This window comes from Nuphar pumila, chromosome 16, assembly GCF_984573655.1.
Source record: "Nuphar pumila chromosome 16, dmNupPumi1.hap1.1, whole genome shotgun sequence".
Classification (NCBI taxonomy): domain Eukaryota; kingdom Viridiplantae; phylum Streptophyta; class Magnoliopsida; order Nymphaeales; family Nymphaeaceae; genus Nuphar; species Nuphar pumila.
Window position 1 is genome coordinate 1,419,633 of NC_143264.1, and position 144,179 is coordinate 1,563,811.

The 144,179-nt window shown below is 39.1% G+C and overlaps 7 protein-coding genes and 3 long non-coding RNA genes across 10 annotated transcripts; 4 read left to right on the plus strand and 6 right to left on the minus strand.

The window, feature by feature from the left end:
* The first annotated feature begins 15,454 nt into the window (after nt 1–15,454).
* LOC149812617 (proteasome activator subunit 4-like) lies at nt 15,455–47,479 on the plus strand. The gene is made up of 4 exons (XM_089992257.1): nt 15,455–15,615; nt 21,018–21,120; nt 21,509–21,616; nt 47,136–47,479. The coding sequence occupies exons 1-3, from the start codon at nt 15,455–15,457 to the stop codon at nt 21,545–21,547; spliced, it is 303 nt and encodes a 100-aa protein (XP_089848383.1). The 3' UTR covers nt 21,548–21,616; nt 47,136–47,479.
* Nucleotides 47,480–48,364: 885 nt separating this feature from the next.
* LOC149812618 (proteasome activator subunit 4-like) lies at nt 48,365–103,120 on the plus strand. The gene is made up of 11 exons (XM_089990740.1): nt 48,365–48,456; nt 52,340–52,460; nt 72,386–73,266; nt 92,894–93,172; nt 93,261–93,356; nt 93,603–93,781; nt 99,148–99,229; nt 99,553–99,677; nt 99,780–99,872; nt 102,096–102,249; nt 102,918–103,120. Exons 3-11 carry the CDS (start codon nt 72,430–72,432, stop codon nt 102,957–102,959), a joined length of 1,887 nt encoding a protein of 628 aa, XP_089846866.1. The 5' UTR covers nt 48,365–48,456; nt 52,340–52,460; nt 72,386–72,429; the 3' UTR covers nt 102,960–103,120.
* LOC149812619 (uncharacterized) lies at nt 94,691–97,770 on the minus strand. The gene is made up of 2 exons (XR_016428203.1): nt 97,460–97,770; nt 94,691–94,913 (listed from the first exon to the last, which is right to left on the minus strand). It is a non-coding gene; the product is annotated as an uncharacterized LOC149812619 (long non-coding RNA).
* On the minus strand, nt 103,118–107,066 carry LOC149812620 (transcription factor MYB80-like). The gene is made up of 3 exons (XM_089990741.1): nt 106,859–107,066; nt 104,714–104,843; nt 103,118–103,895 (listed from the first exon to the last, which is right to left on the minus strand). The coding sequence occupies exons 1-3, from the start codon at nt 106,989–106,991 to the stop codon at nt 103,118–103,120; spliced, it is 1,041 nt and encodes a 346-aa protein (XP_089846867.1). The 5' UTR covers nt 106,992–107,066.
* A 4,439-nt stretch (nt 107,067–111,505) lies between these two features.
* LOC149812621 (putative amino acid permease 7) lies at nt 111,506–118,584 on the minus strand. The gene is made up of 7 exons (XM_089990882.1): nt 118,371–118,584; nt 118,063–118,296; nt 117,883–117,976; nt 117,469–117,683; nt 117,059–117,183; nt 116,496–116,723; nt 111,506–112,005 (listed from the first exon to the last, which is right to left on the minus strand). Exons 1-7 carry the CDS (start codon nt 118,567–118,569, stop codon nt 111,604–111,606), a joined length of 1,497 nt encoding a protein of 498 aa, XP_089847008.1. The 5' UTR covers nt 118,570–118,584; the 3' UTR covers nt 111,506–111,603.
* Nucleotides 118,585–126,481: 7,897 nt separating this feature from the next.
* On the minus strand, nt 126,482–131,203 carry LOC149812622 (putative amino acid permease 7). The gene is made up of 4 exons (XM_089992258.1): nt 131,131–131,203; nt 130,773–131,009; nt 129,145–129,238; nt 126,482–126,572 (listed from the first exon to the last, which is right to left on the minus strand). Exons 1-4 carry the CDS (start codon nt 131,201–131,203, stop codon nt 126,482–126,484), a joined length of 495 nt encoding a protein of 164 aa, XP_089848384.1.
* Nucleotides 131,204–133,968: 2,765 nt separating this feature from the next.
* Nucleotides 133,969–138,334, plus strand: LOC149812623 (uncharacterized). Its single transcript, XM_089992259.1, has 5 exons — nt 133,969–134,100; nt 134,190–134,259; nt 137,665–137,755; nt 137,840–137,910; nt 138,141–138,334. The coding sequence occupies exons 1-5, from the start codon at nt 134,053–134,055 to the stop codon at nt 138,332–138,334; spliced, it is 474 nt and encodes a 157-aa protein (XP_089848385.1). The 5' UTR covers nt 133,969–134,052.
* A 425-nt stretch (nt 138,335–138,759) lies between these two features.
* Nucleotides 138,760–140,510, plus strand: LOC149812624 (uncharacterized). The gene is made up of 2 exons (XR_016428244.1): nt 138,760–138,910; nt 140,165–140,510. It is a non-coding gene; the product is annotated as an uncharacterized LOC149812624 (long non-coding RNA).
* Nucleotides 140,511–141,508: 998 nt separating this feature from the next.
* On the minus strand, nt 141,509–142,527 carry LOC149812625 (uncharacterized). Its single transcript, XR_016428211.1, has 2 exons — nt 142,140–142,527; nt 141,509–141,968 (listed from the first exon to the last, which is right to left on the minus strand). It is a non-coding gene; the product is annotated as an uncharacterized LOC149812625 (long non-coding RNA).
* Nucleotides 142,528–142,569: 42 nt separating this feature from the next.
* LOC149812626 (amino acid permease 2-like) lies at nt 142,570–143,335 on the minus strand. Its single transcript, XM_089992260.1, has 5 exons — nt 143,233–143,335; nt 143,072–143,158; nt 142,925–142,969; nt 142,745–142,838; nt 142,570–142,588 (listed from the first exon to the last, which is right to left on the minus strand). The coding sequence occupies exons 1-5, from the start codon at nt 143,312–143,314 to the stop codon at nt 142,570–142,572; spliced, it is 327 nt and encodes a 108-aa protein (XP_089848386.1). The 5' UTR covers nt 143,315–143,335.
* Nucleotides 143,336–144,179: the final 844 nt, after the last annotated feature.

Sequence of the window (144,179 nt, forward strand, 5' to 3'; positions counted from 1 at the left end):
GATGGACAATGATGAAGAAAGGTGTTTCTCTCAAGTACATTAGTATAATTAAGGATATGTATGAAGGAGTAGTAACCAATGTCCGCACTTGTGGAGGGGTGACAACCAATTTTCCTATAACGATTGGGTTACATCAAGCACTACAAGAAAATTGTGGATTAGCGACAGCCTCTATCCATCGCTAATCCGTCGCTAAGCCGTCGCTAAACTGTTTAGCGACGGATTAGCGATAGATAGAGGCCATCGCGAATTTTTGCTCGCTAATTGGCGAAAAACTTATCTGTCGTTAATTCCGTCGCAAATTTGCGACAGATTAACGATAGACATTATCTGTCGCTAATTTGTCACTAAATTTAAAAAAAAAAATAAAAAAATTGATCTCTGTCGGGCGGTATTCCGGCAGCAATAAGTCGGACTTATACCGCACCCGACAAGCATTGCACAGAACGATCGCTTTGCCTCGTCGTCGGACTTGTATCGTCCTCCGTGAACCGGTGCTCTCTGGCATCGCCGTCCTCCATGAATCGGCGTCGCTGTCCTCCAGCAATCGCTCAACCTCGTCGCCATCCTCCGTGAAACGACGTCCTCTGAAGTCGTCGCCGTCCTCCGTCGTCGCCGTCCTCCGGCGTCGTCGTCACCATCCTCTGGCGTCGCTGTCCTCCGTGAAACTGCGTCCTCCGAAGTCATCGCCGTCCTCTGGCGTCGCCGTCCTTCGTGAAACTGCGTCCTCCGAAGTCGTCGTTGTCCTCCATCGTCGCCGTCCTCCGTCGTCGTCGTCCTCCGTCGTCGTCGTCCTCCGTCATCGTCGTCGTCCTCTGTCGTCGTCGCCCTCCATCGTCGTCGTCCTCCGGCGTCGTCGTCGTCCTCCGGCGTCGTCGCCGTCCTCCATGAAACTGCGTCCTCCGAAGTCGTCGCCATCCTTCGACGGCGGCGGCGGCGTCCGCCGGCGTCGCCGTCCTCCGTGAAACTGCCTCGTCGCCATCATGCTCTCTAGCGCGCTCTTCGACGGGGAGAGAGTGGTTTAAATCATGCGCGGTTGATTTAAATTTCGAACGGGGAGAGAGGGAAAATTTCGCGCTCGGTTTAAATCGAAAATTAGCGAGAGATTTTTTCCGTCGCTAATTAGCAACGGATTAGCGACGAAAAAATTCCCCCGCTAAATCCCTCGCTAAAATGGTTTTCTTGTATTGAGAATTAGCGACGAAAAATTATTGTCGTTAATATGTCGCTAATTAGCGACGGATTAGCGTCGCTAATTAGCGACAGATTCATGAAGAAAGTTTTCTTTAGCTAATCTGTCGCTAATTTACGATGGAAAAAATCCGTCGCAAATTTCCGTCGCTAATTAACAATTTTCTTGTAGTGAAGGATCTGCTTTAAGCCCTTTCCTATTTGCTATAGTGATGGATGAGCTTACGAGATCAATTTAAGAAAATGTGTAGTGGTGTATGTTGTTTGCTGATGATATTGTTTTGATTGATGAGTCTAGAGCTGAGGTTAATGCTAAGTTAGAATTATGGAGACAAACATTGGAAGCAAGAGGTTTTAAGTTGAGTAAGAGTAAGACAAAATATATGGAATGTCGGTTTAGTAAGCAACGAAGTAGTGATGAGAGTGTAGTGAAGCTTGGTGAGCAAGAAATACCGGTGGATGATTGTTTCAAATATTTGGGATCTATCATTCAAAAGTATGGAGAAATTGATGGAGATGTAAATCATAGGATAAAGGTTGGGTGGATGAAATGGAAAAGTGCAACTGGAGTATTGTGCGATCGTAGAATGCTATTGTGGTTGAAGAAAAAGTTTTATAAGACGACTATTAGGCCCGCTTTACTATATGGTACGGAATGTTGGGCTGCCAAGAGACATCATATTCAAAAAATGAGTGTAGTTGAGATGTGTATGCTTAGATGGATGTGTGGAAATACAATAAAAGATAAGATTCGAAACGAGGAGATACGTAAGAAGGTAGGCGTTGCACCCATTGAAAATAAGATAAGAGAGAATCGTTTACGGTGGTTTGGACATATTCGGCGAAGGCCTAATGATGCTCCAGTTAGAAGGATGAAGAAATGAAAAAATATATTAGTTAAAAGAGGTCGGGGTAGGCCTAGGAAGACTTGGATGAAGATGATAGGAAAGGATATGAATGCTTTGAACCTCACCGAGAATATGGCATTAAATAAAAATGATTGGAGGAGACGGATTCATGTGAAAGACCCAGAATGATTTTCTTTGTTGGTTCATATCGCCGACCCCAATTGTTTTGGGATGAAGGCCTAGTTGTTGTTGTTGTACACATTATTTTAGTGATGGTAGATGGCATCGTGAAAATGATGGAATTGGCTCATGTAATTGGGGTTGCTAAGATGAAGCAGCCATCATGCCACATGAAAAATATTTACAGTTTGTGCTTCGATATCATTGAAAATTATTTCATGAACTATAAAATTCCTACAATTCAATAACTAAAATTTCTGTTCCTATCGGCAAGAACTTTGTATTCATGAACAAGGCCTGGTCAGCTCCTTTGCATAGCAAACTGAAGAATCACACGCCGATGTTTGATAACCATCCTTTCACATTAGCACTGGGCTGGTTTCTTAGAGAGAGAGAGAGAGAGAGAGAGAGAGAGAGAGAGAGAGAGAGAGAGAGAATCCAAGGGAAACCCTCCTTCCCCTGTGCCCAAAACACTGACCTCCCATTGGCTGCCCTTCAGTTGGTGAAATCCTTGAGGTCTTCCCTGCCAACCGAAGAGTACAACCAACTTGTGACTTCTGGTCAACTTTGGTGTCATTTGCAGGTTGCCCCTACTAGATGAGTGGATCCCTTATAGGCAAGAGAGAGAGAGAGAGATTACATCCTCAAAGAATTTGATTGTCTAAAAACTACTTATAAAGAGTAGGGATTGATCTAGAGTGGGAGACGCTGCATGTCCATAAGATTCATTTCGATCCATTTTTAGTTGGAAATTTTATTTAAATTTACATAAATATTAAAACTATGTAATTAATCCATATTTAAATTTATAAGTTTATTATAATTAAAATATTTTTCAATAAGGTGATTAGGATCCCTCAACTGGGATAGTATTTACTAGATTATCAAATTTCCTGTTATTTTCTGCTTTTTCAGTTAAATTCTAATTATTTTGTCATTTCCCATAAAATCTAGTTCATATATTTTTATTGGTCTTAACTTTCAACCTCATAGAGAGAGAGAGTGAGAAACGTGTGGGGGAGGCATAGGGCTGTGGATACTAGAATCACAACAACTGAATAAATTAAAATTTTGTATTATACTTTCGGCCGCTCCCACCCACTCCACGTTGATGGAACAACTGAGCTCCAGGAAAGATACAAAAACTGGGCCACAAGGTGCACCTTGTGGGGACAATTGGTAGGTTCTTTGAAAATGACTCAGCCACCAACCAAGTTATTTTAACGTTAACAAGTCAAATGGTTAGCCGCCTGCAAACCGCCCAGTAGAAAACCACTAGCCAAAGAAACAAGAAATTAATTACCATATTAGGCACAAATACAATTTTCTTTTTATGACGAGGAACCCTTGCGAATCGAATAAAACCCTGAGTAAGACGTGTCTTTCGCGGAGCACCATTAAAAGCACCTTCATCTCAGCACCCTTACAACCACTCGGCTGGCCAGGTGGGCAACCCTGCAGTGGTTATAGGACGACAGGGGTCCTGTGTGAAGCTGAAGGCCCAGGATCAAATCCCTCTGCCACATGGGGGCGGCTGTTGTGGAACCCCAGCTTTGCCTTTATGAGAAAAAAATAAAAAATAAGTGTAGGACAAGTTCCAAGTGATGCTATAAAATTAATGTAAATGTCACTCCAAATTTTTTACCTGCAAGTATGCGCAAATCACCCTTCATTTATTTTTGTTTTCCTGAAAGGGATTTTTGTTGACCATAAATTAAGCTGCAGCTAGGGCTGGAAAAAGGAGAAAGGCCACTCGTGGCTTAGCTTGTGTTCGGCTTGTGATCAGCTCTTTTGAGGTGAAGTTGTTGTTATGCTGTAAATCGCCAGGAAGGTCAACACTCTCAACTCTTTCACGATTTGAATGCCTTTCAGTAACCGTAACTGTTACTTTTTTGTGAATGTCTGTATATAATTCTAGTATTACTTAGTAACTGCTCTTTCACTGCATTTATAGTTGTGTAAAGAGTTTAAGTTTGGGACACAATCCTGAGAGAAATTCCTTCATCCTCTAAGCGACACATCTATTTGCATTTGAGCATTGTGACTATTGGAATAGCCTCTAAGTGTCACCTTATGGCCACATAGTCTTACCTTTTTCCACTTCGCCATAAGAGATTTCTTGTGTTTATATGCTTGTTCTCAACTAGAACCTTGCATACACACTTTTTGAATGATCTTTATTCACTCACCACTTAGACATATCTGATCTGACTCACATGTCTAGTGAAAACATCTTCAGTGATTGCCTTGGTTAGCGGATCTGAAACCATGTCATTTGAAGGAATATAGCACACTGCTATTTCATTTTACATAAGCATATTATGAATACATTGATATTTAATTTTAATATGCTTACTTTTAGAGCTATCAACTCTTGTTTGTATTAGTCTTATAACAGTTTTATTATCACAATAAAGTTAAACTGAATATTTTGAAATGTCAAATTTCAACTCATTTAGGAAAAGATTTATCCACACACTAAATGTGGTTGGCATGTTACAGACAATATACTCAACTTCCTGTGTATGTTGTGCCGCACACCCTTGTTTCTTACATGACCATGAAATTACCCCACCTTCTGATACAAATATATAACCAGAGGTGGACTTTGTTTCATCTCTTGTAATATCACGTATTTTCATACTTAGCCATTTTCAGATTTTTCAATAATTTGGCTAAGTTTGGGAGAAAAATTGTTTGAACCTCGATTTTTGATCGATGCTTTTGAGTCTGGGCTTGACTCAAATCTCATAAGCTAGGTCCAAACAAGACACTTAAAACGTGAGAAAATGTTTAATTTTTGACTTTTAAATTTAAGTAAAATTTAAGTTATTTTCAAGCAAAATTCAGAATTTATATTCAAGTTATATATCATTGAATGCGTCTCAGAATTTTGAGCGCAACAATATTTTCTTTTCTGGATTCAGGTACCAATTAACCCAAAAATCGCATTTTTTAAACAATCAAGCAGTTTGTCGGTTCAAATCTGGATTTGGATTGGACCGGATCTGATGATTTTAATCCAAATTAATATGGATTTAAACTCTATCTAAGACCCATATTAATCTGGATTTGATCTAGCTTAAGACCCATTTAGATTTTGAGATGGATTTAGATCTTGGATTCAGATCCAAATCCATGCCCAACGTTTTTTTTTCAACTGTAAATTCATTAAAACCCTTTAAATTGGGGTTTATTAATGTTAAGAATCCTCCCAAATTAATTTGATAATTTTTAGAAGCTTCTAGAAATTTAGTTATTATTTAATATTAAATAAATAAATAAATAATATAATTCTAAAAATTTAATTTGACAATTGTTTAGGACTCTAAGTAGACCCCTTAAACCCATATAAAATCACTTTATAAGTGTTTTAGTTCAATAATATGATTTTTTGGAAGCTTCTAGGTATTTATTTATTAATAATTAATTAATTAATTAATTTTAATTCATTCTAAGATTTATTTTTAGAGAGTTTAGGACTCTTTATAGAGCCCTTTTTCATGCCTTAGAAGCTTTAAGAAAGATTTAAAAAAAAAATACTCAAATTTGAAAAGTCAACACTAAGAGTTTCAAAAATTTTGAAACTCTAAGAGAGAAGAGAGTTCTAGATGGGGTTGCACTCTCTTCTTTGGCCCATCTAGAACTCTATAAATAGATCAAATAAAAGAGAGAAGAAAGAGAAAAAGAAAGAAAAAAAAAAGAGGAGAGAGACAGAGAGAAAAAGAAAGGAAGAAGATGAGGAGTTTGGACTTCTCCAACCATCTACCCATAATTTTTAACTTTCACCATCATTTTTCTTCAAGTTTTTATTCATGGTATGGGTTTTCTCTCTTGAATCAAGTGAGAAATTGATATAGATTAAAAGATCATGCAATATTTTGATAGAAATCCATGAAAAAGTGTTTCTATGCATGTTTTCTCAAAGATACGTGGAGGATGATCCATAGATCTTCCTCCATATGTGTATTCTTGATTCTTTTCACCTTTTCAATAAAACAAAATTTTGTCCATGCCAAAAATAAAGTTTTTATTTAAGATAGAAGTTTTTGTATAGAGTTTAACATTGATTTCCATGGATGTGTTTTGGTTTTATTCATCTTTTCACAAGCAAGATTTTGCATATGCTTAACTACGCGATAAAATAGAAATTTTAATGATGTTAAAAGTTGTCCAATACGTGTTTGTTTCTATGCTAAATTGGTTCCCATGATTAACCCCATGTAAAAGTAGTTGATGTGCATGCTTTTATGAGAGAAAATAATTCTGTCTATGCATACACAATCTAGCATGATGCATACACAGAGTTTGCCTGTTGTGGAGCATGATTTTGATAAATAAAATATGTCACCCCTTGATGTCCTTTGGAAACATGTTTATGAACGGATTGATGGTTCAATGTCTGATCTGGATAACAGTTCAAGAGAAAAATATGGGTCTGAGTTATGATAGCTCAGGTTGGTATGCACAGGGACCCAAGTTTGGTGGTCACGTGAGTTCAGAATATGAATCACGTGTATGAGCAACAAAACATGTTTCAAGGCCTGTATATATATCATCTACATGTTTTTTTTTTCTTTTTATATAAGAACATGTTAACTGTCTGATGATGGTGTATGCAGGTTTTAAAGAGTTTAAAGACCGATATAGCAACTTTACTAAATCTTTTTATAATTGAAACTAAAATACGTTTTAGGGCCTATATATATATTATCTACATGTTTTTGTTTTGTTTGCATAAGATCATGGTGTATCCAGATTTTTAAGAATCTAAAGATCAATGTAAAAATTGCATTGAAATTTTAATTGAAAACAAAACACGTTATTATTATATTTTAAAAGTGCTTCATCCAAAGTATAATTTCTATTAAACAAACCATGCTAAATACATGGTGGGTCAGACTGATCATACAAAGCCACCTATGACCTTACACATATACTTGGTAACTCAAATCCGACTAAAATAATCTGAACTTAAACTAATAAGGACAAGATTAAACTTAGTCTTTTGGTTAGGGGTTTAGTGGGAACAAAGTTGTAGGTTGGGCTTGACTTGAATCTCAGCCGAAGGGTTGGTTGAGGCAATTGTTCAATATATATATATATATATATATATATATATATATATATATATATATATATATATATATATATATATTGAAACAAAAAGTTTTAAAATAAACACTTGGCTTTGAACAGGCAGGTGGTCTGTTTGGGTTCAACTAGGTCGGAGTTGAACCCTAGCCGACAGGGACAACTAGTCTTGATAAGCCAACTTAAAAAAAAAGATATGTATTTTTAACCCTTGGTGTTATGTAAATCTGAAATTCAATTTTTAGCATGCATGTTAAATTTTCAAATTTCGGGTATGTACATGTATGTTGATTTCAATAGATGTTATGTATGAAAATGTTCATGTGCTCGAATTGATGTGATATCCTTAAGTATTATGCCAAATGCAGCTTGTTTTAAGTAGATGTGAATACTTGAAATGATGTATGCTTTGCAAGTGAATGAATGTTCATGTTTTTAAATTGGGCTCTCATGAATGGAAGCATATATGTGAATAGTTACATAAAAACACATGCACATGAATGGTGAACACATGCACATGAATGTTGCAGCACATGTACATGGTTAATTTGACATATACGTATGTACATTGGAAAGTGTGTAACATTATAAATAACATGTTATATTTTTTGCATATGATGCATCGATGATCAAAGTGGATTATCGCAGGCCTGGTGAGCTTTGAGCTTGGGTTGCTTATTCTTTGCTCGTTTTAATGCATCACAGAAATCATATTGATATTATATTTTTTTATATTATACTGTTTTATATTTTTCCACGGGCTCGAGTCTCGTGATGAGCCTCGCATTTGGAAATGTGAATTTATGGTATTAATTTGGCATGCATGGTTGTGGATAGAAAAACATGTGATATATAATGAATGCATTGGCATGTTCTTAATGATGTTTTCATATGAATGCATGGATGATCAAGATGAATCATCATAGGCTGTGGAAGCCTTGAGACGGTATGCTCCTTACTTTACTTGTTTATGCATTGCAAATATCATATTTAATATTGTGGTTTTAATTGCACTATTCTATTGTTGCCACGGGTGGTAGACTGTGAAGAACTGCACATGTTGACTTGCGAGCTTATGTTTGCATATTAATTTGCAAATTTATGGAATTGATTTTAATAACAAGATAAGAAAGAGAACTATATAATTAATGATCCCTTAATGTTTCTTCTAAAGAAAGGTAATCTTAGGCTAAGCGGTTTGAGGACCGTGAGTATAAAAAAAATTTGTGTGTGTTGTTGTTGCATCTGAACCTGATATTGAGGTTCTTTTCCTGACCACGATTTTAGGGAGAATCTGTCACTTTGCCTGGGGGTAGTGTGTAGATACAACTTTTATTTTGGTATACCAAAAAAAGTGGTACTTGTGGATGAGTGGTCTCTGGTGTCCTAATATTAGACATGTGGTCTAATGTTTCGAAGGTTGTTTTGGTTGAATGCTAAGTTTGGAACTTAGTAATAAAATATAACTTGTGTGTTAAGCTACCTTGGGAACCTAACTTGACCTCGAAGATTTTACCTGTTTGGTGTATCCGCGGACAATGGTAATAAAAAGAAAACTTAAATTATGGGCATCTAATAGGGACATGCATATGAAAAGAACCCTTTGATAAAAGATAATAATTCATTCATGCATATGCATAGAAATCATCCATAATCCTGTTATGCATTAGATCATGCATATTTACTTGTTCTCTTATTTGTGATGTATGGATGAATACATGATATGTACTCGCTATTGCATGACAACATGTCTTTAGTATATAATTAAGTTTCTATGTTAATATTAATTGTTTCCTCCTATTTAGCATTTATTCTATGTTACATGATTGTTTAAGTTATGAAATTGTCATAATTGCATCCCTCTAAATTATTGTGTGAATCTTATCTCTATTCTCTATGCTTATTTATTTCATTAGGGGGAAGCCTCAGATGACCAGTGAGGCAACTTGCTCATGAAAAGAGCTACGAGGGGATTACACGACTGCTTGGTAGACTTTTATGTACAACGCGGTTCTTTCTTTTTATTTTCTTTTATGCACTCTAATGTTCTTATTTAATTATCTTATGACTCTATTATTCTTTAATTAATAAAGTTGATTTCAGTTTGGGTTTGGTTGGAAAGATGAGGTGTAAGATCCCTTGTGGTGTGTTGAGTTATCCAGTTGTGAGTAAAACTGTAAAGGCCCCGACTCTCTGAGAAGGTTTTCGCAATTGATTTTTTTTTTAAATTAATTTTTTCTTGAGTATGAGTTGGGGTTGTTACATCTCTATCACCAGCAAAGTCAACATCTGAGTAGCCTAGAAGCTTTAAACTATCTGACTGATAGCATAGCTTGAGTTCCTTAGTTACCTTTAGTTATCGAAAATTTTCCTTCACTGCTTCTCAGTGAAAGAGCTCGAGATTACTTTAATATCTACTTACTAGACTTATAACAAAACTTAAATCAGGTCTAGTGCAAAGCATTGCATACATCAGGCTTCCAATTGCCGCATAAGGAACATTCAACTTTTCTTGTCCATCTTTTGGACAATCATTCTTACTTAGTTTTAGGTCTTTTACTACAAGAGTACTCTTTGCCTTGGTACTTTCTATTCTAAATTTCTTTAGAATGTGGTAAAGATATTTTTCTTGACTTAGGCATAACATTCTCAATTTTTTATGTATCTTTATCTTAATTCCAAGGATATACAAAGTTTCACCCATATCATTTATTTAAATCGAGAACTTAACCATGATTTAGTTATATTTATCATATCCATGTCATTTTCTGCAATTAAAATATCATCAACATAGATGGATAACACAGTAAACTTACTCCCACTATTCTTGAAATATACATAGTGGTCCAGACTATTTGCCTCGTAACCCAATTTGGTTATATCATTATCAAAAGTCAAATACCATTATCTTGGTGATTGCTTAAGTTCATACAAGGATTTATTTGACGTATATACTTTATCCTCTTGACCTTCAATTTCAAAACATTCTAGTTGCCACATGAAAATAATTTCATTTAGTTCACCATTTAAGAAGGTCGTTTTCACATTTATTTGATATAGGTCAAGATCAAAATAAGCTACCAATGTTAAGATGATACAAATAGATGTCAGTTTGGCTACAAGAGAGTAAGTTTCTTCATAATCAATTGCTTATCATTGAGAATAACCTTTTGCTACTATTCTTGCCTTGAATCTATCAATAAATCTATTTGCCTTGAGTTTTTTTTTTAGAACTCACTACCAATTGCCCTACATCCATTAGGCAAAGCGACTAGTTCGTAAATTTTATTTTTTTCTATGGAGTCTAACTCATATTTAATTGCTTCCTTCCATAGTTCAAACTCATTAAAAGCAACTACATCTTCAAAACTCAAGTTGTCAAGAGTTTCATCCAAATCTACGGAATAACATAATTTCTCACTCAAGAATGTATAATAATCATTCAAATATGATTGCGAAGTTCTTATTACTTTCTATCCAATTACTGGTTGTGAATTTTGCCCATTGTTTACAACTGGATCGTTATGCTCTAACTTCTGATTTGATATTTGGTACCCCAGGATCATTTATGATATCTAAAAAGACATTAGCATCTTCAAGATCAAAATTGCTTTATTGAGTTTTTAGAAATTCTACCTCTCTACCCTCTATAAATCTTTTTTCAGAATTACATAGACGATATCTCTTTTATCCTTTGGGGTATCCCATGAAGATGGATTTGATTGTTTTGTTATCTAACTTATCTCTTATTTGACTATAAATCAACACATTAGAAGGTGACCCCCACTTTCGCAAATAACTCAAGTTTGACTTCCTACTAGTCCATAATTCATTGGGTGTAAGCTCTACAGTCTTAGAAGAAACCTTATTTAGGATATACATGGCAGTGTAAATTGCTTTTTCCTAGAATTTATTAGAAAGATTTGCATGTGCCAACATAGACCTTGTTATATCCATTAAAGTTTTATTCATTCGTTCTGCTACACCATTTCGTTGTGGTGTATATGGCATAGTTATATAAGGAGTTATATTGTTATTATTGCAGAAGGTTTTAAACTCATCAGAGTTATATCCACCTCCTCTATGAGATCTAATAACTTAGATTTTTCTTTCTAATAATCCTTCAACTTCATGTTTATATGCCTTAAACTTTTTTAGAGCTTTAGATTTCTTAAAGATTAGGTATATGTATTCATATATTGAGTAGTCATCTATAAATATGATGAAATATGATTTTTTTATGTGTTTCTACTGTTAAGGGTTCACATATATCTGTGTGTACTAAAATTAGTAAGTCACATGACTTACTTTTCTTAGAAAAAAGTTTTTGTCATTTTACCTAATATGCATGGTTCACATTTTTTAAATTCTACATTTCTAAGATAAGATAATAATCTCATGCGAATTATTCTTTTTATTTTAATGACATTTTTATGCCCTAACCTTTAATGACATAAATATGCATCAACATTAAATAAAGAATCAATATAGTTAAAAATATTCATTGTATTATTTGTAGGAGTTACATTTAGATGGAAGAGACCATGGTCAGCATCATAGCGACCCCTGAGCTTTACTTTTTCATCTTTCCCAATAGTGACCTTGTAACTCTGAAAGCAGATTTTGAACCCCTTTTCAATAAAATCTCTCATTGCTAAAAGATTTTTTCTCATGAAAGGTACATAAAACACATTTGTTAGTAGGAGACTGATCTATTCTACCTGAAGCCTTTAGGTCCCTATCCCAACCACATCACAATATGTGTTATTTTTCATATATATCTTATGATCGTCAAGCTTCAACTCCTTCATCCCCATAAGTCCTTTATTTGACTTAGACACATGTCACGCCATCCCTGAATCAATCTACTACCTTGGGAGATCACTATCTGCGATCAATGATTCAGACACAATGCAAACTAATTCTCGTTCTCTATTTACTTGTTTTTCTTGATTCTCTTAGTTTTATTTGGGAAATTATTCTTGAAATACTCAACTTTTTTTCAAAAAAAATGCTCCCTTTATTGCAGTCTTGGGTTTGCACTTAATGTTTCTTGTTGAATTTATTCTTCTTAATTTTTTTGAAGAATGTGCCTTTAGGGTTTGACTCGTGAGAGGTTGCCAAAAAAGATTCTTGGGCATTTATAACTTCTCCTTTCGTATCTTTTGACATGTGCTCTTACTCAAGGGCTAATTGTATAGAGAGTTAAGTTAGAGTAAGGTTTTTCTGGTTTAATCTCATAGTAATTGACATCATCTTTTAAGTTGGAAGGCGGTTTAGTATGGTAGAGATTCACATTCGCTCAGAAATATCATTTTCAGATATGGCTAAGTCCTTAGCCATTACCAGCATTCAATTCACATGATCGACTACGTTGTCTAACTCTTTCTTCATGCATGAGTTGTATTTCTTCAAAAGAAATTGAATATGGGTTTCTAAAGTCATACTATACTTCTTTCTGACTTATTTCATCATCCTCTTTGCAATGCCAAAGTCTTCAAACACTTGGATGAGGTTAACTTGCATAAATGTTAGAAGAGTTGCTCAAACAAGTTGATCATCTTCAATAAACTTATTATGAACTTTCTTCTCTTCTTCACTCAATTTAGCAGTTAGTAAAGATTTTACATTATTCAATACATATAGGGTCTTGTCATGTGTTAATAGATATTTCATCTTCCTTCTCCATATTTTAAAATTTGTTCTATTAAGTTTTTTGATTTTGGATAACTCAACTATAATTATTCGATTTACCATATTCCTAATTATAAATATCTATTAAAATTAATAAAGCTTATTCCAACTAATATTTATAAATGTAATTAGTTTTGATTATTCTAAACTAGTTTAACATGCAATATGGTATTTAAGTATGCAAGAAATTCATAAAAATTGCTAAATATTAAGCATTATTTGACAAAAATAAGTAGTAAGTAGTTTTCAAAAACTCTGGATCACTTTTTTGCAATTTTAGAAAATAAAATAAGAGGTTCTGTGTAAACAAAAATCATAAAAACCTATTTATGCAACTTTTTAAGTTAAAGAGAAAGTTTTAACCCTCTTTCTATAATATCAAGAAAGCTCAGAGGCCTTGTTCTATAAAAATTTCAATAAACCATAATACTTTTTAAAAATTTTGAGTTTATCAGAAAAGATAAACTATCTTTCTGCAATTTTCAGAAAAGTAGAAGCATTTTTAAGCAAAAACGAATAGAAAAATTCAAAAGAAAAGAAATTGAGTTAAACAAAAAGCTAAAACTCCCATTCTGTAATTTTAAAAAATATTAGTAGCTTTTTCGTAATTATCCCTTAAACTATATATGTATATGAAAATTTTTGAGTTTAATAGAAAAGAAAAGAACCACTTTTTTGTCATTTCAGAAAAAATTTTATATTATTTTTTTAAAAAAAAAATGAATTAATAGAGACCCTTTTTTAGAATAAAAAAAAACAGTTTCAAATTGAATTTTTTGAGCATTGTGACGGTTGGAATAACCTCCAACAGTCACCTTATGGCCACATAGCCTTATAAGCCGGGGTTAGGCAGACCCCTACCAATTACACAATGATATCATTGGGTTTTGAACCTGCAACGTTCCAACACAAGGTGACATGCACTAGCTGCTCCTACCAGACAAGCTAAGCCCCCTTTGGTGGTAATAAATGTATTTTCTATAGTGTAGATGGTTGATGTATTTGTGTTTTAAGTAATAAGTTTTGAGTTCAAATCCTGTTGCTTACAATTTTGGAAAAATGTATTTATTTGGCAACTAAGCCAGTTTTAGCTAAGCTCCCATGTTTAAAATCCAAATTCTGTTATATTCAGTTTTGAGAATGTATTCTTTTGAATGAGCCAGCTCGAGTTTTGCTCATTTAACTTGGGCTTGCCATGAGCTAAAACCTAACTCAGCTAGTCACAAGAATCATTTGAGCTTGAACACTTCTGTTTGGTTCGTTCGACTAGTTACCAGCCCTTGACTGTAGCGCTATAACATTATGATCTTTTAGAAAATTTGTAACTTTAAACTATTTCTTAGAATTGACACTTGAGTCATATTTTATCAATGAAAAGTATAATTTTTTGGGGGTTTAAATATGTACAAAAATTCTGATGTGTTGATTTTTAAGTTCAAACCTGCCTGTGTGTCATAATTAGACCATTCAAAAGCAGATTCTTACAAAATAAAAAATGCACAACATATTCATGATCAGATTGGTACCACTGTTTGCCGGATTTTAGTTTGTAGGATCAAAGCGCTCGATCAAATACCTAGCATGCAGCTCCACTCCTGCTGACCATCTATTCACTCATCTCCAAAAAGAGAGCGCATGGAATGAAGGTAAACTATCAAAGTTGCTTTAGATGTGATGCAAATCGAACCATAGATTTGTGAAGAAAGAATATTTTACGCTATTTTTATGCACAAAAACCGAGAGAAAACATGAAAATATGAACAAATTGTATGGAACTTAAGAAAAATAACAAGTTTAATTCTGATTCCTGCCAAAAAAATCTCTATAATGAGTATTTATAGAGAAACGTGATAAACCTTAGGTCTTCTTTAAATTTGAGATGAATTCATTACATGAAAAGGTCAAAAAATCAAACAAAACATTAAACTAAATTTAATCCAAATGAATCTTTATGAACTCTTCGGCTTGTCATTCATCAAAGAAGATAGGTTGTTTCTTGGATGGGCCTCACAAATTTATTGAAAGCCATTCAAATTCTATATGAACGACATGTACAACACAAAAATGAAAGACCCAAAAAAGAAAAACAAGATGGCGTTCTAGCTGCCGTTCATCACATGGATGAAAGGCATCCAACGCAGTTCCGAGTCTTCCGACGGTTGACCTGATACGCTTTCCAAAAATGCTAAGAGGGAGGGCTGTCAGGCAGGCCGCTGCATTCCAGCATGCGGCGTCGCTGCATGTAACGTGAAGTCCTTCGTAATAAACAGAAAGTGACCGCCTTTATGTAATAATTGGCAATTTAGCTGTGAATGTGTCATTTCCCTCCTTTTGGAGGGAGTAATAACTTTATTACTGTTCTTCGAGACTATAAATTGACCAAAGCGAGGCAGAGTCCCACAGACGCTTCTGAAGAACGACGAGAGAGAGAGAGAGAGAGAGAGAGGATGCATCTCTACAACGCGTGGCTTCCCCCTCCCGTCGCTGAGAAATGCAAGGATGAAGCTCGCACCTTCTCGATCGTCGTCGGCTCGGTGAGGGACTCATGGCGCCCCGACTCCCCCGATTCCGTCTACTCCACTTTGAAATGGACCCCCGTCATCGCCCTGTGAGTTTTTTCTCTTCGATCGTCTCTCTCTGCTGCTGCTTCATGCGTGTATTGATCACCGGTTGGATTCGCGAAAATTCTCGTGAATTCGAGTTTCTGCCGTTCAAGACGATCGTTTTTTCTCAGGTTTCGTTCACGACGTTGAGCAAATTCTTGATTTTTTCTCTCTCGATCTTTGCCGATTTTGATTGCTAATTTGGATTTCTTTGTCTTTCTGTAATTTTGTTAGGATGTAGTCGATAATCAAGTCGGAAAACGAGTAGTTTTGGTTAATGCTGCCGAGTCGGTTCCTAAACCGAATCGGGTTTGAAACGAATCGGAAAAACCGGATTCAAGAATCGCTTTGAATCGGTTTATTTAAAAATTTGTTTTTAGCAAAAATTCAGAAAAGACATAAAAGATCCACACAAAAATAAAATGTTTGAGGAAGATTATCTAAAAAAAGAAACTATTGAAGTAAATTTATGACTTAATCAAATTCTAAAATACGCATTTAACATAATTGTCACAATTCACAAAACATTAAAAAAGCAAAAAGGAAAAACCGATTCAGACAGATTTTCAATAAATGGGTGAAGTGCCGACACGGTTCGATTTTAATGCTTCTTCCTGCTTTGGTTTTAATTCGTGGTTGAAATTTTCGTTGTTGATTCGTCGCCCGCAAAATTTGATTTTTTTTCTTATTCATAATTTAACTGTCAACGGGTCTGGTATGAGCCGATTCCAACCCGAATTGGATCTGATAGGACCCATACTCTGGCTTAATGAAATAGGCCCGATTAGCTGATCGGGGCTGCCCCACAAGCTCCGAGTAGTACATTGGCCAACATCCGGATCAGGATCTGTCCCAAGTTTCAGATTAATATATGCCAATTTTTAATACAAAATATATAAAAAATTAAGGTTTTCCTATCCGTGTCATGACCCGGATCTAATTCTGCTTAAGCCAGGCCTAATCGCACCTGACACAGATCCTCAAAGTCTGAGTGAGTCCAGACTAAGTTTTATGATGAGATTGCGTTTGAAGATTCAGTGTTTTTTTTTATGAAGGACCGGGAAACCACTCTCAGATCAGAGACCCAGTCTTACTGGTTAAGCCTGTCGTACTTACGGTTGCTATCCTGACGGTGTAAACCGTGGTGCATCCCTTGCCCTCAGGGAGTCTCCTGGCTTAGGCTGAGCAAGGCTTATCTAAGTTGCACTGGTTAAGTCTAGTTTATGGGTACGATAAGGTATCACTTTATGAACCCGTGGTGCACCTCTTGCCCTTGAGTCGCACCGGTTAAGTCTAGTTTATGGGTACGATAAGGTCTTAGGTTAGGATAACAAGTACAATCAAAGGTTTGGAGGCAATTATAATTGGGTTTCTTTTGAAACGGGGGTTTTGTTATTTAAGTTGAATGTACGGAGAAGAATGATTAAGTACACCGTTGTAAGAAAGGCATAGGACCAATAACGGGTAGGCACCTCAGCATATATCAAAAGGGACATGCCAATTTTGTGCCAATGTTTCCTTTCAGCGGAGCCATTTTTCTCCTGTGTGTGGGGGCATGACACTTGATATTTAATTTTACACTGGTTTACATAAAAAACCAAGGTTGTAAATTCACCACCACCATGAGATTAAAAATACTTAATTTTCTTGCCAATAGTGGTTTCTGCCAAGGATTTAAACATCTGAACAGCTTTAGACTTGTGACAGAGATGAATCCATGTGTATTTAGAGAAATCATTAACAAAAGTTAAGTAATATTTCACTCCATTATTTCCTAGAATAGGGGCTGGTCCCATACATCATAATAAACAACACCAAGAGATTGCAAAACAAGGTTAGACGATTTTTCAAAGGGCAATTTATGCTACTTGCCCATTTGACAAGTTCACGAATGTAGTAGCAATCCATTTCAATGTGTTTGGTCATTTCATAGAATGCATGATTGCTTGCAATGTATACTGCGCTCTTGTTGTTACAACATAATCTCGAGGGTTCTGTAATGTGAACTCCTAAATATTCTAATAATTGTCTCAATCATACTAACTTAAACGTAGTTGTTGCCATAACACGATACTCTGCTTTAGTGGAAGAGAAAAACACTTTTTTGTTGCTTCTTGCATTTTTATGAAATTAAAGAATCACCTAAAAAAACACAGGAACCAGTGGTTGAACGTCTATTATTCCCATCCCCTCCTAAAGTAGAATAAGAATATACAATAACTTCTAACAAGGAAGAGGATGAAAAAAATACATAATTAATAAAATTTATAATATATCTAATATTTCTCATTACAACACTCATATGTACTATAATGGGAGCATGCTGAAATTGACTAACAGAATGAATAACATGAGAAATATCAAGATGAGTAATAGAGAGATAAGACAAAGTTCCAATCATTAGTCTATATAGAGTTGGATCCTTTAGAGATTTTTCATCTTTACATTTATGACCTCTGGATTATCAACTCGTTTTTTATCTGAAAGTCCTGACCGTTCGATGATCTCTGTTGCATACTTAGTTTGCGACAACAAATAACTGCGAGCTAAGTAAACCACTTCTATTGTAACGACCCCAATTCACACCCCTTGAAAATGCAATTTTTTTTTAAAGCAAGTGCGGAAACAATCCCAGAGACCACAAGGGATCTTATACTCATCTTTCATATTAAACCAGACTTTATTTATTCAAATGTAAAGAGTCTGAGTTATAATTAATTAAAAGTAAAGAAAACAAAAGGAAAGACAAAAGGAAAGAGCCGCGCCGTCCAAAGAATCTGTCATGTAGTCGTGTGGTCCCCTCGTGACTCTTCTCAGAAGCAGGTCACCCCACTAGGCATCTGAGGCTGCGAAAAACACAAAAAGTAGGGTGTCAGAATCCAAAGAATCCTGCGTACATGTCCCTCCAATAAATCAAATAAGTAAAAAGAACATAAATAAAATTCATGCAATATTTTAGAGGGACACATTTATGACAAATTCATAATTCAATTAACTATTCATGCAATAGAGAACATTTATTAAGCATGAGGGAACATTTAAGAATGTATCTAATTTTTGAAATGAGAAATTGTTTGGAGTTTGAAAGATCATTTTCAAAATTTCCTATTCCTTCGATTTTAAGAGGCATATTATTAGCCGTAAAAACTTTTGATACACTTGAGTTGCTATAGCATTCAGATAAAATATCATTGTTTGGGGTCATGTGAAAAGATGCATAAGAGTCAAGAAACCAAAGAATCTTAGCTGGGTGCGAATAAGATGATACCGTGACCCCAACTGAGGAAGATGACCCTCTAAGAAGAGGTTGAAGAGATTCAACTAATTGAGTTAGAGACATGCTTTCAATAGATGATTCTTGAGATGTGGGAAAGTCCTTGTCCTTTGACTCTTGAGGAGAGTCAACCGAAGTAACCTTCTTTTCAAATGTCCCTTTTAGTTTAGGACGTTGGGGCTTAGTATGTCCCGGTTCATAACAAAAATAACAAATGATTTTCTTTCTTTCAGTCATTTCTCGGTCTTCTATAGTAAGGTGGCTTATATGTACGAACATGGTTTTCCGATATAGAAACGGCTAAGACCGAGTCATCTTCACTTTTGCTTACATGCTTTTTCAATATATTCTCTTCCATACTCAACTCTTCTAGAGTGTTTTCAATAGAGAACACTTTTCCTCTATGGAGAAGGATAGATTTGGTATATTCAAATTTTGGCCTTAGTCCGTTAATGAATTGATAAATGTGCTCCACATCTATTTGTCTTTGGCGGAATTCTATATCATTGAGATAATTCCACTTTGGCTCTAGAAGATCCAATTCTTCCTAAAGTTCGGATAGGCCATTATAATATTCTCTAATAGTTTTATTCCCTTGGACCATAGTTTGAATTTTATTTTGCACGTTACATATATGTGCAATATCTTTAAGATAATACATTCTCTTAAGATAATCTCAAGCGTTGTTAGCATGTTCAAATTTAGCAAGAGTTGGGCATTTTTTCACATCCACACTACTAATAAACCAAGACATGATCTTGACATGTCCCATCCTCCACTCCTTCCACTTCTTCTCATAAGTGGTTATAGCTTTAGTTTCTCATTTTTTGTTAGAGGAACTTCTTTCTCACCCTTTACCTTAGTGAGAACTAGTTTGGGTTCTGGATCAGATCCATTTACTATTCTCCACAATCCCTTTCCCCAAATAAGATGCTTCATGATAGAAACCCATGTTATATAATTGAAATCATTGAGCTTTATGGGTTTAATGGTGACATTATCATTATCATCCATTTTTATATGGGCTTAAGAGGGAGAAAGAAAGAAAAGAGAACGAGAGAAGAGAAAAAATGAAGAGAAGAGAGGAGATGAAAAAGAACGAGCACACTTCTATGATCACATGTGCCAACAAGCCACACTTGCACAATTCTGCGAACACTTGATTTACGAAGGTCTTTCTTTCTTCTGTTGAGTACGAAAAACGAGGCAACAAGCAACCTTCAAAAGTCAAGGGAAACCTTGCTCTGATATCATGTAAAGCAACAACAAGACTTCAATTCATGAACCAAAGTGTTCCCTCAAGGAATCCACTTGCAACACTCACAAAGTACAAAATGTTCTAAAAGAACACACTCACAAACCCATAAAAGAGAATAAAATATAATCTATTCAATAAAGAAACTGTGTCAAAAGGCTTACAAATCAAAGGAGAGAACGCCCTTATATATACAAGAGGGTAGAGAAGAGAGAGGCTAAAAAGAGAGGGAGGCAAGCTCCCCGCGGAAATTCTAGCCGTTGGGAGCAGTCAAACCCAGTTTGACTCTCCCTTTGACATATATATTTATTGATAAATATATATATGTATTATATATTGTATATATACAAATATATGTATATACACAAGTATATATATGTATATATGTACATATATAATACCACATATACATAAGTATATATATATATATATATATATATATAAATATATGTACAATTTAACAACAACTACCTGTCTCTCTCACTCATTAACGTGAGACATGGTTCCATTATATAGATTATTTACAAGGAGCAATTAGCATGTTTCATAATTGAAAAGAACTACTGGAAACAGGTTTACAAGAAGAGTCCTGTTCAGGGTGTATTTTGTCTTGACTGAGAGTCTTGAATATCTTGGCTTCTTGGGAGGACTTCTTGAACTTCTTGAAGGCTTGGAATCTTGGGATGGCTCTTTGAGCTTACTCACTTGACAGGGACACATTGATTTCTAATATATGATCATTCAAATGTCTTTAAGTCGATGCTTCTAAACTAACAATCATTTTTTGATCTCTGCTTCATTGTTCTCTGTTAAGGAATGCATATCGAGTGCTAAGAAGATCATTTTACCTGCATCATATTTTCGTGGTTCTTTTGCAGTTACCTGAAAGCAAGAAGTGAACTTTCCTTGGAAGATGTAAAGGCTCTCATAGAAATTGGCCTAGACATATTCTTTCAGTCAAATGATAAGCTTTATGTCCAGGTAAAAAACTCAGCTCTTTACTTCTTCAAACTTTAGGTGGTGACCGCATCCCGAGGAAGCCCAACCTGTAGGGATCATGGTTGGTTTCTGCAGATTCTTTTCCTGATCAACCTCTTCCACAGAGAGAAATAAATCTGCAGTTTTTTTAAGGATGCAGTCAAAGCAAAGGCTCATACATGTAAGAAGAAAACCTGATACTCATGTCCATAAAGCGTGTGGTCCACATCAAATGTGATGCTCCCATAGTCCCATGTAAGGCACCTGCTTTCCTTAGGTACTTCTGCATGGGACATGAACACAAACTTCATTATGGACAGGTTGCGTTCTTTTTGTAGCCAGATTTTCTGTGTATATTATGGTGCCCCTTTTCAAATGTCACTTAGGTTAGATGGGGAAATATATTGATCAAATTGTTGAAGAAGTTTAGGAAAGAGCTCTCCTTGAAAGTTCAGTGGCGGCCCTTCTACAATACTTTGATGAATACTCACCTTACAAGGTAGTTCTTGCCAGATTTCATGGGCATTCTCTTATAAGTTTGAGTTTCTGTCTCCATCCAGTTTCAATTACATTTGGTTCCATTGCTAGTTTAACCTTGAAGATGCTAGCTTTATCATATGCAACCAGTAAATGATTGCTTGTAGTACTCTCATCAACATCCTTAGAATTTTATTTTGAGCAGATTGAATAGTCATACGAGTGATTAATTGTTAATAGATCTAGTACATTCTGAAATTTGTTTTTTTTTCATAATGTTGTATCTTTCATTTGCCATCATTATTGAGCAAAATTTGTAAGTTGCATGCATGAAAAGTACACTTGGTGCTCATTCACTTCAGTTAAATTCCTAGTAAGATACTATTTTACTAAAGTACGTCTGTAACGCCCCAAATTTTCAAACTTGCAAACCTTTTCAGAAAACAGGCAAGAGACTAGAAATATCTCTTTCCTTCAGAGTTTGCTTATGAAATCAGTGGAAGACTATTCTTTTGTTAAATTCAGAAAGACAAACTGACAACTTTGGACACGTTAGTTAAAAGAACCAAAACGCACAAACCATGCTACTTTCAAGACACTTGAAAAAGCCACTTCCATTAAAAGAAGTTTCCAAATAGTACAAAATTCGGATATCCCAAGGAAAAATCCGTTACAAAACCCAAAACGTCCAGGACGCGAGCTAAGAGCAGGAAGAAGAAAGTTTTGAAGCCATTTTGCTATCGCGCCATTGCCCGTGGTGTACCTAATCATCACCTGTACCCATAGAATGTGTTAGTTTCGCGAAAAACTAGTAGGTACACAAGAGAGACTATAGGAAACTGAATTATGTATATTTAATTTAGCAGATTACGCAGTTTAAAGCAGATATGCAGTTAAACAGTTAAGCAGTGCAAAACAGGTAAGTAGTGCAACTGTCAAAACGCAACATGGCGATTCATTTGATCGTAAGCTGTGAACTACCACGCAACAAGCAAGTCTCACGACCCAACAACCAGTGTAAACAAACTTTGTGTTTCGATATTACTGGCCTGCGGGTACGCGCAGGCAAAACGTAAAAACAATTGAGACTAGTTCGGGCGTCTGTTATTCTATGTATTTTCAATAACCCGAATAGCTAGTTGAGTCCGCTCCTAAAGGGACGACTTTAGCCGAGAGAGGATTCCCCAAAGGCAGGTAAACAGTGTCACGGATGCATCCAACTTCTGCAGAAGTGTTGAGCTAACTATTGTAGCCCCTTTCCCTCTAACTCCAATGACTGGGGAGGCCAGATCATTGCCCGTGGGGTGGTTGTTAGCAACCTGTCCATTGGAGTTTTGTACCGCTTTGTCCTCTCCCTTGACAGACAACAAGAAGCGAATGGGTGCATTAGGGGTTGCTTAACTAACGACCCATTCTATGCTGTGGTCTTTAAACCACTCGAGCATCTTGCCTGTGAAGGTGAATCAGTCACCAATTAAGTGATTACAACATTGTGCATTTAGCACTATTCGAGGTCGCACGACCGTCTCATCTGATCATCGTAGTACTAGTGTGTAGTGCACGACTACAAGTACTCTAAGATGAAGGGGGTATAGCTCCTCAATAGGATCCTCAACAGGAGTGTTTCATAAAGATGTAATGTTTCTCAAACTTTACTTTTGACATTCTTTATCTTTTGAAACAGTCAGCCGCTTGTTTCAACATTTGGCATGCGATTTTCTCGAATCTCATCCGCTATCGGGGTATCTACATGTCTCGCATGACTCAATACCAGCCTCGATAGACGGGATACAAGTTTCTCAACAGAACCCCCGCTAAGAAGTTCGCTCGAACCCTAATTTGTCTGCAGGACTGCGTACTCGAAGAACCCGGATCCTTGCTAAGGATCCCTCTCCTTCGACGATGATGAATTGCTAAGCTCCTGACTTAACTCTTGTCACAAGAGGGAGAGCGGTAAATGCCTCTTGCTTCCTCCACGAGGATGCCTCTAAAGCGTATGTGTGGAGAAATCCAATACTGCACAGGAACCGAGGTAGAGATAGAGAGATAGAGAGATAGAGAGAGCAGCTGAGAGGGAAAAATCGTGAACCTTTAGGGCTAAACACCTCTTGTTTAAATAGACGTTAGCCTAAAAGACAAATTACAAGTAGGTCCCTCATTATATGAAAAATTCTAAAGAACCATCTTTTAAGAGTAAATAAATAACTTTAAGGATAAAACACTTGAAAATAACTAATGGTCGACTAGTCTTAACACTCCCCCTCAAGCTGGAGCATAGATATCAATCATGCTCAGCTTGCTGCAACATTTTGAGAAATTGGGCCTAGCAAGAGGCTTTGTAAACATATCTGTAACTTGATCTTTCGAGTTTAGATGCTTGGTAGAGATATGACCAGCTTGAACCATATCTCTTACATAGTGGCGGTCAACTTCAATATGTTTTGTCCTCTCATGAAACACATGATTATTTGCTATATACGTAGCTGCCTTGTTATCACACATCATTACCATAGGAGATGAAACCTTCACTTGAAGATCATTTAGTACATTTCGAACCCACATCAATTCAACTGCTGTTTGGGCCATAGCCCTATATTCTGATTCGACACTCGACCTAGCAACCACGGTTTGTTTCTTACTTCTCTATGAAATTAAGTTACCTCCCATAAATACACAGAATCCAGTGGTAGATTTCCTATCCTCAACAGATCCAGCATAATCAACATCAGAGTAAGCAACTATCTCCAGGGTTCCCCCTTTCTTAAATAATAACCCTTTTCCAGGGAAAGATTTTAAGTACCTGAGAATCATCATTGCAGCATTCCAGTGTACTTCATTCGGTTTTTCCATAAATTGGCTAACCTTGCTTACTGCTAAAGCAATATAGGGTCTAGTCACTGTCACATATAGTAGCTTCCCTACTAGAGAGTGATAACTTTTGCTATCCACAAGTTTTGACCCTTCTTCCAACAACTGAACTTTGTGATCCATGGGAATATTTGTTGGTTTGGCTCCCAACATTCCTGTCTCTTTTAAGAAATCAAGAACATACTTACGTTGAGACAGAACCAAGCCTTCACTGCTTCTGGCAACTTCTATACCCAAAAAATATCTAAGAGGACCAAGGTCTTTTGTAACAAAATATTTTTTAAGATGAGCCTTTGTAGCTGCAATATCGTTCATATAATCTCCTGTAAGGATGATGTCATCCACATATACCACCATAACAACTAGACCTGAGTTAGTTTTCTTAATAAATAATGTGTGGTCTGACGCTGACTGCTTAAAGCCAAACTTTGACATCACGTCAAACAACTTTTGAAACCATGCACGAGGACTTTGTTTTAGACCATATATCGCCTTTTTTAACCTGCAAACCTTCTGACACTCTCCCTCAACCTCGAACCCAGGAGGTTGCTGCATGTATACTATTTCTGACAAATCCCCATATAGAAATGCATTTTTCACATCTAGTTGACACAGACACCATCCATGGTGAACAACTACAGAGAGAACTAGACGGATGGTACCCATCCGTGCGACAGGAGAGAAAGTTTCAAAGAAATCAACACCATATGTCTGAGTATAACCTTTTGCTACTAATCTGACCTTGTATCTTTCAATAGAACCATCTGAGTTGTACTTAATGGTATATACCCATTTACATCCAACAATGTCTGCATCCAATGGGGGATTAACCAGGTCCCATGTCTGTTGAGACAATAAGGCATCCATTTCCTCTTGTATTGTCTGCTTCCATCTACTATCAAGTTTTGCCTGTTGATAGTTCAAGGGAATAGTTTCAGCAGATAAGGCGGAAACAGTGTTGTGAAAAGCGTTGAGGCGTAGCGAGGCGCTCCACCAAAATCTGAGGCGAGGCGTAAAGCGTAAGCTTCAAAAAAAAATTGAAAACTTAAGAAAAAATATAAAAAATATCTAAAATTATAAATAAATAAAAAATACTTTATTGATAAAGCAACAACCAACAATAAATAAAAAATCTCAAATAAATATTGAAAAAATATGAGATTAACATGCAAAAGTAACATTAATGCAACAACTTGATCGACATAAGTATCTAAGAAACCAAAATTCTCTCACAGCATGAGATCTTATTTATGTTGTTTTTCAAACATTAGAAACCAAAATTCTCTTCCATTAATAACCTACCACTATTAGTAAATTGACCCAAACGGGTTTGATTTCTTTACCTGTATCTGGATACCCAATCCCAAACTTCACCAATTATTCAATTGGATACAAAAGGGCCTAAAGAACCCTTGCCAAGTGGGTTTGGTTAGTTTTAATTAGCATTAGATAGGGATGCTAACAATTTGGATTTGGGTTAGATATCCAACTGAATTTTTATCAATTTAATCGAATTCAATAGAAAAAACGAAAAGCAAAAAGTTTTACATCTAAATCTGGAATTCAATCCAACTAACATCCAAATCCAGATTCCGTGACACACAAAATGTTGTTCACCCGACCCCAGATCCGAATCCTCGGATGTCTGACCCAAAAAGATTCTAACACTACCTTGAATATTCAACAAATTCACTAAATCTGTAAAACAAAATAATAGTCACAGTTTTCAGTAATTTTGTTTTTGAAAACGACGACTACTTTGTTTCTCATTCAATTCCGGGGCGTTTTATTAAATCTGCGAGTGGTGAAGGACGTGGAAAGAAATTACGTAAAAAAACAGATGTAAGAACGTTATAGAGATCCCTCGCCACCAAAAATATCTGCCCTCGAGGGAGATTTAAGCTGTCCATCGCTCCCGATCTAACGGTTGCGCCCCGATTAGGATCTTTCACTCTTAAATCATCCCCCCTCTTTTGGAAGCTTCCAGCCGAGAGCTCACCTTCTCCCTTCTCGGCGACGTTCCCCAGATGGAAGACCAAGGGGGGGGGGATTGCTTGACGATTTTTATGCTATGATGGGGCTGAAGAAGGATTGCTCTGCGACGGAGCTTCGGAATGCATACAAAAGACTCGCTCTTGTTAGTTTTTCCTTGCCCTCATTGCTCTCTCCCTCTCCTCCCGTTTTCTTTCAGATTTGCGACAGAGGGGATTCTCTTGATTTAGTCGAAATAGTGAGTTTTAGTCAGTTTCTCACTTTGAAGGTGGGTTTTTGCGTAAAATTGTTGTGTCTGGAAAGTCTTTGCTCGGTCGTTGCTCGCGAGGGACGTCCGAGGGTTCGTGCAGAACGCGGCCTCACCAAAACAAGGTGAGGCGCGTACGCTTCACCTTGAGGCACGCCTCGCCCTGAGGCGTACGCCTCAAGGCGTATGAGGCATGCGCCTCAGGGCTTTTGCGCCTTATGCCTACGCCTCAAGGCACAAATCCCCTTGCCTTGAGGCGAGGCACACTTTTTGCGCCTTGAGGCGCGCTTTTAATAACACTGGGCGAAAATGAAAGCTTTCATCTGACTTCCAATTCCGGCATCAGACAAAAAATGAGATATAGGATATAAGGTACATTGTCGCGTCTCCTTACGTAGAGCTATTGGCCTGTTATCATCAACATGAAGATCACTGTGATCAGGAACACTTACCTCAGGAGAAGAAGAAGGAGAAGGCTCAAGAGGAGGTGGAGCTCTACGCACATATACCAATGGGGGATTATGAAACTGTGAGGAAGGTAGGGTGGGACCCGGTAATGGAGGTACAAATTCCAAAGGGAAAGGAGGAACAAGAAGGGGAAAGGAGTCATTTAGATCAACTTGCATCTGAGATCCAATATGAGAATAATATGAAACAGACTCCAGGAAAGATACATCCGCACTGACATACTCCCGATGAGAAATCGGGTCATAACATCGATACCCCTTTTGGTTTTTTGAATAACCTATAAAAATACATTTAGTTGCTTGAGCAGCTAATTTATCACGGCCAGGTCCAAGTCTTTGCACAAAACAAATACACCCAAATACTTTGGACGAGAAAGAGAAAAGAGGAGCATTGGGATTCAAGATGTGCAAAGGAATTTTATCTTCCACGGATGATGAAGGCATACGGTTGATCAAATAACAGGCTGTGATAACAGCATCCCCCCAATAGGAAGCAGGAACATTGGATTGAATCATAAGGGTACGTGCTACATCAAGAAGGTGCTTGTGTTTTCGCTCAACCACCCTATTTTGTTGGGAAGTATAGGCACAGGAGGTTTGAGGTTCAATGCCATGGTCTTGATAAAATTGCAACAAGGCTTTTGTTTTGAACTCAAGCGCATTATCAGTGCAGATAATCTTAACAACAGATTCAAACTGAGTTTTTATTTCAAGAATCAATGACTTAATAATACTAAGAACTTCAGATATTTCTTTTATTAGGAACACCCAAGACAACTTAGAAAAATCATCAACAATAACAAGATAATATTGACACTGAGTCCTAGTAGGAATCTTACTAGGACCTCATACATCCGCATGAAGAAGTTCAAAGACCTTATGACTGAACTGACTCTGACTAGAAGGGAACGAACTTTGATGATGCTTGCCCAACTGACATGCTTCACATTGAAATGACGTAGTAGACGAAATTTGAGGAATGACATGACGAAGCTTTGACAATGAAGGATGACCAAGACGACGATGCCACTGAACAGGACTTGAGGAATAGTCGACTGCAGTAAAATTGTTTCCCACTGGGTGATGTAAGTAGTAGACTCCATTTTCTTCATAGCTTCTACCAATCTTCTTCCCCGTCAGCAAATCCTGAAAATGACAATCAACAGGATCAAATATCACTCTACAATTTAGCTCTTTTGTAAGATAACTCACTGAAAGTAAACTTTGAGGAAATGAAGGAGCATGAAGGACATTTTTCAACTGTAAGGAAGAAGATATAGAAACATTTCCCTGACCAACCACCGGAGAAGAGCTCCCATCTGCTAAAGAGACTCCCCGATGAGCAATAATATCTTTTAGATCTGAAAAATAATGAGAATTTCCACACAGATGTCTGGATGCACCTGAGTCAATAATCCACTTACTATCATTGAGATGAAGATGGTTCCCTGTTGCGTAGGCCACACCAGCTACAGGAGAAGAGGAGCTTGAAGGACGATGAGCTACCAGTTCTTCATATTCTGCATGACTAAGGGAGATGCAGTCACGAGGAGAAGAGGCTTCATTTGCATTTGCTACCTCTAGTTTTGTAACATTAGCTTTTGGAACATTAGGCCTCGATGCAAGAAAGGCAGGCCGTCCATGTTTATCCCAACAACGGTCTTCCAAGTGTCCTAATTTTCCACAAAATGTGCATTAAAGTTTACCTCTACCTCCCACACCTCTTCCACGACCTCGTCTTCTAATGTTCAGAGTATTTCCACGACCATAACCAGAAGGAACAGCTAAGGCAGATGTCTGGGATATAGGATGAGATTGTGGGAGAGAAAAAACAAGTTTGCTCAAGCGATTATATGCATAAGCTAGACTAGGTACATCAGATCCAGTTAACATTTGGACTTTAGCAACCGAGAATTCTGAAGATAACCTTATGAGGAACCGAGCAACCATAGTCTGTTCTTGATGATCCTTTTGCTTTGAACAACACAGAGGCCTGTGAGCATTAAGCCTTTCAAAGACAACTTTAACGGATGCATAGTACTGGGCCAAGGTCTGATCTCCCTGCTGCAAATTATATATCTCTTGTTCAACTTGCAGAATACGGCTCACATTTGTTTCTTGAGAGTAAGTATCTCGAAGATTATCCCACATTTGTTTAGCTGTATTATAATAAATTAGATCATCTGCAATATGAGGTTCAACACTATTCATGATCCATGACATAACAATGTCATTATCTTCATCCCAAGTAACATATTTTCCCACTCTATCATTCGGTTCAGTTTTCAACAAAATATGTTTTTTACGATGTCCATATACCGACATCATAAAAGTTCTGGACCACCTGGCATAGTTGGTTTCATTTAATTTCACCTAAGACCCATAAGAAAAAGGATTTGCAAAAGCCTTATATTCCCCAATAGATTCATTCTTAGAATCAAACTTCGGAGTTTCAGCCATAATGAAGAATGCTTATGCAGGAAATGATAACACTGCTGCAATGTACGAAAAAAAAAAAATTAAAAACTTTTCAGATTGAATCTGAATATGTCACGAACCCACAATCAGTTTGATGTTAAAATGTATCTCTCTTATGTAAATATTTACACACACATATATATATATATAAAGAGAGATACATATACATATATACATGATGTATATATGTATATGTATCTATCTTTATATATATATGTAAATATATATGTTTCCTTTTTTTTCTTGTAAAACCCGCAAGGGTATTTTAGTCATTTTCCTTCCTTTTGCGCATATTCATAATTATGAATATGTTGTAATATTTTTTGTATTTTTACTTTCTTTTTTTTTCTTTTTTCTCTTCATTTTTTATTTCTTTCTTTTTGTTGACTCAAAGTCAACTTGGAGGGGTCTCAACACTAGCTGTTGAGCCTCTCCAACGGTTAGAATTCTAACCGTTGGAGGGGCTCCAACAGCTAGTGGAGCCCCTCCAAGGCTCCTTTCCTCTTATAAATAGGGGAGTTCCCCCTTTGTAAAACTCACTTCTTAGAGCTTTTGTTCTCTATTCTTCTCAATAAAATTCTTTATATTTTGTATGCCTTTGTGTATTTGAGTTTCTTTATTGTACCTTCGTGTACATTTGTTCTAAGTGTTCTTGTGCATTTGTGCACATTGGTGGTGTTGTGCTTATCGCACACTTTATCTCTTTTGTGAGATATTTTCACATGGTATCAGAGCCAGGTTTAAAGGAAAAGAAGATCGTGCTTTTTTCTCTCTTCGTTGGAGTACCTCGTAAAGCGTGCCATTAAGTTGTGGTGGTTGGAGTGAAGACTCGGTCCTTCATTCTATATTTTAGAAGCTTCCTACATCAAGAAGAGACTCATTTCGCATTGTGGTACGCATTTATTTCTCTTTGTATCCTCTCTAATGGGCGAAAATGATTCACACTTCTCTCTTGGCTTCAAATTAAATGGAACAAATTATCATGTGTGGGTCGGGAATATGGAGGCCCATATAAAAGGAAAGGGTCTTTGGGGATATGTTCAAGAAACTATTCCCGAACCGAACCTAAAATTACTATCCTTGAGAGAGGGGAGATCAAGGTTCTTGAGGGAGAAGAAAGAGAAAAGGCTTTTGAAGATTACAATAAGAAGCATGAAGAGTGGGAAATGAAAAATTACAAAATACTCTCATGGTTCTTCTCTTCGGTTGAGACCAAAATTAATGCCAACATTTTAAAGTTCAAAAAGGCATATCAAGTATGGAAATATCTTGAAAGAATGTATACTTCAAGAGATTTGTCCCATAAATACTATCTCCAAAAGAAGGCTTTAAGCCTTCAACAAGGAGAAATGTCCGTTAGAAAGTATTTCGCCGAGTTATCCACTATTTGGGATGAGCTTGCTCTCCAAGAACCTAAATGGAGTGGTGAGGCTATTGAATTGAGGGCCAAACAATTAGAAGAGGATCATTTCTTTAACTTTTTAAATGGGCTTAGACCCGAGTTTGAACAAACTAGATCCTCTCTCTTGTCTTCTTTCTCTTCTCCTCTATTGGAAGATGTGCTTCCCAAACTAAGTGGAGAAGAAACTAGATTGGGAATGAATAAAACCAATCTAAGTGTGTTGGCCGTTCCCTCTAAAGATGAGGATGAGGGTGCTTATGCCGTCTCAAGACCGGGGAATAATGTTAAAACCTATAAACCCCCTCATTTTAACAAAAATCAAGGAGGAAGAGAAAATGGTGGGCATTATGGAAGAAGAGATTATAGTAAGATCATATGCCAATTTTGCAAAGAACCGGGTCACATTAAACCGGTATGCCCTAAATGGAAGAAGATGGTGGCTATGTCTACTACTTTCCAATCAACCAAGGAGGAAGGTCCATCAACTTCCAACCATGCTACCTTGTCTCTCAATCAAATCATGGAAGCTCTTCAACCACTCCTCAAGGGATCCGTTTCCGAAGCCGCCATGACCACCTTCTCTCCTCCCGGTAAGACTCTTTGGCTCTTAGACTCGGGTGCATCGTTTCATATGACTCCAAATGTTTTTACACTTTCTAAATACTCAAAAAATTTGTCACCCTCTTTTGTCTCCACCGCGGATGGGGCTTCTCTTGAAATAAAAGGAATTGGTGATTTTGAAAGACAAGGTTTTTCTATTCCTAAAGTTAGATTTATACCAAAACTAAATTTAAATTTGCTTTCCGTCTCTCAACTATCGGATCATGGGTGTGATATCAAATTCTCATCAAATAAATGTTGGATACAGGATCGCCGGTCCGGGAAGTTGATTGGGGAAGGCTCTAGGAAGGGAGATCTTTATCTCATGGAATTTCTTCAAATTCCAAAAACCTCTTTTTGTAATGTTGCCCAACATAAAGATATAAATGTTTGGCATAAACGCCTTGGGCATCCAAATATTGTCAAGCTTTCTTATTTACATTTTGCTAAAACTTTATGTAAAGACAATTTCAATTGTAATGATTGTATTCTTGGTAAAATGAGAAGCTTACCTTTTGGACAAAGAACTATGTTTTCAACTAAGCCTTTTGAAATTGTGCATTCGGATGTTTGGGGACCGGCACCCGTTGTGTCTAAGGGAGGTTTTTCGTATTATGTTATTTATGTGGATGATTTCTCAAGGAATAGTTGGATATACTTCCTCAAACATAAACATGAGGTTTTTTCTACTTTTAAGGTTTTTCACATTTTAATACAAAATCAATTCAATAGTAAATTACAAATTCTTAGAACCGATTCCGGGGGAGAATATCTCTCAAACGATTTCAAAAGTTATATTGAAAATAATGGGATTGTTCATCAAAGGCTTGTCCCAAAACTCCTCAACAAAATGGGTTGGCCGAAGGAAAACATAGACACATAATTGAAACTACAAGAACTTTGCTCATTTCTCAAAAAATTCCAGAAAGATTTTGGGCCGAAGCGGCTCTTGCGTCGGTTTATCTCATAAACCGACTTCCATCCAAAAACTTGAATCAAATATCTCCATATGAAATCTTGTATAAAAAAGAACCCGATTACAATAGGTTAAGAATTTTTGGTTGTAAATGTTTTGTTCTCACCGATAAGAATGATAAATTATCTCCCAAAGCTATTCCTTGTGCGTTTTTGGGATATTCGGAAACACAAAAAGGTTTTAGGTGTTATGATATTAAAAATGATAAACTATATGTTTCAAGAAATGTAACCTTTTTAGAAAACATAAGTGGTTTTGAAGAACACAAAACTCATGAAGATAATGCCGATTACTCTTTTTTGTTTGAACTATTATCTAGAAATGAAGATTTTTTTAGCGATGATGAATTGAATGAGAATGAGGATATAAGCGAAAGTATTCCTCAAACCATTCATGATGAAGAAGAAATTATAAATGAACCAATTACCTATACACAGAGATAAAAGCACTTTTAGAAGTGCAATAGAGAAATATAGTGACCTTAGTGAATCTTCCAACCACTCTCGAAGAACTGAAAGATCTAGGAAAAATCCTTCTAGATTTATATCCTATGAGTCTTTTTCTCCAAAGCATAGGGCATGTCTTAGTGCCATTCACTCATATCAAGAACCTAGAAATTTTAAAGAAGCTAAGGAAATGATAGAGTGGAGGGATGCCATGGACAACGAACTTAGAGCCCTCAACAAAGCCAAAACGTGGGTTTTTCAATGTCTTCCAAAAGGAAAGAAAATAATAGGATGTAGACGGGTTTTTAAAGTCAAAACTAAGAGTGATGGCACTCTCGAAAGATATAAAGTCCGTCTTGTCGCAAAAGGATATAGTCAAGAATACAACATCGATTACGAAGAAACCTTTGCTCCTGTTGCACGAATGGTTACTGTAAGGTGTTTGATCACCATTGCATCTATTAAAAAATGGAATATTTACCAAATGGATGTTAAAAATGCCTTTCTAAATGGGGACCTTAATGAAGAAGTCTACATGGATGCTCCTCCTGGTATGAACGTACCAAAGGGGAAAGTCCTTCGCTTGCAAAAAGCGCTTTATGGTTTAAAACAAGCCCCTAAGGCTTGGTATGATCGATTTAATGATGTGATGGTTCAAAATGGTTTTACCTCATGCTACACTGACACTGCTCTGTTCGTCAAAAAGTCTGATGCAGAAATTGTGATTTTACTGTTGTATGTTGGTGATATGTTGATAACAGGTAGTGACATAAAGGGCATCAGAAACATTAAAGCCACTTTAAAAGAAAGATTTGAAATGTCAGACTTGGGGTATCTGGCTTACTTTCTTGGTATCGAGGTAGCCTACTCTCATAGAGGCTATTTTTTGTCTCAAACTAAACTTGCTTGTGAGATTCTTGACAGATCAGGTATTACTGATGATAAAATCTGTGAGACCCCTGAAATTGTGGGATCAAAAATGAAGATCGATGAAGGGAAACCTTTGGAGGATCCTACCCCCTACCGGCAACTTGTGGGATCTCTAATGTATCTTAGCATCACAAGGCCGTACATCTCTCATGCCGTGCATACTGCAAGCCAATTTCAGCATGCTCCTACATCCGTTCATATGAGTGTCGTTCTCCGAGTTGTCAGATACATAAAGGGAACTTTAAACAAGGGAGTTTTCCTTTCCTCATCTTCTGAGTTAAATTTAATTGCATATACTGACTCTGATTGGGGAGGTGACCCAAATAATCGTCACTCCACTACAGGCTTTTGCATTTTTTTAGGTGAATCCCTGATCTCATGGAGATGTAAGAAACAACAGAAGGTGTCTCTATCGTCCACCGAAGTAGAATATCGAGCCATGACTTCTATAACTATGGAGATTGTCTGGATTCATCATTTGCTGCAAGACATGGGAATTCTAATTCAAGAACCCACAAAGTTGTGTTGTGATAATAAGGGTGCAATCTATATTGCTAAGAATCACACTTTTCATGAGCGGACAAAGCATATTGAGATGGACTGCCATTATGTCAGAGAGGCATATCTACAAAAAGTCATCGATCTTCCTTATGTGACTTCAGAATATCAGTTGACAACTTTCTTCACCAAGGCGCTTTGCTCTCCAAGATTCAACTTTCTCCTTAGCAAACTTTCGGTCATTGTGCCCTAAGTTTGAGGGAGGGTGTTAAAATGTATCTCTCTTATGTAAATATTTACATATATATATAAAGAGAGATACATATACATATATACATGATGTATATATGTATATGTATCTATCTTTATATATATATATATGTACATATATATGTTTCCTTTTTTTTTCTTGTAAAACTCGCAAGGGTATTTTAGTCATTTCCCTTCCTTTTGCGCATATTCATAATTATGAATATGTTGTAATATTTTTTGTATTTTTACTTTTTCTTTTTTTTTTTCTTTTTTCTCTTCATTTTTTTTTTCTTTCTTTTTGTTGACTCAAAGTCAACTTGGAGGGGGCTCAACACTAGCTGTTGAGCCTCTCTAACGGTTAGAATTCTAACCGTTGGAGGGGCTCCAACAGCTAGTGGAGCTCCTCCAAGGCTCCTTTCCTCTTATAAATAGGGGAGTTCCCCCTTTGCAAAACTCACTTCTTGGAGCTTTTGTTCTCCATTCTTCTTAATAAAATTATTTATATTTTGTATGCCTTTGTGCATTTGAGTTTCTTTATTGTACCTTCGTGTACATTTGTTCTAAGTGTTCTTGTGTATTTGTGCACATTGGTAGTGTTGTGCTTATCGCACACTTTATCTCTTTTTTGAGATATTTTCACATTTGACACACTGCATAAGCTACGACACCACACAGTATTTTGAAGAATGACGACATCAGATTTGTACCAGTCCAAACAACTCTACAGGAGCAAAGCAAAAACCTCAACGTCATCTCTGACCACGACCAAAAAAACCTGTGTATTTAATCACAGCTCTGTTAGAAGCACAATTCCGATGAAGACTGCTCACGGTACAGGATTCACGACATATAAAAAATGGAACTATGCGATACACCATTCACGGCAACCCCAGATCAATTGAAAGGTTCCAACAAAATAAATTTTTTCCATTCGGATCCAAGATTAACATAGGATTTTCTTTAGATTCACGACTGAGGGCTGGTTCAATTGATAAATTCTTTTCAAATCAGAAAATACTAAGTTCACAGCCTTTGCACATCATAATTGACGATACACAATCCAGATGACAGACAACTCACCGATCTCTATGGATCTGTTATAGATCTGTGTCCCACATTTGACGATACACGATCCAGTTGATAGAGAACTTACCGAGCTCTATGGATCTGATTACAGATCTGTGTCTTAACTGTTGTCAGACATCAGATCTGTTATCAGATCTATGCCACTCAAATTAAAAGGAGAGCACACCTTTTTTTTTCAATTTTTTTTGGCGCAGATCGAACTCGTGCTCACGCTCCCAAGACCTTCAGCTTTGATACCATGTGGAGAAATCCAATACTGCACAGGAACCGAGAGAGAGAGAGAGAGAGAGAGAGAGAGAGAGAGAGAGAGAGAGAGAGAGAGAGCAATTGAGAGGGAAAAATCGTGAACCTTTAGGGCTAAACACCTCTTGTTTAAATAGAGGTTAGCCTAAAAGACAAATTACAAGTAGGTCCCTCATTATATGAAAATTTCTAAAGAACCATCTTTTAAGAGTAAATAAATAACTTTAAGGACAAAACACTTGAAAATAACTAATGGTCGACTAGTCTTAACAGTATGCAAATGAGCGAAAACCTGAGCGTCATCTGCAATAGCAAGGCAGTAACAACACATATGCAAAAACAAGAGCCTAGGCGCAAAGCGCGACGACAAAGTAAAGACTGTAAGCAGGAATGCAACGCTAAGCCTCGGCGCAAAGCGCGACGACAAAGTAAAGACTGTAAGCAGGAATGCAACGCTAAGCCTCGGCGCAATGCGCGACGACAAGTAAAGACTGTAAGCAGGAGTGCAATGCAAAACCTCGGCGCAATGCGCGACGGCAAGTAAAGACATGATAGAAAGTAAAGGGCAAGGATCGCGAAATCGCGTCCTTGAGTTAAATGTGTATTCGTATAAATATATATATTTCTATATATATTTATTTAATGGTCCTTTTTTAGTTAATTGAACTTAATTCAATTGTCCAAGTCTTCCGTGTAATCTTCTATCTCGGAGAGTTGCAAGGTTGCTGGTGTCTGCGGGTGTAAACGATTGACGGCTCGGGTCGTGGAGCGCGAGCGGGATCCGTCGTAACTGCAAATATGCGATATTAACATGCAACCAAGACAAAAGCAAAAACAAGGAGAATACTTGACTTCTCCGATACATAGGGCTGGGGCAGGGCCGGACGACTCTTGCCGCCAAAAGAACAGGTGCAGTGGCCAACGGCCCCCGCTGGTTATTTAAAAAGGCAGGCACCGCCCCTGCTAGAAAGGTACAAAGGGCAGGGGGCCATCGGCCCCTGCTGGAACAGCAAAAAGGGCAGGGGCCTACGGCCTCTGCCGGAACACTAAAAAGGGTAGGGGACGATGGCCCCTACCAGGAAAATAAGCAGAGAGAGAGAGAGGCGTTGGGGCCAACAACCCCCTGCGGCTTTTGGGAGAGGAGGAAGGGGCCAAAGGCCCTTGTCGGCTTGCTTAACAGGGAAAAGAGACAGGGGCCAAAGGCCCCTATCGTTTCTGAGAGGAAAAAGGAGGCAGGAAGGGGTCCTGACCCCCCCTGGTAGAGACAAAAGGGCAGGCAGGGGCCCCAAAACCCCCTGCCGGAACCCTCCTCACAGGCGGCAGGGGTTTTACCCCTGCCGATCTGTCGGCAACTGGTAGGGGCTAAAACCCCTATTGCACGACCCTTCCTCGTCGTAAACAACCGATGGGAAGGGGCTTTTTGCCCCTATCTATCGACGACAAGGAGAAGAAGAGAAAAGGGAAAGAGGAGGCAGCGAAAGGAAAAAGAAAAGGCGTACCTGGTGGTCGCCGGAGGAGCTTCGGGTTGTCGACGGTCGGACGAGAGGTCGCAGTTGGTGTCGGGTTGACAGGGGTCTCCGGGATGGCTCGCCGGAGAGGATCGCCGGTGGTGGTGACCGTGGACGAGCGAGAGAGAGTCGGTGTGTAACGCCCCAAAAATCCAGGACTTGTAATTTTTAGAATAGTTTAGAAAGCTTTGAAATCATACAATAATCAGAGTTTAAATAATACTTCAACGGAAAATGATATTTTTAAAACCACAAGTCAATGGACCTTGAGCGCATTACAGCGTAAACTTTCCTTTGTCAAATCCCGCACAACCATTGAAATCAAATGGTTTAGAAATGGAGTTTCAATAATTGAGAATTCGTTTGTTGAAACCAAGAAGAAGCTTACTAAAACAGTTTTATTAACTCACGGTTTAATAAAAAAGAAATTTTGAAACACACTTTATACCAAATTTACCAACATGTCCTCAGGAGCGAAACGTCAGGGAAAGATCTCTATCTTGACCTCATCACGCCATTGTGCCATCGCAGACTGTATTACCTATCCATTACCTGCCCATAAAATGGGTCAGTTTCGCTAAAAACTGGTAGGTGCACAGACATGACAATATTGAACATAATTAAGCAGAATAATTTAATATGTCAAGTAGACAGACAATTATATAGCAATTTAATTTCAATAGATTCACAGAGCAACTATCATGAGCACAATGCTAAAATTATTACAAGCATTTTACTGGCACAAGTAGGCTAACTATTACAAGCAAAGCACTGCACAAGAAAGTTAACTAGCAAAATACAATGCTTCATCAACCACACACACACAATTCCATAAGTATTGAACCTGTTGTACCGTATGACTTTCATACGTGCATAACTGAACACATTGTGTGATCGGATTTAAATTATGTTTCGATATTAACTGGCCAAGCGGGTACGCACAAGGTACGACTCTAGAAACAGCCTAGACTGATCCGGGGGTTTATTATGTTATGTATTTTATGATAACCCGGATAGCTGACTGAGTCCGCACCTAAGGGGACGGTCGGTGACCAAGAGAGAAATCCCCAAAGCAGCATAAACAATGGATGCATCCCAAACATGGAGAGCTACCACCTAGGATAATTATGGTAGTCCCATTTCCCTAACTCCGATGACTGGGGAAGCCGAGTCTTTTGCTCGTAACTGTCATTAATAGCCTGTCCATCGAAGTTTTGTACCTTCCTGTCCTCTCCTGACAGGAGTCAGCGATTCGAATGAGTACATCAGGGGTAGTTAACTGAAGACTCATTCTACATACTCGGGCCTTTCGACCAATTCGAGTATCTTGCCGGTGAAGGCAAAAACATCACTTATTTAGGTGATCACAACACTTTGTTATTTGCACTTATCGAGGTTGTCACAACCTACTCATCCAATCATCGCAACGTAAGAAGACATACTTGTCAAAAAGTACGGTCGTACTTGTCAAAAGTACGACTACGATGAAAGGGAAATGGTTCCACAAAAGAAACCCCAACAGATATTATCTGCCAAAGAATTAACACAACACAACCTGTCAAGATAAGTCTTAAGTTCACTTCAACAACATTTTTCATATTTCATGATACAAGGTCATCTCGGATCTCTCGTCCGATCAACAAAGTACTTAACATGTTGTGCATGTCTAAAAGTATGCTATACTGAACCAGGGAGGTGTGTGGGCTTCTCAAAAGGAACACCCAACACACAACTTCATAACGATCCAAAGAATAAAAGAGTGCTCATTTGACACGATTCATCCTTAAAAGACATAATGCCACATTAAGTCATTCACACAAGTCACATCACTATCAATCTTGCATCCAAAATTTATCTTAGTATCGACATGCGACACTATATTGATAAATAAAGAATGGGTCCTTCAACAGAACCCCACCCATTCATAGGCTCATGCCCCTGATCGGGGTTATTCGAATTGGGTCGCAACTCGAATCGGGGTTATAAAATATTTCTCCCAAGTGTGTGGACTTGGGAGGACTCAAATGCAACTTCGAAATCCTGCGAGGATTAAAACTTAACTTTGCAAAAGCTGTGCCATTTGAAGAGCACTGGGTTCGCAGGAGGAAACCCTCTTTTAAAGAACTGCAATGCACAAGTACAACTTCTAGTGTTTTGAAAACAACTGAATCAGAATAGGCACAAGACTTCATTTATATAAGTACATATTTACCACAAATGTGAGCATATGCAAGTTATAACATGACGACAAGCAACTCTCGACTTGCGATGTCGCACATCAAGCGAAAAACACATAAGTAACACACGAGGTGCCAAACCATACCTTGACCACTTAGATAGGCAAACACATAAGGTCATAAGTAATACATGAGACACGAAGTCGTACCTCACTCAAAGGAAATATGCAGGCAGAAATGTATACAAGCAAACAAGGGCATATGTATTTCAAAAAGTGTGAAACCACCTTCAACACATAAGCAAATACGCAAATTAATACTCGAAGAGTAAAATCGTACCTCGACTCATAAACATGCAGACAAGAATAATACGCCACGCAAAGCAATATAAATCTAAGTACAACTAGCATGGACATCTTAATTATTTCAACTTAATTAGATCTATTGCCCCTTGTGCGACTTTACCCTACCTTGGGATGTCGTGCAACTGCGTACGCCTACGCGTGAGGATAATACGAGGGTTGAGCCACGGAGCACGATCGGGACCTGTTGCGTAAATATGCAAGAGTGTTAAATATTCAATTTTGCTAATATAATTAATGGTGCGACTGAGGCATTGGTAGAATTAGGCGACAGGGGACCTCGGCCCCTTCCTGACCGAACAACAAATGGCAGGGGCCTCGGCCCCTACCCGACAACAACTGATAGGGAGTAAAACCCTGATTGCTGATGACAGCGAGGCGGCAGGGGACGAGCCCCTGCCGACAGCAGCGAAGCGACAGGGGGAATAACCCCTGCCATCGGCAGCGAATCGACCGGGGGGGACAGCCCCTGTCGATAGCAACGAAGCGGCAGGGGTCGCGCCCCTGCTGACGGCAGCGAATCGGCAGGGGTTGAGCCCCTGCCGACGACAGCGAATTGGCAGGGGTCGAGCCCCTGCCGACGGCGGCGGATCGACAGGGGTCGAGACTCTGCCGACGGCGGATCGACAGGGGTTAAGCCCTTGCCAATACCGGCGAATCGGCAAGGGTCGAGCCCCTTGCCGTCAGCACAGAAGCGGCAGGGGTCACGCCCCTGCCGACATCACCGAGGTGGCAGGGGGCTAGCCCCTGCCAAAGAGAGAGGAATCGGGACAGCAGGAGCCATTAGCCTCCTGCCGACCCCTACGCAGGTCATGGCAGAGGGGAAAGTGACAGGGGGACGATCGACCTCCTGTCGGTCGCTCGATCTCCCACAAGAGAAAGGGGGTCCGCAGGGGCCATTGGCCCCTGCCGGCACTCCGGCGCACCCCAAAAGAGAGAAGGGGACGACCCCTGTCGGGTCTCCAATGGGCAAGGAGGGAGGGCGCGGCAAGGGCCGTGCGCCGCCTCCCGGCGTCCTGGCGAGGTGACAGAGAGAGATGGGAGGGGGAGGAGGAGAAGGTGGAGTGGCGTACCTGGGAGGCGGTGGCCGGCGTCGGCGCAGGCGCAGGGCACAGCGACGGCAGCGGTGGCGAGCGCAGAGAAGGAGGAGGCGGGGTCGTCGTGAGGGGATCGAGGGCGACGCTGGTGGCGTGCGCAGGGAAGGAGGAGGCGGCACAGGGGGGTGAAGGGCTGTGTGCCTTCCCACGCCCCCTGCAGTGCTTTTAAAAGCCTCAGGGGGGGCGACGAATGGGGAAACCCCTTAGGGGGGGGGGGGGGGGCGCTCGGGAAGAGGATTTAAAATCCTCTTCCTGAGTCGGGTTATTAAAACCCTAATGAAGAGGGGCCCGGGTCGGGTCCGGACCCGACCCGGCCTGGGTCCAATAATTTTTTTTTTATTTTTTTTAAATGCGGGTTTTACACGGTGAGGGAGAGAGAGTCGTGAGAGCGAGAGAGGGGAAAGGGAGGTTTCGAGAACCTCCCCCCCTTTTCCTGTCTTTAAGAGACAACGAGGGAGGCAGTGCCTCAGCTGGGTCCGGGTCGAGTCCGGGTCCGGATCCAACCTGAATCCAAGGCTGGCAGTCGACCTATGCCTGGGATCACAAATCCCCTTTTTTTTTACATGACCCAGCCGACCCAGTTGGCTGGGTTTTGGCATTCAACCAACCTCACCCAAACATGCAATCCCCGAGAAATCAGTCATGGGGACGATCCATGGGCCATTCCCCAATTCCATCCAAAGAAAAAAAACATAAGATCGAACTTGAGTTCGATTTCTCATCAAATTTCATAGGGGAGACCCGTACCTTTGTCCGACACTAGGTGGCTGCTGCAACCACGTGAGGTTGATTCCGCCGACCCCGATTGCTCACCGTGAGGGACGTGGGTATGATCAGGCCCTCCTACCTTCCGATCGCTGAAGATGAGACCGCGACAACTTTCTTGCCAACGAGAGAGAGAGAGAGAGAGAGAGAGAGAGAGAGATAACGGGATTTGGGATCCCCTATTTGAAGAAGGGGAACCCCCGAAAAGGAAGGATGGGATAGGTTTTCCCCCCTTTCCATTTGGCAGCCTCGCACGACCCCGCCCCCTGCTTCCATCGTGTTAGGGTTCTTTCAAAACCCTAACCGCCTCCTCCCCTTTGTTTTTATCGGGCAAACCCATCCTTTTTACTAATATTTTTTTTTCTGTTACACAGGGCGCGGCCTGGGTCCGATCCCGGGACCCGGTAACCGACCCCGAGTTTGGTCCGCGTCTTACCCCTTTTATATGGATCCACAAGTTGGATCCAACTGTGGATCCTCGTATTAAGTTTATATATATATATATATTTTTTTTTGTTTTAAATATTTATTATTAATATCTTTATTATTATTTTAGTATAAACGTTGATATCATTTATACATAAATACCCCTTTATGGGTCCTAGATCCAAAATGTGGATTTCAGGCCCAATTTGCATATTTCGAACTATTTTGTAATATAAACAAAAATTAATAGTGAAAAATTACGGTTTGTACAAGGGTGGCGACAGCAACTGCCGCAGAGAAGGTCGAGGGCGTGTTGGTTAGGACCCGATACATGAGCCCCTCCTTCAGTCCCCAAATAAACTTTTCTGCCCGCTCGCGATCATCAGTGAAAAGATTGGGGCAATAGGGTTCTAAGCTCTGAAATTTGGCGATATAATCTGTCAAACTCGAATTGCCCTCACTGAGCTCCAAGAACTCCACCTTCTTCTCCCTCGCATGAGGTGGGAAGTAGTTATCCAAGAAAGCCTTTCTGAAAGCTTCCCAAGGAATAGGTGAAATTCCCGGAGACTGCACACCCCGGGCCATGTCCCACCAACTGCAGGCATTGTCCTTCAACCTGAAGGTCCCGAATAACGTCTTCTTGTCGTCGAGGACTAACAAGACCTCGAACACTCGTTCCACCTCCTTCACCCCGTTATCGGCCATGTCTGGGTCGGGCTTGCCGTCGAAAGTCAGACGGTCAAGCTTCAAAAATTTTTCATACATCACTGCAGTATACGGGCTCGGTTCAGGAACTGGCGCTGGTTTCCTTTGGGAACGAATCTGGTCTCGCATAGCCGCTGCCAAGGTACTTAGGGAATCCATCACGAATCCCTGCTGATCTGACCATTCGGCAGCAGACTCTTCGTTCAAGTTCTTTACCATCCTTGAAGTAAACAAAAAATACCAAAGATTAGAAATTTCAGGAAGCTCAAGATAGAAGCCAAAACATAAGTATTATTCATGCTTAACATGAGTAGTTTATAAAAAACCAGCAATGTTGGTACATAAGCAGAACGTGTCAAGCCACTTAGCTTAACAAGACAAAAATACACCTACAAAGCAAGATGAAAAGTATACTCACAGCGCGATGCAGATGCTCAATGGTTAAGAATCCTTGCTAACCTGGCTCTGATACCAAGTGGTAACGCCTCAAAATTTCAAACTTGTGAACCTTTTCAGAAAACTGGCAAGAGACTAGAAATATCTCTTTTCTTTAGAGTTTGTTTATGAAATCAGCGAAAGACTATTCTTTTGTTGAATTCAGAAAGGCAAGCTGACAACTTTGGACACGTTAGCTAAAAGAACCAAAATGCACAAACCATGCTACTTGCAAGATACTTGGAAAAGCCACTTCCATTAAAAGAACTTTCTAAATAGTACAAAATTCGGATATCCCAAGGAAAAATACGTTACAAAACCCAAAACGTCCAGGACGCGAGCTAAGAGCAGGAAGAAGAAAGTCTTGAAGTCATCTTGCTATCGCGTCATCGCACGTGGTGTACCTAATCATCACCTGTACCCATAGAATGGGTTAGTTTTGCGAAAAACTAGTAGATGCACAAGCGAGACTATAGGAAACTGAATTATGTACATCTAATTTAACAGGTTACGCAATTTGAAGCAGATATGCAGTTAAACAGGTAAGCAGTGCAAAACAGGTAAGTAGTGCAACTGTCAAAACGCAGCATGACGATTCATTTGATCGTAAACTGTGAACTACCACACAACAAGCAAGTCTCACGACCCAACAACCAGTGTGAACAGACTTTATGTTTCGATATTACTGGCCTGCGGGTACGCACAGGCAAAACGTAGAAACAATTGAGACTAGTTCGGGCGTCTGTTATTCTATGTATTTTCAATAACCCGAATAGCTAGTTGAGTCCGCTCCTAAAGGGACGACTTTAGCCGAGAGAGGATTCCCCAAAGGCAGGTAAGCAGTGTCACAGATGCATCCAACTTCTGCAGAAGTGTTGAGCTAACTATTGTAGCCCCTTTCCTCCTAACTCCAATGACTGGGGAGGCCGGATCATTGCCCGTGGGGTGGTTGTTAACAACCTGTCCATTGGAGTTTTGTACCGCTTTGTCCTCTCCCTTGACAGACAACAAGAAGCGAATGGGTGCATTAGGGGTTGCTTAACTAACGACCCATTCTATGCTGTGGTCTTTAAACCACTCGAGCATCTTGCCTGTGAAGGTGAATCAGTCACCAATTAAGTGATTACAACATTGTGCATTTAGCACTATTCGAGGTCGCACGACCGTCTCATCTGATCATCGTAGTACTAGTGTGTAGTGCACGACTACAAGTACTCTAAGATGAAGGGGGTATAGCTCCTCAATAGGAGCCTCAACAGGAGTGTTTCACAAAGATGTAATGTTTCTCAAACTTTACTTTTGACATTCTTTATCTTTTGAAACAGTCAGCTGCTTGTTTCAACATTTGGCATGCGATTTTCTCGAATCTCATCCGCTATCGGGGTATCTACATGTCTCGCATGACTCAATACCAGCCTCGATAGACGGGATACGGGTTTCTCAACAGAACCCCCACTAAGAAGTTCGCTCGAACCCGAATTTGTCTGCAGGACTGCGTACTCGAAGAACCCGGATCCTTGCTAGGGATCCCTCTCCTTCGACGATGTGGAATCGCTAAGCTCCTGACTCAACTCTTGTCACAAGAGGGAGAGCGGTAAATGCCTCTTGCTTCCTCCACGAGGATGCCTCTGAAGCGTATGTAAATGAGTGAAAACCTGAGCGTTATCTGCAATAGCAAGGCAGTAACAACACATATGCAAAAGCAAGAGCTTGGGTGCAAAGCGCGACGGCAAAGTAAAGACTGTAAGCAAGAATGCAACGCAAAGCCTCAGTGCAATGCGCGATGGCAAATAAAGATTGTAAGCGGGAGTGCAACGTAAAACCTCGGCGCAATGCGCGACGACAAGTAAAGGCATGACAGGATGTAAAGGGCAAGGATTGCGAAACGGCGTCCTTGAGTTAAATGTGTATTCGTATAATTATATATATATATTTATATATATTTATTTAATGGTCCTTTTTAGTTAATTGAACTTAATTCAATTGTCCAAGTCTTCCGTGCAATCTTCTCCTATCTCGGAGAGTTGCAAACTTGCTGGCATCTGCGGGTGTAAACGATTGACGACTCAAGTCGCGGAGCGTGAGCGGGATCCGTCGTAACTGCAAATACGAGATATTAACATGCAACCAAGACAAAAGCAAAAACAAGGAGAAGACTCGACTTCTCCGATACATAGGGCTGGGGTAGGGCCGAACGACTCTTGCCGCCAAAAGAATAGGTGCAGGGGCCAACAGCCCCCGCTGGTTATTTAAAAAGGCAGGGGCTGCCCCTGCTGAAAAGGTACAAAGGGCAGGGGGCCATCGGCCCCTGCTGGAACTGTAAAAGTGGCAGGGGCCTTCAACCCCTGCTGGAATACTAAAAAGGGCAGGGCCGATGGCCCCTGCCAGGAAAATGAGCAGAGAGAGAGAGAGAGGCGCAGGGGCCAACAGCCCCCCTGCGACTTTTGGGAGAGGAGGCAGGGGCCAAAGGCCCCTGTCGTTTCTGAGAGGAAAAAGGAGGAAGGGAGGGGTCTCGTTCCCCCCTGGTAGAGACAAAAGAGCAGGCATGGGCCCCAACCCCCCCTGCCAGAACCCTCCTCACAGACGTAATGGGTTTTACCCTTGCCAATCTGTCGGCAACTGGTAGGGGCTAAAGCCCCTGTTGCACGACCCTTCATCGTCGTAAGCAACCGACAGGAAGGGGCTTTTTGCCCCCGTCTGTCAACGACAAGGAGAAGAAGAGAAAAGGGAAAGAGGAGGCAGCGGAAGGAAAAAGAAAAGGCGTACCTGGTGGTCGCCGGAGGAGCTTCGGGCTGTCGACGGTCGGACGGGAGGTCGCATGTGGTGTCGGGTTGACAGGGGTCTCCGGGATGGCTCGCCGGTGGCGATGATCGTGGACGAGCGAGAGAGAGTCGTGAGAGCGAGAGAGGGGAAAGGGAGGTTTCGAGAACCTCCCCCCCTTTTCCTCGCTGTCTTTAAGAGACAACGAGGGAGGCAATGCCTCAGCTGGGTCCGGGTCGAGTCCGGGTCCGGATCCAACCCGAATTCAAGGTCATTTAAATAATAATTTTTTTCTGAGTTTTACGTCACTTGGGAAAACCAAGTTTCAAATCATTGTTGAGAAGCCTGTGAGATAATGTGGCTGCATAATTAGTGTAGCAAATGAGACAAGATTCACCTGAGCATCCACATTCGTCCTCTGAAGGCTGTTGACTCTATCTTTTGGACGATGTGTCTCAAAGTAACAATCTTGTAGAGAGTTCACTTTAAGCTCTTTCATATCCTTTTGTTTATGTTTTTGTGACACAATGCTGCTGTTTTGTTTCTCCAGTTTCATATCCTTGCGTAATAAATTTGCTACCGTGATTATGTTCTAATAATATTTGTTTAACCTTTTATTCCCGTGTTATGTAGACATTATCAGTTTTCTTCTCAGGCTTTTTGCAGTTTTCTTTTTTTTTCCAACTTTTTGGTTAGCAAATTGTGCTAGTGCTAACATCCTTCTACAGACCTAGCAAGTATGTATATGTTGGTTTTTGCCTTAGAGCTGATTTAGTCCTTTTATTGATCAACTGACCTTCAACATGCTTCTGGTGTTACAGAAATCCTGGTGCTGAAGGTTGGAGTTTGAGGAAAAAACATTTTGAGACAATTACATTACTTATACGATATTGTCGGGCTCTTTTTCCTTCAGGTTCTGCAGCTGAGATATGGTCTGAGTTTGAGTGAGTTTTTCTTGTTTCGAATAACAGTTGAACTCAATACTTTACTCATTATTTTTTAAACTTTTAACTTAAAAAAAATACAAGAGTATAACAAAAATATATGTAAAAACAGGCCCTGTGTGGACGTGTTTTTATTTATTGTTTACAAACATAAATAAAACACATTTGATAAAGAAGAATCTGTCTTTATTTTTAATTAAGTGAACCTTTGGATCACTAACTACTTAAATTAGAATAAAGAAGAAAAGGAGATAACTGGTGATGGTGATTAGGGGTGGCCATCGGGCTGGGTGCCCGTCGGGCCTTCAGGTACCCAGCCTGAATCCGGTCGGGCTCAGGCTGCAACAGCCCGATTAGGCAAACGGACTCTAATCGGGCCGGGACCTTGTGTAAATTACATAGGTCCTGACAGGCCCGACTCAGTTAACGGGTCAGGCCTAAAGGGTCTGGCCCAAGCCCGAGTATGATTGAGTCAGGCCAGGCTCAAGATGAGACATGGGTTGAGCCTGTCAGATCCTAATCGGGCCGGCCCAGTGGCCACCCCTAGTGGTGATGGTAGTGGTAGTGAAAAAATAGTGGTGCTGATGGTGATGGTAGTGAAAAAGTGGTGGTGGTGAATAAATGGTGGTGGTGGTGATGATGGTGACAATGGTGGGGGTGAAGAAATGATGGTATTGGTGGTGGTGGACCTGGTGGTGTGATGGTGATGGTTGTGGTGGTAGTACATGCATTCTAACAGATGCTTTTATTTGTTTTTTGGTAAAATTTGTGACAAATATCAACTTTTTAGCACTATATTTGTTGGAGGCCTTTGTGTTACTTAATGAGAGCAATTATCTGTAGACCCTTTTTAGAAAATCCATGGCACAAGTCATCCTTTGAGGGCTCAGGTTTTGTCAACCTATTCCTGCCGACAAACTCAGAAAACCAAGGATATTTTTCAAAGTAAGTATCAATTTCTTATGGATGGTGGAAGTTATTTTGCCTTCATTTTCATAATTCATGAATCATAGGTTTGCTTTTTAATGGCAGTAATTGTATTCAAACCTGTTTGGATCTCTGGGGTTTGGTACCACATTGCGAATTCTGGGATCTTCAATGGGCTGATCTTATTGCCCGCTGCATAAAGAATTGCAGTGCAATTGATTGGGAGGTTTTTTTGCCAATACTCTTTACTCATTACCTGAATATGTTTGAGGTGCGTGTGGTGTATTTACTTTTTATTAGTTCATGCAGTTATTTTTCTATTGCTTCTAGAGTTCTATATGGTTTAACCCCTTTATGGCAATTTCATTATGTAATACCACTACAGTATGATTCAGTTAGAGCACTCAGTGTTCTCAAAATATTCCATGCTCATTGTTTTGTCTTTCTCTATATAAAATTTACTGCCTGTTTGTTTTAAGATTGCTTTCTATGTCCACTTAACTGTAGTGGTTTTATTCTAGGATACTGAAAAGGACATATTCTCTTTCCAGATGATAAACATTTTATAGTTGATGAAGCTTTTTGTATTAATTATCTACACTGTCACTTTGAATAGATCCTAATATGAACATGAAAACCTTAAGCTTTTTAGTGGAACACTAAAAAAAAAAAGCCCATCTAAAAACCTTACCTTGCTCTAGTAACTTTTGACACTAGAAAACAATTAACATTAGCATTTTCTGTTGTAGGAGACGCTTCCTGTTCACGTGAGCAAATCCAAATATGAACCCGATAACCACACTAAAAGCAAAACAAGAATCTAAAGAAAAAAAATGGCACACCAAATTTACCTGGAAAACACTTAAGGGAAAAACCACAGGGCAAATCCGATCCACCATGCAATAAACAAGTCATCAACTTCTCTCTTAAAGAGCACTATGAGATCACAGAATTCATAAAATACACCTATGTCTTGGCCAAAGATCGATACTGAGATTTTAAACCACGAAGAAAAGTGTGTGCAAGGAAGCCCGGAGATGCTGCTGCCCTTCTCCCTCTTTTCTCTTCCTTTTTATTTCTCTCTCTCTCTCTCTCTCTCTCTCTCTCTGACACACACACACCTTTTTTTTTCTTTTTTTCTTAGTCAATGCACACATAAGAGAGAACATCCTCTCTCTCTCTCTCAAAGGGAAACAAGAGACGTGAGGTGGGAGGGGAGATCCTCCCCACCTCTTTCCTATTGGGTCACTTGACCTATTGCGGGGCCAGCTAACCCAACAATCTCCCCCTTTGGCTACATGAGAAGGACTCTTCCATGCTAGTGGATCATACTCAACACCAATCTGCTCAAGTGGCAGTCATCCCCACCAAGCTCTTACACCTGTTGTAATTCTCCTTTGCTGAGGCATTAGTCATCATATATGAAGGATTCTTCTCAGTATGAATCTTTTCCAGCTGCAACAACTTCTCTTGAACATCCCGGATCCAATGATATCGAATATCAATATGTTTTATTGTAGAGTGCTAAACTGATTTTTTCGCCAAGTGTATTACACTCTGGCTAAAACAATGCATTACATAAGATTTCTAGTTTAGACCTATGTCCTGTAAAAATTTCATCTACATCTCTTTGCATGCTTCTTTCACTACAATGTACTCAACCTCTATTGTGGATAATGCAACACACTTTTGCAACATCGACTGCCATGATACAACTCCAACAAAAGCAAAAGTATAACGAGAAATGGACTTCCTACAATCCATATCTCTTCTCATTCTGCATCCTTAAAATCCCACTCTCTAACTTAGAGCCTCCAAAACACAAACAGTAATTTGAAGTGCCCCTGAGATACACAAGGATCCACTTCACTACAGCCCAATGCTCTCTACCTGAATTAGACAAATACCTGATAACCATACCGACTGCAAGCCAAATTCGGTTGTGTACATACCATGGCATACATTAGGCTTCCTACTGCTAGGGCATATGGAACCTGCGCCATGCTCTTTTGCTCATCCGTACTAGATGGACATTGTTCACTGCTTAATTTGAAGTGACATGCAAGTGGGATTCTAACTGGATTGGCATCTTTCATGTTGAATTTATCAAACACCTTTTCAACATATTTTTCTTATGACAACCACAACTTCTTGGCCTTTCTATCACAAGTTATTTTCATGCTCAGTGTAATACCACGTATTTTCTTACTTAGTCATTTTTTGGTTTTTCGAAAATTTGACTAAGTCTGGGAGAAAAATCGTTTGAACCTCGATTTTTAACAGATACTTTTGAGTCTAGGATTAGTCCAGGGCTCATCAGCTAGGTCGAGACGAGCAAATCAAATCGTGAGAAAAAGTTTGTTTTTTACTTTTAAATTCAAGCAAAATTCGGGTTATTTTTTAACAAAATTCAGAATTTGATATTCGTATAATATGTCGTTGGATGCGTCTCGACATGTCCAATTTTTTGAATTCGAGTTCCAGTTGGCCCGAAAATTGCATTTTTTCAAAAAAGGAGCAGTTTGTCAATTTGGATCCGGAGTTGGATCGGACTGGATCTGATGGATTTGATCCAAATTAATATGGATCTGGACTCTATCCAAGACCCATAATAATTTGGATTTGGTCCAGTCCAAAATTTATTTGGATTTTTAGAAATAGATTCTGGACGGATCCAGATCCAAATTCATGCCCAACGATTTTCTAGCTTTAAATGCAATAACAAGCTTTAATTTGAGGTTAAATAAGGTTGAGAAGTCTCCTAAATTATTTTGGCTATTTTTGGAAACTTCTAGATAATTATTTAATATATACTTAGATAGATACATATATATATAGATATATATATGTATATGTATCTTTCTATATATATATATATATATATATATATATATATATAAGAAAGACTACATTTTAACAGTAACAACCAATAAAAAATAAAAAATCTCAAATAAGTACTAAAAGATATGATATCAACATATAAAAGTAACTAAGAAACTGATTACATAACTGAAAAAATTAATTATATAATTGTCTTCTTCTTTGCACGCCTCAAGGCGACAGCGTGAGGGGTGAGGCGTGAATAAGAAGTCATTTCTTTTGTATTTTTTATCTATTGCTATCCACAAAAAGTAAACACTTAACCGGATGCATGAATTTGGCGCTGGTGGACTCAGTGAGGTGGAGGTGTACAAGTGGATTTTGATGTGGAGGTGGTGATAGTGGTTAGCTTTATATAGAAGGGGAGATGCACAAGAAACCTTGGCTATTCTGTGAATTTAAAAGTCAAAAGAACTTCCGTTTTTACAATGTGATTAGCGGTGATAGTGGTTGGATTTATGTAGAAGTGGAGATTACACAAGGGACTTTGTCTGTTCTCTTAAATAAAAGTTAAAAGAATTTCTATTTTTACAATGTGATTGTAATTGTATTTGGAATGTTAGATCTTCATTATCAAAATAAGGGGCAGAACCAAACATACTAAAATGCTAACATGCTGAATGGTTTGTATTTAAATTCCATTGGACTTACACAAGTGCACTGCTGTAAAGAAATTTTAATCTTCCTCTGCGAGTATGGCTTGAAATCTGATATTGAGGACTCTATATCATTCTATCAATCCATGCTTGTCTGATCTTGTCAACCTGGTGCTACAATTGCTATCTCGTCCACTTTATTGACAATCATCATGTGAGAAGGCAGCTTTTTCTTTCACTTTCGTCAATGGCTTATTTCTTTATTCCTGTCCATGAAAAGAAAGAAGAAGATGGAATCATTAAGATCAACAAGACCCTGTTCTCTGAGTGGCAGCAAAGAACATAATCATTGCTTGTAAGTTCAAGAGGATAGACATAATTGCTAAGACATTCAGCTGGACTAGCAAGATTTCTGTCTGCTTGGCACTTGGTCCTGTTATTTTGTCATAGAATGTTCTGGTTCATGTCTAATTAGATCCTGTTTGCAATTTGACTTTTGCTTTATTTTATTTTCTTAATGGTATCAAAACTTATTTATTTTATCATGAAATAATTCATGCTGTCCATTTTGTTTTTTGGAATCATTTATATTTTTGTTTCCAAGTTCAAACCATATGATGTCTTTTTCTAACTATTTGTTTTGTTTTACTTATCTTGTTAACCTGCTGTTTTGCTTAGACAGGTCCCTGTAGCAAATGGAAATAGTGTGTACCCGTTCCCCCTTGAGGCACCTAGGAGTACTATATTCTTATATTTTAACAAATCGCCTAATGCTGCTAAGGCTGTTGCAAAATCCATTGTAAGGGAATGATTCAGTGTTTCCTTTTGCTTGCTTAATCTCATTATTAATGTGCTTGAAACTGAAACTAGTAAGATCTGTAATGAAATATGCAGAAATACAAAATGAGGGCCTCTAAGGGCTTACAAGATCATAAACACAAAGTTTAAATTCACATACACAAGTCCAACTAAGGGACAATATAAGAGCACAAAGGCATAATACAAACACTAAGTGCATTCAAGACATCAAAGAACTGAGAGGAACACAAGAATGTAAAATATGTTGAACATGAATGCTTAAGAGAAGCATTAGATATGTTGAGACATGCCTATAAGGACATTTTGGGTTTACGTATTATTATATATTGTGTGAGGGGTATTTTGTAATTTGGTGCTCACATTTAATCTCTATTTAAGTAGAGATTAAACCCTAATATGTAAATGAGACTTTCCCTCTCTCTCTCTCTATTCCTGTGTGCTCCATTAAAGTTGTAACATGGTATCAGAGCAGCGTGCGACCTTGGGTGCCTGAGTTCCAGCATCATCTTCCTTCGAGCAACATCTCATCGGATAGTCAGAGGAGATCGACATCCTTCTCTGTTGATCAGAGTTCGGTCCTTCTGTATGAAGATCAGACCTGGCGACAGATCTGCAGTCAGACCTAGTCACGATTATTGACTAGAGGTCGTGACTCAGATCTAAAGCCAAATCTGGGAGCAGTTTGGAAATCTATTGAAGATGGATCGTTGTGATTTGGCAAGCTGGAGCAGCAGGTGGATATCTGGGTGTTGAAGTCTTGGCATTGACGATGTTGCAGTTGGTGGTGATTTAGAGCCTGTCGCATGGTGTGGACCAGATCTGTCTCCATTGCAGGCGTGTTAAAGATGCTGTGATCAGATCTGATCTCTTGTGGTCGTGAGTTGCTGCTTTTAATATCGTTGTGGTGCTGGTGATCAGCGGTCTCTGTGTTGACGTGGGTAGCTGTTCATGTGGGTTGACATGGTGATGTTAAATTAGATCATATTCAGATCTGATATTTGTTTTTGGTGTAGTTGAAGTTGTCTACTACAGATCTGCACCTTGGTTCCCAACTTGATGTGCTTGCGCCTATCAAATATTGATTTGCTGGAGTGTAAGCATCTCAATAGTTTTACTGAGATCATCCAGAAAGTGGTTTATTTATATGCGTCTTCTGGTTGTTGTTGGTTTTACATTGGGCTTTGGAACTCTTTGGCATGTCTACTGGAAATCGTATTCTTATCTGACATTTTCTGTCTAAGTTAGATCATATCTATGGTGGTAGCGTGAATGTCGAATAAGTCTGCTAAGTCCAGCATGAACAAGTCGCGTCACGGTCTTGGTATTGTCTAAGGTAGCAGTTGCTGAGTAGATCAGTTCTGATTAGTATTATTCAGATATGAAATGGGTCGTGATATTCAGTCTATTGTTGTGGATCTGATCTGAGTTTATATCAGATTGACTGTTGTGGTGGAGAGGTTAATCTACCATTGTCAACTGGAAGTTTTGGCAGTTTCAGGTATGAACCAAACACATCTTTATTGTGTTGGATGTGTGGTATTGATATACATCCTATAGCAATCCTTTGTTGAGGTGGAAGGTTTTGGTCAAGTTCCTTTAAAATTATATCTGAAGTGTGGATCTAAACAGGCGGCAGTCGTGTATCTCAGATTTCATTAGTAAAACCCAATCCAGATATGGTCGGTTTCATAGTTGGTTGTTGGTGTGCGCATGTGATTGTAACCTTTCTTTTCAAGCCCATTACTTTTCCTTATGGATGCAGATTACTCCAATGATTATGTAACTCTTAGCTGAGCTGAATATAACAAGCTCCTTACCTTAGGCTCATCCACATTGAAGTCTTCTGTTGCGAAGGTTGTGTGCCCGGCAGGTGATGGCCTATCTGGCTAAGGTGGTAGGTGGATCATTGATTCTGGAACATCCAGACACTTGTGCGAAAATTCGAATAACTTTTTAAGTTTAAAACCTGTGACTGATCAAAAAGGGGTAGTTCTTGCTGATGGCAGCTCTTCCCCAATTGTAGGGCAGGGAAACATGTCTATTTCCCCTACTCTTCAATTGTCGCATGTTCTTCATGCTCCTTCGTTTCCACAAAATTTATTATCCGTCAGTCGAATGACAAAAGAGTTGAATTGTAGAGTGATTTTTTATCCTATAGGGTGCACTTTTCAAGACTTGCTGACGGGGAGAAGGATTGGTGGCGGCTATGAGGAATGTGGTCTGTATTATCTACATCAACCAGAGGTTTTGGCTTATTCTGCTGTTACATCATCCTCAAGTCCTCTATTGTGGCATCATCGTCTGGGTCACCTTCCAGTGACAAAACTTCGTCGTGTCATTCCTCATATACCTCCTTCAGTTTCCTTTCAGTGTGAAACATGTCAATTGGGAAAACATTGTCGAAGCTCTTTTCCCTCCAGTCAGAGTCCGTCAAGTCAAGGATTGTTTGATCTTCTTCATGTCGATGTGTGGGGTCCAAGTAGGATTCCTAATAGGACTGAGTGTCGTTATTATCTAGTTATTGTTGATGACTTCTCAAGGTTATCGTGGGTGTTCCTGTTAAAAGATCGATCTCAAGGTCCTGTCATTCTTAAATCTTTAATTGCTGAGATAAAAACTCAATTTGACGTATGCATTAAAATTGTTCACACTGATAATGCTCTTGAGTTCAAATCCAAATACTTACTTAAATTCTATTCTGCTAATGGGATTCAACCTCAATTTACATGTCCCCATACCTCCCAGCAAAATGGTGTGGCTGAGAGGAAACATAGACAAATCCTCAATGTTGCTCGGTGCCTTATGATTCAATCCAATATGTCTGCTTCATACTGGGGCGATGCGGTTTTGACTACCGGTTTTCTTATAAATCACATGCCGTCAAGCTCTGTAGAAGACCATATCCCAATTCAAATTCTCCATTCGGAGGATCCTCTCTTCCCTATCTCCCCTAAAGTTTTTGGATGTGTGTGTTTTGTGCATAAGCTGGGTCCTGATCGAGATAAACTTGTTGTGCAGTCTATTAAATGTGTTTTCCTTGGGTATCCTAAGAACCAAAAAGGATATCATTGCTACGACCCTATATCTCATAAAGAGTATGTCAGTGTGGACGTTACCTTCTTTGAGTCTATTCCTTATTTTTCGAGTACTACTCCAAGACAGGGGAGCCTTGGTGATATCCTTCCTCTGCTGATTCCTCCCTTTCCGTTAGAGTCGCTTCCTCCTCAATCCTTGGCTCCATCGTCTGGTGTGTCTCGCAAGAAAATGAATCCGAGAAAAGAAAAATTATTTGTTATTATTGTCGTGAACTAGGACATGTGAAAACTCACTGTCCAAAATTGAAGAGACCTTATGAGAAAAAGGTTGCCTCTGTCGGACCTCCACAAGAATCAAATGAATCTTCCATTGGAAGTATGTCTTTAGCTCAATTGGTGGAGGCACTTCAACCACTACTCAAGGGAGCATCTTCATCAACTGGATCCACAGTCTCTTCCGTTAGCACTTTTGATCCAGGTAAATCTCCTTGGCTTCTTGATTCAGGTGCCTCCTTTCACATGACACCAAATATAAACATATTATCTGAATGCCATAACTCAAATGAGTCAAATGTTTTTACCGCTGATGGGACATCACTTGAAATCACAGGAATACGAAATTTTGAAAATAATTTTAAAGACCCAAAAGGTTTTTACATTCCAAAAATTAGATATATCCCTAAGTTAAACCTCAATCTCTTATCTATTTCTCAATTATCTGCATATGGATATAACATTTTCTTCTCCTCTCGTGGTTGTTGAGTGCATGATCACCAGTTAGGGAAGCTGATTGGGGAAGGGCATAGAGAAGGAGGCCTATATTACATGGATTTTTTGGAAATTCCCAAGAATGATTTATGTTGTAATGTTCAAAAAATGGACTTGGATCTATGACACAAGAGACTTGGCCATCCTAGTATATCCAAGATTCAGTTTTTTTCAAAGATGGAACATTTTTGTAATTTTGAGACCTTTAAATGTGAAGAATGCATTCTTGGAAAAATGAAGAAATTACCCTTTCAAGAAAGAAATTGTCTCTTCTCGACCATTAAGAGACTTGGCCATCCTAGTATATCCAAGATTCAGTTTTTTTCAAAGATGGAACATTTTTGTAATTTTGAGACCTTTAAATGTGAAGAATGCATTCTTGGAAAAATGAAGAAATTACCCTTTCAAGAAAGAAATTGTGTCTTCTCGACCACTTGAGTTAGTTTATTCGGATGTATGGGGCCCTGCACCTGTCATATCTGAATGAGGTTTTTCGTAGATGACTTTACAAGGCATACTTGGATTTATTTTCTCAAACATAAGTCTGAGGTTTTCTTACACTTTCAAATATTTCACAACTTAGTTAAAAATCAGTTTAAAGATGATATTTTCATTTTTCGTACTGATTCAGGGGGAGAGTACTTATCAAAAGATTTCAAAGACTATTTGAATTTACATGGAATTACACATCAAAGGTCATGTCCCTATACTCCACAACAAAATGGTTTAGCAAAAAGAAAGTATAGACATGTTATAGAAACAACAAGAACTCAACTCATTACTCACAAAGTACCAAATTTTTTTTGGGTCGAAGCTACTCTATCTGAGTATATCTCATTAATAGAATGCCACCATCTTCGCTAAACAATATATCTCCTATTGAAAAACTTTTCAAATAAATCTCATATTATACAAGATTAAGGGTATTTGGGTGTAAATGTTTTGTTTTCTCTAACAAAAATGACAAACTCTTTCCTCGTGCTATTCTGTGTGCGTTTCTTGGCTACATAAACCATAAAAAAGGTTATAGATGTTTTGATCTCAAAACTAGAAAGTTATATGTGTCAAGGAATATATCTTTTCTTGAAAAAGAAAGTTTTTTTGAAGTCAAAAACTCTAGAGAAATAGATGAGTACTTTTTCCTATTGGACTTAGCTCCAAAGATCAGTGAAGGCGATACTGATCTAGAAGATCAAAATGACATAGTAAGTACTGAATCATCTCATGATAATCAAGGTTGTATTCAATACTCCAGACGGGGCAACTCTGAAAAACCTTGTGCTATAGAAAAATATACTAAAGCACAAGATCAAATAGTAACCAGGAGATCATCTAGGGTGTCAAAGGTTCCCAGAAAATTTGTATCCTATGAGTCTTTATCACCAAAACATCAAGCTTACATCGCTTTAATACACTCCTACACAGAACCTTCTAATTATGATAAAACAAAAGAACACCCTGAATGGGTCGAAGCTATGACAACAGAGTTAAATGCATTAGAAAAGGCAAATACGTGGTCTATTCAAGATATTCCGCCAGGTAAAAAGCTCATAGGATGCCGATGGGTATACAAAGTTAATACCAAGAGTGATGGTACTCTTGAGAGGTTTAAATGTAACACCCTAAAATTTCGAACCTTATAATTTCCTTGAAATAGTTGTAAAATTCATTTTCTTTACAGAGTTTATTTCTAAAATCAGCGGAAACGATTTATTTAAAAGAAAAAGGACAGTTTTGACAACCTTGGGCACGTTAGCGAGAAAACAAAGATTTACCATGGACGATCTGCAGTAATACTTAGGAAACCATTTCTTCTATTTAAAGAGAGTATCAAGTTTGTACAAAATTTGGGTTTTCTCAAGGAAAAACCGTATCAAAAACAAAAATGTCCAGGAGAAGAACTACGAGCAGAAACAATGGATCCTTAAATCATCTCGCGGTCGCGCCATCGCCTGATGCACCTAATCGTCACCTGTACCCATGAAATGGGTTAGTTTTGCGAAAAACTAGTAGGAGAGTACAAAGACAGAAAGAACTAAATTAGGCATAGATAATTTATGCAGCAGGTAGTAACGAGCAAACTAAGCAGATAGACTGGATGAACAAGCTAAGTACAACAAACTGAAAAGGGTGAGCATGCTCAATTTAGTTATTACTTGATAACCAGCCATGCAGGTAGATACATGGCACGTGAGTCGAAACAGTCGAGTCCAAGCCGAGTGTTCATTATGTTAAGTATTTTAAGATACCTCGGTTATCTGACTGAATCCTATTCCTATGGAGACGACCGATGGTCGAGAGAGTAAGTCCCCAAGGCCTAATAGGGATGCATCCAACTTCTGCAGAAGTGTTAGGTTAACTTATGTAGCCCCTTATCCCTCCCCCTAACCTCCGATAACTGGTGAAAAACGGGTCTTTTGCCCTTTTAAAAAGCCATAAATGGTTTGTCCATCGGAGTTGGTACCCTTCGTCCTCTCTCTTGACGAAGCCAGGTTGAATTGAGCACGACGAGGTTTCTTAGCTGTTGCCTCATTCTTCATGCTCTGGTCCATTAGACCGAAACGAGCATCTTGCCTATGAAGGCGATCCCATTTTTATATGTGTTTTCAACAACGCGCACAAAGCACTAATCGAGGTCATAAGACCCTCTCATCCAATCATCGTAGTATTAACATGCCTCGCATGCTCCAGAGTACACTTACGAGGAAAGTGATATAGGTCCTTAATAGGAGCCTCGGGAGTGTGTTTCACAGAGATATAATGTTTTTAAAAGCTATTTTAATATTTCAAATCTTTCGAAACGACACACAACTTGCCAACATGTGGCATGTGATTTTCTCGAATCTGACATCCGATGACGCAGTGTCTGGGTGCTATGTAGGTCACGACACTGGTTTTGGTAAATGGGCTTCACAAATGAACCCATCACCCAACAACTTGATCTTGCCCCAGATCAAGGGTTTTCCCAAAACATATCAGGTAAAAAGTGGAATAGGTATTCCTCCCGAATACGTTGAGTCTATGGCAAGGCAAAAACGAGAGACAATAATGCGAAAAGCAAGAGCCTGGGCGCAAAACGCGATGACAAACGGAAACAGGAAATGCAAAGCAAAGGATAAGGATCGCGAACCCGCGTCCTTGAATTAAAAGACAATAAGCAGTAAATACGAAAGTAAAAGCCTGGGCGCAAAGCGCGACGGCAAACTGAAACAGGAAATGCGAAAGCAATGGACAAGGATTGCGAAACCACGTCCTTGAATTAAAAGACAGTAAGTAGTAATTGCTAAAACAAAAGCCTGGGCGCAAAGCGCGACATCAACAGAAAGAGGAAATGCGAAAGCAAAGGACAAGGATCGCGAAACCGCGTCCTTGATTTAAAAGTGTACTTATATACATATATGTATATAAATATATCATTAAGTCCTTTCGATCTTTAATTATTTAAGCTTGATTTAATTATTTAAGTCCTTGTGCAACTTTTCCTACCTTGGGTATTGCGAGAAAGAAGTCGTCTACGAGCGTAAGTGATCGTCGGTTTAGTTCGCGATGCGCGAACGGGCTCCGTTGCGTAACACTGCAAAAGTAAGTAGTTTAGCATACATAAAATGAATATAGATAGGGAGAAAACTCAGTTTCTCTGCAATCCGATGCAGGGGTCATCGACCCCTACAGTTGCGAAAGAGAACGGGGTAGGGTCCAATGACCCATGCCGTTAAAGGAGATGGGTGCAGGGGCCATCGGCCCCTGCCGGATCTCTAAAGGAGGGCAGGGGCCATCGGCCCCTGCCGTGATAATAGTAAGAGGGGCAGGGGCCTTTGGCCCCTGCGGAGCCTTAAAAAATGAGGGGCAAGGGCCTTCGAGGCCCTTGCTGGGTTTTAAAGAAAGGAGGGGTAGGAGCCTTCGGCTCCTGCCATCTTTTTTTTAAAAGAAAGGGGGTAGGGGCCGATGGCCCCTGCCAAGGAAATGAATAGGGAGGCGGAGAGCGCAAGAGCCAAAGGCCCCTGCCGAGCCTTTGCTCGACAGAAAAAGAGACAGGGGCCAGAGGCCCCTGTCGGTTAAAAGAGGGGCAGGGGGCATTGCCCCCTGCTCGGTTTCCGAGAGGTGAGGCAGGAGCCTTCGGCTCCTGCCTCCTTCCTTAAGGAGAGGGGTAGGGGCCATCGGCCCCTACATGAAAGGGAAGGGCAGGGGCCATGGCCCCTGTCGGAATGGTGAAAAGGGCAGGGGGCGGAGCCCCCCTGCCTGCTAAGAGGATGAGGGCAAGGGGGGCGGAACCCCTTGCCTGCTGAAAAAGAGGAAGGCAAGGGGGCGGAGTCCCTTGCCTGACGGAAAAGGGAGGAGGAAGGCTCGGCAGGGGCCGCCGGCCACCTGCCGGCCTTCCGGCGAGTCAGAGGAAGAAAAGAGGGGGGCCTACCTGGGTTGCTGAGGGAAGGGAGGTCGCCGGGAAGGGGGGCTCACCGGAGAGGTGACCGCCGTGAAGGGGGGCTCGCCGGAGATGAGAGATGGAGTCTGGGGGAGAGAGAGCAGAGACAAAGGTGAGAGAGAGTCGGGGGGTCGGGGGAGGCTCGTAAGCCCTCCCCTCTCGCCTTTTTATAGGGAGGGGGCGCACACAGGGCCCGCCCCCTGTGTCGCCGGAGATCCCCCTCCCTCTACGGGCTGCCAGCCCCTCTAAAAAGGGTTTTCGAGGGGCTCGCACGGGTTGGATCCGGGTCGGGTCTGGACCCGACCCGGGTCCGATCTCTTTTAATTTTTTTTTTAAACTGGGTTTTACATCCAACCCTCCTTAAAATAATTTCGTCCTCGAAATTAAATTGAACTTATCGATCAAGGTATAAGTCAGGGTATTTCTCCCTAATATCAGTGTCAGGCTCCCAAGTACATTCCTCTATTCCATGGTGCTTCCAACGCACCTTTACAAGAGATATCGTCTTTGATCTAAGCACTTGATCTCGACGATCAACAATCTCGACTGGTCTTTCCTCGAAAGACAAATCCTTCTGAATGTCTACATCATCATAATGGATGATGTGTGATGGGTCCTGAACGTATTTTCGAAGCATGGATACGTGAAAAACTTTATGGATTTGAGCGTACTGAGGAGGTAAAGCCACACGATACGCTGCTTCACCAATCCGTTCCAGGATCTCGAACGGTCCGACAAATCTAGGGCTTAGCTTTCCCTTTTTCCCAAAACGAAAAACGCTCTTTGTGGGAGATACCTTAACAAAAACCATATCTCCTATCGAGAAGGTGAGCTCTCGACGACGACGATCCACGTAACTTTTCTGCCGACTCTGTGCAGTACGGAGTCGCTCTCGTATCATCTGCACCTACTGAGTGTAGTGTTGTAGCACTATAGGAGATTCCATCCTTCGCTGGCCAACCTCGTCCCAGTAGAGAGGCGAACGACAGGGCTTTCCATACAAGGCCTCGTAAGGGGCCATCTCGATGCTAGCGTGATAACTGTTGTTGTACGCGAATTCGGCGAGACTGGTATGAGAATCCCATTCTCCCTTCCAGTCCATCATGCACGCACGCAGCATGTCCTCCAAAGTCTGAATTATGCGTTCAGACTGTCCGTCTGTCTGAGGGTGAAATGCGGTGCTGAACTTTAAATTCGTACCCAAAGCAATTTGAAGTTGTCCCCAAAACCTCGAGGTAAATCTCGGATCACGATCGGAGATGATAGATACCGGAACACCGTGCAATCTCACGAATGTAGAGATCCGCCAAACTGTCTAAGGATTGACTAATACGGATAGGAAGAAAATGAGCCGATTTGGTGAGTCGGTCAACGATCACCCAAATCGCATCGTTCTTTCTTCGTGTCCTTGGCAAACCGACGATAAAGTCCATAGTGTTGTCTTCCCACTTTCATTGTGGGATCTCCATCTGCTGCATCACTCCGCCAGGCCGTTGATGCTCGATCTTAATCTGCTGGCAAGTCAAACACTTAGAGATGTACTCGGCCACGTCTCGCTTCATCTCGCTCCACCAATATCGGTGTTGCAAGTCTTTGAACATCTTCGTGCCTCCCGGGTGAATCGTATATTTCGATTTATGGGCCTCTTCGATAATATCGTCTCTCAAAACAGGATCATCTGAGACCCAAAGACGATTTTTGAGCCAAATGCTTCCATCGTCCTTAAGTCGGAAAGGAGTATTGGTCTGTTGTGTACGAGACTTCAGCTTCTCGTACTGCGCATCAGTCTTTTGCCCAGCAAGGATCTTGGCTATTAGCTCAGGTTGAGCTATCAGATTAGAAAGACTGATAGAATTTGACGAGACTGCAAACGGTTTCCATGAGACCAAATCTTCAATCAACTTCCAACCAACGTATAATAGGTTGACGAAAATGCTAGAAGCCTTACGGCTAAGAGCATCAGCTACCACGTTCGCCTTTCCTGAATGGTAGGAAAGGGTGAAATCGTAATCCTTGAGAAATTCTAGCCATTGTCGTTGCCTCATATTAATCTCTTTCTGTGAAAACAAGTACTTGAGGCTCTTATGATCCGTAAAAGCTTCGAATTGTTCCCCGTACAAGTAGTGTCGCCATATCTTCAATGCGAACACCACAACCGCTAATTCCAAGTCATGAGTCGGATAATTCTTCTCATGAATCTTAAGTTGTCGCGAGGCATAGGCGATTACCTTACCATTCTGCATTAGGACGCAGCCCAAGCCTGTCCCGGAAGCGTCAGTATAAATCACGAAGCCGCCTTGTCCTGAAGGCAAGGCCAAGATAGGAGCGGTAGTAAGTCGTTCCTTCAACAACTGAAAACTGTTTTCGCACGAATCGTCCCACACGAACTTAGCCTCCTTCTTTAGCAGTTTTGTCATAGGTAGAGGGATTTTGGAAAAGTCCTGGATAAATCTTCGATAATATCCAGCTAATCCAAGGAAACTTCTGATGTCACGAACATTCCTCGGTTGTTGCCAGCTTAGTACGACCTCCACCTTGGCAGGATCTACGGATACGCCTTTCTCGGATATAACATGTCCCAAAAACATAACCTCCTTGAGCCAAAACTCGCTTTTAGAGAATTTAGCAAACAAACGCTCCTTCCGCAAGGTTTCCAAAATGATGATCAGGTGTTCGCGATGTTGATCACAGGTCTCCGAGTACACCAGGATGTCATCGATGAACACGATGACGAAGGTGTCTAAAAATGGTTTAAACACACGGTTCATGAGGTCCATGAAGGCTGCAGGAGCGTTGGTGAGTCCGAAAGGCATGACAGTAAACTCGAAATGCCCATACCTGGTTCGAAAAGTCATCTTGGAGATATCATCTCCCTTAATTCTGAGTTGATGGTATCCTGACCTAAGGTCGATCTTTGAGAAAATCTTGGCATTCCGCAGTTGATCGAACAGATCTTCGATACGCGATAACGGATACTTATTCTTTATCGTGGCCTGGTTGAGCATTCGATAGTCGATGCACAACCGCAATGATCCGTCTTTCTTTTTAACGAATAAAATAGAAGCTCCCCAAGGCGAGACACTAGGGCGAATGAATCCTAAATACATCAATTCCTGTAGCTGCTTCTTGAGTTCCTCGAGCTCGGCTGGCGCCATACGCTATGGAGCTTTAGAAATTGGCGTGGTACCTGGTAGCAACTCGATGTTGAATTCAACCTCTCGTGGTGGGGGAAGTCCTGGCAGCTCCTCTGGGAAGACGTTTGGAAAATCCCGAACCACCTCCAGATCTCTTATAGAAACTTGTGTCGGCTCGGACTGGACAACACTAACTAAAAAGGCAGTGCATCCCCTTCTCAGGTAATTTTGTGCCTTTAGAGAAGAAATCAACTTGCTTGCACGGACCGTCTTTACGAACTTGAATTCCACCTTAGGCATCCCTGGTGGAGACAACACAATCTTGCTTTCATGGCAAAAGATTTTGGCATGGTACTTATGCAGCCAATCCATGCCTAGGATGACGTCAAATTCGATCATATCTAGAAGGATAACACAGGCCGACAAATGTCGATCCGCCAAGACTACGTCCAAAGCTGGCACGTAGGTCGCACATATAGTGTTTTTCCCAATCGGGTTATAGACGTTGAGAGCATTATCTAACGAACTTACAGGTACGTGCAAGAGTTCAACAAATTTTACGGAAATAAAAGAATGAGTGGCACCGCAATCAAAGAGTACAAAAGCTGCTTGGTTAGCAATCAAGATGGTACCTTGCACAAGCTCGCCTTTGGTCAGCTGTTCGACCGTGGCAGTGTAAACGCGTCCCGATGCTTTCTTCTGGCCGCTGGACTGTGGTTGCTGCGCCTGGTAAGAATTTTGTTGTTGTTGCGGTTGCGGCGGTGGTCGGAGGAGCAAAGGTGCTCCACTATTCCGTCTGAGGTCGTCAGCCGCCTTCTTGCGGCACTCGCGAGCGAAGTGACCCATCTTGCCAAAGTATAGGCATCCGCATGTAAGAAGAGGGCATGCCTGGCCAGGGTGAGGTCGTCCGCATTTGGGACAGACATCGCTTGCCTGCTGCCGGGCAGGAGGCTTGCCCTGAGTTCGCTGACGTTTTGAAGGGGGATATGGCTTTCTTCCACCTTCCTTGTTTACGAAAAAGGGCGGTCGCTTGGTTTGACCGCCAGAGGGATATTTCTTTTGATCGCTACCCGCAACGGGTAGCTTCTTGCTTTGGGTGCTCTTGGAGCGTTCCCAATCCTCGGTCAGGAGAGTGGCTACAGCAACAGCTGCTGAGAGAGTCGATGGCATGCTGTTTAGGACCCTTGGTCGGAGTCCTTCCTTTAATCCGCGGATGAATTTCTTCGCCCGCTCCCGATCATCTTCGAATAAGTTGGGGTAATAACGCTCCAACTCCTGGAATCTGGAGATGTAGTCCACCAGACTTGACGTGCCTTGGCAAAGTTCCAAGAACTCCACCTTTTTCCTCTCCCTTGCATGAGAAGGAAAATAGTTCTCCAAGAAAGCCTTTTTGAAGGCCTCCCAAGGAATAAACGAATCTGTCGGGAACTGTATGTTCCGAGTCGTATCCCACCAATGGCGGGCGGCACCCAAAAGTCTGAAAGTACCATAAAGAGTCTTCTTGTCTTCTGGGACTACCAAAACTTGGAATACTCGCTCTACTTCAAATATCCAATTCTTAGTTGCATCGGGGTCAGGCTTGCCTGCGAAGGTTGGAGGATCGAGCTTTAAGAACTTTTCAAACAATACTGCCGCATGGTGGCTTGGTTCTGGGTAGGTACTGTTAAAATGTATCTCTCTTTATGTAAATATTTACATATATATTTCAAGAGAGATACATATACATATATACATGATGTATATATGTATATGTATCTATCTTTATATATATATATGTAAATATATATGTTTCTTTTTTCTTGTAAAACCCGCAAGGGTATTTTAGTCATTTCCCTTCCTTTTGCGCATATTCATAATTATGAATATGTTGTAATACTTTTTTGTATTTTTACTTTTCTTCTTTTTCTTTTTTCTTTTCATTTTTTATGTCTTTATTTTTTGTTGACTCAAAGTCAACTTGGAGGGGGCTCAACACTAGTTGTTGAGCCTCTCCAACGGTTAGAATTCTAACCGTTGGAGGGGCTCCAACAGCTGGTGGAGCCCCTCCAAGGCTCCTTTTCCTCTTATAAATAGGGGAGTTCCCCCTTTGTAAAACTCACTTCTTGGAGCTTTTGTTCTCCATTCTTCTCAATAAAATTCTTTATATTTTGTATGCCTTTGTGCATTTGAGTTTCTTTATTGCACCTTCGTGTACATTTGTTCTAAGTGTTCTTGTGCATTTGTGCACATTGGTGGTGTTGTGCTTATCGCACACTTTATCTCTTTTGTGAGATATTTTCACATGGTATTAGAGCTAGGCTTAAAGGAAAAGAAGATCGTGCTTTATTCTCTCTTCGTTGGAGTACCTCGTAAAGCGTGCCATTAAGTTGTGGTGGTTGGAGTGAAGACTCGGCTCTTCATCCTATATTTTAGAAACTTCCTACATCAAGAAGGGACTCATTTCGCATTGTGGTACGCATTTATTTCTCTTTGTATCCTCTCTAATGGGCGAAAAGGATTCACACTTCTCTCTTGGCTTCAAATTAAATGGAACGAATTATCATGTATGGGCCGGGAATATGGAGGCCCATATAAAAGGAAAGGGTCTTTGGGGATATGTTCAAGGACCTATTCCCGAACCCGAACCTAAAATTACTATCCTTGAGAGAGGGGAGATCAAGGTTCTTGAGGGAGAAGAAAGAGAAAAGGCTTTTGAAGATTACAATAAGAAGCATGAAGAGTGGGAAATGAAAAATTACAAAATACTCTCATGGTTCTTCTCTTCGGTTGAGACCAAAATTAATGCCAACATTCTAAAGTTCAAAAAGGCATATCAAGTATGGGAATATCTTGAAAGAATGTATACTTCAAGAGATTTGTCCCATAAATACTATCTCCAAAAGAAGGCTTTAACCCTTCAACAAGGAGAAATGTCCGTTAGAGAGTATTTCGCCGAGTTATCCACTATTTGGGATGAGCTTGCCCTCCAAGAACCTAAATGGAGTGGTGAGGCTATTGAATTGAGGGCCAAACAATTAGAAGAGGATCATTTCTTTAACTTTTTAAATGGGCTTAGACCCGAGTTTGAACAAACTAGATCCTCTCTCTTTTCTTCTTTCTCTTCTCTTCCATTGGAAGATGTGCTTACCAAATTAAGTGGAGAAGAAACTAGATTGGGAATGAATAAAACCAATCTAAGTGTGTTGGCCGTTCCCTCTAAAGATGAGAATGAGGGTGCTTATGCCGTTTCAAGAACGGGGAATAATGTTAAAACCTATAAACCCCCTCATTTTAACAAAAATCAAGGAGGAAGAGAAAATGGTGGGCATTATGGAAGAAGGGATTATAGTAAGATCATATGCCATTTTTGCAAAGAACCGGGTCATATTAAACCGGTATGCCCTAAATGGAAGAAGATGGTGGCTATGTCTAATACTTTCCAATCAACTAAGGAGGAAGGTTCATCAACTTCCAACCATGCTACTTTGTCTCTCAATCAAATCATGGAAGCTCTTCAACCACTCCTCAAGGGATCCGTTTCCGGAGCCGCCATGACCACCTTTTCTCCTCCCGGTAAGACTCTTTGGCTCTTAGACTCGGGTGCATCCTTTCATATGACTCCAAATGTTTTTGCACTTTCTAAATACTCAAAAAATTTGTCACCCTCTTTTGTCTCCACCGCGGATGGGGCTTCTCTTGAAATAAAAGGAATTGGTGATTTTGAAAGACAAGGTTTTTCTATTCCTAAAGTTAGATTTATACCAAAACTAAATTTAAATTTGCTTTCCGTCTCTCAAGTATCGGATCATGGGTGTGATATCAAATTCTCATCAAATAAATGTTGGATACAGGATCGCTGGTCCGAGAAGTTGATTGGGGAAGGCTCTAGGAAGGGAGATCTTTATCTCATGAAATTTCTTCAAATTCCAAAAACCTCTTTTTGTAATGTTGCCCAACATAAAGATATAAATGTTTGGCATAAACGCCTTGGGCATCCAAATATTGTCAAGCTTTCTTATTTACATTTTGCTAAAACCTTATGTAAGACAATTTCAATTGTAATCATTGTATTCTTGGTAAAATGAGAAGCTTACCTTTTGGACAAAGAACTATGTTTTCAACTAAGCCTTTTGAAATTGTGCATTCGGATGTTTGGGGACCGGCACCCGTTGTGTCTAAGGGAGGTTTTTCGTATTATGTTATTTATGTGGATGATTTCTCAAGGTATAGTTGGATATACTTCCTCAAACATAAACATGAGGTTTTCTCTACTTTTAAGGTTTTTCACATGTTAATACAAAATCAATTCAATAGTAAATTACAAATTCTTAAAACCGATTCCGGGGGAGAATATCTCTCAAACGATTTCAAAAGTTATATTGAAAATAATGGGATTGTTCATCAAAGGCTTGTCCCAAAACTCCTCAACAAAATGGGTTGGCCGAACGAAAACATAAACACATAATTGAAACTACAAGAACTTTGCTAATTTTTCAAAAAATTCCAAAAAGATTTTGGGCCGAAGCGGCTCTTGCATCGGTTTATCTCATCAACCGACTTCCTTCCAAAAACTTGAATCAAATATCTCCGTATGAAATCTTGTATAAAAAAGAACCCGATTACAATAGGTTAAGAATTTTTGGTTGTAAATGTTTTGTTCTCACCGATAAGAATGATAAATTATCTCCCAAAGCTATTCCTTATGCATTTTTGGGATATTCGGAAACCCAAAAAGGTTTTAGGTGTTGTGATATTAAAAATGATAAACTCTATGTTTCAAGAAATGTAACGTTTTTAGAAAACATAAGTGGTTTTGAAGAACACAAAACTCATGAAGATAATGCCGATTACTCTTTTTTGTTTGAACTATTATCTAGAAATGAAGATTTTTTTAGCGATGATGAATTAAATGAGAATGAGAATATAAGTGAAAGTATTCCTCAAACCATTCATGATGAAGAAGAAATGATAAATAAACCAATTACCTATACACATAGAGATAAAAGCACTTTTAGAAGTGCAATAGAGAAATATAGTGACCTTAGTGAATCTTCCAACCACTCTCGAAGAACTGAAAGACCTAGGAAAAATCCTTCTAGAGTTATATCCTATGAGTCCTTTTCTCCAAAGCATAGGGCATGTCTTAGTGCCATTCACTCATATCAAGAACCTAGAAATTTTAAAGAAGCTAAGGAAATGATAGAGTGGAGGGATGCCATGGACAACGAACTTAGAGCCCTCAACAAAGCCAAAACGTGGGTTTTTCAATGTCTTCCAGAAGGAAAGAAAACAATAGGATGTAGATGGGTTTTTAAAGTCAAAACCAAGAGTGATGGCACTCTCGAAAGATATAAAACCCGTCTTGTCGCAAAAGGATATAGTCAAGAATACAACATCGATTACGAAGAAACCTTTGCTCCTGTTGCACGAATGGTTACTATAAGGTGTTTGATCACCATTGCATCTATTAAAAAATGGAATATTTACCAAGTGGATGTTAAAAATGCCTTTCTAAATGGGGACCTTAATGAAGAAGTCTACATGGATGCTCCTCTTGGTATGAACGTACCAAAGGGGAAAGTCCTTCATTTGCAAAAAGCGCTTTATGGTTTAAAACAAGCCCCTAAGGCTTGGTATGATCGATTTAATGATATGATGGTTCAAAATGGTTTTACCTCATGCTACACTGACACTGCTCTGTTCATCAAAAAGTCTGATGTAGGAATTGTGATTTTACTGTTGTATGTTGATGATATGTTGATAACAGGTAGTGACATAAAGGGCATCAGAAACATTAAAACCACTTTAAAAGAAAGGTTTGAAATGTCAGACCTGGGGTATCTGACTTACTTTCTTGGTATCGAGGTAGCCTACTCTCATAGAGGCTATTTTTTGTCTCACACTAAACTTGCTTGTGAGATTCTTGACAGATCAGGTATTACTGATGATAAAATTTGTGAGACCCCTGAAATTGTGGGATAAAAAATGAAGATCGATGATGGGAAACCTTTGGAGGATCCTACCCCCTACCGGCAACTTGTGGGATTTCTAATGTATCTTAGCATCACAAGGCCGGACATCTCTCATGCCGTGCATACTGCAAGCCAATTTCAGCATGCTCCTACATCCGTTCATATGAGTGCTGTTCTCCGAGTTGTCAGATACATAAAGGGAACTTTAAACAAGGGAGTTTTCCTTTCCTCATCTTCTGAGTTAAATTTAATTGCATATACTGACTCTGATTGGGGAGGTGACCCAAATAATCGTCACTCCACTACAGGCTTTTGCATTTTTTTAGGTGAATCCCTAATCTCATGGAGATGTAAGAAACAACAGAAGGTGTCTCTATCGTCCACCGAAGCAGAATATCGAGCCATGGCTTCTACAACTATGGAGATTGTTTGGATTCATCAGTTGCTGCAAGACATGGGAATTCCAATTCAAGAACATACAAAGTTGTGTTGTGATAATAAGAGTGCAATCTATATTGCTAAGAATCACACGTTTCATGAGCGGACAAAGCATATTGAGATGGACTGCCATTATGTCAGAGAGGCATATCTACAAAAAGTCATCGATCTTCCTTATGTGACTTCAGAATATCAGTTGACAGATTTCTTCACCAATGCACTTTGTTCTCCAAGATTCAACTTTCTCCTTAGCAAACTTTCGGTCATTGTGCCCTAAGTTTGAGGGAGGGTGTTAAAATGTATCTCTCTTTTTGTAAATATTTACATATATATATAAAGAGAGATACATATACATATATACATGATGTATATATGTATATGTATCTATCTTTATATATATATGTAAATATACATGTTTCTTTTTTCTTGTAAAACCCGCAAGGGTATTTTAGTCATTTCCCTTCCTTTTGCGCATATTCATAATTATGAATATGTTGTAATACTTTTTGTATTTTTACTTTTCTTCTTTTTCTTTTTTATTTTCATTTTTTATGTCTTTATTTTTTGTTGACTCAAAGTCAACTTGGAGGGGGCTCAACACTAGCTGTTGAGCCTCTCCAACGGTTAGAATTCTAACCGTTGGAGGGGCTCCAACAGCTAGTGGAGCCCCTCCAAGGCTCCTTTTCCTCTTATAAATAGGGGAGTTCCCCCTTTGTAAAACTCACTTCTTGGAGCTTTTGTTCTCCATTCTTTTCAATAAAATTCTTTATATTTTGTATGCCTTTGTGCATTTGAGTTTCTTTATTGTACCTTCGTGTACATTTGTTCTAAGTGTTCTTGTGCATTTGTGCACATTGGTGGTGTTGTGCTTATCGCACACTTTATCTCTTTTGTGAGATATTTTCACAGGTACTTGGTTGTGTGTTTGATTTCGCATGGCGCTAGCCAATGCGCTCAGGGAATCCATGATGAATCCCCGCTGATCTGACCATTCGTCAGACGAACCCTCGTTCGACTCTCGAACCATCCTTAAAATAACCAGATGATACATAAGTCAATACTTGAAGGAGAAGAATAATATCAAAAAGTTTATCGTATTTCCGAGTAATAGAGATTACAAAAGCCCAGTAGTGCTGGTACAAGAGGGCATTTACAAAAGCCAAAAATAAAAACTGCCCACGGGTACAAAAACCAACGAGTTTTATCTCCTTTTAGGGATGATGAGAGTACTTCCTCAAGTACTCTCTTGCGATACCCGTGCGCCTTAACCCGCGCAGAGGGGGAAAAGGATGCAAATCTTCATTCGGGACTCCTTGCCCGTGAAGAGGAGTTGTGGGGTTGTAATGTAGCGAGGCATTCGGTGCATTGGGCGGTGAAGCCGGAGTGTACACTGGAGAATCCGGTATGTATTGCGGTGAAGCTGGTGTGTACACCGGAGAATCCGATAAGTACAGCGGTGAAGCCGAAGTGTTTACCGGAGTATCTGATATGTATTGCGGTGAGTCTGGGGTTGGTGTGTATATTGGTGAGTTGGGGGAAGGCATATGAGTGGGTGAAGCAACGTCTTGAGCACTCTCTAGGAGTAATATTTGTCCATCACACGATGGTGTGTCAAAAGTACCCTGGATTGAGGATGTTGTGTCTTCCAGATCTTGTGTTGCAGTCGCCCTTCTATCGTATGCTTCCCTGAGTTGACAATTATCTATCGTATGTCCTTCTTCACCACAGAATTCGCATCCCATCTGGGCTTTTAAGGGGTATTTTCGTACCCAAGTGTTTTACATCTTTATTATTAATAGAATGAGAGGGCAGTCACGATACACTGAACCCCCTTTCCCTGGAATCTCTCTCTCTCTCTCTCTCTCTCTCTCTCTCTCTCTCTCTCTCTCGATGATAGGGTTCCCTTCTTTCAGCTCCTTCATATTGTGTGATTGCAAGCATCTGTCTTAGATGCCTAACCATTATAAGACCTTTTAATCTTTTCTTTTATAGTAATCTTTCATTATTAGAGTTTAGACTGTTACTAGCTGTACATGTTCTCCACCATTCATTTTCTGTTGTTATGTTGACTGTTGAAAATTTGTATTCTCTTTCTCATATGTCTAAGAAGATAGAGTGAATGGAATCCTGACCTTCACTTTGGCTTGCTTTATGTTCAGGACGCTTCCTAAAGAGTTTGAAGTGTGAGGTTCCTTCAACAAGGATGCTTGCAATGTCTGCACTGAATGTTCTGCTAATGAAATCATCACACAGACTATCACAAGAAGGAACGCTCACTGAGGGAAATATTATGTCATCCCTGGAAGATGCCTTGAGTCAAGTCTTTCTGGAAGATGGATTTTTTGAACAAACACTGAATTATCTATCTCATGACCACATTATCCCTGACACTGAAAGTGCAGCACCCAGAGGGAACTGTGGCATGATATCAAGTGCTGTAGATAAATTAATAATGTGCTTCTGTTTTGACTTGGCTGCATCATGGCCACACACTCCTACTTGGATCTCTATGACTGGTGGGGCCAGTTTTTATGCAAGCTTTGCGTGCCTTATTGAACATTTAGTGCAGGAATGTGGGGAGTCCGTGGTTCTAGCTCTTCGGAGTTCATTGGAGGAGTCATCAATTGTTAAAGAGAGGGCAAAGCAGTGTGTGGCTACTGAGGCTTTGGCTGGAGTATTGCACTCTGATGTCAGTGGACTTTTGGATTCCTGGGAGGGCTGGATAATGTATCTACTGCAAAAGATTATTCTTCAACCAACAGTAGACTCAACTCCTGATTGGACAGCTTGCATACGCTATGCAGTTACAGGGAAAGGAAAATATGGAACCAAGGTACCTACTTTGAGGAATAAAATTCTAGAATGCCTGATGAAGCCTTTACCACAAATTGTAAAAACCAGTGTAATTGCAAAGAGGTATTCTCTTCTAGCTGCTGCACTTATAGAAATCTCTCCAGCTAGAATGCAAGATGTAGAAGTTGAATTACATGATAATCTGCTGAAAGAGCTGCTTGACTGCATGAACTTCTCATCTGCTCAGGTGCACCTTCTTCTTTCAGTATTTCTATTTTAGTTTCTATGCAAATTAAGAAGAATCTGTCTATGATGTTACCAAGTTTATTCCATATTGGTTGCTGCATGCCATTTTCTATTTGAGAATTTTCTATCCCAAGGTTTGAACTTCAAAATGAACAAGCAACAATTTTAAGCTGTTTTTCATTTTTATTCTTGCCCTTTTAAATAATGTTAATTTCAGGATTTTATCTCTGTCATGGTGATCTGGCCACAGTTTTTTGTGCTATCATATTTCTTTTAGTTTCCATATCACATACATGATAACTATTTCACATCTTCATAGTGTGGAGTATATTATAGATGACATCTGAAGGCTATGACATCTTTCTTGAATGTAGACTGATTAAATGAGTCATGATTCTTTCCTAGAGTATAGTGCATGATTTCTGTTTAGAAATAGATCTTGTGATTAGTCATGCAATTTTTTTCTTTTTCTGCTCGTATGATTTGGGGAATACATATCCAGTCTTTTTGTTTCTGAAAATGTTACAATTTTCAATGAAAATATTTACAAGAATATGTTGTCTCTGTTTTGTATCTCTCAACATTATTTCTTTACAACGCTGGCATATTGTGGATTACAATATTCCATGACTTCTTTAAGAAGAATTGCACAGGTTAGAACGATTTCTTTCCAACCATGGATCTCTGTGGATAATAATAGTTTATGATTTCTTTAACAAGAACTGCATACATCTGTGACATTTGGATAAGTGAAAAGCTCACATAAGTGCGGATGTGAGTGCAGTCGGGAAGGGTGTGACATGGCTATTTGAAAAAACTTGGATACGGGGGTGCAATATATATAGTGTATATCTGTGTTTACATATTTATGTACATACTATAGATAAAACTGGACTTGGCCTAATTAACTGAGTCCAATTTTGGAAGCAAATGGACCCTAGATCGATTGACTACACCTAATATGACAGAAGCTGTGTCCAAGTGCCGCACTCGCTCGGACTCAGGTGTCACACAGGTGTGTTGGCCTTTTAGAAGAGTCCGTGTTACATAGGTGAAAAATGAAAGTTGATAATAGAATAGATTGAGCTGTTAGTGCTATTGGAGATTTATGGGACTCGTTGAACTTATTTGGGTGGATAACTGTAAACCATTGATTTGGTGCCACATAGGTACTTAAGGTGATGTAAACATATTCCATAGTCACAAATATTGCCATATTTTTTAAAATCTCACTATTTTAATGTGACATTTAAAAAAATGATACAATCCTAACAAAATGTGATATTCTCAAAATATCACCTATTTTAAAAATATTGTGTCTTGTCCCAATAGTATCACATTAGTAACACAATATTTATATTTTAAATGTTTTAATATTATTATATATTTTTAAAATTTAAATATGTTGATATTTTCCCAAGATTTTTCCCAAAAAAACAAATTTTAAATGTATCGCTAGATTTTCCTTGCTCAAGAAATCCTGATAATGAGATTTGTGACCATGATATAATCTAACAATAGTAAAATGTGCCTTTAGGTTGCTGCTATTGCCTCCATGTTTCTCAAATTACACATTCTTGCCTGTCCTCTTTTTAATTTATGTTACATGGGTGTGGGTACGATATATATAGAGTAGGGGGTAGCTGCCTACTCCGATCCATGCCTACCGCCAGCCAACCAGGCTTCTGAAGTTTGTTTTTCATATTTTTCTCAAATATGACCGTATAAATATGTTATACATGCTTGATTTATAGGAATGAACTCTTGGATAGTCCAATTTTGACACATGGGTAGGTTTTATAAGGTTTGAAAATTGATGGTTTACAATTTTCATAAATATTCAAGCTGAGAAATTCATGTTTTTTCATTGAAAAACATGATCCAAATGTTGTTTTATGGGTCAAATTTGAGAAAAACACACTGAAAACCCCCGTTTGCTTGAAATAGGCTCCTAACACACACACATATAACAAACAACTACGCCTTCATCCCAAGACAATTGGGGTCGGCGATATGAACCAAAAAAAAAAATCATTTTGGGTCTTCCACACGAATCCTTCTCCTCCAATCATTTCTATCCAATGTCATGTCCTTGGTGAGGTTCAAAGCATTCATATCCTTTCCTATCATCTCCATCCAAGTCTTCCTAGGCCTACCCCGACCTCTTTTAACTTGAATATATATATATATATATATATATATATATATATATATATATATATATATATATATATATAGAGAGAGAGAGAGAGAGAGAGAGAGAACATAATAGTAGACTTGGCCATAGCTAGGTCTGGATTCAACCATAATGAACCCTGGCTGTAGCCAGGCCTGGGTTCTGTCCAACAAGTCTAGACCCGTATGCAACAAAGTTTGGGCTCTGTCTATTGAGCCCAGAACTGGCAGCAACCAAGTCTGGGTCTAAAATTGAAAAGGAGGAGGAGGAGGAAGAGCATGAGGTGGGAAGAGAGAGAGAGAGTACCTAATGTAACACCTTAAAATTTTAACTTGAAAATATAGCATTTTTTTAAGTGAATGATGCAAGGCCTTTAGCGATGGCAATGCTCCAACCAAACTAAGCACTAAGAGGGCTGCCTGACCGCAAGCGTATATTAGCTCACTATAACTAAGTTTGCGGAGACAACCAAGGACAAGAGCCCTTTATAATTTTTTTTTAATACAACAAAAACATTCATTTTGGTTTTGGTTACAATTTCGGGCAGATTTCAGGTACTTCAACTCGGCATGAAACTGGATCCAATTCCCGTATAAGACTTGGGGTCTAGGTCCAAGTTGTGGATCGGTCTAAATAAAAAATCTAAATCCAAGATAGAAATGAGACAATACCATTTATGAATTAATTTAAATCATTCATCAATTAAATGAATTATTTGGAAACATAAAAATAACAAGTCTTAATATCAATAGATTGTTTTTCAAAATAAATCTGGATCTAAATAGTTGGTTCTTGGCACCACCCGTAGTATCCTGCCATCACGCCAACTCATCTACTCATTACCTGAATGGTCATGATATAGGGGTTAGACTCATCGAGTTTTAGTAAGAACACGATAACAATGCATGTACACATGAGATTGTACATTAGAACATGTGCAATGCAACATCATATCATAATGCATTACAATGAACAACTATAACAATTAAATCTGTGCATTATGTTACAAAATGAGAACTAAATCCATGTTTATTCATCTGAATTATTAAGGCATGTTTTCAATATAGGTTTTCATACAAAATAATTTTCTCAAGTGTAAAGCTTTTGTTCCTCATTTTACCCTCCTGTGGGTACTCCCAGTACAATCGTCAAATCAGAGGAGACCACTCAGGTATGACATGTATTTTAATTCCCCGAGTGACTTACTGAAATAGATTCAGTGAGGGCGGTCATGACCGAGAGAAAACCCACCAATGACAGCAAACCGGATGCTACCTGCCACTTCTACATAAGACATGGGTCTACCCCCTATGACACATTGATAGTTTGACCTCTAACTCTGGGGACCAAATGAGATGTCTTGCTCTAACAAAGAATTTAACGTGGTCCATCAAAGTTTTATACTACCTACCCTTTTCAAGGTAAGACCAGTCTAAATGGGTTATTGGGTATTTTTATTAAAGATAAGGGTTCATTGTATTTGATCATGTGTGCCTTATCATTCAATCTATGTCACATGGGTGCGGGTGCGGGGATTCGGCACTTCCAAAAAACCCGGGTGCGGGGGTGCGGCAGGGGCAAAAATGTAAAATATATATATAAAAAGGGGTCGCTGTTTCCCCCCCCCCCCCAGGTTTTTCTGCTGATAGCAGCTGTCTGTCAGCAGTTGACAGCTGCTGTCAGCAGACTTTTTTTTAAAAAAAAATCGTTGTTTCCCTCTGTTGACAGCTGAATTTTTTTTAAAACAAACTGACAGCAGCTGTCAGCCCTGACAGACAGCTGCTGTCAGCAGAATTTTTTTTTAAAAAAAATCGCAGCCCATTTCATAGGGCAAATTTTAAAAAAATAAAAATAAAAAAAGGACCTAAATGATCCTGGGTGCGGTCAACGCACCCAGGATCGGGTTGACCGCACCCGGTGCCGCACCCGCACCCGCGTCGAGTCGCGTCGACGCGGGTGCGGCACCCTGCTAGCCGAATCCCTGTGACATAGCATTCAATACTCCATGTCTCAATAGCCCAAGTACCCCTCCAGGATAGCTTTCCATATTGTCTTTCATGGCATGAACATCATACTACCTATTCATGGTAGTTACACATTTTATTTGTTCATTTATATTGATAACCTATTTAGAATGCTCCAGTGCCTTTAAACTAGTCAAGCATTTATACCCCCACATCCGCTCTTAGGTAACCTTATGTTATGTGTGCATGTATATTCTTTTATAACTTGTACTTTTATCACTCCATTGGTTTTTTTCAACCACTTGCTCTTTCATGAGTGTCCCGTGTGTTGCATGCTTTATATGCCTTATAGCACATCATCATCACATGCCACACAACATATTCATGCACTTGTGACACCACATTGGTTCTTTTGCGTGCATATTTTTCATGCCTTATAACACAACATAATCACATGGTAACATCATCCTGTATATCATAACATTATGCTGCATATCATGACAAAATTTCAAATTTAACATTCAAACATATTTTTTTATCGCCAATTGCATAAACACCATGCCTTTATAGGCTCACATACTGTATATCAGTATGTCACACGTCCATCTAGTTCACTTCTAGAACCATGACATGAATTTAAACACAATTCCTTAATTTGGGACTGATAACACAAAATTTACTTGTCATTGTAAATTCAGCCATAAATCATATACAACAAATTAGGCTTTCGGATTTTAATAGAAGGTTCTTATATATGTTACATGCATACAAGAAAAAACCCAGACCTTAACTCATTATAGAACAAAAATTAAATTTCTATAACACGAATTGTTTTCTGTTCACATAACAGTCTTGTTCAATTTTGTCTTTCCAATGAAAAATCAACCATAAATTATACAGAATGAATTAGATGCTGAGATTTTTACTGTGGGTGGCTTGATATGTTTGATTCAAGCTCACAAAAACCCAGAATTAAATTTGATTCCAAAAGAGAGCTAAAAATCTTGTAATACATGTTTATGTTATTTGACAGATCATGTTCCAGAAATTACAGGTTCATGATCGAACTTTCATAATTTTCATTTCCAAAATATGAGGAATCAACTTTCAAGATTTTAACTGTGTTCTTCCACATACATATTAACACACCTTAAAATCTCAGCCTTAGATCCTGAGTATTCAGAGAGATGATTTTACAAAAAAAGTTATCTCCATGAACTCCTTGTCGGGAAATCTTTTTTATGCCGACTTGCAGAACACATATCTCTCTGTTGAAGTCAGCGGCTAGGGTTTTCAAGCAAAACAGGAGAGAGAGAAGAATAAAAAATCCTATTTACTCATTAGGACTAATCTCACTTAAATAGAGAGATTAACCAACAACAAAGTATGTACAATAATACCCTTAAGAACAATAAGAAAATACCATATAGACCCGGCCTATTAGATAGTTACCAAACTACCCTTAATTGCATAGAAGCGACGACTGCTTCTCAACACTCCCCCTCAAGCTGGAGCATATATATCAATAATGTTCAGCTTGTCACAACATTTTGAAAAATTTGAACTAGCTAGGGGTTTAGTGAAGACATCTGCGATTTGGTTCTCTGAAGATATGTGCTTGGTACAAATGTACCCAGTTTGTACCAGGTCACGTACATAGTGACAATCCACCTAAATATGCTTTGTCCTTTCATGAAACACTGGGTTATTAGCAATATAAGTAGCAACTTTATTATCACATATCATCTCCATAGGTAATGAGACTTTCACTTGGAGATCAGTCAACACATATTTAACCCACACTATCTCAGAAGCAGTCTGAGCAATAGCTCGATATTCTGACTCAGCGCTCAACCTGGCAACAACAGTTTGTTTCTTACTTCTCTAAGTAACCAAATTTCTTCCAACAAAAACACAGAATCCAGTTGTCGACTTTCTATCAACAACCGACCCTGCATAAAGGATTTTTTATAAACCATAGTCCTTTACCGGGAGATAACTTTAGATATTTGAGAATCATCATTGCAGCCTCCCAGTGAGCCTTTGTAGGTTTGTCCATAAACTTACTTATCTTGCTCACGGCTAAAGATATGTCGGGTCTGGTTACAGTCACATATAATAGCTTGCTAACTAAGGAGCGATAACGGCTATTGTCCACATACTCTGATGTTTCATCAAACAGATAAGCCTTAGGATCCATAAGAATCCTTGTAAGTTTGGCACCTAACATCCCTGTCTCTTTTAGCAGATCCAAGACATATTTCTGTTGTGACAAAACCAATCCTTCTTTACTCCTTGCGACCTCTATGCCTAAGAAATATCTAAGTGGCCCCAGATCCTTAATCACAAAGTGTTTTTGAAGATGGGACTTTGTGTTAGAAATGTCTTTTTCACTGCTTCCTATTACTATAATGTCATCAACATATATAATCATGACCATAATCCTTGTGCAAGTCTTTTTAATAAAAAGAGAGTGGTCAGAGGCAGATCAGACAAACCCAAATGCTGACATGACCTCAGCCAGCTTGGAGAACCACACACGGGGACTCTGTTTTAGACCATAGATTGCCTTATTCAACTTGCATACCTTCTGAGTTCTGACACTCCCCCTGAACTTCAAACTGTCTCCTCCAAGTCTCCATACAGAAAAACATTTTTCACATCAAGCTGACATAGAGGCCAACCATGGTGCACTGCGATTGACAAAACAAGACGAATAGTCGCAAGACGAGCAACATGAGAGAATGTTTCAAAGAAGTCCACCCCATAAGTTTGAGTATAGCCTTTCGCAACCAGGGGAGCTTTAAACCTTTCAATCGATCCATCTGAGTTATACTTAATAGTATAGACCCATTTACAACCAACAATATCAGCCTCAGGTGGAGGATCAACTAAGTCCTAGGTTCGCCGAGAAAGCAGTGCATCAATTTCATCCTATATGGCCTTGGCCCATTCGGGGTCCAGAAGAGTTTGATGATGATTGAAAGGAACTGATGCAGCAGATAATGCTAATACAAAATTCTTCATATTTTCACCAAGTCTTGCCTCGAAAACAAATTGAGAAATAGGATGAAGTGTATATTGCCTTTTTTCCTTTCCGAAGAGCAATAGGTAAATCATCATCAACAAGAGAATCGTCAGTAGGTTTAGGAACACTCACCTTTGGAGAAGCTTATGGCACGGGCATAGAGTTGGGTGGAGCTCGATGTGTGTACACCACAGGAGGATGTTTGTAACGAGACAGAGTCGAACTAGGAACAAGAGGTTCAAGGCGAACAACCTCTAATGGAAAAGGAGGAACAGGAAGAGAGAATGAATCACCTCGACTAGCATGTATTCTTGGAGAAGTACTAAAAAAATATGGGATAGACTCAAAAAATGAAACATCCGCACTGGCATACTCTCTCTGGGATATGGGATCATAACAATGATATCCTTTTTTATGCTTAGGATACCCAACAAAAACACATCTTATAGATTGGGGAGACAATTTATCTCGGTTGGGACCAAGCTTATGAACAAAGCACACACAACCAAACACCTTTGGTGAGACAGGGAAAAAAGAAGCTTCAGGTTTGAGAATTTGAATGGGAATACAATCCCCCACAGAGGTTGAAGGCATACGGTTTATTAGGTATCCCGCAGTTAGAACCGCATCTCCCCAGTAAGATGCAGGCATATTAGACTAAATCATAAGGCAACGGGCAATATTTAGAATGTGTCTATGCTTGCGCTCCGCTACTCCATTCTGTTGTGAGGTATGAGGACAAGAAGTTTGAGGTTGGATCCCAAGGTTTTTGTAAAATTGTAATAAGTCAGAGGATTTGAATTCAAGAGCATTGTCAGTGCGAACAACTTTGACGCATGAATTAAACTGAGTTTTTATTTCAATAATCAAGGATTTAAGAATAATGGGGGCTTCAGCCCTATCTTTTAACAAGAATACCCAAGATAATCTGGAAAAATCATCTACAATGACTAAATAATAATGACACTTAGAACGACTAAGAATTCTACTTGGACCCCAAACATCAACATGAAGAAGATCAAACAAATTTTGACTCAAAGGACTCTGACTGGATGGAAATGAACTCCTATGATGCTTCCCAAGCTGACATGCTTCACACAACAGAGTTGTGGACGGCGAGATGTGAGGAATAACTCTACGCAATTTAAGCAACGGAAGATGATCAAGACGATAATGTCAAAGCAGCGAACTAGAAGAGGACTCAACTGTGGAATGAACAGAGCCAACTGGTCGATGTAGATAGTAGACCCCACATTTCTCGTAGCCTCCACCAATCGTCTTCCCCGTCAGCAAGTCTTGAAAAGTGCATCAGGCAGAATCAAATATTACTCGACAATTCAATTCTTTTGCAACACGACTAACATATAACAAATTTTGAGGGAATGAAGGGGCATGGAGAACATGTGATAACTGAAGAGTAGGGGAACTGGAGATATTTCCCTGGGAGAGGAACTTTCATCGGCAAGAACCACCTTTTTATGGTTAGCAACACTATCCAAATTGGAAAAATCACAGACATTTCCACACAAATGTCGAGATGCCCCTGAATTAATAATCCACCTACTACATTGGCAAGAACATGCAACATCAGCCATGGGAGAACTAGACAGACGATGTGCCAACAAATCATCATACTCAGCACGAGTGAGTGTAACTGAATCACTAGGAGGAACGGCAGGAGACTCGGGTTTGACAACTTGAGTTGTAGGAACAACTTTAGCTGAATGTGCAGGAGGTCGCCTATTCTTGAAGCATCTATCTTCTAAATGTCCAAATCTCCCACAGTAGGTACACTGAAGTTTGCCACGGCCTCCTGTGCCTCGACCACGTCCCCGACCTCCTGTATTAGGAATAAAACCTCAGCCTCGGCCATAGGAGACAGACAGAGCAGAGGTTTGTGAGTCCGACTGGGATAAAGGAAGAGACATAGCAAGCCTGCTCAGTCGATTATATGCCTCAGCAAGAGTGGGAACATCGGATCACGTCAACATCTGAACTTTGGCAACTGAGAATTCAGTTGACAGGCCAGTAAGGAACCACACGACCATGGTGTGCTCCTGGTGTAACCTCTGTTTATCACAGCATAATGGTCTATGTGCATTTAGTCTCTCAAACGCTGCTTTCACAGAAGCATATTACTAGGCTAGAGTTTGCTCTCCTTGCTGCAATTGATAGATCTTTTGTTCCACTTGAAGAATACAACTTACATTAGTTTCTTGTAAGTATCTCGCAAATTATCCCACATTTGTTTTGCAGTTGTGTAATAAATTAGCCCATCAGCGACAGAAGGTTGCACACTGTTCATAATCCACGACATGACTATATCATTGTCCTCTTCCCATGTCGCATATTTTCCAGTTTTGTCTTTAGGCTCACTTTCTAACAAAATGTGTTTTCTGCGATGCCCTGAGACAGACATGATGAACGTACGAGACCATCTAGCATAGTTGGTCTCATCGAGTTTTACGGATGATCCATAGGAGAATGGATTAGCAAAAGCCTTATAATCAGTCATTGAGTCATTCTTCAATTCAATTTTCTGTGTTTCAGCCATGAGATTAGGCTGAAGATGTGTTCCACTTTACAGACACTCCCACACACAGAGTCTGTTGCAACAACTATATATCTGACCAACACCGATATGCAACTATAACACTAATAGATCTGATCAGATTTAAGAGACACTGATCAAATCTGGTTTTCCACACCGATCGGCAACTTCAACACTAATAGGTCTGATCAGATTTAAGAGACGCTGATCAGATCTGATTTTCCACACGATCGACAACTTCAACACTAATAGGTCTGATCAGATTTAAGAGACACTGATCAGATCTGATTTTCCACACGATCGACAACTTCCATTGTCTTATTTAAAAACACCACCCACAAACACTTCCATCGACCTAACAGATCTGATTTAGATCACAAAGGGGAAGGTTGCGACACGCAGCATGAAACCCACAACCACGACAAGTAGATTATAATCACCCAAAACTGAACGCAGACTTGAATCATAAAAAACTGTGTCATTCAACCTCAGATCGACAGCCAAATCTGAACTCATAATTAAAACTGCATCATACCACACCAGATCGACTCCAAGCAGCGACTGCAATCTTTGTTTAATATTTGTTTTGTTTTGTTTTTTGTTTACATACCCGATGACCACGATGCAGAAATCATATGCTTACATCCATCAACTGGTTTTTGTTTACATACCCGATGACCAAGATGCAGAAATCACATGCTTGTGTCCATCAACTAGCCTCCACACTGATGTCGACAACAAATCTATCCTCTACGACACACCAAGAACACAACCTGCTTCCACGCGTAAACCTAGTTGCTATAGATGAGTTGAGCAACTAGGTTGCCTCCTCCAAAGGAGGAGGAACTTGATCAGATCACACGCCCAGATCTGCAACCTGCTTTGATACCATGTTGAAGTCGGCGGCTAGGGTTTTCAAGCAAAACAGGAGAGAGAGAGAGAGAAGAATAAAAAATCGTATTTACTCATTACGACTAATCTCACTTAAATAGAGAGATTAGCCAGCAACAAAGTATGTACAATAATACCCTTAAGAACAATAAGAAAATACTATATAGACCCGACCTATTAAATAGTTACCAAACTACCCTTAATTGCATAGAAGCGTCGACTGCTTCTCAACACTCTCAATCCACAACTCATTTGAATATGGGATTTGAATTGGATTACTTCCATATATATGGAACATCCCCGTAATTTTACAGGATTTATGGATTCACGGTTTGAGAGAACCAAATTTATCTTCATGACTGGTCGGATCAAAATACACAAAACATAGTATAATTTTTTAAGAAGCAAACAAGAACATGATTTTCAATAAAAATATCAAGAAAATACATCCAACTATTTTAATCCATTAATAACACATTAGATTCATGCATATAAACATTTAAGCATGATGTAAATACAGAAATACAACAGATATCATGAATCTACATATGAAATCAACCATTTTATCAAAGAGAATACGTTTTTATCAAATCTGGTTTTCGAAAAAGGATTTCAGGTTTTTAAAACCTTCATGCTCAAAGTCATATATGTGCTTATGTAATTCTAGTCTTATAAATGTGATGATACGCATCCGGGGATCATCCCACGACATGCTCATGTATCTTAACACTATACATGTACAAAGTTACAGTGCACCTATCTCAAAACCATTAGATCTACCAAAAAACTCTCCCGAAATCGTATTCACCAACGACTTCTTCCTACGTATGCACCACCATGGAGATCGTGAACACGTTACCAACTCTTTCTACACAGAGGGGCATGAGGGAGGAAGAAGGAAGGAGAGAGAGAATAGAGGAACTATGGGGGGCGTATGGGAGGAGGGAGGAAGAGACCTTTTATAATCTCCTCTTGAGTTTCCAATTTGAATATGAAAACGCCACTAGATTCTTATCTAATTTGAATTTTATTTAATTTAAATATTATTTTATGAATCCTAGCTAATTAGGATTCTTAATGCAATAAGAAAATAATTAAACAATTTAGGTAATAAGGAAACAAATTAATTGGTTTGACTAAACTAAAGATTATGGAAATTAGGAAAGTAGGTGGGGACATCCCCCTGGATTGCCTTTGGACTTGATAGAGTCCATCCTGCATTGGGCCACATAAAGGGGTGTCCCACTCTATGGACCTTATTTCCAATTTCAAATTGAAATGTAATTGTCCAAATTGAAATTTCAAATTCAAATTGAAATTTCAAATTCAAATTGAAATTTCAATTTCAAATTGAAATTCAAACCCAAATTGAAGTTCAAACCCAAATTGAAATTTAAATTCAAATTAAAATTAAAATTCAAATCCCGATTGAAATTCAAACCAAATTTAAGGCATGAATTTCATCTTTATTTATAAAAAATTACAAGAAATTCTCCTGTGTTACACTTGACACAGGGTGAGGAGTGCCAAAGGTGGGAGGACTAGGGCTGCACAAGAGCCGGGTTGGAGCCTAGCTTTGTCTGGCTTGAACTCGGCTTATAAAAAATATATTGGTTCAAGCTCGAGCCGAGCTTCAAAAGTATATGTTCCGAACTAGCTAGGTCAAGCTCGAGCACAACTCAGCTCAACTTGAGATGACCATTTTTTATATTATCAAAAAGTTCGAACTTAAATAGTGGAGAGCTAGGTTTCAAAATCCCAATGCCTTACCCTTTCCGATATGACGCTTTTTTCTGCTAGTTTGATCAACAACACAAATACATATGCAAAGTCTAATGCATTACATACCTATATGAACCGAGCTTATTCGAGCTCAACTGCCTGTCCAAGCTCGGTTCATGAGTCTGACCCATTGTTCAAGCTTGGTGCATTTATTTTTTTTAAGGTAAGTTCAAGCCAAGCTTAAATGGGTCGAGCTCGAGCTAGCTCGGCTCGGCTTGTTATGCAGCCCTAGGGAGGAGGTGTCTCATAAAGCAAAGAGGCACAAATGTTGGGCTTGTAAGAGAGGGGGGTAGATCCTGCCCTAACCCTGCGATGAACCCTCTTTATTAAATATATTTTTTAACTCCTTAAAATGGACAAAACTTGACTCGATCAATCCAGTTTCAAACATTGTTGACTTCAGGTGCCGCTGGCCGCAGCTGAAAAGCATTGATTGCAGCCGATGTGGTGGGACCCATGTCCCACCACAGTAGGTGCCACACCCACGCCTGCACTCGCACCACGTCGCATTGATGTGGGTGTGGTGGCCTCTTAGAAGTTTTTAGTTAGTGGTTTGACTAATCAATTTTTGTACTATGTTGGTCTATTAACTAAAAACCGTTTGTCTACTCCAGCAAAGTGCTTGGTCACTTAAAAATGAGGGTTATGGTGTATCCTCAGGTTAACCAAGGAGGGATCATTTATGCATTGTATGCTTGCCTTCTCTACTTTGGTGTTTTTCAGGCTATAAAGATGATTGGCCACTTTGAGCACAAAGCTATGTATGGCAGACAAGAAAACAGATTGATGGGGTCCCATGTTATGCTATCATAAATTAAGACTGTAGTGAGTCTAGTGACATACTTTATGTACAACTTGATTCTACCTGCTCTTTAATGTTTTCTCAATTCTTTTAAGGCAGTAGGATTCAGATTTTCGAAGGGAGAAGAAGGCTAAGGATGAGAGAAAAAAGAGGATTTAGGGATATGAAGCATGAGGTCTATTAGTCGATCTCCATCTTATTTAATCTAATATAGGAAGATAAACAAGGTTTTGTTGAGGAATGTAGTACTTGTATTACTTAGTCTTGTGCTACCCTCTATACTTTTGTATATATGTTTATTGTAGAGGGATACTTTTGTAATTTAGAAATAGGTATGTAGTAAACTATTTTTGTGACGCCCCTATATGTTGTAACTCTGATTCTTTTGCACCAATGGGGTCTTTGCTTGTCGGGTACCTTTCAGAAAAATAAAAACTCATTCTTTCGTGGTTAAGTAATGAAGCTCAACTTTTCTCTCTCTGTGCTTGCTTCTTTCTTTATGCTTCTTTAAAGCTTTGAATCTAAATATGACATCAGAGCCAAAGAATCATCAAAGAAGAGACATCTGAGCATTCAAAAGAGGATATTTTTGTATCGGATTGCATGCCAGGTGACATCATTGAAGAGGAGAATGCATATACAATGCAAAATGCATGAAAATAGTTCAACAACAACATTTCTCATAAAAGAGAAAATAAGTTTGTACAAATTACGAATAGATTTTAAAAAATCTCATACATCATAATGAATAAATTTTGTAAATAAAAACATTAGTTTAACCACCACAAGCAATCACCTCTTAAGTCTCCAAACCTCAAATATCAAGTGTATCAGCGACTAGTACAAGAGCATAATCATCATGCCATTAAAGAGCCAAAGACACACGAAGGTGTGTATAAACATTTCTTGTCTATATATAATGACACTTAAAAATAAGTGTAGCAGTGACTAGAGCAAGAACATAATGCCAAAGAAAGGCTAAAAAAACAGACACGAAAGTGTGAATAAACATCTCTTGTCTACATATAACAGTGTTGTGAAAGGCATTGAGGCGTAGCGAGGCGCTCCACCAAAAACCGAGGCGAGGCGTAAAGCGTAGCCTCAATTTTTTTGAAAACTTAAAAAAAATATAAATAAATATAAATAAATAAAGAAATGCTTTATTGATTAAATAACAATCAATAAGAAATAGAAAATCTCAAATAAGTATTAAAAAATATGAGATTAACATATAAAAGTAACTAAAAACTGATTACATAACTGGAAAATATATGAGATTAACCAAAAAAAATTAAAATATATGAGATTATTCTAAAAAATATGAGATTAACATATAAAAGTAACTAAAAAACTGATTACATAACTGAAAAATATATGAGATTAACCAAAAAAAGTTAAAATATACTAAGACACTGATTACATAATTGAAATAATTGGAAAATATATGAGATTAACCAACAAAAGTTAAAATATATGAGATTATTCTAAAAAATAAGAGATTAACATATAAAAGTAACTAAAAAAATGATTACATAACTGGAAAATATATGAGATTAACTAACAAAAGTTACAATATATTAAGAAACTGATTACATAACTGAAATAACTGAAAAATATATGAGATTAACCTACAAAAGTTAAAATATATGAGATTATTCTAAAAAATATGAGATTAACATATAAAAATAACTAAAAACTGATTACATAACTGGAAAATATATGAGATTAACCAACAAAAGTTAAATATACTAAGAAAATGATTACATAGCTGAAATAACTGGAAAATATATGAGATTAACCTACAAAAGTTAAAATACATGAGATTATTCTAAAAAATATGGGATTAACATATAAAAGTAACTAAAAAACTGATTACATAACTGGAAAATATATGAGATTAACCAACAAAAGTTAAAATATATTAAGAAACTAATTACATAACTGAAAAATATATGAGATTAACCAACAAAAGTAAAAATATACTAAGAAACTGATTACATAACTGAAATACTGGGAAATATATGAGATTAACCTACAAAACTCTTATTGATTATGTCTCATAAGTCTTGTAAAAAAAATAATAATAATTTGTGCCTTGAGGCGCAGAGGGCCGTGCCTCAAGGCGCATTTTTTATAACACTGACATATAATGACACTTCAAAAATCAAGTGTATCAGTGACTAGATCAAGTATAGTTCCAACAATGAGCTAAAATCATACACGAATGTGTGAATACACATTTCTTGTCTACATATAATGACACTTAGATAAGAGGCATAATAAGAGAAAACACAAAAGGTAAAAGAGATTGTAATGAAAACATACTGCTGTTAATAATAAGAATATCAATTTTAACCATCTTTCAAAACACCGTGATTTCAAAAATAGATAACCATCACAGATAAACAGAGTTATAAGCATTGGGCATACAACAGATGAGTGAAACACAACACTCAAATTCAGATATCGAATACAAGATGCACATAACTCACCCCAATAACATCTCTTAATTAACAAAAGCATATATATATATATGGATTGAGAGGCCAATCAACTATCAATCAAATCTAAGACAATTGACAACATGTCACTCATAACCCTTGGGAATCTAAATTGATACGATAATATGAGGTGCACACATAACTCACCTCAACGGCTAACCCTGACCCCACAACAAGGCCAAGAGAAAAGAATGCATCATATAAAATTCTGTGATGGACAATCCAAATGTCATAAAAAGGCAATACATACAAAAATCAATTTTCAAATGGAAGAGTTTATAAAAGGAACCGATTTGAAAAAACAAGGTTTCAGATCAACAATCCAATAAAGAAGATGAAATCTTAGAATGAATATAGTGCAATCATATGCACAACAATATGTCTCATAACAACTTTTTACAATGATATTAAGAATGATAAACTATATGTTTCCAGAAATGTGAGTTTTTTGGAAAATGTTAATGGTTTTGAAAGAAGTGAACCCCTTAAAGAAAACATGGATTAGTCTTTTTTATTTGAAATGTTAGCACATGATGATGATAGTGATGACGATTTCATTCATAATGATGTCAATGATAAAGAAGATGGCTCTTCCCATCCATCTATCTCCCATCACAGTAATGAAGGAGCATTGAGAGATCCTATAACATATACCCATAGAGATAGAAGCAGTTTTAGGAGTGCAATTGAAAAATACAGTGAATCTAGTGGTTCCAATTTCACAAATGATGAAAACCTGCGAAGAACTAAAAGAAATAGAAAGATGCCTTCTAGGTTTATCTCATATGATTCCTTTACTCCTAAACATAGAGCATGTCTTAGCGTCATTCATTCCTATATAGAACCTAGAAACTTCGAAGAAGCCAAAAAAAATGATTAATGACTGAAAGCAATGGAATGTGAGCTCTCAGCTCTCAATGAGCAAAGACTTTGGGAGTTCCAAGATCTCCCTAAGGGTAAGAAAGCAATAGGGTGTAGATGTGTTTTTAAGGTAAAAACTAAGAGCGATGGATCTCTTGAGAGATATAAGGCTTGATTAATTGCAAAGGGATATAGTTAAGAATACAGGATTGACTATGAAGAAACTTTTGCCCCTGTAGCCCGAATGGTCACTGTCCGATGACTCATCACCGTTGTTTCAATCAACAAATGGAACATCTATCAGATGAATGCTAAAAATGTCTTCCTAAATGGTGATCTGAATGAAGAGGTATATAAGGATGCTCCACCAGGAATGGAGACTCCCAAAGGGAAAGTGCTTCGCCTTCGAAAAGCACTTTATGGTTTAACACAAGCCCCCAAGGCTTGGTATGATAGGTTTAACTCCGTAATGTTAGAAAAGGGTTTTTCATCCTGTTTCACTGACACTGTCTTATTTGTTAAAAAAACCAATACAGGGATTGTCATTCTGCTTTTATATGTGGATGATATGTTTATAACCAGAAGTGATTCTAAAGGGGTTAAAAGCATAAAAACAATTTTGAAAAATAGATTTGAAATGTCTGATTTGGGATTTCTAACTTATTTTTTGGGTATTGAAGTAGCATACTCTCGTAGGGGGTATTTTTTATCTCAAACTAAGCTTGCCTCTGAGATTATTGACAGGTCAGGTATTACAGATGATAAGGTTTGTGAAACTCCTGATATAGTAGGAGCCAAAATAAAGATTGATGATGGTATTCCTCTCTCCGATCTCACCCCCTATAGACAGCTTGTGGGATCATTAATGTATCTGAGTATTACTAGACCAAATATCTCTCATGCAGTTCAGTTTTAACATGCACCAATGTCATGAGTCATATTGCGGGTCGTAAGATATATAAAGGGCACACTAAATAAGGGAGTATTCTTGTCATCTTCTTCTGAATTAAAGTTAATTGATTATACTGACTCTGACTTAGGAGGTGACCCAAATAACCATTATTCCACCACTGATTTTTGCGTGTTTTTAGGAGACTCACTGATCTCATGGAGATACAAGAAGCAACAAAAAGTGTCTCTATCCTCAACTGAAGTTGAATATCGTGTCATGACAACTACTACCATGAAAATTGTATAGATTCATCAGTTGTTAGAAGACATGCGGATTACAATAGAAGGGCCCACCAAGCTATGTTGTGATAATAAGAGTGCAATATATATTGCTAAAAATCATACGTTTCATGAGCGGACTAAACACATTGAGATGGACTGTCACTATGTTTGGGAAGCCTATCTGAAAGGAATCATAGAACTTCCGTATGTCACTTCAGAATATCAATTGACAGATTTCTTTACCAAAGCACTGTGTTCTCCGCAGTTCAACTTCCTTCTTGGCAAACTTTCGGTCATCATGCCCTAAGTTTGAGGGGGGTGTTAAATTGTAATATCAAATCAATGTAATTATATATATTTTATATATATAGGAAGATACATGCACATATATATTTCATATATGTATGTACATGTACCTACCTATATATATATATAATATATTTATTTATTTCTTGTAATCATAGGGGTAGTTTAGTCATTTTTCACATATTCTTTTTTTTAAATATGTTGTAATTATTTTTCTTTTAATTCCTTTTTCTTTTTCTTTCTTTTGTAAAAGGTAGTGTATACCTTGGAGGGGCCCACCATCTAGTCGTTGGGCCCCTTCCAACGGTCACATTTGTGATCGTTGGAGGGGCTCCAACGACTAGAAGTGGAGCCCCTCCAAGGCATCCACTTCCTCTATAAAAAGGGGCATTCCCCTTATTGTATCCTAAAGGCTTTGGGTCAAAGCCCAAGTGTTTTTTCAATAAAGCTTTTATTCTTTTGTGCATTTGTGAGATTTTGTGAGTTGTGCTTTTGTGCACAAGCGTTCTAAGAGTGCTTATTGTGTATGTGTGCACGTGTTTATCATCAAGAATATTAAGGTCTTGATCATAATATCTTGTTAAAGATACTTTTACAATGTACACATATATACTACCATATATATATAAGTATAAATGTATGTACATTTTAACAGGGATGTCCATATGTTTGTAACTCTCATTCTTTTGTGGTTAAGCAATGAAGCTCAAGTTTTCTCCCTCTTTGCTTTCTTTCTTTATACTTCTTTGAATCTTTGAATCTGAATATGTTTTCATGAAAAAATTCCCTTAGGATAAAATACATCTCAATTAACCTAGACATCTCAGTCAAACCTTTGGTCAGGCTGGTCAGCGTGAATGTGGATGAATATGACCCTTAAAAATGTAATCTGTCTTTTTCTGTTTTAATTTTCTGGTGAATATTTCATATTTAGATGAGTTGTGGTGAGGGTGAATCAACTCACCCCAGAGCTAGCTAGTTCTTCCTAAAATGCTACAGTTTTCAATCTCATGCTTGAAAGATTTGCACCAGAACTTCAAGCAAGATGAATAGATGTGGAGACATCCTTGGGGCTGTAACAGACATGATTCCCAATGAGGGAAGCCGTGTGGTATCTACTATTTATACTTCTAATACAAAACGGATTACAAATGTACCCCAATCATTAATACAATAAGGGGCCAGAAAAGGAAATATAAAACATCTTAAAAATAACAATACAAAGTGCCATTTACAAAGGAAATACAGGACCAAACTGGATCTGTATCTGGAACCATTTATCACGTCTCAACAGGTAGAGATCAGTTGGACAAGATACAAAAGATCTCTTGTTTTATTGCTGATGTACAAAACTCTTTCTGCATCTATTTGTGTTCGGGCATCTATGAATATGACGGCTGAAGATATCATCTTACCACCTTTTTTGTAAAATAGTTTATATTACATGAGAGGATAAAGAATACTTTAATAGTTCACTATGATATCATCATAAATTGAGAATGTAAAAACAGTACTTTTAAAATTACTTCTCCTTTATTATGTTGTTTCAATTTTCTTAACATTAACATCTACCCAATCACTTAAATGTGGCAGGTTAGAGAAGCCATTGGTGTCACTCTTTCTGTGTTATGTTCAAATATTAGGTTTTTTACATCATTTAGAATTGTTCATTCACATAAAATGGAAAAGAACTCAAATTATTCCATTGAAGATATGAGTTGGGGCGAGCATCTGATAAAACGAGCTTCTGAACTAGCTGTGCATATTCAGAATGCCAACCATTCCTCTACTTTGAGTTTCCAGATCGACTTATCTCCAGAGAATGGTCGTGCAGATGATGATGCACAGGAAGAGATAAAGTGGATGGAAACAGTACACATCTTATCCTGTTGTTCTTTGTTTGTAACCTTTTGTTTTCCATTTTAACAGTCATTAATGGGTGTGATGTTTGTGCCTGCAGTTGTTTCTTTTTGCAATATCATGCTTGAAATCTGGAAGATCTCCAATTTTGCTTGACATAATTGTCAGCATTCTGTATCCCATCATCTCACTACAGGTGAGGGAGCATTTAAGTAATGTGAGAGTCGTCAATTATTTTTAGCATATTTCTGACCTGCCAATGAGCTTTGACGAGTACATTTTTACATGTTTTAAAAGGCTTTCTTGACTGCATTATACTATAGCTGTTCTTCTGTAATGGCATTGGTTTTCTTCTGCTTGCACTAGATGGCTAAAATGTGTTACTGGATGAATGGTGCTTTCTTTAAGCTGTTAACGGGGAAGTTTTGTTTGACACTTCCAGGAAACACCAAACAAAGATCTATCAAATTTGGCCAAAGATGCATTTGATTTGTTGAAATGGCACATAATGCCACAGCCCCATCTTGGAAAAGCAGTTTCGATACTTCTTTCTTCTTGTAATGATTCTAACTGGAGAACTAGATTTGCAACTTTGACTTATTTGCACGATTTCATGTACAGGTAGGCAATACATGCCAGTATTCTCACTTATTTGATAATTTGCTACATTGATATGACCAATTTAAATTTCCAGTTACTATTGTTATTTTGTTTTTTTCTTTTCACCATTTACATGTTCTTGCTCTTTAGTTGCCCTATAGTTTCCATTTTTGGTCATTTTACTTAGATATCATGCAGGAACCATTGAGAAAAAAACAGTTTTATATATTGAGTGCTCCCAAGGCACCATTACTCTACATTGTTGTGTAAAAACATGTATTGTGATAATCCTATATTCTTCTGTATGGGGTTCCCATATCATTTCTTGAGAAAGGAATTGTAAGAAATAATCCTCTCTTAAAAATGCCTTCCAATGGATTCCATATAAATGATAAAAGGAGTTTTCAGTCAGATCCACATGAGAAATATCTTGCTTTTTCACCCCACATAGATTAGATAATGCTGTTGGTTAGCCAACTTCCCTTAGTCATGTTCGTCATGGCCCATGAAGGCATGTGCTATAGCAATACCATTCAATCTCATGAATGCGAGTGGCTTCAAAATTTTGAACATTCCTTGGCCTCTCCTTTTTCAGATTAAGACACTAGCATTGGAAACCCCAAGGTTAGGGATATGTCATTAGTACTTGATGGAATTATGAGCATACACTAACTGCAGTCTTTTTAAGAGTCGTGACATACCTTAGAATGAGGTTACTTAGTTGGAACATCCCAGTAACCCCAGTGAAGTGATAGAATGGTATAATGGACTTTCTATAGGGATAAATCAAACTCTATCCAGGTTTGTCCTCTACATGGAAAAGTGTGGGAGCCAGATGCATATTGAAGTCTGAACAAAGGCATACATGTAATGACCCAAAATCTAACCCAAATTTCAAGGATTTTTTTTATAATAGAGGAAATATTCAAGTTAAACCAGGTTAAGCATCTCGGGTACGTCACCGGGTAGAATCAAAGCAAATACCACCATTCCATTTCTAATAAAAATTTAAGCATAAACCCAATGTTCTGGACATCTTAATAACAAAATTGAAATTAACTAAACTAATTGTAAACATCCCGAGAACATTAATAATTCATGTATCACGGCCCATACACCATCCCGCAACCGCTCTGGTTCCTTTACTTTTCTCCTGAAAATGGTAAAGTAAATGGAATCAGAAGACAACTAGTCTGAGTAGGAAGATACTAGACAGAATTATAAGAGTAACAGAGAAACATTCGATTACATATTACATTTCTGAGTTATGACCAGTACAAAGTGAATAATAAAATGTTCACGCATAGAATCTCACAAACTTTCACCTGACTGAAAGATATAAAGGTTTAATTTAAGTTTCTCTGAAATTATCTCGCGTGTATTCGCAAGACAAGGCAACCGTAATAAAAGAGAACATTCATAAGTTTATTATACTTGGTGTTTTATTAACCCAAATGTCCAACTGAAACTGAAATCCCAAGGAAGCAGTTAAATAAACGAGAGAAACTCCCAAAGGCCAAATTAACAGGATACAACCCTAACTTTTACAGAAGAACTTGGAGCTACTGCCTAGGACAAATTGGTAGTCTGGGTCTCCTAACTCCGAAGACTAGGAACCAACGAGTCATTGCCGCTCGAAGCTAAAAGCACATGTCCTTGGAGTTGTGTACCACTAAAGTAAGCTCAAGTCTGAGTGGGATGCTATCTTAAAAATTTTGTTACCTGACTTTTCAGGGTTTTCCCTGATCTGAACCCAATAGCTCAAAGACATTGGGATTCACAAAAATTATGAATTATACCACAGTAGTAGTATTTTCTCAATCATTCATACGTTAAATAAGTATGTTACCAATTTTATCCATTTAATTGTGCAGTCCCACCACCCAGAGTGCTCCGGTACCTTTAAATCGTCAACCAGGAATTATTATATTTCCAATTTACTTGTGTATTCACTTTATAAACTCGAGGGTCAATGCAAAACCCTCAATACCCTGGCTTAGCAACTCATGTGCTAACCTTAAACCGACCCATAGGTTCGTTTATGAGTTCATTCATTAAGCCTTGTAGGTATGTTAAATTCCCAAGTGAGTCACACAAAAAGTAAGTGTAAAGTTTTATACCGATATTCATTTCATCAAGCATATATCTATGATTACTATATATATATATATATATGAGTAGGGCACATACAGGCATTCCTTTGCATTTTAAATGTTTGTAAGCAACATTTTATCATAGGTATAGTGTACAGTTATGTATGCAGTCTATGGTTATCAGCCAGTAGTAATCTCAAAGAAAAGCAACATGCAATCAACTATTTTTGTCATTGATCTTATTGCAGAGTTAGTTTTCCATCAAGGAACTCCTTACAGAATTATAATTTCTGTTATTAAACTTAAAACAAAATTTAATTTCTGATATGTACTTAACAAGAAGTTCACTGTATCTTTGACTATATGTAACAAATATTAATTTTCATACAATACATTTAAAACAGAAATTACAAGTTAAATAATGAACTTACACCATATGAAATCTTGTAAAAACCAATACCGCAGAATAACAATTTTTTGTAATATGTAGTCTCAGTCAAGTTCCCAGATTTGGGGTGAATATTTTCCTATCTAAGCATGCAACACTGACACGTTTTAATTACATCTCTTACAAAACCAATCCGCAGGGAAAACTCAGAACAAGCATATTAGTTTTGATCAGCTTTATACATCTCAATCTTTGAATTTACACCAAAACACTGATTAGCAGTTCATCAAGTTCCTTCATGGTTCTATTTCAATAGGGTGTGCAGGTTACAGTTAACATGATTCAGAAACATACAGATACACACATACATATTGTGTAGGGATACAAAAAAAAATCCTTTTTGCTGCACATCAAACATTACATTCTAAGCTAGAGCATGCAAATTCAGAATCCAATATGCATATACATTTCAAAATTTAAGGCCTGCAAAACTAGGACTTAATATAATTCAGGAAATATACTACACACCCAGCTTTTCCTCATTGACTAATCAGAAACCAAAATGTACTCTACTGCAAATAGGTTGAACATAATTATAACATTACTATCAAATGTTAAACATGAAACTCGACAGCTTGGTTTAAAAAAATTATTTCTCCAGCCAGACACGTATTTTCTGAAGTCTGAGTAATTCTAGCATATAAATAAAAGAAACCCACATCGAATATTGTTCTCATTCTGAATTCGCCTAAGTGACGATCAAAGAACTCCCGATTTTACGTCTCACAGAACCCTCCAATCTAATTTATGCTGATCAGATGACTGAATGTTGATTTCCTAAAATCAACACATGCCCAAAAGCAAAACTCTGTATATCGCACGCCTGCAGAACCAGGATTCTGCGATACTACAGGTTAAACCCACGCACATGGACTGAGTAGCAATATACCAGATTATCGAGACATGCATATTGCAGAAATCACGGTAACACCTATTTTTTTTTTCATTTCACAGAGTCCATTAACTCAAAATATGATAACAAAGGATTGCATATGGATTTCCTAGCATCAGAACACGCAAATCCAATCATACGGTGTATAGCACATACGCAGAACCGAGCTTCTGCGTTTGCACTATTTTGAACCCACAAAGATGGGTTGTGCAGCAATAGCCCACACACTTGCAACAGATACACCACAAAATCGTAGAAAAACCTACCTCTGAGTCGCTTTTTCGTCGATTTCCCCCTTTTCTGCTGCTCTATGTCTGAGAAACCCCCCCTTTTCCGAACCGTGTAACCGAGAGAGAGAGGGAGAGAGAGATGACAAGAGGGAGAAGAAGAATAACGAGAAGGAGAGGAGGATGAGGGTTCTTAAAGAGAGAAATGGAAAGAAAAACGGAAGGGGATGAAGATCGTGGGAGGGAGGTGGGTCGGTTTCCCCCCTCTCTCCCAGCGGCTGCGTGAACCGCATTTCGTTGAATGGGGGTTTCACGACCCCATCGTTAATGAACCCCCGCGCCCCCCCCCCCCCCCCCCCCCCCACTTAGTATGAATTACCCATACTCGTGACCCGCGACCCATTTAGACTTTTGGGTCCAAGCTTAAACTGACCGGGTCACGGATCCGAATCCTTTTTAATTTGGACCACGTCCTAATGGATGCTATGGTGGTATGGGTCCATGATCCAACTTATTTATGAATTCATCTAAGCAAAACCGGATCCGCCCAAGGATCCGAAACATTTTAAAATTTCCTGTATGACTTCAAATAAAGTACCATGGATGCAAAATAAATTTTTATTTGGACCTTAATACTTTCAATGTACAATCTTTATTAAAATCTTGACATATCCGATGACTGAGATCCAAATGAAGTAACGTGGATCCAGTCATCCAGTAGGCTATTACGATTCCAATTAAAGTGTTATGATTTCAATAAAATTTTCTCATTAAAATCCGATTTACACTTTGCGAAACCACATAATTTACCTTAGATCCAAATCAATTCTAGCCATGACATCAAGGATCCGATATCAAAGATCCGAATAGAATATGAGGGATCCAACCTCGAAGATCTGAACAGGATATTCAGGATCCCACCATAGATTAGATTAAAGTAATTAAGAATATTTTTGCACTGAAATCAATTTCAAGTTTTTTTTTCAATAAAATTCACAGGTGTTACACTACATACATCGGTGGTGCTTTCACACACATGCAATCTTGGAACATGTGGTTCATAAAAAATATTGAAGAACAAAAACCTTCAATTTTAGATCACCCAATACCAAACCAAAAAGCTTTCAAACATATATTAGAAATTATCACCATCAGTGTGGTTTAGATGCACTGTAACATGAAAAGAGAGAATCAGAACCATGTACACAAACATTGAGCTTTTAAACAGCAGTTTTCAGCTTATAAAAATACCAATTGTTTGCATGACTTAATGCATAAAAATAGAAAAAAGGACTTTGTCATTTTACTATATCCCAGTGTGCCAGCTGTGAATAGAAAACAGAAATATTTGTGTTTGACATTCAGGATCTCCAAACAGCATCACTTGTGACAGGATACATAATCCCACAGGTTTTGAAAAGTACTGTCTTGATCTTATGGGTTCAATATGAAACTCATCTTCAGGACATAAAATACCATCTTGAGTTTGTGTTCAATATCAAACTCAGCCTCAGTGCATATGAAACTTCATTTTTAGCATTTGAATTCCTATTCTTTATTAGGTCTTTATTTGCAACATGCTGACAAGGTTAATGTTACCTCTGTGGCAAGCACAATTACTCAAAGTTTGTTTCTGCACATAGGTTTACATCAAACTTGGTTTCTATATATATGTGCAATTATCTGACAACATTTTTGCATCTCTAAGATATCATGCATTTTGATAGGCACACTTTCCTTCTGTCTCTTGGGGATGAAAGGAAAATTTGGATGCAAATCGAGAAACTGCTGAAAGACAGTCAAGTTGAGGTAGGAGCTGTATTGATTTCACCCGCATTCTTCTAATCATAATGATAAATAAGAACAAATGATCTAATGAGTAGCCTTTTTGTCCAAGGAAAATATCATAAGTTTTCCTCAGATTTCGGCATGGATGGATCCGTAGTATGTCCCACATATTTTAAAGTTCTCTTAAGTATCTGATGGGCAAGAAACTTGACATTGTTAAGCAGAAATGTTTGGTTGTGGACCTGTGGCTTTTCTGTCCTAGTTGCTGAACTTATAAAGGAGAGATATTCCAGCATTTGTGTTATATGAAACACCAGAATCCATTACTTTTGTGGAATGTGCAGGTAAGGGAGCACACAGCTATCGTTCTTGCAGACCTAATGAATGGCGGCAATGAAGATCTAGCAAGGGATTTCCGTGATAGAGCATTCAAAGAGGCACTTTCTCTTTACACAAAACAAAAGCTGAGGTTCTGTGCTTAATTCATGGGATTTAACATTTTAAAATGATGCACTGTCACAATGCAAAACTTTGTCCTGACATAATAAATAATTGAAATTCTGTCATGCAGGATTTCAGATTTTGATGTTTCTGCAGCTTCTATGCATGGTTCTGTCTTGGCTCTGGTGGCATCAGTATTATCAGTCCCTTATGACGTGCCCAGGTTTTCTCTCTGAGATATACAAAATGGTTGCATCTGCATTTCTCAATGTTTTGAAATTAGAGCTTCTTAGGATGCAGACTTGAACCAAGTCACAGTTGGTCTCAACTAGAGGTGGGCACTGTGTTAGGAAACACTCAAGCAAGAAAACGAAGAAACATGAACAATCAAATCACAAAGAAGAGGGACACAGATTTACGTGGAAAAACCTCCCCTCAAACTAGAGAGAGTAAAAAACTAGAGAGAAACAAAATAAAGTATTTATACAAGGCAAGGGCGACAACCCTAAACCTAAACAAATCGGGTCTGATCCATAAGAAACCGGGTCTCAAACATAAGCCCCTCCAAAAAATCTTCCCTCCAGGGGCGCCCCGCCCGCTGACCGCGCAGCGGGACCCGCACCGGGGAGAGCCCCCGGACCCTCTTCCTGCAACGGCAAAAACTTTGAATCAGGCTCAACAACTCATCACACTGGACCGCGTGGCATGCGGGCTGGCCCGGTCCAGCCTGCCATGTGCCGGGCCTGGGCATTTAAATTTGGCCTTGGATCGGCCCAAACTGGGCTGACACGGGCTAGCTCGGTCTAGCCCGGATATATATAGCCTGGCCCAATTAGGGCCCATGGGCCTAACGGGTAGGCCGTGGACTGAAATTTTTCAATGGGCTGGCCCGAACTGGGCCTAAGCCCAGCCCATCAATTGACGAACCAGGCTTTGACTAGGCTATCTTGGTCAACGGCCCAGTCCTCCCAGTCCACTAGAGGGTCACGCTGGCCCATTGCCCACCCCTAGTCTCAACTCTGTGGAAGAGTTAAGCAAGCGAAACATGCATGCGCTAAGTTGCTGTAGGGGTTTCCTATGGGTTAAGCTATGAGCTTTCATGTTATCTGTAAGAGGAAAAAGAAATTGCTGAATAATGTCTATGATTGCACATCTTCAATAAATGACCTGCTGATGGACCATACAGAGATCACACCCTTGGCTTTTCAGATATACTGGAAAATGGGTTAATATGGTCCGTGGATGTCTACTCTATGTAGTTGATTGCCATGGTTTTTGCCCATTATAAACACACCCATCTTTTCCAGATGTCATACTCATTTATATGATATGCTTCCCTAATAGTAACCCATGGATTTGATGTACTAGTGCTAATTTTTCTTTACACACAACATGATATCAACCATGCTGCATCAATCAGATCAATTGTCTCTTGTTGATTGTATTCATATTAGGTTCAAAATATTTTCCATTGCGCATCAGGTTTGTTTGGATCATATTCACTGGCTGAGGATCGCGCTAAGTTTATCCACATTTTCTGTACTTTCTAGCAACTTATTTTATGGCTGGATCCTTCAAACTGCTGAGAGATGTTAACATGCTATGTAAATGACAGAAGACTATCTTATAGCTGTAGTATTCAGCTCCCTTTTCGTTTCTGATGATGAAATTACCATTTAGTTATGGGTTTTCATCATCAGATGGTTCATACTGATAGTGTATATTGCTTTTGTCCAATTCTTAAATATACATCTCTTGCTGTTGAATTATTTATTGCAACTAAATAAGGTCTTGAATGGCTTTGTGTTGCTTGCAACTACATGGTTTCCTGCATGTTTGTGACTAGGAGATGTATATGAGGGTCATTCTTGTTATTTCTTGTCATATTACATTTTTCTTCTACCATTGAGTGAAGATCCATTTGCAGGAAACTGGTTCTAAGCAGAAAACCTGGATTGGTAGTCAGCTACTAAGGGAAGAATGACTTCTTTTCACGAAGCCACCTGATTTTAAGTCAGTCCTTGTTTTAGTCTGCATTTAAAAGGAAGATGCCCAATGTCCTTGAGCAGTTATTTTCTTTGACATCCCCCTTTAATGTGTTCTGTGCATTGAGGATTTTGTCTGCATGATAAAGCAAATATAAACAAAAGTTTTAGAAAATATTCAATATGATGATATCTGTAACAAATGATTTTCCAACAAAATCGATATCCATAAGATAATGGTGTTACGGACCACATATTCTCATTGCATCCAGTGACTTTTGTATTTGGTACGTGGCTACGATCTCTTGATGTGTAAATAGAACCAAGTTCCATTTTATGCTTGATATATTATCACTATTCATTGATGCTTAAACAGAAACAAGTAGCTTTTAATGAGTATTACACTGCAGTATCGTCTAACAAGCGTTTTTTCTTATTTCCATTTTAATTTGACACTGCAGTTGGCTTCCTGTTACTGTCACATTATTAGCCCGATTTGTTGGAAAGCCTTCACCAATAAAATCCACAGTCATGAAGGCAGTCGCTGAGTTCCGACGAACCCATGCAGACACTTGGATCTTACAAAAGGGTTCCTTCACCAAAGAGCAACTTGAGGTTAGTAATTTTACTATTTCATTTCCCAGTCATCTTAAGTGGTATAATCTAATATGAAATCTTTCTGGAGCTATCCACTGGGTGCAAGTGATTATTTTATCTTAAGAATAAGTTGCACCTTAAGTGGTTTCTCGTGTTAGCTAAAAAACGATACGGCTATTTTAGAAAGTTTATGTACGCAATGTAGACTTCCATGCTTTAGGATTTAAGCAACTCAGACAGTCATGAAAGCAATTTAGGCGCGACTATCTTAAATGTTTGAGATCTGAGGCGACTAAACATAAATTTACCATATGTTAGATGCCTATATGTAAACTACCTTAGGGCTTATTTTGTGAACGTTGTTTGTTGAAGTTACTAAAGTGCCCTTGGTGATTGCAGACCACCACTTTGAGTGGAGTCACTACTAAAACACAAATTGCTCCTGTGTTTGAAATACAAATATAACAGCGGCCACCAAAGGCATTGGACAAATGATTGCTGAGGCTAACAATGATCACTTTCACATAGCTATTGATCCTATTATTAACTGAATGGGATTATATTGGAATAGCCCTTGAATAATTTGTTTAAAAGTTTTCTGGCTTCTTATACACCTTTTTTTTTCTTGAGACATTATTATTGGCTGTTTTTATCATACTTGCACACTTTTATTTGTCTGCGTGCAGATCTTGGCTGATGCATCGTCTTGCTCTTCATATTTTGCTTGATTTCGTATCATTCAATTCAGATATGGGAAAGAAAGGACGTTGTATAAGTTTTGTTGGACAAAGAAAAGCAAGCTCTTATTTATATTCAATAAAATCTGTATACAGAAAACAGGCATTTCTTGCCTTTTCCTGGATTTTATTACCAAATCCCAGTTTTCCTAGACAATTTGGTTCATGAGATCGTCAGATAGGTCCCACAGAACACAGTCAGAGTTAAAAACTCCGGCGTCTTTTCCGGCACCGACGGTGCTGTATTGTTCCTCTTCCCCATCATCACCATCTTCACCCTTCAACGGCAGAATTCTTGCTTGCTGCTCACCACCTGTGCATGTGCTCCCAGTGCACATGCTTTGGCTCCAAGGTGAGGCCTCCGCATCATTGCCATAAGACGATGCAGCATACTGGAACCCTGCTGCAGCCTCCGAGGCAATAATGGTGGTGGCGGTTACACCGGGCAACCCTTCTGCACCTTCACCTGCAACACATAACAAGGTTGCTGATTGCAGACCTTCAGCAGTTTGGCGAGGGCCGAAGCTGAAGTGGCCCTGCATGGCGCGCGACAGACCGAGCTTGATCTTCTGCACGGTGTCACTCTTATCATCTGGCCTTGCAGCAAGTTCCCATGCTGAAGAGGTTGTGGGGTTGCATGGAACTGGCAGTCCAGCAGCAGAAGAGTGTTGGATCTGCCAGTCTATCCTTTTCTTGGTGAGGAGGTGAAGCATCTCATCTTTGAAGCAGCCGAGGGCTGCTTCAGCAAGGTGTGCTACTTGTGGAGGTGCTAAGGTGGTGGCGATCTCCGCCATCAGGTGGGAGAAGGGCTTGTGCGTGAGCGGGTCGATCCCCATGCCGGAGAGCTTCTTCTTGAGCTTGGTGTTCCAGTGGTTCTTGACATCATTGTCTGTGCGTCCCGATAGTTGAGCAGCTATCAACGACCACCTGAAGTCTCAGCCACAGTAAAAAAATACTATGCATGAGGCACAAACAGAGCCTATTAAACCGAGAAACAGATCCCCATGAAACTTTCAAGGGGCGTTTAATTCGGAGGCAGGCCTAGACAAGAACACCATGTCCTGTCCGCGTGTGTCTTTGTCTAAGGTTGGACAAGGATACTTTTTTTGTTTCGTTTTTTCAAAGGTGTCCACGGTGTCATGTCCTCTCCTGTTTCACGAGGGAGGGCGGAACTCCCTTGGACACCAAAAAGCATCTCAGAGGGACATGTGGGATGCAGTGTCTCACGTGTCCGTGCATCCCATGTTTGTGTGGGTGCATGGGCCCCCACGTGACTCGGACGGCGGACACTGCTGTCCGCACAATCAAACAAGAGTTGTCAATGTTGAACAGATCAAACCCCGTAGGTGCAGTGATAAGGTCGGGTGCAATATGATTTCACAAATATTTGTGCATTAAGCACGTGATCACCCTCCATCTTGGGGACAGGGTCTCTCAGTTGTGAGCCCAGGGCCTGACGAAGGACAATCAGGTGCTTAATGCACAAATTCTGTGCCATGTGATTGCGCCTGATTCAGACTCGTTGGTGTACGGACATGTCCGTAGCTTTCTAAGGTGGGGCCACGCAAGGCAGGGTGGTCGTGGGCCCCACCTTGGGTTTATTAAGTGACCCGGATTCTCGGCGAGGTCTTCCTCATTGCTAACAAAAATAAGAGTTGCCAATTTTGAGGAGTGGTGATTCAATTTTTTCCCGTTAAGCCTATCAAATGTTGAACGACACAAGAAGTCTTGAGAGTGCTAATTGCCTGTTTCCAACTACGGAATGAAGCTTCACAATGGCTTGCTCTTCAGCTTCCGTGAACTCGCCGTGTTTTAGATCCGGCCTGAGGTAGTTGGTCCACCGGAGCCTGCAACTCTTTCCACACCTCTGCAGGCCTGATCACATGCACAACAGAGAAGTAAGTCAGCAAGATGAAAAGGGTATTACATGATCATCATGGGGTTCATGCTAATATAGGGTCCTACCTATATTAATGTGGGTCCAAATCATATGGACTAGAAAACAGATCCATGCAAGTGGGAGGTCCACACTTCCCATTTTAAAGATCCAAAGGTCCCACTAGCTTTGGCTATTGGGGTGCAGATCCTAACCTGCTCATGCAGGATCCAAGAGCTAACGTTAAGGGACGATGTAGGTGGAGGACTGTGAATTGGTTGGACTCGGACCAGAATTGGATGGATCTGTATCCCAATTTGATGCGTTATACTGTGTTTGGGACCTACCTCTGATTGGATTTGGACCTGGCTTGGCAGGATTAGAATTGGGTCCAGGCTGGGATAGCCGAATCCAAACTTGGTAAAATCCTTTTTTTTTCTAATATTTTACGCTGACAATTTCATACCTTGGTCGAGATGGGATAGGAATAAAGTCCGGTTTTAAAATGTCCAAATCAAACCGAGTCCATATGCTACTTGAATCATATGCATCTGACCTGATTAGCTAATTACGCCCATTGAATTAAGAGAAAGACCCTGGTCCTATGCGGTCTGTGTTGGTATTGGATCATACCCAACCTGTTGATAACCATAAGGTAAGGAATTCTGTACATGGGTAAAGTGCGAGATCAGATCAGGTGATCTGCCAAATCGCTTTAAGGAAAGTGATTTGGCATTCTCACCGTCTACAAATTGCATAAAGACCATGGGGTCCTTGTGGGATGAAGCAATGGACGGTGAAGATGTCAAATCACTTTTTTAAAGTGATTTGATGGATCGCCTGATCTGCTCTCGTAAAGTGCACCCCACTGTCTAGTGGAAGTGATGCAATATGATTGCACAAATATTTGTGCATTAAGCACCTCATCACCCTCCATCTTCGGGATGGGGCCTGCCAGTTGTGGGGCCCAAGGCCTAATGGAGGGCAATCAGGTGCTTAATGCACAAATTTTGTGTCATGTGCCATGTGATTGCACCGGATCTGAACTCTTAGTGGAAAGGGTTGATTAGCAGTCACCAATCTTCACCTCTGCACAGGGTTGAATCGGTTGATTAGCAGTACACTGGACCTTACGAGAAGATTTGGGTTGGACTCTTTGGTTCTCTTCTGCTAGAAGACTCGGCTCCATTTTCCTAAACCAGTGTTTGGTTGGGACCTGCACGAGCAGGGGGATAAGATGGTTTCTCAATGGTTTGCATTTTCTTGGAGAAATGGTCGGTTAAATACAGCTCATGGAAATCGATGGTACCGTACTGTCTAGTGGAAAGGCAGCCTTGCAGGTGCTATTTACTCTTCATATGTGTTGCCATGACTTATTCACCAACAAACACGCTTTAAATCTAATTGTTTTAACGTATCGATTGATTTTATTTAAAATTTAAAAACTTTGATGCACTATATATAGCTGTCTCAAGTCTTAACTCTTCACGTAAGAATTGAAAAAAAAAACCAGTTTAATAGGTGTTTCGCATTGAAAAGAATTATATACGGAGATCAAATACTTATGGTTAGATCCAGGAGTGTCCAAAATAATGGAACTGCACGCTGTGGTAGTATAAATAATACCAAATAATAAAAACAAGTCAATTATGTTGTAAGAAGCATTACGACTGTTTAAAGTTCTAACAATCTATGTCACAGGGACACGCCATTTTGGCTGCATGTCCCAGGTGACATGAGCGGACATGCCGACAAGGACACCAATACGTACTGCATTTTTTAATATTTTAAATAATATTTTATTACATTTTAATTTTATTGCAATAAAAACCATTTTTAATGTTAAAAATATTTAAAAAATAGTTTTTATTGATTAAAAAAATCGGGGTCCTCTGTGTCTCCCATTTTTTATTTTTTTTTAAACATTGAAGTGGAATAAATCCCACGTCCTCGAGTCCACGAATCATTATGACATAGCTAACGATGAGAGAGAGAGAGAGAGAGAGAGATTTACCGGCATTCTTGGGGATGAGACGCCAATTGCGAGTACCATGTTGAGCAATGTAGGAGACAAGCTTGGCGTCTTCCTCGGGGGTCCACTGCCCCCTCTTCACATTATCCTTCTCACAGCAAGGGATCCTTCCCATCTTTTGTAGGTTGTACTTTGTATTGTGGGGTGGAGAGGTTTAAACTTTAAAGAGGAATACGGAAAGGATATAATGACTGGAAAATGTGAAGGAACTGAGAATTCAAACTTCTTTATTGAATAGCAAATGAGTTGGTGATGAAAGCAATACAAGGAGACGGTGGAGGTGGTGGTGGTGAATTGTGTGTAGGATCAGTTTCTTGTTAAAAAGGAATTCACGTGTGGGGGTTTACAAATAAAATTGGTGTGACTTCATTAAAGAATTCAACGCCGTCGAGCGCGTGAGGGACTGGGCAGGTAGCTCACCCTCACTACGCCCGGTCAAACATACACCTCTCTCTCTCTCTCTCATCGTTGACTCACTTAATATGGTATGATTATTAGTATTAGCTTGGTTTTGTGATCACACCAAAATGGTCTACACAATACGTACTCTTGTTGCCTCTGTCAAATGGCACAACACGCTCTTGGGATCTCTCTCTCTCTCTCTCTCTCTCTCTCTCTCTCGTTGAGCCCATGAAAATATCTTACTACATCAGCAAGAAAGACTCCCAATAATGGAAAAGTAGCATTAGCTCTTCCCAATGCCATTCATGTTGTAACCAAGTATTGGCCTTCAAATTTGAGGCAATGAACTTCTACATAATTTACGCCAGGGAGCTCACATCCGAGGATTTGAGCTGGCATGCGCGGGGTAGATGTGGGCAATGGGCCGGGCAGCCGGGCCCAGCGCACTATGGGGCGGGCCTAAGCCCTTAAATTCAGCCCAAACCAATCAAATGTCTTTTCCAAAAAGTAACTTTACGAAGCTAGCAAAGTTATCTTCTTTATCTCAAAAGTAATTAACCTTGCTTTTCAAAAAATGTTATTATTTTAAGAGTGTTTTAGTTATTTTAGTAAAGTTGAATCCATCTATTAACAAGAGGATTAGTTTAATGTTAGATTAACTCATATATATAATATAATATAATTATACATATATTCAGCTCGGCCCCAACTTGGCTTATGCCCGGCCCATCAATTGACGGGGCGAGCTTTGACCAGGCAGGCCTGGTCCTTCAGCAAGCCGGGATGGCCCATTGCCCACCACCTAAAACAGGGCTCATTGAAGTGGTGCAGGGCGCCATGATCCAAGCACATTCAAAATTTGGATCAATGTTGTCACTATCATTGTAAATGAGTATCGTCTGATTCATATTGTATCGGACAAAAATCGATATGAAACCATGCTGATTCAACTTATTTTTAAATATTTAAAAACAATTTACATTTTTAATATTCTTATGACATGTGTCATCTGCTGGTTAAATTAAAATTCGCTGATTCATTTCAATTCAGTTCCGAATCAGAATCGGATGATTCTCTTGAAATTGTTCAGGGTGCAATTCTGACATGGCTTTCAATCTAAGATCAGGGATCCTAGATACTTGAAATAAAGGAAAAAAGGGAGGGTGGTGTATGTTCTCCCCCGATGATGCACTGAATCCCACATCTCGTGTTCGGGGGTCCGAATGAGCGCCATGTATGTAAGCACATGGGGCTCGTATTCTCGTGTATGTTGACATCACTTAGCATCGAAGTCTGGTGTGGTTGAAAAGACTTAAGTACCCTTTTTTGCTATTCTTACCATAAAATGACAGTTTGAGAAAATGACAAAAATGTCTTTTATTCAAAAAAAGGAAAACAAACGGTTCAAAAAAAAGGACGAACATGTCCTTCATCTAGAAAGTCGAGGATGATGTTGACTCTTCAAAGTCTAAATAGCGAAACGAACCTGAGCCGGTGATCCGGCAAAACGAACCTGAGCCATCAAAAATGTCTGTTTGAACTTTTCATCGTCATCTTCTTCTTCCTTCTTTGTAAAACACACACACACTCTCTCTCTAGAGAAGAAATCAAGGGAGACAAAGAGTCGACGATCCGATGGTGATTGTCATCATCTTTCTACTAGTAGTGGCCAAAATGTTGTTCTCGTCCAGCGGGCAACCGACTGCGGTGGCTCCTCCTCCGCCTTCGAGGGACACCTACAACAGAATCTTCCTCCAGTATACCTACAACGGAGTACAACCTCCGACTTCCCCATCATGAACCTCAAGACTGTCATCGGGTTGGCTAGTGACTACAGCCTGATCATGGCGAAGATCGTGCTCAAGGGGCGGTGTTTGGCATCGCGATTTATGAAAATCGCATTGCGAAAAAAATGGCAAATTGCAAAATCGAGTAGCGATTTATGAAAATCGCGTAGCAAAAAAAAATGGCAAATCGCTATGTGATTTTTGTAAATCGCTATATCGAGTAGCGATTTACGAAAATCACGTAGCGAAAAAAATGGCAAATCGCTAAATCGAGTAGTGATTTATGAAAATCGTGCATAGAAAAAGATGGCAAATCGCTAAATCGAGTAGCGATTTACCAAAATTGCATAGCAAAAAAAAAGCAGAAAAATCATGGGAAAAGGTGTTACGAAAACCTTGAGCAAGAAACAACCAAAGGAAACATGAGCACCACGATTAAACAAAACACTTTATTGTTCTTTTTTTATAGTTACAAGAGGGAAAGAAAAGAAAAAATTTATACAAGGCCCAAAAAAAATTTGGCCCGGGGGCGCTGCCCCCCGCTAAAGGTGGCCCCCCCTGGACCCCCGCCCGTTGACCGTGCAACGGGGAGCCCCTAGACTCCCTCCTGTAATGGCAAAAACTCTGAATCAGGTTTCATAACTCATTAAGTTGAACGATGCTACAGTCAGTGTACAGGTCAGTCGGTGCTTGATGGAGCAATGTAGGATCGTTTGTTGGATGTGCACAGAAGCAGAAAGAGAAGGGAGAGAGAGAGGGGGGGTTGATGTTCATGGCCTTCTCTAGGGAGGATTCCTTTCTCGGATAATTCTGCAGTGCAGGGACTGGGTCTTAAATAACCATCTTCGGGGTACTTAAGTTTTTGCAACCACTCCTTTTCTAGAATCATCATTTTTTTGGCACCAATGGAGGAAAGGGTACTTAAGTCTTTGCAATCACATCAGACTCCAACGCTAAGTGATGCTGACAAACATGGGGATACGAGCCACACATGTTTACATACGTGGTGCTCATTGGGACCCCCGAACACAAGATGTAGCTAACGACCCTCTTTGGGGGGGGGGGGGAGACATATAACCTGCTTTGGGAAAAAAGAGAGAGCCTCGGTTCAGCATTGACCCTGGAGGCTCGGATTAAAAACATACGTCTACTTGAAAGAAGAGAATGGATAATCTACGTCCTTCATGAAAGGGGTCTACCGTTAGGGTTAGGGCTTGGGTTTGAATCCCAGGTGTTCCAAACTCAACGATCAACATTACTCCTTTTTTTTAAAATTTTAAATCTCATAAAATCTTTTTTTAATAAAAACACACAATATCCAAATATTCAATTCCTAGCAAATAAAGCATGTTAAACACATATGTGAGGTCTGATTTGTGAAACATGACTTACAACTAGGGGTGGCAATCGTGTCGGGTCGGCGGGTCAGAACACCTCAACACGAACCCGACCCGTTTATTAAACGGGTAACCCGACCTGACACGATTAACCCGTTTAATAAATGGGTCAGGTCGACCCGACACGATTACACGACATGGTGACCCATTTATTAAACGGGTCGACCCGATAACACGGGTTGCGAGTTGAGGGTTGCAGGTTGTGGGTTGATGGGTTGACGGGTTATGGGTTGACGGGTTGACCCGCCCGCCTAACCCGTTTATTAAACGGGTCAAACGGGTTGGCAGGTTGGCATACCCCTAACACGAACCTGACCCGTTTAATAAACGGGTTAGGCGGGTCAACCCGTTTACGACACGAACCCGTTTAAGCCAAACCCGAACCCGGCTAAGAAGCGGGTTGGCGGGTCGGGTCAGATTTTGTCACCCCTACTTACAACATTAAAAATCATCATTGTCCATAAGGTAGGAGGGACAAATTTCCCTTTTTTGCGATAGTCTTTGTCTGAAGATTGATTTTGCAATACTCCTATCTTGTATCAATAATACTATTTTACAATCTCATATAGGGATGGCAGTGGACCGGGGGAAAGCGGGGCCCGTCTCGCCCCATTTGGACCGGGGATGAAGGGTATGAAACAGGGATGGAGGCGGGGACGAAGGTTAAAATCCATCCCCGTCTGGGGGTGGAGGCAGGGATGGACGTGCACTTTTCCCCGCCTCGCCCCGCCTCATCCCCGTTTGAACCGGGGATGGAGGACATGAAACGGGGATGAAGGCGGGGGTGGAGGATAAAATCCATCCCCGACGGGGATGGAGGCGGGGGTGGAGGATAAAATCTTGAGGCGGGGCGGGGGTGAAGACCTTGTCCCCCGCCCCGCACCACTGCCATCCCTAATCTCATATTACTATTTTACAATCTCATAATCTATAAGCCGATCCGATTAGGATAACCACATTTCTATAATCAACAACTTTGCATGCACGCTCCTTTACTCAAAGACTGAGACACATAACACAGGCAGATGAGCACATCTATGTAACAGAATGAGAAGTGCTACTTGCTCCTCAGGCATCTCTGCATTTATAAATCATTCTTCTATTGTTCAAGAATATACAATGAAACGTATTACAGTTCTTTCTAGCTCAACTTTTCACTTATAAGCCCTTGAATTGAACCCACCAGAGCAAACAAAGAAAGGAGCAAGCATAAGAGACTAAAAGATTGCAAAATGATCCATTTCTGTGACCACTTCCTCACCTTCCTCTGCACAAAATACATCTCAACTGGGAAATAAATTGACAGGGGCCAAAAACTCAGGGCACCCAATAACCCCAACACATCATTGAAGTAAGGAAACAACATTGCAATCCCAGTTGTTGATGCCACATAAGCAGTTCTAGAGCATATCCTAAAAAGGTTTGTCCTGTAAGGTGGCAAGAATGGGATCCTTATTGTATAAAATTTGTTTATGAATCCTTGATTAGGATACTTGGAGGATAACCACTTCTCCATGAATGTAAACACTGGCTGGCTGTATACCTGAAGGAGCAAAGTGCAAGTATAAATAAATGGGACATACTTCTATCTGAAAAAATAAAATAAAAAATACCCACAAAATTTCCAAAGGTTGGTCCCTTAAAAGGGTGTATGCCATTTTGGGATCAACATGATGGAGTTGGCCAACTTAGCATCAGGCATATACTCTTTTTGATGGATTTAAGCACAGAGGATGAAGCAAAACATGCAATCAGGAATTCTGAAAGACTTCAGGGTGGATGTGCTTACTAAAGAAGAGAAAGAGCTCTTTTTATCCTGTATTTGGCTTATCTTGAAACTTGGCACCACCATATACAAAATTGATGCACATCGCCGTTATCATATATGCAGCACCCATATTACAATATTTCAAGTCAGTTATAGGCTGGTCCATTAAAATCTTTTGTTTAATTTCTTATTATCAAGGGAAACCTTTAGGTAGCGTTTGAATGAGAAGAGAGAAAACTAGGTTTCATAGAAATCTGGTTTTCTTTAAAACTTGGTTTTTGATAACTTGATTTCACCAAAAACAACGTTTTATTGGTGTTTGGATGACCCAAATCTTAAAAACTAGGTTTTGGAATTACAAAAAACAAAAAGAAAAAAGAAAAATAAAAGTTTCTGGTCATTTTCCGGTCAGCTACTAGCTAGGAAATGGCTGGGTTGTTGCCTCTCGGCAAGGTTGGCATCAGCTCGGTTATTTCTTAGCAGGTGGCTGGCCGGAAAATGGTTGGATATCTTAAAATTAAAAAACATTAAAAAAGTTTCAAAAAAGGAAAAAAATGACAGCCATTTTTTGTCCTTCCACCAATTGGGAAATAGCCGGGCTGGTGCCACTCGGCAAAGGAGGCACCGGTCCGGCCATTTTTGGACCAGCTGGATACCATAAAATAAAGAAAATGTTAAAAGGTGGCCCGACCAACCGCCAACCGAAAAGTGGCAGGTTCGTGTGCTGTGATTTTGGGGTCCATGTCCAGGATCACACTAAGTCAAATCTGATATTTATGCGATTAGGGAACACAAACAATTATAAAAAAAAACACAAGACAAGAAAATTTTACATGGTTCGTCAAAATCGCCTATATTTATGAGAAGGTACCAAGAGCCTTTATTAATATAATGATACAAGAGAATAAATAAAACCATAAAAGAAAATAACTAAACCTATCGATTTACCCATCAAGAGGAAGACAACAAAAAACTTCATCTAACTTGCCAAGAAAAAGCCATCACATTCTCTTTAACACCTCTCAAGAGAAACCCCAACTATCAAAGAACCACCCAAAAAAATAAAACCATCACCTTTGAACACCAAAAGAGATATGCATTCTCTTTTCTCTTTCTCCTAAGCCAAAAATTACCTCTCTACTTTTCCAAAAGAGAGCACACCCTCTATTTACAATTTATCAAAGGTTGAGGCTCTATTCATCGAGGAACTATATCTCATAATTCTAAACAAGAGTCCAAAATAAATTTTTTTATGTAGCAATGTGAGTCAGTCCAATAAAAACTCATTCAAACCGCAATCAACATCATGACAATGAATGCTGAAAAATGATTACAACAACAACAACAACAACAACTACGCCTTCATCCCAAAACAATTGGGGTCGGCGATATGAACCAAAAAAAAAATCATTCTGGGTCTTCCACATGAATCATTCTCCTCCAATCATTTCTATCCAATGCCATGTCCTCGGTGAGGTTCAAAGCATTCATATCCTTTCATATCATCTTCATCCAAGTCTTCCTAGGCCTACCCAGACCTCTTTTAACTAATATATTTTTCTATTTCTCCATCCTTCTAACTGATGCATCATTAGGACTTCGTCGAATATGTCCAAACCAGAGTTACCGGAAGCACCTAGGTAAAAGGAGAAGCACGCTTCCCCGAAGCGCGCTTCGGAAGTGCGAAATGTCACGCTTCTGAAGCATGAGGAGAAGCGTCCCCTTTTTTTGGGAAGTGCACTTTCCTTTTATGGGAAACACGTTTACCTTTTATGGGAAATGTGCTTCCCATTTATGTGAAGCATGCTTCCCCTTCGCTTTCCCATTTTTCCCATTTTTTTGCTTCTCCCTCGCATCCGGTTCGCTTCCTAGGTCGCTTCCGGTTTGCTTCCTAGGTCACTTCCGAGACGGTTCAGAATTTTCTTCTAAGTAGTCCCATGCTTCCCCGCTTTCTAAATTTTTGAAAGTGCCTCGCTTCCCGTTCCCGCTTCCCGTATCGCTTCCCATTTTCGCTTCCTCGACTGGTAACTCTAGTCCAAACCACCGTAGATGATTCTCTCTCATCTTATTTTCAATGGGTGCAACGCCTACCTTCTTACGTATCTCCTCGTTCTGAATCTTATCTTTTATTGTATTTTCACACATCCATCTAAACATACACATCTTAGCTACACTCATTTTTTGAATATGATGTCTCTTGGCAGCCCAACATTCCGTACCATATAGTAAAGCAGGCCTAATAGTCATCCTATAAAACTTTCCCTTCAACCGCAATAGCATTCTACGATCGCAGAACACTCTAATTGCACTATTCCATTTCATCCACCCAACCTTTATCCTATGATTTACATCTCCATCAATTTCTTCATACTTTTGAATGATAGATCCCAAATATTTGAAACAATCATCCACCGGTATTTCTTGCTCACCAAGCTTCACTACACTCCCATCACTACTTCGTTGCTTACTAAATCGACATTCCATATATTTTGTCTTACTCTTACTCAACTTAAAACCTCTTGCTTCCAATGTCGGTCTCCATAATTCTAACTTAGCATTAACTTCAACTCTAGACTCATCAATCAAAACAATATCATCAGCAAACAACATACACCACGACACATTTTCTTGAACTGATCTCGTAAGCTCATTCATCACTATAGCAAATAGGAAAGGGCTTAAAGCAGATCCTTGATGTAACCCAACCGTTATAAGAAAATTGGTTGTCACCCCTCCACAAGTGCGGACATTGGTTACTACTCCTTCATACATATCTTTAATTATACTAATGTACTTAGAGAGACACCTTTCTTTATCATTGTCCACCAGAGAACGTCCCTAGGTACGGTATCGTATGACTTCTCCAAATCAATAAAAACCATATGCAAATCTTTGTTCCTCTCTCTATAACTTCGCCTGTGTCTAATTGTTTAGTTATACACTGTCGGTCCCAAGCCCAGATAAAAGAGGAGGGTTGTGGTAGGCCAGTGATAACCAGCATAAAAACTTAGTCATACCGTATGAATATGAACCAATATGAAAAATGATTGGATATTCAAAATTTAAAAAAAGTAAAAATATGTTAAAAAAAGATTAAATGATCTTGCCATTATCTAACCGCCAACAACCGGTCTAGTGCCATCTGGCTAGGGAGGCATTAGTCCGGCCATTTCTTGGACACCGAATGGCTGAAAAATGGCCAGATAGCATAAAACAAAACAAAAAAATAAAAGAGAAAAAGAGAAAAATGGCCGGGCCATTTTTTGACCAGCCAGTTGAAAATGGCCGGGCTGGTGTCACCCTTGTTAGAAAAATGACCACAACGGTACCATCCAAGTAAAATATGGCTGACCGGTTATCAGTTTTTAAAGAGGATGTGGAGAGAGGATCGAGAGACGGGATCTCCTTCCACTCCCACCCTCACCCTCATAAACCAGGTTTACCTGGTGAAAAAACAGTGTGGGGGCAGTTTTTTCAAAACTGATTTTGACCCAGTTTTGAGAAAACCAAGTTTTTACCTAACTTGGTTTGGTGGCAGTCAAACAACCACCAAACCAAGTTTTAGTGCCATCCAAACGCAGCCTTGCACGATTTAGTCTTATGATAATCAGTTGATCAGTTGTGAATGTTAAGTGTCGGATTTTTTTTCCTTTTTTTGATGATGAGGAAATCTGTCCAAGGTGTCAAACCATGTGGGTTCAAAATGAGGACGAATCAAGTGATTTGACAAAACACAAATTTGGTGTCTTGGCCGTCGATCAATTCAATTTGTAAAATGATGACATCAGCACTTTTGGTAGATCCACTGCCACCCAATGAATGGTGGTGATTGAAGTGACGGATGGTGGTGATTTCAAAACACAAAATTTGGGATTACGTTCTTGCCCACTAGAAAGATGCTCCCAGTGATTTAACATAAGTGCACACAGGGAGAATTGATTTTTTTTTTTTGATAATCCAAGGGAAACCCATCACTGACCACACATTGATTGGCCTCCGGTTGGTAAAACCCTTGAGATCCCCTACCCACCGGGGAGTACAACTAACTTTGCAGTAAGGGATGCCATCCGTGGGTTTCAAACTTGTGACATCCCCGTTGACTTGGTGACATTCACAAGTCGTCCCAACCAGATGAGCACCTCGCGGGCATGGGGAATGAATTGTTTGACAGACAACAAAAGGCTGGAAAAAAAGAAAAAAGAAGGTTTCTTGAAGACAGTAATATATCATGTACTGTGGTCCAAGAGAATGGAGTAATAAGCTACCTGGTAGCCTCCAACTAAGTGAAGGACGATGCACGCATTAGCAAAGTCTACGAGCCAATATGGTTCATAAAACCCAAAGCCGGTCAAGAGATTTCCTGGTGTATCATCTCCAAATGCAGCATAGCCAAAGCATCCACAGCAAAGATAGAAGAAAGTTGTCATAGCAATGGCAGCGGCCGACGCCTTCTTCATAGTACGGTTTTCGGGAGGTGGAGACTTGATAGTATCCTGCATAAGAAAAAAAAAACATGTTAATCAAGTTGATGCTTATTTGAAGCATGGCTGCCTGTCAATAGTGATAAAAATGTCCAGCACCTTCAAGCAGCTAATGAAGTTGAACTTAGCAAAAGTTGTCTTCCGGATGATAATTATGTTTATTGAAATATAAATTCCTCAATGTGCATTTCAAAAGTTCAACTATGCAGTTTTTTTTTTCCATTTTTTTTGTGTTGTGTTTGATACCAATGCAGTAATGCTTTATATGGCCATTAATGAGTTTGAGGAGCCAAAAGTAGAGTATTGAACTCTTTAAGTGGAAGTTTAGTTTTTTCTTGATAACTCACCTCTATCTCAAGAAGAATCATGGAGTATGGATATGCAAATGCTATATCCCCCAGTGCTTGTGAAACCTTCCACACCTTCTGACTACTAGGAACTCCTTCTATGTTCCCATATACTTTTCCATTTTCTGCAATTTCAGTATTACAGAGCACATCAAAAGGAAACGATCAATACAAGGGAGGAATTCTTTGCTAAGTACCTAATTAAAAAGTACAAGAACCAATGTCCCAGCTTCAGTTTATTAATAAGACTGCTAACAGGATAGTTTGGTTCTGATCAGCTTAAGAGCTCAACAGAACAGCAGCATAAAGTTCACAAAACTGAGCTCAGAGCTGCACTCCAATGTATTTGCACACGTTTAAAGAATTAGGGAATGAAAACGAAAAAGCCTGGATGATGGTAAAATTAGTACCGATTACTCGGGCAAGTCCCAGTCCAAGTCCAATCGTAGAATAAGAGAAAGACATGATGGCAGCCACAGTTGAAAGCCAGCTCATGTTATGAAAATCTGGTATTTGGGAGAAAATAATCTGGATGAGCCCAAATGCTAGCATATAAAAACTATCCCCATATGTACATGATGCTTTGTGCCCTTCTTTGTGGAAACAATTTGACCTCTTGATAGCTCTGCAATGACCAAGGAATGAAAACATAAGCTAACCAATATAATGAATGTTGTTATTCTCATGTCCAGTCTTTAACTTTAGAATAACCAAAGTAGTTTTACCAACTGCTGCAATTGAATGATAAATAGGAATATGTATATATATGGTCAGCAGATTTATAATGGCTTATTTCATAATTTGCCAGTATAAAGCAAGGGTACCTCATGCTGGTTGAAGTAGTGATTGTATAAGCAATGCACATTCCATACAAGGTGACATACTGAAGCAGTCCACAAACCCATACCTTCTTTTTACCTGAACTAGTATTAGGAAGAAAAATTACAGAGGCTGCACTCTTAAAACTCAATAGTGGAAAGACAGGAAGTAGCTGAATATAATACCAAGATTGACTCTAACAGCATTCATATAAGTGTGGTTTCTTCTTCCTGTGACAGAATCCGGTGATCTATAACAGTCTGAGAGCAAGAAAGAAGAAGCACAAGTAACAAGTGCAAAGATTATAATCAAACTAGGCCCTGCTATCCATCCCAATTGTGCGGTACTCCACGAAAGTGACAGGACTCCAGCACCGATTACAGCAGTAATTATATGAGCAACAGAAGACCACACAGTTCCTGGTTGAAGAGTAGGTGTTACCAACAAACAGAATTGATCAAATAGATATTCACTAGACTTTGGATCTCTTTACCAGTTCTTATCACATGCTCATTGTCGTCATAGTCGTAACCCGGTGATTCATCAAAGTTGGCCTCTTGCTTTTCAACTTCCATTTCTTGCAATTCTCTGTTTTGCTTCACACTGTTGCGACTCGTTTTATAGATGAAAGGCTTTGAGAATATGCCAGTGCAGGGCTTGTTTATATGCAGTTCTGACTTAAGCAGCCCCATATGAGCAAAGTCTGTGGCTAGCAAGAGTGAGGTTTAGCTATGAATCTCTAGAATGGACACAAACCAGTGACAGATCTGAATGGATGTCTGGTTAATCAAAAGCAGATTCTACTGTCGGGGACTATTCAAGTCTTTACTATCATGGACCATTGCAGATTGAGAAACAGCAAAGGCTGGCAGGCCTAAAAAGTTGGTGTGAAGTCTCTATCCCATTCTAATGGGCTTGTCTTTTATTGTGAACTTGGGAAAAGAGGAGATTCCAATAATTGTTTGTTTGGTCCACCTAGCTTGGCATGGGCCTGGCCTAAATTGACTGATTCAGCCCCAAACTCTTGTAACCTAGCTCATGTGCCAGTTAACTAGGCTCTTATTGAGTAGCCTAGCTCAGTATAAGTTGTTCAGGCCATAATCAGAGTCTGACTTGGAATGGTCTGCAAGCTACCGAGAAAACGATCGGCTAAGTCTGCAAGTGCCCATGTCTCGAATTGGTTCTCACGTCTCAAGTTTCATTCGAGTCTGCAGCTTTAATGTGAATATGTTTTTCCTTCTCTCACCGAGTAATAGTTGAAGCAGGAGATGAACTCACTGTGATGTTTGTTTAAAGTTAATTCAACTTTAATTATAACCAACAAGACACCGAAGTGCATTAACTTGCATGTTGCCAGATAGTATCACATGAATTCTGAATTAAGAAGTTAGTAAGCATCCATGCAAATGAATTACCTTGTGAGAGATTATTAAAGGCTTCTGTTAATTTTGGTGATTGGATAATTTAGCTGTCAACATTCAGTGGCAGTTTATGAGATTTTCCACAAATTGTCAAAAGCATGTTTGTCATTTCCTGTATATTATTTTGCAAGAGGACAAAAACAGCAGAGAGAAACGTTGCTGCTCTATCCGAATATTGTACTCTACTCGCAAGCGATAACCAAGAAAGATGGGTTATTATTGCTTGCTATTTCCAAAAATGATACAAAAACCCCGTGAGTGTGTTGCAGAAGGAGGAACATTACATGTCTTGAAATTGCTAGGTATGGTTAAGCCACAGTAAACTTACAGCAACGAGCCCAACGAACCGAACACGGCATGTTGTTCGGCTCATTTACCAACAGATTGAGCTCGTGACTCTCTCGTGTAAAAACATTTCATGTTATTTATACATAGAATATATATACTATACTACACTTAATAGTTCATATTTTATGTATATATTTTCTATGCATCCTTCTCTTTGTATATATATTTTATGAATTCTTTTCTTTATATATTATGCTTAATATATATATTTTACATAAAATATGTGTATATTAATTTTATCTATATGAGCTCACCGGAGCTGAACACCTTGTGTTCGGGTTTGACTCATTTAAGCTAAAAGAGCTGTTCGCGGTTCAGCTCGCCAGCTATACTAACCTATCATGAAGGAGTTCATGACAAGCCAAACCGAGCCAAGTCACTAGATGTCGGTTCATTTACCAGGCCTATTTACAAGTTCAGAATGGGAGTAAAAACTAAAAAGAAATAGTAAGTCTATTTATCATTTTCTTATAGTACCATCACAAGTTCAGAATGGTTGCATGTTAGTTCGTTTCATGAGATTTAATCCTGCATAATGCAGTGGGAGAAAAGAAAGAGTACAAATACCCCAAGATGGCTTAATTTGGATGGGTTTTACATGAAACAGTGATAAAGTTCATTGGGCATCCCATGTTCAATTTCCACTGTGATTATACGTGTGAGTACGTGTTTGTGGGCTAGACTACGACCCATAGTTTACCAGCAGAGAGTAGATCCGGTAACGGCTGCCATGCATCTATTCATGGGACCCATCGTCCTATTTAATTAACGTACTTTTGAATTGGACTGAATAGTTGTAATGTACTCATTCCGATCAGTGGATAGCCTCTCTTACTAGCAGTTTCATTGTTGCTGGTGTCTTGAATGACCTGATCAAAAAAAAAATTGGTGTCTGTACAATGAGAATTTTCAATGAAGTTTGGTGGTAACTCATGCAGTTAGGCCCTAGTCCAAAGCCCACTACAAACCTCTCTCGGTGTGTGGGGGATGGAGCTCCCTGTTTAGTTTTGTAATTTTTTCTCTTTTATACCAGCTAGGGTTTTATACCCTTTATGATATATAGTTTGGTTTTGAGAATTGGGCATGAGTTTTTTGGGTGTATTCGGAATTAGGGTTTATAGAGCTCTATATCTTGCCATTGTATTTTCTCAAGTCTTTTTTTGCTTATAGACGTAGGCCTGAGTGCTAAACCACGTATCTTCTCTTGTTTTTTGGGCTCTTTATCTTGTGGTTTGCTTTGTTTTGGTTGTAGCATTCGATAACACCCATCATCCATAGGCAGGTTCGTCATAAAAAAATCTCAACTTCCATATAACGTCTAACCACAAGCCTTATAACCAACACTTTTTTTTTTAAGTTGGTTGCAAACTTTTCACTGGTTACTGGAAACCATATGCTCAAAGCGAAGGTAGGGCCAAGAATATGACGCAAGGGACAAAAGAAAACGGAAAAGTAGAAAAAAAGTGCAAAAGATGTAAGATTCCAAATAATTGAAGGCTTAGAAGCTATGAACTTCTGGGACAATGTGTAGAAAAGGCATACCATTCAGAGATTCTATTTTGGGATGACTTACAAAAAGGATAAGCTTTCACACACACACACATATATATAATTATTTTGTAGATCGGCCATATGGTGTGGGTTTATTTACTAGAAAATGAGTTTTGAATTATGCAAAAAGATAGATATGATCTAAGGTTTGATCCTTAGCAACCAAATATATATATATAAGGTGGTAGCTGCCTACTGCCAGCCTATCGGGCTTATAAGATTTAAAATCAACGAGATCTAATTTTAAGGATTAAAAATTTATATTTTTTTATCGAAAAAACATGATTCAAGTATCTTTTCATAGCAAACCGACTATGTTGAACACATCTATAAAGTCAGATTTGAGAAAAACAACATGAAAATATCTGTTGCTTGTGGTAGGCTGGTTGATAAGCTATATATATATATATATATATATATATATATATATATATATAGAGAGAGAGAGAGAGAGAGAGAGAGAGAGAGAGAGCACCACCATCTGATCCGACCTACTGCAAATGACCGTCCAATATGATGGTCACACACTAAAAAGTCATGAAAAGAGGCTTTAGTGGCAGTTGCTGAACTGCCACTAAAGTCCTTTAGGCACAAAAAAATTTAATACACGAGAAGTGTGCCGCACACCCACACGTTCACTCGGATCTCACTGGGAAAGTGGTAGGCAACCAAAATAGGATGCAATATGCACCGCTAAGAATTGAACATATTAGGGCCCATTTTTATGTTAGGTCTCATTGGGCCTCATGGTTTTAAGTGTTTTATGATAGATCTGAACCATTAGATGTTTTTAGCATACTAGATTTAGTAGAAATCGACTTTTGGATCATGTTTTTCTGACAAAAAAATATATTTTTATGATCCAGAAAAACTTGATGTCTTCTTAGCCATTGATTTTTGGATCACCGAAAAAACCTGTATACAAGAGAGACTTTGGTGGTCCAAAATTCGGTTCATACTAAACAAACCTATAAATCACATCTATGGTGTTAGATGTGTGAAAAAAATACTTTAAACTATGATTTTTGAAGGGGCCTAACAACACCTAATGAAAGAGGGGGCCTAAGGAGCACATTATATATATAGGTGCATCATCGAACACCCTTTTTGTTCAACCAAAGTTGGATGAAATATGTGCCGCGGATCAACAGAGAATATTCTTTTGCATTTTTGTCACTTTTTGGTGTCCTTTAAAGACCACGTCTAAAGTATTTTTTCTCAAAATACTTGTGCATATAGTGCGTGTCCGATTCAGTTCTGATGAAGGGGGTTCAATGATACCCCCTTATATATATATATATATATATATATATATATATATATATATATATATATATATATATATATATATATATATATATATATATATATATATAGAGAGAGAGAGAGAGAGAGAGAGAGAGAGAGAGAGAGCATGAAAACTAGAAATATGGGCATTTCTAATAATTCTTTTGCAAATCTAACCACGTGGATGTGCTTGACATAGTGAATTTGCTAGGAATCAACCATTGGATCATTTTCGATGAAAATTGTGATTTTTGAATGCTTGAATATCTATGAAGATTACAATCCATTGATTTTAAAGCCTTAAAAAAAATCTCATTTTTGCATCAAAATAGGATGATTCAAGAGCTGGTTCTTATAAAACCAAGCATTTAGATCACATTAGTACAATTAGATTCAAGATAAAATAAACAAAAATCTATGAAAATCTTGGTTCACACATTAGTTCTCATATTTTTAATTCTCATATTCTAGTGACTATATATAGCAACGCCAGCATATAGGGTTTTGGAAGGGGGTTTTCTATTTTTTCTAAAATTTGACCACACGGATGTAATCTACATGGTTGACTTTATAGGAATGGACTCTTGGATGGTTTGATGTTAACACACATGTAGGTTTTAATAAGATTTAAAAACCGATGGCCTACAATTTAAAAACATTCAATGATTAAAAATCATGTTTTTTTTTATAAAAAAAAACATGATCCATATATCATTTTCTAACCAATCGACCATGCCATATACATCCGCAAAGTTGTATTTGCGAAAAACAACTAAAAAATGTGTATTTGCTTGGGGTAAGCCAAAAAAGTAGTAAACAACTACGACTTTTCCTATATATAGTTTTTTGTTTTTTATGTTGATAACCCGTTCAGGATTGAGCCACAACCCCACCACTGAGCAAAGTCAAGCTTAGGTTTAACAAAGACTTATCATATAGATGGGCCTTGCCCTCATTAATTCAAGGGGCTGATAAATACCGGAATGAAACCTTGATCACCCTTCTAGTGGCCAAGGCCCCCTCCACTATGCCAAACCCCTTGGAGCCAAAGAAGCAAACAACAACAACAACTATGCCTTCATCCTAAAACAATTGGGTTCGGCGATATGAACCAAAAAAGAAAATCATTCTGGGTCTTCCACATGAATCCTTCTCCTCCAATCATTTCTATCCAATGCCATGTCCTCGGTGAGGTTCAAAGCATTTATATCATTTTCTATCATCATCATCCAAGTCTTCCTAGGCCTATCCTGACCTCTTTTAACTAATATATTTTTCCACTTCTCCATCCTTCTAACTGGAGCATCATTAGGCCTTCGCCGAATATATCCAAACCACCGTAAACGATTCTCTCTCATCTTATTTTCAATGGGTGCAACGCCTACCTTCTTACGTATCTCCTCATTTTGAATTTTATCTTTTATTGCATTTTCACACATCCATCTAAGCATACTCATCTCAGCTACACTCATTTTTTGAATATGATGTCTCTTGGCAGCTCAAAATTCCGTACCATATAGTAAAGCGGGCCTAATAGTCATCCTATAAAACTTTTCCTTCAAGCGCAATGGCATTCTACGACCGCACAACACTCCAGTTGCACTTTTCCATTTCATCCATCCAACCTTTATCCTATGATTTACATCTCCATCAATTTCTCCATACTTTTGAATGATAGATTCCAAATATTTGAAACAATCATTCACCGGTATTTCTTGCTCACCAAGCTTCACTACACTCCCATCAGTACTTGTTGCTTACTAAATCGGCATTCCATATATTTTGTATTACTCTTACTCAACTTAAAACCCCTTGCTTCCAATGTTTGTCTCTATAATTCTAACTTAACCCTCTTGGAGCCAAAGAAGATGAAGGGAAAAAAAAATTGATCAGCACTCAGTTTGTCTAAAAACTTTTCTTTTCATTTTAATTACTGCACATTTGGGATCTCTAGGAACATTATAAAACTCATGAACTCCAAATCTTTTTCACAACTTTGATTGGAGACAAAGAGTTCCTTTGTTCTTAAACTTAGGCGAGCTTCAAATATTGCTAAAACCGACCTCAAGCTTATGCAAACAAGTTGTTCTATAATGTAGATGATGGGGATTGTAACCTTTGGAAGGACCACCCCCCTGATACAGCCAAATGTACATGATGGGGATGTACATTTTGTAACTACAACTCAATATGTAATTTTCTTTTGTAATTAGTTAATAAAAGGTAAGGGGCCTTAACCCCCCAACTGAGTCTTTAATAAAAGAACACACAACATATATCAGCTTATTCTTTGCTGCCTTATTTTATAGAACCATCCTTTATGTAAGCAGCCATAAAAAATCATTAGACGGCTAACTTGTTGCAAATCATCCAATTTAAGACTATGCCACATATTTTGCAGATGAACCAAATTAGTGACCATGAAGATCGGATGACGCGCGTGAAGGGAATGCAAAAACAATCATTAGTAACGATTGTAACTGCATGATGCACTTGAGGATCCATAACCAAATTCAAGCAAGACCGTCAACAAGAAGAAGAAGAACAAATGATGATGGGATTGAGATTCAGGATTCAACTGGATCTGTAGTTAGTATTTAGGATTTGGGTTTTATTTTGGATTTGCTTTTATATTAGAATCTTATCTTAGATCCAATGTAAGTTAGGGTTTCTTTTTATGCTATACATATTTGTTATGAGATTTTTTTGGGTGGTTTATGATTGAGATTTTAATTTATTTATTTTTAATTTTATGAATTAGTTTCTTGTTGAATTTCCATTAGTTATGTTTTTCATAGTTTAATCTCCATAAGAGTAGTTGACAAATAGATTTTTGCAAATCCAATGATGGATTTGCATTAAAATGGTATATGTGGTGATGGATTTGTTGGTGGAACTAATGTCCTTGAAAACAACCATTTTAGATATTGAACAAAAAATTTTGCAATGTTGGGGTGTTTTGGTTCAAGCAATTGAGGAGAAAACTACTATGCTTCAAAACATGTTGGGGGGAGTTCGTGTGGCACTCAAGGCAACAAAATAGTGAACATACTCATGCCCTCAAGATCCGTGAAGAAAGTGAGAAACAAGATGGAGGCACAGTGACATCCATGGGCATCAACAAGACAGCTCCTCTGATGTTGGGTTTGAAATCTCCAACATTCGTCTGCTGCCAATGCTTGATCAAAAGGTAGAGGTGCGGTTGATTGGTAAGTCTTCTGACCATGTTCTAAATGGTGGTGGTCGTCGTTCGTCCACAACCCCTTCATCTTCCTGCGCTCCATCAAAGCAACTGTAGGTGGGAGGATCCCTGACTGATAATATTCTGCTACTTGCTGGGGAAATTGTTGAAGTTTGGCGACTTCAAGAGAATGATTTAGAGTTCTTGCAGAGTGGAACCATGCAGTACCAGACACGATTGGTCGCCCATGGATTCATAGAAAGAAGGTTGTTCTGGTTCAGTCCCACAACAAACGCAACCCTCGTGTTTAGTTGCCACCATTGAGTTTGGAACCCTGAACATACTGTCGTGCGGATGCATTGTAAGATGTTTCCAGCAGCAACTTAAGAACCCGTCAAGTCTCTAAGAGTGTAACCAACCCAGTGAGCCCTGCTCACTATCTAATTTGATCAGGTTGATTCCAAGACCATGATACAATGATCCAAACCCAGATTCGACCTGTATGGATCTTCAGTTTTAGTTTGGAACGGGTCTAGACTAGACGCAACAAAATTTTGGATCAGGATAAGATCTTAACCAAACCTTTTATTCACAAAACCTAATCCAGTATCCGACCTATCCAAATCCAGGTCTGCCAACTTCATATATACCCGATCCGATCATGATCCAACTAGATCCTTACCAAGCCCGATATTATGGCCATCCAAACCAAAATCCGATCATTGAACCAAAACCTCACCTAAACTCAAAACCAGCCTATCCAACCCCAAACCTACCCCCAACCACCCATATATCTTACATATCTTCCACCTGAGCCTACTCAATACTACCCAACCCTTGTTGTTGAACCTTATTAGAACCTTGATCCACATCAACACCCAAATCCTCAACTCGCACTACAGGGCACCTAGTTTGGGTAACATGCACATGCACCAGAGGCACACAGTTTGAGAAGATTCAAGTTGAATCTCTTGAAATTTGATGGATGACTTGGTGTTAATATCTTCTTGGATTGAAGGCTAGTGATAACATATATTTTCCAAAGCATTGTCGGGTTGCACTTACTGTCAACCTACAAAAACAAACGCTATTGTGGTAGATTGATTTGCATCAGATTCACAAGGGCCAAGAACTAAGGCCCGTAAAGACATGGGCCAAGATATAGCGAGTCAAGAAAGTCAAGTTCGTACCTCTCAATTATAATCAGTAGACTTATCATTGGTGTCTCTTTCTTCGACAAGGTTTGAAGTTTGTGGCTGAGTACACTGCAGAGTTTCATCGCCTTGAAGACGATTACAAGAGATCAAGGACCAATAAGCCCTTGTTCTGTTATTTATGATGAAATGATTGGTCCTGTGATTTCTAATGTGAATCAAGTCACCCAACATGTGATGTCTATTGAGAAAAAACTAAGTTGAAGAGTGATTTAAGGGGTATCATCGTCCTCTCGATCCAATAATCTTTTTTAAACTTAAGGAGCTAAATTGGACAGCATGATGTTAATGCCACCAATCAAAAAAACCTCAAGTACGTGAGCGACAACATACAATACTAAGTCTCAAGAATAGACTAGCAAATCATGTTTTGATTTTGAAACAAAAAATGTGATTTTGGATGATAAAAATTCTAAGACCTTGATTTTCAAGCTACAAAAGATCTTGCTTATGCATCATAAACGGATGATCCAAGAGCTGGTACCTATAAAACCTATGATAAAATATAATAAAACATGAAAATCTCATTTCACACCCCCGTTCACATATTTTAGTTATTATTGTGGCACATACACGTGCACAAAGCAGATTTGGTAGGTATCAATGCTACCTACCGTTCAATCTCTGATAGGCAGATGTGGGACCATCACATCCACATAAGGCCAAGGTAATATAATTTTGAATTTTGTTTTATTAATTTAGTCTTTATTTTTTAGGTAGACACTAAATTTGGCTGGCTGGCAACAGGAATGGCAGTGGACAGGGGGAAAGCAGTGCCCCGCCCAACCTAGCCTCGCCCCGCCCCATCCCCAGTCCTTCTGGCAATAGACTACTGGGAAACGGGCCCCACCCCGCCTTATCCCCGTTTGAACCGGGGATGGAGGACATGAAGTGGGGGTGGAGGTTAAAATCCATCCTCGTGTGGGGATGAAGGCGGGGATGGAGGTTCTAATCTTGAGACGGGGCGGGGGTGGAGACCTTGTCCCCCGCCCCGGTCCATTGCCATCCCTAGCTGGCAAGTGGCAACATATCAGATATGGGTTGGATTACTGATTATTTACATAGAGGTCAGAAGTTGGGTCAGACTTGAAGGGATACGAAAGTTTTAGGGGTGCAAGCTGATCGCATACGGGCTTGATTATGCCAAATCTGATTCCAAATCCAAAATGCAGGCAATGGATCTGAATTAGTCTGGATATGAATGATGTCTGATGAAATAGCAGATCTGAAATGTACATGGCAATACCGGATCTGGTAAAAAAAGGATTACAAACAAGCTCTTTACATGTAAAAGATACAGATAGATTAGGTTTCATTAAAGTCTGAACATAAATATGACATAAAACATTGTTCGAAAATAATCTGACTACGTAAATCTGAATCTGATCCAAATGTACATTGGGGTCTTATTTAAGGATCGTTTGCAAAATAAGTGTCAGGTTTGGATTGGTTATCCAACGAAACCCGATCCACTTTTGCCCTACTCAAATCCCATCATGTGATTGGAAAGGCAGCTATAAACGCATTGCATCCTATGTACATGCACCTACTATTTTTTAATTTTCTTTTTTTGCCATTTGCCATTGATGAGAGAGGCTTAAAAATTAAATAAATTATAAGAAAAATTTCAGAAAAGGCACCTAAAGATTGGGCATTAATAAAAAAGGCACCTAAAGTTTCAATTTTTTTTTAAAATGCACCTAAAAATGTGGTTAATTAAAAAGGCTCAGTAGTTTACTACAGCCAAGTTTGATGATAAATGTTATGTGGAATTATCATTTTACCTTCAACATCATATTTTAAAAAATGCACTTAAAAAAAAGGAAAAGGAATCTTTGAAGTGTTAAATAGTAAATTAACTCTCTTAACTCATCTTGGGTTAGTGATAACCTAGGTTAATGGATGCAAGTTTATTTTTTATTAAGGATGCAAAATTTAAGTGCTTTTTAAACATAGTTGTGTTTTTTTATTGATTTTGAATTTTTTTCTAAATTATAAAGAGAGAGAGAGAAAGAGAAAGCCTAAAGTAATTCAACATTACCACTCATGAAGATCAACAAAATGTTGAACCCATGAACTGAACAAGAGCAAAAGCTAAAACAAATAAAGAAAGCACAAGAAAAAAAGAACAGCAGACAGATAAAATGGGCTCACGCCAGAGCCGCTTGCCCAGATTGCGACAAAGGATAGGTAGCATCAGCAGGGGAGAGAGAGAGAGAGAGAGAGAGAGAGAGAGAGAGAGAGAGAGAGAGAGAGAGGAATTACCTCATGCTTGTTGCAGCAGTGATGGTGTAGGCTATCCCCAACCCATACATGCTGACTTGCTGAAGCACCCCACAAACCCATTCCTTCTTTCCTCCTAAAATTTACAACATTGAGAGCAAAATGGTCATAGGACACCTTGAAGAAAGTGCCCCTTATGTTCAACATGATTGGCCAACCACAATATAGACCTTGTCAGGTCAGATCCATGAGATGAACGGCAACCCAAATACTGCCATTTTCCCTTGATTTCCAGACGCTCAATTTTTGTGCTTTAGATGCCGTTCATCTAGAACATGAATGGCCCTGAAATTTTTTTTGGAGACCCATCTGAAAAGTAAACTATCTAGCCATGGTGTTTGGGTTGCCGTTCATCACATGGATGAAAGGTATTCAGCAATATCAATGGGCCCGACCAGTGTTGGCAGTAGGGATGGCAGTGGACCAGGGGAAACGGGTCCCACCCCCCCTCGCCCCATTTGGATCCGGGTTGGAGGACATGAAACGGGGATGGAGGTTTAAATCAAAACCCGTGTGGGGACTTACGCTTTCCCTTGCCTCACCGGATCTCGATCCCCGCCACACCCCGTCCTTAATCCTTCTTTAAGGATAACAATGGACCGAGGGGAAAGAGGGCCCTGCCCTGCCTCACCTCATTTGGATTGGGGATGGAGGACATAAAACAGAAATGGAGGCGGGGATGGAGGTTAAAATCAAAACCCGTGTGGGGATGGAAGCAGGGATGAAGGGCACAATTTTTAGACAGAGCGGGGGTGGAGACCTTGTCCCCCATCCCACCCACACTTCTTTAGGGATAAAAATGGACTTTAGGGAAACGGGGCCCTGCCCCGCCTCACCCCATTTGGACCGGGGATGGAGGACATAAAACAGAGATGAAGGCGGGGATGGAGGTTAAAGTCAAAAGCCGTGTGAGGATGGAGGCAGGGATGGAGGGCACAATTTTGAGATGGAGTGGGGGTGGAGACCTTGTCCCCTGCCCCAGCCCGATCCACTTCTTAGTTGGCAGTTTGACCCCAAACAAATCTGAATTTAAGGATATGGGTGTAAAAATGCCAACCTGAATATTATCCAAACCGCAGGTCTCGTTTGAGCTTTGATTGTTGTTGGATATTTTACCAGACCCAACTCTACGCGTGCATTTTGTATGTATTTTTTTTAAGTGAAAATGCATATTTTAAGCACTCTTTAAATTATACAAGTTGGGTCCGGACTCCAGTTTCTCAACCCAACTTAGCGCGAACCTAAATCCCACTACAGTTACCTGGGTCTGATATTCGATCCACTGACGCCCGTAGTTTTAAAGATGTCAAATAGAATCAGTGATATGGGTCAGGATCCAGCCCAATGACAGCCCTGTGAACCCAAAATACAAATCCATGATCCAAGAAACATGTAACCAACCACACCTTAGACCGCCCAATTCAGAAACCAATGGCCATCATCTCCAAAATGGGGACTCCAATTCCACTACAGACTCAACCTTAAACCATAAACTTAAGCACCAATTTTTTGCAAAAATGATGAAGTATGCAACAACCAACATGAATTTTAATCCTATATGATGTGAAATCTAAGGAAAAGAAATAAAGAAAGAAAAAAAAATGACTGACCTAAGTTTAGTCTTACAGATTCTATATAGGTGTGGTTGATGATGGGTCCTGTCTCTGGGTGAGGTGATCTGTAGAAATCAGTAAGCAACCATGAAGACGCCACAGTGACTCCTGCAAAGGCCAGCACTGAAACAGGGCCTGCAATCCATCCAAGCTGAGCCATACTCCATGCCAATGATAGCACCCCTGCGCCTATCACTGCTGTGATTATGTGAGCTGTTGCAGTCCAAAAATTCCCTACCAACAAAAAAAGAACACCATGGATTCAGATGAATCAGCAGAAAATTAATGTAAAGAATCAATGAAATTAGAGAGAGAGATCCAAAATTTTGGGGTTTTGGGGTGCTTGGAATTTCACCTGTTTTCTTTATATGCCAATCATCTGGCAATGAAGATGCAGTGAGTAATGGCTCCTGGGTATCTTCTTCCATTCCTGCACTCTCTCTCTTTTTGCTTTTGGTTAAGAAAAATCTCAGTGAGAGAATTATGGAAATAGAATTGTTAGATACTTATTGAATCAGATAGATTCTTTTATGTTAGCTGAAGCTCCATGACTGTCTGGTAGGTTTGGTTTGGTTTGGTTTGGTGGTAGTCAGAGAGAACCCTGTTTGGCTTTTGCACGTCACCTACACCGTTAGATGATGGATGGTGAATCTCAGCCCTAGATAGACTCCACCTTTTCCCTCTTTGGGAATTTCCAATTTTCCCCAATACCCTTTTGGGCTTTATTCTTATAAACCTATAAATAGCAAATGCCTCCTGTGGGTCCTTGTTTTGGTCCCATACACCTTTTTCCTTTTTGTTAGGTTGACTTACAGTTAGGGATGGCAGTGGACCGGGAGAAAGTGGAGCCCCACCCCGCCTCGCCCTGTTTGACAGGGGATGAAGGGCATGAAACAGGGATGGAGGCGGGGATGAAGGTTAAAATCTATTCCTGTGCGGGGATGGACTTATGCTTTCCCCCGCCTCACCCTGTTTGGACCGGGGATGAAGATCATGATACATGGATGGAGGCGGGGATGAAGATTAAAAGCAGGCCCAAAATGGTGAAGTGCTTTTCGCCATTTTTCATGAATGGTGAAGTACTACTATGGGCATGGGCATTGGCATTGGAAGGGATTGCAGTAGCAACCAATGCACTAAATGAACCAAAGATACGCTCTACGTGTCTGGTCATATAAGACCAAATCTAGATCTAGCCCTTGGTCCTATAACCTATGTCACAGGGACACGTCATTTTGGGGCATGTCCCTGATGACACAATCAGACAGGCTTGGACACACTGATACGGATATGACACTTTAATTATACTTTTTGATATCTTTTAATAAAATATGATATTTTTATTATCAAAATATAAAAAAAAACAGTTTTTATTCATTACAAAAATCTGTACCCTTGTGTTCGCAGAACTTTAACTCTTTGATAGTATGGTTGTCTTCCCTGCATCTTTTATTGGGAGAAGAGAGAAAGAATGTGTTGGATTAGATTCTCTGGCCCCAGGAATTGTTGGTTCTTGTACTCATCGAACATTTGATATGTACTTATGACATTTTGTATTGATGTATTATCATACATATTATGGATTAAAGAGAACACAATAGTACAAATTAAAATTGATCATATCAGTTATAATCCTCATTAAGCACCCGTTATTTGGAAGTGATAGTTGCTTATGAGTTTGAGTGCATTTCTTTTTATCAATCTGCACAATTAGAGTCTTTTTTTTTGTAAGAAATAGAAATTCAACACAAACCATCTCAGCAAATCATTTTTTTTTTGCACAAGGGATGGTGATGTGTTTCTTGGGGTAGTCGGTCTGGCTTTGAACCTACGTGCCTACGATTTTGTTTCTCAGAAAATCAGTGCAGCAGAAGATCTTGAATTTGCGACTTTCAACCTACCATATTAGTTAGGTTGTTTTCGGTAGCCATCAAGTCGGAACGGAAGAGATGAACTTTTTGGACACGTTCTCGTTCCTATTTTAATTCTTTCTTTATATAATATTAGATCTCATAGAGTTTAACTCCCGAACCAAAAGTTACGAGTAATATATATATATATATATATACACACAACTGATTGACAATTGACAATGGTTGAACAGAATTGCAGCACTTCTTGGATTGGATGACTGTTGTTTTTGTAGAGGCTTCACGTGTTGAGGCTTGTGATATTGTTCTTTTTATTGTTTCATTTCTGAGATTAAGTGGGAGTGAATTTGGGTTGGGTATAAAAAGCAGGTCAGGTTTTTATTTGCAATACCCAAGATCCAATCCATTTTCATTACAGGTCTATATTTTGGACCGGACCAGAACCTATGGGCATATTAAAATCGAGTCTGGTAGGGTATAATCAGTTCAGAATGTCGGTCAGGTTGGGTTGGGTCTACCTCACCCATAAGGGTGGACATGAGGTCAGCTGGGCCTGGCTTGATAAGTGCCTTATAAGGCTTAACATGGGTAACCCAAACCCCGACCCGACATTACCCTGGCCTGCTTATAATTGAGTTCGGGTTGAGCTTGGGCTAGACCCTTTAGGCCCGTTTGGCTAATTGGGTCGGCGTTTGTCAAGTTTATGTATTTTTATGTTGCAACAAGAGCAATTTAGGAGAGCAGATCAGGTGATCTGTTAAATCACGTTAAGGAAGTGATTTGATATCATAACCGTCCATTGATTCATCTCGAGGTCTTTGTGCATTTTGTACACGGTGAGGATGCCAAGTCACTTTCCTAAAAGTGATTTGGCAGATCACCTGATCTGCTCTCTGAATCCATCCCACATCCAACCTGAATTACCCAAGCATACTCACAGTGTCGTCGACCCGATCCAAATTCACTGTGAAAGTCCTAAGCAGTGAAACAACGAAACGCGTGGATCAGAACTCGGAGTCGGAGACAAACTCGAAAAAATCCGATTCGTTGAAATTTGAAATTTGAACGACATAATAAAAAGAGCGAGAGCAGGAAGGACCTTTTCTTCCTTGAAATTTGAAATTTCGGTGGCTTTCTGTCTCCTTGCAGAAGGGGTGGGCGAGAGAGGCAGATCGGAGGAGCACCGACGGAAAGTTTTCGTGACGATAATACCCCTTAGACGGTAAGCAGCCGTGGCTCCTCTCTTCCCTCTCCCCTTCGCGCTTCTTCTTCTTCTTTGCAGAATCGGTTTTCCTCCGCAGCTTTCTTTTGTCGGTTTTCAGGGAAACCCCTAGCCATGGGAAGAAAGACAATCCCTAATTTTGTTACATCTACTGCAACATCTCTCTCTCTCTCTGTAGGTGGGGATGGAGGTGGTATACTCGAAGCTTTACGACAAGTATCAGAAACTGAAGGTTCGTCTCTCTCCTTATCTTCACTTTTTTTTATTAATGGGTTTGGTTCTTTTTTCATATGATTCTCTCGATTGGTGGTGGTTGCTCAGAAAAGGAGGTTTTCCGAATTGGAGCGATTCAATCAAGAGCAGAACACCAAATTCCTGAATTATGTATCCGGTAATAACCCATCTGTCAAATTTATGTTTCATTGTTTTCTTGGTTGATGGCTTCATTGATGGTCGATTGGATTTGGTGAGTTTGAATCAATGCAATCCATTGTATCTTAAGAATGGTTTTACATTGTCATCCTCTATCTTTTGGTTTCTTTGTAGTCCATCATTGATTAAAATCCAGACTCGTGAGAAATCTGCGGTGATTTGGGTGTTAACTCGAGAGCTGCTTGTGAAATGTGACTGATTTAGGCTAATTTTGGCGGATTGCTGTGCTGTCAACTTGCAACCAGCTTGCTTGAGTTTCCCGAGTCAGTTCATGCAACTATGTGGTCTACTAAGTCTTTGTTGCCATCAGGTGTTGGCAGGAACTGGGTGGTTTTGATTGTTTTTGAACGAAGTGGATGATGTTAGTGAGCTGGTATCCGTTCATAGTAGTGTCGAGTGCTCTTGGTGGTTGTGTTAGGATTGCATAGGCCGAGCTTGGCCTGCTCAGCCTTGTTCATTTGGGTCAAACCCAATTAGAGTTCAAACTCAGTTGTTGGTGCTGACCCTAGCTTGAAGTCATGGCAAACCGAGCCAACAAGTAGATCTCAAGTTGGATTCATATAAAAAGTATTGTATCTTTTAGCATTGTTAGTAATAGGAATCGACATGCTGGATCACCCCTTTTCAAACCACATACTCCATTCAAATGCTCTACGACATTGTGCATGACATAGAAATATTGTAAAAAAAAATATAATATATGTTTAAGAATTGACTCGCTAAGTTGTGCTCCCTTTGCACATGCTCAGCTTGATAACCCTTCACGATCAGCTCGTGGCTTGGCTAATCGAGCCTTTTTTATGAGATCTTAAAATTAGTTGAATTGGACAAGCCACAGGCTGCTCGACTCATTCCCATCCCTATATTACAAGATAATAGTAGCTATAGAAAATGGTGACATCAAACATGGTTATTTTAGAAAAATAAGCAGAGAGGCAAACAATTTGCTAATATTTTGGGATGCTCATGCGGTTCCAAAAAGTTTCTATTATTTTTTCTATCAGTGTCTTTTGTACACTTTTTCCATTGGTTTAAAAAATTTAATATATATAATCTATGTGATGTGGGCTCTTCTACTAGGCCGTTGTTTTGGTGTTGAACTCATACAAATGCCATAGTCACCAATATTGACTATATTTTGAAGATATCATGATGTCTGGTTTTTTCTGCAACAGCTGATAAAAAATGCGAATGCATCATGATATGTTCAGGATATTGGAAATAACATTAATATCATGCCAATATTGTGATAATTTCAAAATAATTTCTTATTATATTTATATATTTTGGGTATATATATTTTTATTATGTGATTCTTTTATATTTTAAAACTTTTCCAGTTGTTTCTTTATATTTTTGCAAGTAAAATACTATTAAATCCTAATAATTTTTTATCTGCTTTATTTTTCTTTGCATTTTTTAATTAAAAAAATCCAGATTGTTTGAGAAAACCCACTTTTAAAGAAACTTTTGAAAAAAATGTCTAGTTGAGAAATTATCGAAAACAATATTGGTGATGATGATTGGTACTAAGTACTCTTAACTACAGGCCAACTGGGTTTCAAACTTGACCTGTTTTATTCATCTTATAATCCAATCAATGTGTAGCGTCAACATCAAGGTGTCTACTGTAACTATATATTTGTTGATAATTTTTTGTTACTTGTCTATATTCCCTTGACATGCTTTAGATCTTTAGTTCATAATTGAAAGTTTACCACTTCATATTTGAGCATTTTGTAAAATGCAGCATAATTGTGCACTTTTGCATTTGTGTCTTGACATTCTCTCTCTCTCTCTCTCTCTCTCTCTCTCTCTCTCTATATATATATATATATATATATATAGGGAGGGGGGACTGTCCAACCAAAGAAAGGTAACAAATTTACAGCCAACGATGATTGGACGACTCCCCTTCTCCAATGCTTGAGCATCTCATCGACCGGTCCTCATATATTCTTTGTAATCTATTTAATACGAAATATGCTTTAAACAAGGACTTTACGATATATAGACATGTTTTTCAAAACATGAAAAAATGATGGCTTACAATGCATTTAAAACTTTACAATACAAAGTATTGTGGGACGTTGATTTTTAGCGCTTTCAAAAACACATCTAAACATAGAAAATTCATAATCCAAAAGATGTCGCTCACTAAATGAACGATAAAAATCCAATATGTAAATTCCGATCGATGAAAAACTTGATCGTTAGAGAACGCTGTCGATTATCATCTTTTGTAGATTTTGGACCTATATATATATAGTCAGTAGAATATGTTTACCGGAGTATGAACTAGGTATTTCTAACACTTTCTTTGCAAATCCGACCTTGCGGATGCATTTGGCATAGTCCGTTTGCTAGGAATAAACCATTCAATCATCTATTTTTTGACGAAAAATATGATTTTTGCATGCTCGAATATTCCCCATAAAACGGAGCATGTATATCACATCTGTATGGTGTCAGTTCATACTCCGGTAAACATATTCTCTCTCTCTCTCTATATATATATATATACATACCAACATAGTCATTTCTTTAGAAAAGTTTTGTGTCATAACCTGGATGCACACTTATACCTGTGTGAACACTTTCCAGCCAATTCCCATTGATTGATCATTAGCGATATCATGGAAATGCTGCAAGAACCCATTATATAGGAATGGAAATAGAATCACATTGATACTAAATTGGTGGCTGACCACCTGAAAGAATGATGTGCATGGACCAGGTGAGCAAGGATGCAGCTCCATGGAACAGTCACTGGGCTTGATAGGTGGTGGTATCACACCAAGGAATCATTGGTGACGCTCTATGTCATATGTCTCTGTCTTGGAATTGTCACCTCCCATTTGATCAATGAATCCTCGAACAAATATTGTTTTAAAATTTTCTTAAAAAATGTTGAGATTTTCCAGAGATTTATAATAACCTATAATATTCTTAGAAAATATTTCGTGTGGATAATGGGTGAGATCGATTTGTTGACTATTCTTTTATAAGGGTTTACCTTGATAGATGTGCATGGAGTTGAGCCTTTTTTGTGCCACATGATGAACATTCCAGCAGGTCATCTGGGCTTAAAATAATTTATTTTGGTAATGTTCATGATCAGATTGTTAATCATGATTTATTTCTTGTGTGGCAAGGTCTCTTTTGAGGTCAATAGTTGTTACTGTGCATATTAGAAGTTATAGGTTTCTATTGAGATTATTCATCAGTTTTTCTTTTGAATGGTATCATACTTTTTCTTTTCAATTAAATCCACACAAAATGGAGCTGCTAGCATGTTGTTAATATGCTTTATTTGAGAATAAGTTGACTTTATATGCGTTTTTTGGTTCATGGTGTTTGGCAGCTGCGGAAAACATGATTGAACACTTGAAAAATGAAAATGAAAGCTTGCAAGAACAAGTAAATGAACTGAAGGCTCAGGCAGAGGCCAAAAGGTACACATTTTTAAACCTTCGGTTTCTTTGAGTACTGAGATATAGGAGATGAGGCATTCTTAGCTCTATACTTATTGTTTTCAGGTTAGAGTTGGCTGAACAAGCTAACAAGATTTCTGAATATCAGAATCTTTTATTGGAGGAGAATGAAAAGAGTGAGAAAGCAGTTTGTGTTTTGTATTATTTTTTGCTGTATCTGAAAAATAATTTGTGATCTCATGCCAATTTCTCTGGGAGTTGTTAGCACATTGTTCAGCTGGCCTGCTTCATCTTTTTGATGCATTCATGCTCTCACTTTAAGTACTGGAATTTGCACATTTTAATATCCGGTGTTTAGCTGGTAGCAGGTCATTTTAATTTTGCAATGTTTCTGATCATTTTCCAGGAAAAGAGCTTTCTGAAGAAGTTGATAAGCTAAACTGTCTACTAAAACTGGGAACCTGCGGCAACAATCATGCTGAAAATTTGTCGAAATCTCCATCTGATGATCTTCATATCAGGCAAGAGTATTTGCTTCATAAAACAGAAGACAACTGCTTCTATGGCTTTTATAGCTTTGAAGGATTGCCCTGCCCTTGATACCTTCACTTATGATGGCACACTTAATCTTTGTTAAAAAATATAATTTTGAAAAAATAATACAAAAAAAACACAACAATATATGACAAAAGTAGCTAATCACTTGTTTACCATCACCACCAGAGTGGAGAATTCTTCGATGAGAGAACTGGAACAATGTCCACATGACAGAGCTTCATCTAAAGATGATGGTGGATCGCCTTATAAGGTAGGTCCACATATGATCCAATTTCAGGAGAACTCATAGAGATCGAACCTGCTTTTTCCTTTGCTAATTCCGTGCTGCCTTTGACGCAAAGCTGTATTTTTCAGGTGGTTGGCTGTAGATTAAGCACAATGAGCACAGGTATGCATAAAGAGAAAAATCAATGTTCACGTTTGTGGCACTCCTTGATACAGCAATGATCATTTTTAAACAATGCCAGTGACATTGTGGAATTTTAGGGAATGTAGCACCAGATCCTTGTCATGCCGATTGCTTATTTCAGACTCTATTGGAAAGTTTGGTTGGCATGAGATTCTCCTCTGTCAAACAAAAAGATGGGCTGCAGCTTTCTGTTTGCCACACATTAAGTGGTAATTACCTGAATGAAAATCTTACTCCTTTGTCACCTGATAGCATATGTGATATACCTTCTAGTTAGTAATTTAACAACCTGAAGAAATATTTATTCTATTGGACCTACTCTCAGCATCTCTCACTGTTTCTAACAGTTTGATTTCAACAGCATAGTCTATAGGTATAATGTCAACTAGTATCCGTTTGATTAGGTTTTCTTGTTTTACTTATGTGGTCTGATTTGTATATGATTCTCATTTTTTTTTCTTTTAGTCAATGATGGATATACTTTGTCAATCAGATTCTCCTTAAGATGTATCAGATTCAACTTTGTTTTGGGTCTATCTTGTTTCTATAAGATTCATCATACATCTATACACCCAAGCACACACATGAGAATGCACACATGTACTCCCACACGGGCTCTGCTCAACTGGCTAGGGGCGACCAGGATTGTCCAACCGTTTCCCGGGCATCCTGCATTTGAATCCTAGGGTGAGTATCGGTGAACAAGCATTGGGATGGGTACCCTGAGGGACCAACCCCTGGTGTCTTTTACCTTGATGGGAAACAGTTTCACAATGGGGGTGGTTGAGGTCCCTTTGGGAGCATGCCCACGAGTCCCTCCTGGCCAGGAATCATGCTCAGGTGGTATCCCCATTACCAAAACATGCACACACACAAACACATTTATCCGAAGTTTTTGGTTCCTAACTATTCCTTCAGTGTCATCGTGCTGCACTGGATTATTCACTAAGGGGATACCTGGGCATCCTACATTTGAATCCTGGGCATGACCATGATTGTCTGACCGTTTCCTGGGCATCCTGCATTTGAATCCTGGCGTAAATATCCGGTGAACAAGTAATGGGGTGGGTACCCTGAGTGGGTCAGGGACCAACCCCTGGTATCTTTTACCTTGATGGGAAACAATTTCACAATGGGGTGGTTGAGGTCCCTTTCGGGGCATGCCCACGAGTCCCTCCTGGCCAGAAATCATGCTCAGGTGGTATCCCCATTACCAAAACATGCACACACACACACACATTTATCCCAAATTTTTTGGCTCCTAACTATTCCTTCAGTGTCATCGTGCTGCAATGGATTATTCACTAAACACACTTCATTAATCAGGAGTGAATAACCACAAAACTAGAAAATGGATTAGCAATGTGACAGTGGATTGAGCATTGGAGAAATTTAAACAGTGAACAGCGATTGTTTTGTACTTCTGGCAACACCATGTGATATTTTTGTTAATGACATTGCAGGATACACTTTCATTTTGACATGGATAAAGAAACAGGGGATAAGGGATGAAGGTGCAGATGATGAGATTCTGTATAAAGTTTCTTCACTGGGGACATTTGAGAGGATAGCTCCTGGGTGGATGAGGGAAGATCTTATCTTCACTACACGCATGTGTCCACTTTTCTTTGAGAGGATATCTCAAGTTATCCGGCTACATAATTGATACTAAGACTGCTATCACATTGACAGCTCAAAAGCTGTTTATGTTGTAGATTTTATCTATTTTCTGTATATCATGTATTTTTGGTCAAGTGATGTGATCAACACATCTCGTTTAGTTTCACAATTCTAATTTTGAAGACTCAAGATCATTCCGCATTTTTAACTCGGTGATCTTTTTGCAGTTGGGCTCTTTATACTGGTCAGAGTTTCAACTGCTTCCTTATTTATGTTTGTTAACTGAACTATCTTGCTTTTTTCTGGTTTATCCAGTTTAGAATCAGGGTTTTCTCTGCAGGAAAAGGTTCAGTAGCAGGCGTCAGGTTCACTTGTTTTCATGTTCTAGTAACCATGTACCCCATGAAATAACCTCTTTTGAACTAACCTTTTTTGTGTACATCATTGCAATGAGTTACTGTAAGCCTAGGTAGTAGGCTTAACCAGAACGTGGACTAGCTTTGGTTACTATACCCAAGTTGTATCTAATGAAGAATATATATCCATTTCCAATTTCAGTTTGATACATGTAATTTTAAAATGACACAGGAAATATGATTACGTTTAAGAGGAAATATAATCAAAGTTTATGAAATCTAAGGTTTCAAGTATGCTTGTATCCCATGTGGTATATTACCATAAAAAAGTAGGAAAAAAATATCATTCCTGATGGACAGAATAGTATGACCTCGTTTGTTTTATTCAACTTAGATGAGAAAGTGCTGACCTGGCAACTATGATGTAATCCTTTACCACCATGAATGGAACATATATCAGATCATTATGGTGGGAAAGTGCCATGCTGGCACAAGTGGGTTTCATTTTTTCTGTCTACCACTTTTTATGGGTAAATCCTTTCATACCTTCTCCTGTGAAAGCTTTTTCATACCTTGTCTCTGTGAAAGCTTTCGCATAAGAAGGCTGAGCTGGCAGGATTTTTAGAAATCTGTGATCATTCTCATGTAAAGCTTTTCCTCTGCATTAGAATGAAACAAATGAGGCCTAACAAAAACATTAGTTTGAAAGACCAAGTTTTCCAACTACATATTGTCTTGCTATAAAACTGGGGACTAGAGAGATTTTAATGGTGCCATTTGATATAAAGTTTACAATAAACAATCACAAAGGCCGTTCACCTCAAGCTAAAAATCTCAAATTATGCCATTGTTTCCAGTATACAATTACTGAATCAAAACAATGATATGAAACTTGGATCGAACTACAACTATATCACATCCCTCTGCAAGCATTGTTTAAAACAATAGGATACATCCAAGCACAAACTCACTTCTATCGTTCTATGTTAGGAGGAAAATGAATTACATAATTCGTATCAAGGAACATGGGCTTTTCCTTGTGGCTACTATATGGTTTCTGGAAATCATCAAACTCATGGTTCATATCTATTCTTTAGATGTAGCTTCCGTGGCATATCTCCAACAGGCACACTTGTGTCTGTTGGGCTCCTGATTGAGTCACCATCAACAACCTCCAAGTTCTCTAGTTGAAGGGCTATCACCACCTTAGACTGGGTGTATAGCTTCTTCGTGAGCTCCAACTCCTTAGCCGTGGCCTTCAGCTTGTCCCTGTACTCTTATGTTTTATCTTCTGCAAAAGAATATTTGAAATCAAAGCATCAGTGTCACAAAAATATGTCTTTAAAATTTTTGTACAATAAATAAAGTGGGTCTATGTGCATATCAGGGTATGATCTCTTTCATTAGCCTTAGTGCTAAAGACCTATATTCCAAACAAAAAGTTAAAAGAAACAGGATTTACCTCATAAGCAATGACGGACCAGAGGCGCTCGATCTCACCCTTCGATGTTGTCTGCCCATCCTCAAAGGCAGAACTCTGAGCCCTCTCGGACTCCTCCAGGGCAGACCAAACATCGAAAATGAGACGATCTCATCTCGAGAACTCATCTTCGAAGTCTACAGAACCTCAATCTCGTGATCCCGCACCTAGATTTCTTGCTTGCATCTGGTTCCAAATCCTTTCTTCGTATATCAATCTCTCCTCCTCCCGCAAAAGAAGCATCAGAATAGGGGCAGAACAATAAACTCTGAATAAGAGATCAGGAAAATAAGAAGAGTGTAGAGAGTTACCTCAAGAGATCGTGAGGATGAAGGTATGTCCATCCTCCGTTGTGTTGGCCTCTCTCCCTATGCTGCCTCCTCTCCTGGTCGTCAAGGGTGATCCATCAGATCTACCTAAGCCCCAGCAGACTATAGAATAACCATATAGTTTTACCAACTGCTGCAATTGAATGATATATATATATATATATATATATATATATATATATATATATATATATATATATATGGTCAGCAGATTTATAATGGCTTATTTCATAATTTGCCAGCATAAAGCAAGGGTACCTCATGCTGGTTGAAGTAGTGATTGTATAAGCAATGCACATTCCATACAAGTTGACATACTGAAGCAGTCCACAAACCCATACCTTCTTTTTACCTGAACTAGCATTAGGAAGAAAAATTACAGAGGCTGCACTCTTAAAACTCAATAGTGGAAAGAAAGGAAGTAGCTGAATATAATACCAAGATTGACTCTAACAGCATTCATATAAGTGTGGTTTCTTCTTCCTGTGACAGAATCTGGTGATCTATAACAGTCTGAGAGCAAGAAAGAAGAAGCACAAGTAACAAGTGCAAAGATTATAATCAAACTAGGCCCTGCTATCCAACCCAATTGTGCGGTACTCCACGAAAGTGACAGGACTCCAGCACCGATTACAGCAGTAATTATATGAGCAACAGAAGACCACACAGTTCCTGGTTGAAGAGTAGGTGTTACCAACAAACAGAATTGATCAAATAGATATTCACTAGACTTTGGATCTCTTTACCAGTTCTTATCAGATGCTCATTGTCATCATAGTTGTAACCGGGTGATTCATCAAAGTTGGCCTCTTGCTTTTCAACTTCCATTTCTTGCAATTCTCTGTTTTGCTTCACACTGTTGTGTCTCGTTTTATAGATGAAAGACTTTGAGAATATGCCAGTGCAAGGCTTGTTTATATGCAGTTCTGACTTGAGCAGCCCCATATGAGCAAAGTCTGTGGCTAGCAAGAGTGAGGTTTAGCTATGAATCTCTAGAATGGACACAAACCAGTGACAGATCTGAATGGATGTCTGGTTAATCAAAAGCAGATTCTACTGTCAGGGACTATTCAAGTCTTTACTATCATGGACCATTGCAGATTGAGAAACAGCAAAGGCTGGCAGGCCTAAAAAGTTGGTGTGAAGTCTCTATCCCATTCTAATGGGCTTGTCTTTTATTGTAAACTTGGGAAAAGAGGAGATTCCAATAATTGGTTGTTTGGTCCACTGTGAACACCCACCTAGCTTGGTACGGGCCTGGCCTACATTGACTGATTCAGCCCCAAACTCTTGTAACCTAGCTCATGTGCCAGTTAACTAGGCTCTTATTGAGTAGCCTAGCGCAGTATAAGTTGTTCAGGCCATAATCAGAGTCTGATTTGGACTGGTCTGAGCTACCGAGAAAACGATCGGCTAAGTCTGCAAGTGCCCATGTCTCGAATTGGTTCTCACGTCTCAAGTTTCATTCGAGTCTGCAACTTTAATGTGAATATGTTTTTCCTTCTCTCACTGAGTAATAGTTGAAGCAGGAGATGAACTCACTGTGATGTTTGTTTAAAGTTAATTAACTTTAATCATAACCAACAAGACACCTAAGTGCATTAACTTGCATGTTGCCAGATAGTATCACATGAATTCTGAATTATGAAGTTAGTAAGCATCCATGCAAATGAATTACCTTGTGAGAGGTTAT

Bases quoted from the DNA above. Each gene is read 5' to 3' on its own strand.
- LOC149812617 (XM_089992257.1), top strand. From the start codon at position 15,455: ATGCATCTCTACAACGCGTGGCTTCCCCCTCCCGTCGCTGAGAAATGC. The intron at 15,616-21,017 runs GTGAGTTTTTTC...GTTCTTTTGCAG, and splicing joins TGGACCCCCGTCATCGCCCT to TTACCTGAAAGCAAGAAGTG. The intron at 21,121-21,508 runs GTAAAAAACTCA...CACTTAGGTTAG, and splicing joins ATGATAAGCTTTATGTCCAG to ATGGGGAAATATATTGATCA.
- LOC149812618 (XM_089990740.1), top strand. From the start codon at position 72,430: ATGCTTGCAATGTCTGCACTGAATGTTCTGCTAATGAAATCATCACAC. The intron at 93,173-93,260 runs GTACACATCTTA...TTGTGCCTGCAG, and splicing joins AGATAAAGTGGATGGAAACA to TTGTTTCTTTTTGCAATATC. The intron at 102,250-102,917 runs GTTAGTAATTTT...GTCTGCGTGCAG, and splicing joins TCACCAAAGAGCAACTTGAG to ATCTTGGCTGATGCATCGTC.
- LOC149812620 (XM_089990741.1), bottom strand. From the start codon at position 106,991: ATGGGAAGGATCCCTTGCTGTGAGAAGGATAATGTGAAGAGGGGGCAG. The intron at 104,844-106,858 runs GTAAATCTCTCT...GCATGTGATCAG, and splicing joins TCTCATCCCCAAGAATGCCG to GCCTGCAGAGGTGTGGAAAG. The intron at 103,896-104,713 runs GCAATTAGCACT...CTGAGACTTCAG, and splicing joins CATTCCGTAGTTGGAAACAG to GTGGTCGTTGATAGCTGCTC.
- LOC149812621 (XM_089990882.1), bottom strand. From the start codon at position 118,569: ATGGGGCTGCTTAAGTCAGAACTGCATATAAACAAGCCCTGCACTGGC. The intron at 117,184-117,468 runs GTACTAATTTTA...CTGAAATTGCAG, and splicing joins GGGACTTGCCCGAGTAATCG to AAAATGGAAAAGTATATGGG. The intron at 116,724-117,058 runs GTGAGTTATCAA...TTTCTTATGCAG, and splicing joins TGATTCTTCTTGAGATAGAG to GATACTATCAAGTCTCCACC.
- LOC149812622 (XM_089992258.1), bottom strand. From the start codon at position 131,203: ATGGAAGAAGATACCCAGGAGCCATTACTCACTGCATCTTCATTGCCA. The intron at 131,010-131,130 runs GTGAAATTCCAA...TTTTGTTGGTAG, and splicing joins TTGGCATATAAAGAAAACAG to GGAATTTTTGGACTGCAACA. The intron at 126,573-129,144 runs GTAATTCCTCTC...TACCCAAACTAG, and splicing joins ACTGCTGCAACAAGCATGAG to GTGCCCTGTAGTGCGAGTTG.
- LOC149812623 (XM_089992259.1), top strand. From the start codon at position 134,053: ATGGAGGTGGTATACTCGAAGCTTTACGACAAGTATCAGAAACTGAAG. The intron at 134,101-134,189 runs GTTCGTCTCTCT...GTGGTTGCTCAG, and splicing joins ACAAGTATCAGAAACTGAAG to AAAAGGAGGTTTTCCGAATT. The intron at 137,911-138,140 runs GTGAGAAAGCAG...ATCATTTTCCAG, and splicing joins ATTGGAGGAGAATGAAAAGA to GAAAAGAGCTTTCTGAAGAA.
- LOC149812626 (XM_089992260.1), bottom strand. From the start codon at position 143,314: ATGGAAGTTGAAAAGCAAGAGGCCAACTTTGATGAATCACCCGGTTAC. The intron at 142,970-143,071 runs GTTGGATAGCAG...ATTCTGTCACAG, and splicing joins GTGGAGTACCGCACAATTGG to GAAGAAGAAACCACACTTAT. The intron at 142,839-142,924 runs GTATTATATTCA...ATGCTAGTTCAG, and splicing joins TGCTGTTAGAGTCAATCTTG to GTAAAAAGAAGGTATGGGTT.